This window comes from Phoenix dactylifera, chromosome 9, assembly GCF_051530095.1.
Source record: "Phoenix dactylifera cultivar Ajwa chromosome 9, Ajwa_hap1_PhDact_Kaust_v1.1, whole genome shotgun sequence".
NCBI lineage: Eukaryota > Viridiplantae > Streptophyta > Magnoliopsida > Arecales > Arecaceae > Phoenix > Phoenix dactylifera.
The window spans coordinates 23591346-23733810 of NC_143198.1; the positions used below are offsets into that span (position 1 = coordinate 23591346).

Here is a 142465-nt window from a genome sequence, read left to right on the forward strand (position 1 = left end):
GCTCAGTAATGGGGCTGCTACGCGGGTGGGCTGGTCCCTCCCCCTCCCCTCCTTTTTTTTTTTTTTTTTTTGACCAAAAAAAAAAAAAAAAAAGGCTATTTTGGGACGACCGCACGCTGCTTTAGGCGACGATTTCAACGTTGGCTGCCTTCACGTTATTATTGGGGCCTCTTTCCACACCCACATCACCAACGTCGGTATGTAAGCATACTTCGCGGTTTTGTTACACGGACGTCAGTTATTTATAATATTCTTCATACCGGTCAAATCCATAGGTGGACCCACATAGATAATTTCTGGTACTTTTTGTTTTCCGGAATGCGTGTTCTTGTTCTGTGATTGATTTCCTTCTTTTCAGATGTCAGAGGCTCTCCAGAGAAAGTCACGTAGTGAATTAACTTATTCAACTTTGGAATCTTCCTACTTTCTCCAAAATAAAAATCTAAAATAGGGAGCCAAACTTGACAGATAATTTGAAGTATGAATCGAACACTAATTAGCAGGGAGTTTCATAGCTGAACATAGAAAGGACATGGATTAATTGCTTGGCTTTTAAGGTCAAGCTAGGGTTTAGGAGGGGGGATGGGTGCAACACGAATCGAGGCATGGATGTTGGTTTCTCTACTGGATTTGCCTACTGGACGTTAACGATATGCACCGGTAGTTAGTTAAAAAAACATGCCTACTGCCTTTGGGCCTCAGTTACTAGCTTTGTTAACCCTGCAAACGGAAAAAGGAAGGTAAAAAACTAAAAGGAAAACTAGTTTAATTTACTGGCTCCATATTTCTATATGGATCGCACTTCACATGCTTTGTTGGATTCACACATGGCCAATTAGACCGTGTTCCCCCAACTTTATTTTTTTTGGACAAGTCAGATGATTAAAATTACTCCAAAAAAGATAGATAAGTATAAATCAAAAAATAAAATATTATAAAATTAAATAGAAAGATCAGCCGAGGATGCTGTAAATCCCGTATGATTCACCACATACTATACTATCCAATCAGCGGCACCATTCGCTTTTTTATAAGCATGCAAGACCTTAAAATATAGTAACGATCACGACAATCTCCAACAATCTAAAAACTATCTGTTGATCGTCGTGGAATCATCCTCCAGATAGATATGCTAAAAGTTCATCATGTAAAACAAAAAAATTTAGTTTCTCCCATTTTGTTCATACTTCAGCTACCAGAACCGTGGTATCAAAAACTATAACACCACCAGCCGCTATTTAAGCACCTGTGTTGCTTTAAATAACAAAATTTACTCTACCCAAGTTAAAATTGATCTTGAGGAAGTAGGAGGGTGGTGGCTCCTAAGTAAATTAAGTTACTTAGAAAGATGCAGAAACTACAAAAGAAAAAGCCACGGATTGTTCCTGCTGTTAAAGATTCCTCAGCAACAATTTGAAAAAATTTCAAAGCTTGGGCAAAAGCTTTTAGAAGAATTAATCTAGCACTTTGTCTTGCATCTTAGAAAATATGCTCATTTCTTGTCAACAAATATGATAAGTAATGTAATAAGCTAAGATTGCTTCCAATTTCTCCTTTTGATCTGAAAATTTTCATCCTAACAAATCATTGATGATACTCCACCGACAGATAAAAGAGGCTGAATTTTGTATCGGAGATTGTTTACCGTACCTGTGGCACTAGTTTGCATTGACGTATCACATGAGATAAAAGACTTCTCAACCTCTAGACGTAGATCGCAAAGTTTCAGAATATGATGACTAATGTTGCATTCTGGTCAGGCTGGTCCAGTCCACCAATACCCTTTATGGGCCCAAATTATTTTGCTGGGCCCAACCCACTTATCCAATGACGAGAAGACTGTTGGAACCGAAATTAGAATCTAGCCATTAAGAGTAAGGTTCTCGTTCCGATTCTGATTCCAGTCAAAAACCAAACATGTTGGAGAATATGCTCATTCTGATTATCATTCCAATCTATTGCGATTTCAATTCTTATCGACCAAAGAAACCCCTAGTACATCAAATTATGAGTAAATAGCACATTGGTATGGAGGCTGCTATCTAGATGTACGTAAATTTATCAATGAACTTTTCATTGTCCAAATAAGTTGTAAGGTTTAATTATATAAATCATTAAAATTATATACTACAAGCATCCAAATTTGCAATCCTCATGCCAATGATGGATTCATTATCAACCCTGGCCATTTGGTTGTTCATAGACATTCTTCTATAGGCTAATATGGGATAAATCAAGATTTTTATTAGTCAAAATTATGCTATCGAAAATTAATAGAAGCTTTTCACTATGAAAAATTCAATTAGTTTTGAACCTTTCAATAATATCTCACTAACAAAGACGGAAGAAGTCAAAAATATAATACCATCCACTATCCCCTTAAATGACTCTACAAAAATGGATTAAAAAGTAGGAATCACCAATAAACGGTAATAAATAATTATAATGATGTGGCATGACAAGATTCGTCCAGCTTATAGTTTATATGGCAATCTAGGCATACTCAAAATGCTCTAAAGCAGTCAAACTGGAACCACCCTTGCCAACCTAAAGGTCGGGACGTGCAGACCAGAGGTGGCTAACCTTTGAGATCGCTGGTCGTTCGGCACAACAATAGAAGTCTCGCAGCTAGGTCAAACCAACAGTCCACTCGACGGTCATCCCAAGCCAAGGCCTCTCAAAGTGGGGATGACTCCATTACTTCGCCCAAAAGCACATATGGCTATGTCAATTCCTTCACATGCCAGGCGATTACAGCTTGATCCTGAGTTCTTATGCCACATCAACAAGTTGTTACAGCACAACCCTAAGTTTGTTATAGCACAATCTCGAGTTTGTTATAGCATAACTCTAAGCTATTAGAAGATGATTCTTAGGAGATTTAGGTTCTCAGTTATAAATAAGCTACAAATCTATGTAAGAAAGGTGCATCTGCATTATTACAGCCATTGCTACTACGGAAAATCCTCTCTATAGTATTAGAGGGTCCGATCAAGGCCAATCAAAGAGTTCACTAACCTCTTTATTGTCTTGCAGATCCATAGAGGCAACCAGCATTATCAATCCGGCGGTCGACAGCAACAACTAGAGAGCACCAGGTGAAACCGCCACCCTGGTCTACCAGCCCTCAAGCAGAAGGTCACTTTGTGAGCTAAATTTGTGGGTCAGAGGCGTGGAGAAAACTTGGTTGGGCTCTCTCAGGCCATTAGTGCAACAGTCTTAATATGAAAGCCCAAATTCATCTTGAAGTTCTTTAAGCGTGTTCTGCACTAGCTTCAAGGGAATCATTCCAAACAAATTTCTTAGATCACTCAGATTGCAGGTTTTGCAATAGAAGAGGGTAGGATCTCTTGGTGCATGGTTGTGTGATTGAGTTCTCAAGCAATGGTAGCTGGTCAAACAGTCCACAGCGTCAGGGTCAATGGTATATCAAATAAGATGGTTTTGACCTTAGAAAATAGCAGGAGACTTCGAAGTTGATGAGAAAACACAACTATCAAGGTCATTTGAAGTTTGGAAGAGTAAAAAGAAAGCACAAGCAACACAATGTTGGTGCTCGGAAAACAAAAAATAGTTGACACAATGCTGCAGATATTGGTTTCATAATGCATGTTTCTTCAAATTGAGACATTAGGTTGGGGAAAAGAGAACATGAACAATGGAATATGCAGGTAAGAAGAATGATAAAAAGATTGGCACACCGTAGTTTTTGAGTAGCTTGAACAACAACATCGATAAGATCCAGGTGCACAGACATCCCAATTGGCATTGTTCAAGTGACTAACAAATTAAATCCACGCCTCGAAAATGACCCATCTGAAGTTGGGGTTGTCAGATCTAAACAGCCTCCTTTTTTCTTTCCTGTTTTTTTTTTTTCAAAAAGATTCAATGAGCGATGCTAAAAGCTAAAGGTCAAGAAATGAAATTATTAATTTCACCATTCAAATTTAGAGGGAGAAAAGAAAAAGGACAAATTTAACTACCTTATCTTCAGTGTTTTTCCCCTCTTTTCTGTTTGTTTAATTGTTTAATAACTTCGAATTTGAGATAGGAAGATCAGTCAAGCAAGCAAGCACTCTGTTTCACCAAGACATGATGTACTGCTTGGAGAGTCCGGATATAATGGTAGAAGCAAGTGGATCGAGCCAAGTCTCGCTCTAGCTCTCCTCATTTTGTATTCGAGCCAAGCTCAAGTCAACTCATTCAATTTTGAGCCAAGATCAAGCTATCCATGAATAACTTTTCTACGAGATGCAGTGAGAATTTAAGATCATTTGAACTTTTTATTTATATATTTTTAAAAAAAAATAATCCCTATTATATTACATAATCTATATTAACTAATAAAAATAATTATAATTATCTATTAATTATATGAATGATAATTATAAATATATAATTTATTTATAGTTTAGTATTTTGAGCTAATATATTTCGGGCTTAAACAAGCCGACCTTAGCTCCAGCTTGACTTGTTGCTTAACCTAATGAGCCAAACTCGAGATACGAACAATTTGTTTGTTTGCCAACCATAACCTAATGCGATCATAAATGACATAAGCACCAAAGATTGCTTATACTTTTACTCATATAACATTAACCTGCTACCAACTCCTACAAATTTGTGCGCTAAGCAAGGCAGCAACATCTATCAGAGTTCTTTCTCACTGAAATTTGGGGTGGATCTTCCACCATTTTGATCAAAAATAACATCCATAACAGTTCTCTATGTGAGGGTACTCTTGGGACTTGGGTCCTTGGGGTGCAATACCCATGTGACTTCCAGCATTTTCTTAATCTGTAATCAACCTTCAACCCATCCTATAAGCCCAAATGCAGTCAACTAATTTCTTTTGATCATTCTAGTTAAGTTACTTGCATCTTACTTAAGTCCTGGCAGGAAGAGCACTTAATACTTTTGAAATGGATGGTCCACAATTCTCTGAAGAAGCGACTATCCTGGATCACTAATAGCTTACCTTACACCTTTGCCTCTTTTCACTCTCATAACAAACATATTCAGCAGCTCTGGCCTTAAGAAGCAAGTCATGAATGTGGTATGTTGGAAAATATTCCAATTGTGTTCCACAATTACGTGACACACAATGTTAATGGTATTTTAGATTCTTAAATACTAGTTTGGTTATGGTAGTTGAAGGAGGGAAGCCAGAAAATCCAAATGATAAAGGTTAGAGAAACTGTCACACTCAAGCACTTAGTAATACAAAAGAGATTATATGGGCTGAAGAAGAGACAAAAGAATCAGCAGTTTATACCATTGAGCTATAAAATTACATGATTTCAGTTGAGTGTAGAACAATCTTTGGTACTTCTATGCTATATGGAGGTTATAGGAAAATCCCCAGAAATTTCCAGATGATGATAGCCTGAAGTTGTTACATCAATCGCCTTTTTAGCAAGGGAGTAGACATATGGTTACAGAAATCAAAGATTGATCGTGTTTGCTGAAGAAGTATCCTGACTGTACCCTGGTGCAAACATTACTATATATGGATCCGGATTTCATCTTTCGCACAAAAGAAGGACTCACCTTCCTTCGTGCAAATCCACCATTGGTTATAGAAATCAAAGCACTCCGAACTCTGCCATTCATCCATCTATACAGATGTCAAAGCAATAAGTGCATGATCCAAAAGTTGATTCGCACAAAGGAGGGTGAATCGTTCTTTTCGTGCGAAAGATACAACCTATTATATATCAAGAACAAGTTGATTGATAGATTAAAAGACTGTTCCACATGTCACATGTGGGTAGACCTTCTGGTCCTACAATGTTTGGGTGACAGAAGTGGTATGTCCTATATAGCCTCATCCTGCTTGTCTTTAAATGAAGAATACATTCCAATACTGTTGTTGCTGCTGCAGAATTGTCATGAACTTGAGGAAGAAACAAGCAGCAATTGGACTAGATTCGCACACCTAGTGCTAGTAGATCGCCTTGGCAGGCAAGCACTCCTATCTCACAATGTAACCAAAATAAGTGCCATTGGATGCACTTTATTAATGGACAACTTCCAATATTTCTCTTTTACATTCTTCACTAATTTTCTACTACGTTATGAACAATTTACATGCGCATGTTGGAAGATTTCCTTACACTTTTGAGACTAAGAAGATACTCTGAAGCAGAGAATCACATGAAAAGCTGCTCTAAATCATCATGGAACAGAGAGAAAGCAATGATGGAATTAAAAGTAAAAGCCTATAAGGTCAAGTAAAGATATTCGTTAGGAAATACTAATGATGTTGCTCACAAGCTCCAAATTCCGGTCAGTAAACTCCGGAATCTGTTACTGTGGAGCTTCTTGACGACCTTCTTTGCATCTGCTACATCGGCCTCTGCAAGCTTCTCTAGATGCTTCACATACTCAGAGGCCATGATCTTTTTCCGCCCGCTGCTGCTCTCAGTTAAGGACATGAGAGCAGCGAGCAAGAACTTCCTTGTCACCGACTTCTCTTCGGGATTGAGCAATTGGAGAATTCGATTCACGTTTCGATCTTGCCGTATGAATCTTCTTCGGTTTCTCTGAACCGAGACCATGCTGCAGATTGCCTCCGCCGCCAACTCCCGGACCTCGAAAGATCCAGCATCAAGTAGCTTGACAAGCTCTGGCATAAGACCGGCATCGCCCATTGCCTTCTTAGACTCTTCAGATAACCCACAGAGACGAGATGCAACCTTAAGTGCTGATTCCTGGATGGAGATCTCGCCATTTCTGAGAAAGAAGAGAATTCGGTCGATAAACCCGGAGGCCGTCAACGAATTCATGGAACTTGGAGGTGAGAAACAGAATGCGTCGATAGCCCCGAGAGCAACCTCTCTTGCCTTTGAAGAATAATGAGAATTTGGATCCAGGACTTGAACAAGTGACTCGACCACCCCTTCTCTTGCCACCTTCTCCTTAATAGCACCATCCTCACAAGCAATGGTGGTCAGGAATTCTATTGCTTGGATTTGAAACACCTCCTCCTTCGATCTCGAAAGCTTTACGAAGACAGAGACTGCCCCTTCTTCCACCATGAACCTCCTGATCTCATCCACGCTGCTGAGGCTCTTCAGTATGCCGCAAGCCGAGAAGATCAATCCTCCGCTGCTCATGTCGTCGCCGCAGATCTTCAGCAGTGGGGTAACACCTCCTTGAGCTGTAACGGACCATGCATTATCAGAATTCTGCGTCAGTTTCTTCAGAGCTCGGGCCGCTCCCTCCTTCGCCAATTCGCTTCCGGACTCCAAAATCTGAATCAGCGGCGCGATAACTCCGGCAATGACAAGAGCTCCGCGGTAGTAGTCGAACCCCGCGATCACTGAAACAGCCTGCAAGGCCTCCTCTTTGATGCCTTCATCGCCGACTTCCAGAAGGCTCGCCAGGAGACCAACACCATCGGCCATTTCAGCCACTACAATTCTTGCATAGCTCTCGTCCTCTTGAAGGATCTCATTAAGAGCAGCTAAGGCTCGACTTCTCATCTCCAAGTCCCCAATCTTCAGTCTTGAGAACAGATCCTTCACGTAGAACCTCATGTCCTCATGGCTCGAGCCAGCGCCTGGCCTCGACACGACGATGGCCCGAGGGTGCCTCAAAATCCCAGAAGCATATATTTCAGTTAGCTGCTTGATGTGGAGCTCGACCTTGGCAGCGATGACATCAAGGTCGCTCCTTAGGAGGAGCTTCCCGCCATTATAGGACTCCTCACTGCATCGGTGGGCAAGCACTTGGGCCTCGACTGCGGTCGATGCTGTAGCTCTTAACAGTTTGTTGAGCTCTGAATTGGCGTTGAAATCATTGCCGCCACCCATGGTGGTCAGGCCAGAGCGCAGCCGCTCGAGCTTGTTGCGGATCATCTGCCATTTGATAGGGAATAATTGGATGGAGTAGGAGGAGGAGATCGAAGAATCAATGAGCTCTGATGCTTGGCGGAGACTAATCTTTGCTTCCTTTTCTTTCATCTCTGGCTTTATGGAGATGATGGAACCATCTTCCCTGCAGCTTTGGTCACTAAATTCTCTTGGAATTTTTTGGTGGTTTTGGCTACAAGTGGGAGAGGATTGTGTGGTTTTCTTGGTAGGAAGAGGAACCTATAAGCAGAAGATTTTTTTTGCTATTGTATAATCTATCCATACTTTGGTATCCATTTCGCTTGTGACTCTCCCATCTTTGCTCTTCTTGATGGATCTCTCTCTTTTGAGAAGTGGCAATTGAACTCTGACAACACTGATATTTACAGACCAACCTTGCAATGGGTGTGTAACGATTAGGGACAGGTGGAAGGTGGTGGGTTATTTTGGTCATCAGAGGATTCGGGGTGGTTTGGCCTATAGGAGATTCTGGTGAAAGTGGAAATCTATGGTAAGATGTTTGTTGGGAACATGAAAGTTCATAAAAAAAGTTAGGTGCTTGCTCTGGTTGGTGATGACCAAAATAGAGGTGTCTTAGGCGTAGGACTGATAAAAAAACCAATGGTATTTTGGATTGGTTAAAATCATAAAAGATTTCTCAGAAAAGAAAAGGAAGCTCTCTGTTATAAACTTCATTTAATTATTTATTTGCAAACTTTTCCTTGGAACTTGTATTGAACATTCCACATATGCTTTCTTATAAGCTTCTGCTTTCTACTAAGGTAACATTTGAGTTGCAATTGCACTATCCATATGTTCTTTTTATTTATTACTTTCTACGTTGCACCAGAAATCCACCTTGCGGTTGACCCATGCATTCACTGGAAATGGATTGTGTGGTGGAATCAAACCAATGACAAGGTCTCTGGCATTAATTATCTGTGCTTGGAGAGAAGCCTACACATGCCTTAAAAATACGAGAACATTACTTTTAGGCTGCTAGCTATCTCAAAGTAGGAACAAAAGCTGAGAGACCAATGAGTTTGTAGAGTTAATGTGAAGGAAGAACAGCTGCAGTCATGGACCACTTGAAGCACCCCCTGAGGGCACTGTGGCATATCTTTAATTCTCAGCAAGAGCGTGCCATTGTACCTCATGTGAGCCCCTTTGTTTGGAAGCACCTTGGGCCTATGGTGCCACGTTTGAGAGAGAGAGCGTTTTTATAACTTCGAGTAGGGCAGGTAGGCAAAGAGCAACACTCATACAAGTCAAGCAAAGTTACCACAAAACGCAGGAAGGCATGGGCTATGCAACCAAAACAAAGAGGATAAAACTTAATGAGGAGTCCTGAAGAAGATGGGCATGGAAATAAATGATGAAGGCCTGAATTCAGCCACGGGTGGATACAGAACGAGAACCGATGGGAAGATGGACACCTGCTGCTCAGTGACATTCGCAAGCTGGTGAAAAATCGTAACTCCTTTCAGATTGTTTATGTGTATCGGAAAGCGAATAGGATCGCAGACTGCGTTGCTTCTTTTGCTACTCAGCATTCGGAAAGAGTTCTTTGGACATATTATGTAGCCGCCCCTCTACTTCTACGTCATATTCTTTCTCTCGACTCTGTTAGTTATACTTTGGGGTTGTATGAGCAGCTGTTGTACCAAAAAAAAAATATTCTAAATCTAGCGTTAAAATGCGTGGCTCCACGGGTTTCAGAAAAGCTACAGTGATAAAAATGACCATCAAATGGTCCTGTATACCGGTAGGTGCCCATTTTCCTAATATTATCTCGTCTGAAAGGGACAAACTGCCTCACTGTTCGTATTCATTCTCTTTATAAGCGGCCTCCCTGTAATGACGAGGACAGTGTTTAAAGCATGCTAGCCACCATCAACAGTAGTTCTTCCATGTGGCCTGCGCTAATTTTGTACGCTTTAACTCTCATTTTCTATTTTTTTCTTTTGTTCTTGTGCATGAAACTGGAGATAATTCATCGTCGATCACTAAATCCGACAAAATTCTATCAGAGATGATGCATGAATCAGCACATGGATGCAAATTATATAATCAAAATTCTCACGATGCACATTCGTGTGTATTACGGATCAGAGATCCAGAGAAGGTACTACAGTAGTACAGTACTAATTACGCACTGAATTTATCCTGAAGAAAAGCATCGATTCAAAACTGCTTTTAAAATAGAGATGAGCTAATGATGGTGGTTTAAGAAAAACAATTGGTTGTGATGTTATCTCATGATATCAAATAATACAAGTGACTCATTATTAGTTGATTTCGCTTTGTAATGGTAGTGTTTTCAGGTTGAGACCCACTTCAGTGGACCAGAAATGACAGGATAACATGGCGATCATATTGGCTTCACAGTTATTGGCTTCGAATCCACAGAGGTCAACTGTTGAGGAGCCAGAGAAATAAGAGGTCTACATATATCTTCTTCTTTATGACTTGTTCAAAGTGATAAAAGTCAAAAAGGACACCATCTAAATTAGGTACCATGAAAGGTCCTTGTGTGATGGAGAAGGGTGTTGGTTGCTTAGAAAATCATTGAGTAGGGATGTAAAGTTTTCCAGGTATACACAGGTACAATTTCCTTAGCTTAGAAGAGTAGGTAAAGATTACTAAATATTGTAAGATTTTGATGCTTATGTCTCATAGAAAATTAAGAAGATTGCTATGGTAGGGAATGGTCATTGGTTTCTCTATCGAATCAAGACTAGGAACTCTCCAGTAGGTTCATGTAGGGTGTCGTTCTTCGTCATATGACTACATGGCATACGTTTTGGATTTGTTTCCAGACCAAACAAAAGGCCCAGGGTCTATTTCACCAGCCCAAGTCCTTTTACTATTTAGACTGAATCCCTATCCAAGAGTTTTGACCTTTGACAGAGACAAATGGCAGAGACCTGGTACAAGCAACCCTTTTTTAATGAGAATAGAATACATTTTAGTAACACAATAACAAGCATTGCCTCCTTGATCCAAATAATAGAGCTGCAATATTTACTTTTGAAGGCATTGATTAAGCAAAGCAACAGTGCTAGAATACCGTTAACCACATTCATGATGCTATAGCAGCCATGGGAAAAGGGCAGAGGAAATGGGAGAGAATCGAGAGAGAGAGTAATACTTAAATCACTGGAATTTCGTGATATTAGTTCATCTAGCTGCTTCTTTTTTTTTCCCGATGTGAAAAGGAGAATTCATTTAGCAGTCTATTATACTGTTCATGTCTCCATATCATAGAGACCCTTGTGCAAGTCTGGATGTCCAAAGGTATGTAGACTAACATGTTGGTTTGACTCATTTTCCATGTCCTTGGCGGCAGATTTCCTGGCCAAATTTGGATGCCCTAATTAAGAGAATGCCAGCCAAAAGACTTAGTAACTCTGTTAGTTTTTTCCCGTTTGGATTAATTTCTCCTATTGATATGGATTTTGAATGCTTACGAGATCATAATGCATCTAGGTTTTGGATCAAGAACTGAATGAGGTTGCCTTTGCATGAGGAAGATCTTGGTACAAAAATTTTGCCTTTATTGCCCCAAAAGTCAGATAGTTTTTCCAGGTAGTAAATATTTGGAAAACTAACAAAAAAAAGATTAAAAAGATCCATTTGGTGCTGGTCTCGGGGACCAAAAAGAAATAAAAACCGATAAAGCAACTGAATCATATACCATGTTAAATGGCTCCACACCACTTCAAAAGCTTCTAATTTTCAACCACATGTGGAGTAAACAAACAACTAGAAAATAAAGAGAGGAGAGAAAAAAGAGACAAACTGAAAGCAAGGTCACTGAACCAATTCATATATCATGTTAAGAAATGACCCCACCTGCAACAGTCCGAGCACCAGAACCATGAGTAGAAGCTCGCATTAAAATTCCCAGCTCCTTACCGCTGGTGAAGAATCCTTTCCTGTGGCTTGTATTTGCCCAAGTTTCTGGCTGACAGAATTCAGCTACGTAGTAGATTTTAAGTGCTCCCCTACGTACTCAACATCGACACGATAACTGCTTTCATCCACATCAGGCCTGCCACTTAGAAAATGAGAGTCTCCTCCAGCCTCCGATTCACCAACCAACGGGCAATGGAAGAATAGAATGCTTGTCCTAGTCATCCATCACTTACGGTTAAAAGCCAGCGAACCAATCTAACCAAGCTTTTCTGAGTTGCAGCCAAACTTGTCGATGCCCTTTGTAGACCCATATCAGATAGCAACAGAGCTAACGTTACACCTTGAGTCAATTCAAAGGCAGCAAACTAGAGTAACCGATCCTATTTACCCCACACAAGGAAACAGAATACAAGCAGCGTTTTTCATGCATCAACTGTTATTTGTTACACAAGAAGACATACAGATTTGCCAACCTAACTCCACAGCTCTCTCTCCCATATCAAGGAGAGAAGATGGATGCACTGCTGCAGGGCAAGGAGAACAATGCACTGGAAGAGTCGGGCACTGACTTGCACCAACACGGAAGCAATCTTATCCACTCCAAATCACATGGGCGTACCACAAATCCAATTCCACCAGCCAAAGCACCAGTATATGTTCCCATCGTTAGTCCAAGCATGCTGCTGGGCCATTATATGCCATAGCAGCAGCACGACTGATACTTGGATATTCCAGGACATAGGCTGGTGGACGTGGCCTGTCCACCATTACCTACTGTAGTCACTTAAAACTATTGTATCCATGATATTCTGTCAGGAAACCAGCATTAGAATTGGAGTTCTCTGTGCTCAATGTCCCACATTCCAACAAGCTCATAGTCAGCACAGTGATGGAAAGACAGCCAGTAGACCTTGCAGCAAGATGCGCTCCGCTTGGCTGGGAAGGCCCTCGGTGAATTTGATGCTTCATACTCCACTCAGATAGCTCGTTTCATCCAGAAGGTGCATGTTCATGACCACTGGGAAAGAAAAAGGGAGAAAATGGAATAACACAAGCTGAAACTTTTTTAAAAGCCGTCTTCATCTTTCAAATCAGGGTTGCATAATTGCAGGACTTTGACATGCCGTATGGCCCACGGTGGCAATGTATTGTGGGGGCCGACTTCAGTTCTTTCGCATTATGGCTGTTTCATCTACTTCAGCATAGGCAGTGCGATCTTGCTCTTCACGGGTGGAGTGGCTCCTGAATCAGATACAGATCAGTTATTAGCCATAGATACAGTAAAAGCATGAGACTCTTCCATCTATCTTCTAGCCTCTAATATTTTCCTAGAGTTTGATATGTCACAGGAATAAATTGTTATCAGAAAGAATTGTGCATCATTCCACAATCCTCAATTCCGATCTTCTATTCACCTGTCTGGTTGCTATGTTATACACCTCCCCCTGTGAAACCTGCAGGAATGAGAAAAATTGATTGGAATGTAAGAAAATCCTGTAAGAATGAGAACATGCAGATATTTGGTTTAATTAGAATGTAAAGATGCCTTTAAACTACTATTTCTACTGGTGAGGTTGGATGAGAAGGGATCAATTTTCCAAATGATGTATATTTAAAATGCACACGCTAGACTCTAATACCAATTGCATTGGTGCTAGAATTTTACAGCCTCTTACCATACATAACAGGTTGTCTATTCCAGTTGTATAACCCATTGTTCCTGAATCAAGTTAACATTCAGAACTACTTGTCAAAATTATTGAGGCTAGCATGCCAATGTTGCCCATTTCTTAATGACTAATCAAACCTGTGAACATTTGGGACTATAATCCAAATGCAAGCTTCTTCTAAATGTCTAGGCTCCAGATTGAAGGTAATGATTCGACAAACCTAACCAATTAGGCAGGCGCTGCTTCTTTAGGAGCAAATTGAACTCTACCATGAAGTACCATCACATGGTTTGGCGGGATGCTACAATTAATAGAACACAGATTTCCTACTTCCTATCACAATTCCCTTCAGAAATACTGAACTTAAGGGAATTTGAAAAGTCCGGTCTATGGAGGCGTCAAGGTGGAGCTACCATATGTCCCCATCAAATATTTTAGTTAGAGGGAAAAGAGAAACTACCGAGAATTGGATGATCATCAGAGGGTGAGAACAAAGGGAGGGGCATCCCTTCTAGGCCCGGCAACTGACCGGTATACGTAAACCTTCTCAGCATGCATATCATCACTCTCATCCTCCTTGATAACCTCCACATTCAACCTTGGCATCTTCCTTGCCAGGAGTTGACATCCATTCATTGTCAAGTTGCAGGCAGACATCCAAAGTGACCTCATGGATTCATACCTCTCAAGCCCTGAGAGCAATGCTGCATTCCCAAAAGGACAGTCTCTTATTTCCAGCTTACGCAGCTTAGGGCACCCCTCTAAAACACATTGCATGCCTCTATCACTGCTGCCTGCAAAAGCCACCGACAGGGTCTCAAGGTTCTTAGCATAGGTACCAATATACTCAAAGGCCCGGTCAGTCAAAAGCCCTGAAACAGCAAGCCTTTGGAGTTTACTGCAAGTCTTTACAACAGAACCGAAGGCTTCATCCATGGGTTCATTGGTCAGGTAGTCAGGCTGGCACATGTTCATTATACAGAGACGGAAGTGGGTGAAGTTAGGGCAGTTGCGCACAACAGTTGCCACTGCAGCATTTGTCATCTGACGGCAGAAGTAGAGAACATAGTGAAGATTGGGGCAGCCCTCGGAAACAGCAACAAATCCAGATTCAGTGACGCCACTGCCACCACCTTCCATGATCACTTCCTGGTCAAATGGGTCTGCTGGAAACACTCGGAGTTCTTCTAGCAGATGACAGCTCGATGCCACAGCTTCTAACCCTTTGTCTTCTACAGTATCTAGAACCTGTAAGAACCATTATAGAAAAAATAAGAATGGTGGAGACGGTCATTGATAATGCAAGGCCAAAAAATGCCAAAATGCTCACCATCCATCCGAGCATAAATCTCAAGAGTCAGAGAAAGTTTTGCTGTCAATATATTATCCTACCACATAATATCTAGGCTGACTTGAACTTTAAGGAAATTATAAAGATGGCTTCAGCATAATTGAATAACATAGTCATTATTATTTTTTTCAATGGAGGACAGCTGCAAAGGAGGAAAATGTTGTTTGAGATAGTGGTTGCAACTGAGACAGCAGGCAGGCCAGCAAGCTTGACTTGAGAAGAAAAAAAACTTAAATTTGATGTTTCCATGTATTAATTAAGTATGTGGGTACAATAACATAAATTTGCTTTCAGGGTTTTATGCTCCATATTTAGCCAATTTTCCACCCAACAGAACATCCGAAGTTGAAACAGAGGGCTCAACACTCTGCTACACTGAGTTCTTTAGTGGGCACAAGCACTTTCTACTTTTCTAAAGAATGTAGATTTTTTCATTCAGATAATCTCATACAGTATTTGAACTCTCAAGCAACAGAAACGGCTTATCTTTCAACTTAGCCTTTTGAAACTCGGAATGATGGAGTGAAAGAGAGAGATGTTGAAAGGAAACCTCGAAAGGCAATCATATGTTGGAGGGCTGGAGCACAGAGAAGGAAGGCTGAAAGACTGGTATGATAGAGTAATTAAGCATCACACCTAAAAATGAACATTGGAGTCAATAATAAAGCCACTTGAGAAGCAAAATGAGAAATATATATAATTTTGAGATGTAGATTCAAAAGATCTGCACAAACTTGCTAACACGGTTTATCTTTCACCAATTTCAGCAGATTTTAATAATTGAAAATAAGTCAAATACTGTATGTGGTTGTGAGATAAGCGATACTAACATTCCAGTGTGTTTCTTCAAAAAAAGAAAGAAAAAAACAAGAAGAAGAAGAGATTAGTGATTGCCCTTTTTGATTAGAAGAATAATGAAGAAACACAAAAACAATTGACCAAATTATGTACAAGAATAGAGGGAAAAGCATAATAAAAGTTGGGAAGCAAATGAAACTTTTTAAGTTTTTTTAGTGCTTACCCATAGTCGGCGAAGAAGAGGGCAATTTTGCAGAAGCTTTGCCAGTTCTGTACTTTGCAGAGCTGTGTAGCTCAAATTCAAGAAAGTCAGATTAGCACAGACAGGATATAATGCTGGAAGATACACAGAGGAAACTTCCCACAAGCCTGAGAGAGTGTTGAAGTTCTTGCAGTTGCTGAATGCACTTTCCAGATCTGCATCTGATCGGAGTTTTTGATCTTGTGAAAATGAACCAGTTCCAAGCTCTGTAAGTTGAGGAGATCTCACAAGCAGCCTCCGTATCTGCTCCAACGTGACATGCTTATTCACTTTTAATACCTTTAAGGACTTGCACCTGGCCACTAGTCTCTCCAAGGCATCAAAATTTACTTCAGAATGCAGATTTGCAAAATTAAGCGCTTCCAGAGATGTGAAGCTGTCAGGAAAGCAACTTAACCAGCTGCCACCAAGATCATCAATCCCACTCTCCTGTATGTCAAGCTCAGTCAAGTTCCTGGAACCAAGAACAACTTTTAGCGTATAAAAATATTTACAAGAGAAATCCACAATCAACAGAAGACAAAAGGTTGAATATGCACAGACAGAATTCACCTATTTTCAAGTTTTTGATAAATAAAAGATACGAAAGAAAAAAGGGAAATACAAGCTAATCAGTGAAAGGAAGCATGTAGCTTCTAATATCAAAAAAAATATCTTCAGACCATTCCCAATATAGTTTAGTTTTAGTCTCTGAGAAAGCAAATGCCCTGTTTGCTTGGAACTTTCATGCATGAACCATACACACTGCTTTGAATAAAGCTACTTGACCAAATTTCAACATCCACATTTCTAAACTGTTTTGTTCATTCAACTCACAGGCCAGTGAGCCAGTGTGTGCACGTGGTTTTCTCCAATCTGGCCCCAGAACTCTCAGCAATAAGCAATCATTCATCAAAGACACATTTACAGAAACATGTATAAAACAAATTATGATAGCCAGACTAATGATTTGTCAGTTAGGAAAGCATACATTAGTTAGAAAGCCTGTATATTTTCTGATTCTGTAATTAGACCTAATCTCCAAGAACCAAGTGTACCATAACTGTGACTTTTCTATAAAACACCATACAGAGATGGAATTTCGCAAAATCCGGTCACCTAAAAAAAACAATAAACTTCTGTAGCAATGGAAGTCATTTGTACTTGAAGGCCACTGTACTTTCTTTGTACTGAACAACCTCATGCATTTACCACTGCAAAATATAAACACAGATTACCTGTAATACTGATTGAATTGCAGTTGATCTGATGAACATCAACTAACAATGATTGTGAATTGAAAGTTGAGTAACAATATAGCTAATAGCAGTTGGATGATCCCTGGGATGAAAGCGCATTTAGTGCATACATAATCCCCATGTGGCATGAAATGCCATACGCATTCATGATGAGCCCCTGTAGACAGAACGTGTATCCGTAGGAGAGCAAAATTGCCAAAGTATTTGGTAGATGGAAAGTTGTGTGTTTTCTTGGCATTGTTCTTATAACTCAATCATTAACCAGATTGAATTGCATGTTAACGATAATGACAACGTTATTTTATTTTAAATAACAGTTTTCAATAATCATCACAACAAATATGCATTTGAAGCCACAAGATCTACTTCCGGAATATCTAGAGACTAAACCATGGAAATAATCATCTATCATGTCCATGTAGATGCCGAACTGGATTCTTTCATGAATAATGGAATTTAAGCATTTGTTTCTCACTTACAGTAACATAAATTTCCTCTACTGAAAGCAGTAGAAAAGGCAAGTTAATATGTATGCATATAATAATAACTTCTACAAGCACATACAAAAGGAGTCCCACTACTGCGGTTCCATCAACAATCTGTTTCTCTAAGGTGAAAGCATTGACCTAGAACATCTCAATCCAAACTACAGGGCAGAAGCTCAGATCACGAGCAAATAAAGAAGCTTTTTTCCAATTTGGAAACGTTTATGACAGAAAATCATTAAGAAAACAAAACCAATATTCAAGTGATTAATAATAATATCATACCTGCAGTAGGTTGCAATGGAGGCAAGACCATCAGTGCTGAAGCCATCACAACTGACAAGGGAAAGAGCCTTAAATTCAGGAAAAGATCGTGCCAAGAAATCAAGGCTCTCGTCTGTCACTGTCATCCTTTTAAGACGGAACTCCTCAAGGAAAGGATACGCTGAAGCAAAAACTACAAGCCATGGATGGAGGTCAGCCCCCCAATTTGGTGGAACAAGGTTGAAATCATAGAACCGTGGCTTCCCCTTGAGAGTGACACTCCGGATATTTGGAAATCTACGAGCTACCATCTCCGGAGACACAGAGTAGCAGTTCCCAATAAATACATGGGTCCGGCTCCATCGCTCAGCATTGTACCAGTCTCTGCAAACCAGAGAAACGGCACTGCGATCCTTGTGACACTTCACAAAGATAAGAACACGTTCCAAAACTTCATCGGGAAAGGATAGGATGCGATTCTCTGGGGACTTCTCCTCTGTATCCAATTCCTTCTTCTTCTTGATAGCCATATCCCTTTCAAAAAAATCTGAATCTCCTTGACCAGTAGAGGAATGGCAACCCAAAAGCTCCCGCCTCAACGATCTCAGCCTGCTCAAGGTCTAGTTTCTATTTTATTCTAAAATGGCAGATTTCTTCCTAGACTCAAAAACTCAACCCAGGCATCATCTGTGATGAAGAAGAGAATTGCATCTAACTCTTATAATTTTATCCAGGGTATAACCCTGAAATTCTAGACTTTGTCCCACTAAATAAAGTAACGATTTTTCTCAAATCCACAAGTCAAGAACCTTAAATTTGCAATGTTCCACAGAGAAATGAAGATAAAATCCTAGACCTAGAGTATCCGCTTCAAAGATGAGACATCCTCCCAGGTTAAAGAATGTAAAGCTTTTGTTTTATTTTATAACTACAACTAAAGGAAAGAAAAAAGAAAATCCCCTAAGGCTAGCCCTAACCTCTCTACCTGGTAAAACTCTGCTATTTGAGCTCTATAGATTCTTTTTTCCGCCTAAACGCCAATAACCCCTTAGGTCCTAAATCAAAAAGCAAAACACTCCAAATTAAAGAACCGCAGAACGAGAGGGAAAAACTTAAAGACCACTCTATAGAGACCGAACGCCAATGTCACTCCCCAAAGTCCACGAAGATCCGCCGGCGAGCACTCCGTTCCCCTTCCAAATCAGCAAAAGAGTGCAGGAAAAGAAGGAAAGGAACAAGCTTTTTTTGAGAAACGAACGAGCTTGATCAAGAAACCCTGATTTCCCCCAAAATCCTAGCTGTAAAAGAAGACGAAAGAAACGCGGGGAGAGCAGCCTACAAAGAAGAAGGGGGGAAGAATCCCTGTGCCACCTTAGGAATAGAAGCAGGGTACCTCCATGGGAGCCGCCTTTGGAGCTTCTTGGAATCGAAGCCTAGGGTTAGCGTTAAGGTTTCGAGAGATCCCGGAGCGTAAGAGAAAGAAGCGACCAACACAACCAGACCTTGCTCCCCTCTCCTCTCCTTTGAAAGCCTTTTGGGAGCTCCAAGCGGTTAAACGGCGAACGGGAAACCAAATATAAAAAAAATAAAATAATTTTTTTTTTTTCCTGAAAGAGGTTTTTTTTCCTGAAAATATAAATATTTGAACCGCTTGGGTACTTGCAAAGTATAAAGGGTGGTTCCACCGTAGATCCAGCTCCAGTGTAGAACAATGTTGAGTAAATACTGTAAAACTATCCGGCTGAAAACTTTATACGGAAATACCACTTGCTTATTCATTTCCTAACAGCTGTAATGAACCCTTCAACTCCAATTACAAGAACTTTATGTATTTTGAATGTATGGTCTCATTTAATAAGCAAACCTCTTTTTCTTGTTTAAAAAATAAATAAATAAATAAAGCCTAAATCCTGATCATCTTTTCTATTCAACTATTAATAAGCAAACCTTATCATTTATCAATTCTTTTGAATTGAATTCATGAATTATTCTAAAGTTTGCTTGTAATCATATAACATGCAATGATCACATCCAAAAAAAAAAACCTAGTCAAAAAAATTATTTATTAAATTTTTTATTCTTATGTAAGCACTTAAAATCATACTGATGTATATTTGGGAGTAAATACACCTCCGGTTCGTATCCTTGCAGACGTAAAAAATTAATTATTTTTATTTGAAAGATAATTAAAAATTATACAAGAACTTATTGAACAAGCATCCTCTACATGACATTGCTGATCTTTAGAAATTACTACAGTGAAATTTTTAGAAGATTCAAAATACAATTACTGTGAATTTTTTTACCTTCTTTTTGTGTGTGTGTGTAAAAAAGTGCCATGAGAGAGTGGGCACGCTTGGGGCCCAATATTCTCCAACGCCACTGCCACCAAAGTGCAAGGAGTCATCTTATCCAAACCAGTTGTTCCTACCGGCAAAGAAAATATGATAAAAAGTAAATAGAATGTCAAAGTTGGTGAATTCAATGGCTCCTTTATTGTTAGTTTCTTTCTTTTGCCTGCTTTCTAATAATAACAATAATTCGACGTGACAGCTCCTTGTCAAATGAAAGAAGAAACAATAGAACACCCCGCATAGAACTAACCATGCGCTAACGCCTACCAAGCGAGACACAATAAAAATTACCGCTCCAATTTCATCTTTTTTAATTTTTTTATTAAAAATTACTGCTCTCAAATTCTCAATCTCATCCTCTCTCGCCCTCATAAACTCCGGTTCTACCACTGTACGCATAGAATGCTTTTAGCTTACTTTTTTACTTTTGTCTCGTCGTGGAGAGAGAGAGAGAGAGAGAGAGAAGGAAATCATTGTCTTGCCAAATTGGATTTGACGAGAGCGGTGAAATCCCCAACCTCGGTAAATCATTGGAATATAAATTTCTCACTTCCTTTACGAATTTTCTTTTTTACGTCCAATGAAATAATAAATGCCAACTTTTACTTCAATTAAATATGGTTCTCGCACATTTAAGAAATCTCGAACGCACACGAGTGGGTCCCATGTTTCCTTCCCCTGGTCTCAGATTTTAGTGATCATAGCCGTCCAATTTTAGAAGGATATTATTTCAGTTTGACCCCTCGAATTTTGTGATATTTGCTGATGATGCCGCCCTTCCTTCTATGATGACGTCAGCTTGACAGGAAAAGCCGAAAAGGCTCCGCACCGAAAGAGCCTCCAAGAGGCCCACGTGATCTCGTCAGCTTTTGTCTGGTCCCTGCGATGGCATGTTCGTAATTATCGTACAACTCTACGGGCTCCTTCTTTTTGTCAGAATTAAGGGCATCGGCTGCAATGGGTAGTTCTATATACACCCCCCCTATTGCTCAGGACACCCCCCAAAAACCAAAAAGAAAATACCCAAACTAACCTTTAGTGTAATTACCATATTGCCCTTGAGATTTTTTCATGCACCCCCCCTTCCTCCTCCTCCGTTTCATTTTGAAAAGAAAAAAAAAAACCCCCTCAAACCCCCCTTAAACCCCTCGATCCATTTACATCGTTTAGGCGATCTTTGAAGGAGATTTAAGCCCCATTCGAAGCATGGACAAGCAACTAGTGATTTGGGACGAAGAATCGGCCGCAAAGGTACGTGTTCCACCTTGTTTCGAATTTTTTTTTTTTCACGGTTCGTGCTCCGTTCGGCACTGGATCGCCGAACAAAAGGCTTCTGTTCGGCTGAACAGTGCCGAACAGAAGCCTTCTGTTCGGCAACCCTCAACCGAACAGAAGCCTTCTGTTCGGCTGCACGGTGCCGAACAGAAGCCTTCTGTTCGGCTGCACAGTGCCGAACAGAAGGGTTCTGTCCGGCTCTGTGCAGCCGAACAGAAGCCTTCTGTTCGGCACTGTGCAGCCGAACAGAAGGCTTCTGGTGCCAAATCGCGTGCCGTGCTGAATTTTGTGCCGAACAGATCTTCTGATTCATTAATTCTTGGTGATAAATTATTTTATATGTAGGGCTATGCTACAACCGAATCGAGTATAATTGGATCAGAATTTGTACTGGATTACACAAGCGAATTTACAACTTACGAGGTATTATAATGTATTGTGCAATTTTGTATTAGTTTAGCGAGCTATTTTTACAACTGTGTACTTACATAAATTGTTTAATGTATAGATCTTCAAGAGTAGAGAGGACTTGTGTAATTGGTGTCGTGAAGCTGGGAGGCGAAATGGTTTTGTTGTTGTAATCAAATCATCTGATGCAGGTACCATTTCTAAGAAACCCAGAATTACGTTAGGTTGTGAGAGGGGTGGGACGTACCGAACCAAAAAAGAAAAGCGAATAAAGACTGCCTGTGGGACAAAGAAGTGTGGATGCCCTTTTGCATTAAGAGGAAAAAAATTGGATACTGCGGATGATTGGATATTACTGGTCGTATGTGGAGTGCACAATCATCCCGCTGCAGAGAATCTGGAGGGGCACTCATATGCAGGGAGATTATCTGAGCAGGAGACGGAATTGTTAGTGGATATGTCGAAGAGTTTAGTTCGTCCAAAGGACACATTATCCACATTGAAGGAAATAGATGCCCTCAATGTTACGACTATCAAGACTATCTACAATGTACGTCAACGGTTTAAGGTTGCAGAGAAAGCCGGGAGGTCTGAAATGCAACATCTATTAGGTAAATTATCAGAGGCTAAATATATTGAGTGGCATAGGAATTGTACTAATACGGATGTTGTGCATGACTTATTTTGGGCACACCCTGGCAGCATTGATTTGTTCCGTGCATTTCCCCGTGTGTTGATAATGGATTGCACGTACAAGACGAATAGGTATCGTCTTCCGCTCTTAGAGATTGTGGGGGTGACATCTACTGACATGACATTTTCAGCTGCTTTTGTATACTTAAATTCTGAGGGGGAAGAAAGCTATACTTGGGCATTAGAGAGATTGCGCAGTGTCATAGCTAATGATGTTTTGCCTGAGTTGATTGTTACAGATAGAGACTTGGCTTTGATGAATGCAATTCATAGAGTATTTCCTACTGCTAGACATTTATTATGTAGATGGCATATTAGTAGGAATGTTTTGGCCAAGTGCAAAAAAATTTTCGAATTGAAGGAGAAATGGGATAAATTTATTATGAGTTGGAATGTACTAGTGCTGTCCTCCACGGAAGATGAGTATAATGATCGCTGGAGTGCACTGCAGAGAGAGTTCGGTACCTATCCAGATGCACTACAGTATGTGTTAGATACTTGGCTGAGCAAATACAAGGAAAGATTTGTTGCGGCGTGGACGGATACATGCAGGCACTACGGAAATGTGACGACAAATAGGTATCACAAATAAAGACTCATTTAATTTTAATTTGCCTCAATTCTTATATCTAACTTTCATTTGTTTACTAGGGTCGAGAGTGCACATGCAAAGCTCAAAAAGCAGCTTGGATCAAGCCAAGGAAGTTTCGAGTCATCTTGGACTAGAATACATGGATTGATTGAGTTGCAGCACAGCTCCGTTAAAGCCTCATTGGAGAAGAGTTTATTGGTAGTGCAGCACAACTTCAAGCCAGCTGAATTCAAAGAGTTGCGAGGTTTCATATCTATAAGTGCGTTAAATCATGTCCTCGCCCAATCGAAACGAGCCAATTCAGTTGGGTTTGATGATTCAAATTGTGGGTGCGCTATTCGACGCACACATGGTATACCATGTGCTCACCAGATTGCGCGGTACAGGGTGGAAGGTCGGCCCATTCCTCTCGACTGCATAGATCCTCATTGGAGGAAACTTGATATTCTGCCTACCCCCCCCCCCCCCCCGTGCAGCCAATTCAGTTGAGTTGTGATGCAGAGTTAGATTTGATTGCGCTACGATTCAAGAAGTTAGATGGGGCTTCTCAATTGCAGATGATCAAGAAGTTACGAGAGATTGCAAGTCCAGATAGTACACCTCTTTTAGAGCCTGCAAAACGGAAGACCGGTTCACGTGGGCGCGCTTCAATGAAGGTTGATACGTCTACTCGACGTGACCCGTCTGCGTTTGAGTTGGTTCTATCTGGACAGGATAGTTATTCACCTGGTGTTGAGAAAGTTACCATCCGCAATCCATCTACTCAGATTCAAAAGAGGCGGCCCAAGCAAAAGGTAAGTACCAAATATTTATTTCCTTACAATAGGTATCACAACGTCTACGGGACGGTCCGTGCCGTGCCGGTATGTCATGTGCCGATACGGGACATGTCGGGACGTGCCGTGCCGAGATGTGCCGATACGGGACATGTCGGGACGTGCCGTGCCGAGATGTGCCGATACGGGATGTGCCGTGCCGAGATGTGCCGATACGGGATGTGCCGTGCCGAGATGTGCCGATACGGGACATGTTCTGCCATTGTTACATATTTTCTATCATTTGATATTATTTGCAGGTTTTTCGTACTAGAGCCCAGTCACATACGCCCATTATCTATATTGATGCTATTCCTTCTGCCTTGAGACCATACATCCAGCATATCAAGGATGTAAAAGCTGATGGGAATTGCGGATTTAGGGCAATAGCTGACTTACTGGGATTTGGAGAAGATGACTGGGTGCGTGTTAGGAAGGATTTATTGCAAGAGTTGCAATGTCATTCGGACCACTATCGCACATTATATGGTGTGGAAGGGACGATTGCTGAGATCACTCATGCATTATCATATTATGATGATTGTCCACCATATGACAGATGGATGACTATGCCGGACATGGGTCATCTTATAGCATCCTGCTATAATGTTGTCCTATACCATCTCTCGTTGCAACAATGTCTGACCTTCCTACCTCTCCGTTCTGTGCCAGTACCTCTTCTATCCCGCAAAGATATCGCTATCGGATTCGTAAATGGAAATCATTTTGTTGAGGTACTACGTTCACAACACTTGCGAATATTTAATTTTGCTTATTTAATTTTGCTTATTTATAATTTTGTAGCTATTAATATTTTCTTATTTCTAATTTTGAAGGTGTTCTTGTTGCCGGGACATCCCGTTCCGCCAGTAGCGACCAACTGGCGAAAATATCATCTTCCTTGTGCTACCGGATGGAAAAATTCATATGAAGCACGGATTCAACAGTTCAAAGAGAGCATCTCACCTAATGTTATAATTAGCGAGACAGTAGAGTTAGATTGATTATTTATATATGTACAATTTTTGAAAGTTGTAAATTTTTTTAGGCTCTTAGAGTCATGTACTGTGAAACTCCATCATCAGCTGGGAATACATATGACGACTGTTGTTTCCGTTGAGATTTCAGATGTAAACAGAAACATACTTAAGAGCTGGTGGGAGCAAACAAATCAAACAGGGGAACTAATAGACCTTTCTGATGTACAAGAACTTAACGGTGACAAGCTTGAGCAGATGATTAACACATTTGTTGGAAAAGAGGGCTCTATGATGTTCTTGGTTAAGAGGTTAATCGGCTGCCCTCTCCTTGCAAGGCCAGGTCTTGCCACTGGCACCCTCTTAGGCTTTGCTGCCTTTTTTGGAGGGGAACTTTGTCCAGGGTCAGCTTTGATTGGAACAACATTTGGAGGTACCTCAGGGGGAGGTGGAGGCAGAACATCAGTCGTATCAGATTCAGGGTCAAACCCCCCACGGGACTCCATCTCCTCAGGGGGAGGTGGAGGCAAGACAGTAGAGTTAGATTGATTGTTTATATATGTACAATTTTTGAAACTCCATCATCAATATAAATCAAAAAATATCTGTCTTCGTATTGTTAGATTGATTGTTATGTGCACTGTTATATTTGTGTAAAATAGAACGGGCCAGGCTTTACAAAGATTACACGTAAATGTACCAAAAATATATATTTTTCATTAATATCAAAGGCTTTACAAAGATTACAAAGGCTCCATCATCAATCCCTATGACGCCATCGTCGACGCGTGTACTGCTGTACGTCCGAATGAGAGGGTCCTGGATCCGAATGAAAGGGTGCTGTACTCGGGCCAGGCTCATCACCCAGAAGTACCTGATGCATCTGAGAAATAGCATCATATAGGTGCCCGACACCTAGTGACGTAGCCTCTGAGGGACCCATCCGTACAATGTCGGTACTGATACCGAGTGCAGCTGCATTACGCCGCCGGTGCATGTCAGCATCATCATGACCTCCCCTAGCTCCAGAATGAGTACTCGAGCGCAGATGAGGAGGCTGAACTGCAACGTGCGTGATACGGAGATACCACTCCATGTATCCTGGTACGCTGTCTGATGGCCGGGTAACTGGGTGGCTCCTGCTCGCCTGGCTCAGCACGTGGTCCTCCCACCGCTCCCAAAGCTGATCCATATAGGAGTAATGTATCCGGTACGAGCCTGCTGTGGAACCTCTGTTGGCTCGCGTAGGGGCTAGTGGCGCTCGAGGGATGGTCTGAATACGACCAAACTGTCTAAGAACCCTTTCTGGATGATAGGGTTCTACGATATCAAGGCACTTGATGGAGCCACTAAAAAATGCGACGGGTATATATGGGCGATCTCCCCGAAGCCGATGATGGGGATCCCAAATAACCTGTAAAACAAAAGGTCCATTTCAGTTTTATACTATATCGCATATTAAAAGTACTGACAAACACAAGCAAATGGTAATATGATACGTACCTCATCGATGCTCAAAAGGTCCAATGACTCACGTAGAACCACTAAATGGTCCATCGTGGTACGGGATGGAGTACCGGGCATCCAGCGGTGCACGCGGGGACTGGCATCAGTATACTCGAGCGACGGGTGAGGACTGAGTGCTGGAAAATGCTCATAAATCCATGCCTGCAGAAGCGTCATATAACCACTGATCTGTCTCACTGATGACCTCGACGCAATCCCCAACTGCCGATACAAATATGCTAAGGCAGCTGTACCCCAGGCATATGTGCTCACCCTATCCAGATCCCGCAGTAAACACAGATACGCTATAGGCACCCTGGTCCCACTCTTATCAGCAAAGAGTGTGCAGCCTAACAAAAATAACAAATAGGCTCGTGCTGCACACTCTATCCTCTGCTGCCTGTCTCTATCAGATACAGAGTGAAACTGAGTCCTCAGCCACTCCATCCTCACAGACTGACCGCGCGATAACAGTACCTCCTGACGCGCGTCTCCAGCTGACACCCCCAACAACTCCACAAGTAGCTCCTCAGCATCCCGATCACTCATCCTCTCAGGAGAAACTGATACTGAGGAACCTGCGACAGGAATCCCTAAAATGGCGGATACATCATCCAACGTGATAGTGATCTCGCCAAATGGTATATGGAAGGTGTTCGTCTCGGGCTGCCATCTCTCTACGAAGCCCGAAATCAGAATCTTATCGATGAATCGATAAGAGCACTGTACTAACTCTACGAGGCCCGACTGCCTCAATAGTGCTCTGAACCTGGTATTTGGTTGGTTTGAAGACCACCACTTCCATTCACCAACCTTGGCAGTATGGTTCATGCACTTTAGTGGAGCTCGTTCCTGTAATATAAATGTATAATTACTACTACTTTATAAAACATCAATAAACAAAATATAATGCTATAACAAATAAACAATACCTGTTGCCTCCAGATGGAAGCTGCTATATGCGTCCTGAAACTGATCAGGACGGACTCATCCTCTGGACCTCCTGGACATGGTCCAACGGACTCATCGTCTTCGCCCCTAGCGGGCATATCATCATGCTCTGACTCAGGAGAGTCCGATGGCATATGAGCAGGCTCAGGAGAAGCAATCCTAGCACGACGTCTCCTAGCTGACGCCGTAGGTCTAACTCTGGCGGGACGGGGATCCATGTCTGAAAATATAGAAATTCAATGTTAGGCTATATCAAAGAAAATAATTCAATTGCATACATAAATGTTCGGCACAAAATTCAGCACGGCACGCGATTTGGCACCAGAAGCCTTCTGTTCGGCTGCACAGTGCCGATCAGAAGGCTTCTGTTCGGCTGCACAGAGCCGAACAGAAGGCTTCTGTTCGGCTGCACGGTGCCGAACAGAACCCTTCTGTTCGGCACTGTGCAGCCGAACAGAAGGCTTCTGTTCGGCACCGTGCAGCCGAACAGAAGCCTTCTGTTCGGTTGAGGGTTGCCGAACAGAGGGCTTCTGTTCGGCACTGTTCAGCCGAACAGAAGGGTTCTGTTCGGCGATCCAGTGCCGAACGGAGCACTGGAGGCGGGGGGGGGAGCTACCTCGAGGTGGTCGTGGAGGCGCCGGCGAGGTGCTCGTTGCTCGGGAGATGGCCGGGGAGGTGGTTCCGGGAGAAGCCGGCGAGGTGGTCGGAGATCGGGAGAATGCCGGCGACGAGAGGGAGAAGGGGGAACGGGGGGGTTTTGGGCGTTGGCGAGGTGCACTGCACCGACCGGCGACGAGAGGGAGAAGGGGGAGACGGAGGGGGTTTGGCCGCCGGCGAGGTTTTTTGGGCGGAAGGGTTACGGGTGTTTTGGAGGGGAAGAGCGGGGTGGGGGGGGGGGTTTGGGGGGTGTAGAGAGCAATTTAGGTGAGGGGGTGGGGAGGGTGGGGGGTAATTTAGGTATTTTTAATTTTTTAGGGGTGTCCTTAGCAAATGGGGGGGTGTAGAGAGTATTTAATTTTTTTTTAATTTTTGGGGGGTGTCCTGAGCAATAGGGGGGGTGTATATAGAACCACCCGCAATGGGGCACTGCGCAGCCGAACAGATCTGTTCGGTTGAGGGTTGCCGAACAGAAGGCTTCTGTTCGGCACTGTTCAGCCGAACAGAAGCCTTTTGTTCGGCGATCCAGTGCCGAACGGAGCACGAACCGTGAAAAAAAAAAATTTCGAAACAAGGTGGAACACGTACCTTTGCGGCCGATTCTTCGTCCCAAATCACTAGTTGCTTGTCCATGCTTCGAATGGGGCTTAAATCTCCTTCAAAGATCGCCTAAACGATGTAAATGGATCGAGGGGTTTAAGGGGGGTTTGAGGGGGGGTTTTTTTTTTTCTTTTCAAAACGAAACGGAGGAGGAGGAAGGGGGGTGTATGAGAAAATTTCAAGGGCAATATGGTAATTACACTAAAGGTTAGTTTGGGTATTTTATTTTTGGTTTTTGGGGGGTGTCCTGAGCAATAGGGGGGGTGTATATAGAACTACCCGCTGCAATGGTGGTACCGGTTATTTTTCTATCTTAATCCTTGTATCGTGAGAAAATAGCATCCGAGTCCTTTTTCGTATTAGTTAATTTAAATATATTAAAGAAATTCTTTTTTCAATAATATCCGGGCCGGCGAGGAAGTCGGGGGCATGTGAGGACGAGTCAGACCGGGTCATGTGGGAGGTCACGTGCACATCTCTTAATCCGCTGCCTAATCATCCTAATCCCCATAAACCAAGATTTAGTTATGATTAAATTATGGATTAATTGGATGGTTAGTAGTAAATTATTGGTGTTAAGAAATTGGGAGATGAGCTGGGCTTGAGTGGTGGTCAATGGCCATCCGTCCGTTCCGCTGTCGACACGTGCGACCTGTCCACGTGTACTGATTCTTTAATCCTTCGTTGGAGGCGACTTAAAGCGAACCAAGTCAATTACATGATTGTTGCGGTTGTACTCGTTGATGGACACCTGTCCCAGAAGATCTATTTGATTTTCTCATTAGGTTGATTCATGACTTATTAGAGTTTGGCTACTTAAAAATCATTGCTTCATAGAAGATATATATATATATATATATATATATATATATATATATATATATATATATATATATATATATATATATCTACTAGGAGAAAATATTTTAAAGGTAAATATAAAATATAAAATGCTTTTAAAGAATTAAATATGCACTTTTGATATAACATAGGAGCTGGCTAGATGCACTTTTCAATGATGTAGCTACTAGGAGAAAATATTTTAAAGGTAAATATAAAATATAAAATGCTTTTAAAGAATTAAATATGCACTTTTGATATAACATAGGAGCTGGCTAGATGCACCTTTTCATATTTTTCATTAATTATTATTAATTTATTTGATCCAAAAATATCAACATGCCAATTCTCTCCAATTTTATTTTTAAAAAAATGTTAGAATTAATTTGAATGGGAATCAAGCTTGGCAGGATACATAGCAAAGTTATTAGCTAAATTTGAGCTAAACCTTGAATAAATTCTAAAACTTGCACAATTTTTGATTTAGTGAGCCAACTCCAACTACACCCCTTTGTGAAAGGAGGGAGAGGGAAGAAGGAGAGACTTGACCCGAACGACTTTATCAATAATTTATAAAAATCTAAATAAAGAATATGTAACTATATAACTCAAGATGAAAATGCTCCCAACTAGAGCAAATATATTGTTGAAATCTTAAGAAAAAGGAACTAAATCAGTTTGGATCATGCATGCTGTTGTCAAACTCAGCCTGATTGAAATAAAGGCACTCAAATTCAGGAAAACAACTCAAGTCATTAAAAGAATCAGCAGAGCATCTGTGGGCTTTTGCTGGCAATGCACTGTACTCCTCATGCTGGCTACTTAGCCTCTTGATTAGTTTACATAAAAACCTATTATTTAATTGATAATTGTTTCTATATATTATCTTTTCTGTGGCCTCATCAACTAGAATAAACTATGGCGCATTATATGATCATGCTGGCAAATGAAACCCTAAATCTCTACTTCCTAGTTTCAACATTTGTTTACTTCATCACGTCAATAAAGTATTTGTTTTCTTTTAGCAAGAACTAAAAAACTATATTTTTGTGTAGATTTGGGTTTCCCAAATGGCATCCTTGCATCAATAAATGAACAAGTCTTTCTCTTTTATTTTTTAAGATAAATTATTAAGAACCACGTGTGGTGCATCTCTGGGGGATAATAAAACTATGTTTTGTAGATTTAAGAACCATTTAATGAGGCTTATCTATGTGGTAAAGTTAGGCATCTCAAGATATATTCATACAATATTTGCAGGAAATTGCAAAGCTGCATGTTGCAATCACATGGTTGGGAATTTGAGAAGGATATTATATCATCCATCGTGAGGGGCAGATCGCCAACCATTTGCCATGACCATCGCCATTCTACCTCGAGGTTTCATAACTCCATACTTGACATAAGGTTTCATTTTCATCCATGCTGCATGTGGCTTTGCCCATGGCTCCCTTGGTCCTCGAGTTTAGAGTCCTTGTAGTGTGAGGCAATTTTTATTTTGAAGGATTTACTTTGAATTATATTGTTCATTATGTGACCTTACTTTCAATTTGGTAATCTAATATCTATTATGCTTTATTTATTAGTTTAGAATTATTTTCACATTACCTTCTCCTTTTTCATAAATTTTGTTCTTAAATCTCCATAATTTATAAAGTAAAATAAGAGCTTAATATTCACATCACTTGAGAGAGAGACCACATACTTCTCTTCCTTCTTATTCTTTTGATCATCACCACATTACAATGTTTCGATTGTTTCTGCCATTATTCCAACTAAGGCCTCTTATCTATTCATGGTCTTGCGACACCGATATTTCATATCTTAAATATGGTTCTATTCGTATCCATACCCTAATTTTTCTTGTGCTCTTAAACTCTAAACTTAAGCATACCGATGAATCAAACTAGGGATTGCGTAAAACTAAATCAAGCACTGAGTCGGATCATGATTCGAACCAGCCCATTTTTAACCCTAGCATAAGTGCAGAAACCAGATCAACATTCTAACCTAATTTCTCATCCTTGTTTCAGTTTCTTAAGCCAATTCCCCTGTCACCTAATCATCAAATGCCCCTCCAATCTGCGAGCAGTTGCTACAGTGCATATAAGCTGCCAACATACTGTGTTTACCACGTCTCTTCACAAGTGTCCTGTGAAAGCTCTTCTTTAATTGTTTCCACGTCATGGGGCATGGTTCCACACAATGATATCGCCTCTTGCTTCAAAAGATAACTTAAAACAAGCGGTGGTGACTCCTAAAATTAGTAGTATATTCACAGGTTTAGGTGGCTCGTCATTTTAAGGGGAGTTTTTTTAAATATTTGGAGGTCGTCCGTGTCTTCCTGTGACCGGCTCGGTGGCACCGGGCCCCGGGAGCCTGGCCCATGGCCCTTTCACATGGTGGTGGGCCCGGCCCTAGGATCCGCCTTTGAAAGACTTCGAGCCATGCGCGGGTCCCAGGGACAGACAGCGACGTGGATGGACATGCGGGGTTCCACGTCAGCAAGCCGATGTCGACCACGAGGGTGACTTGGGTTGTTGGACGAGGCGATGGCTGAGGGTTCCACGGACTGGGTTCCAGTTCCACTAGGTTGGTGCATGATTGGATGCAGCTTATCGGGCTTAATTTGCTCCAAATCAGCCTAGGATTTAATGCTCTAATATCTCATCTAGTATGAAGAATTTTATGGATATCATAGTTGATGTGTAATAATGGAGATATCTTTTTTTTTTTTTTTTTTAACTACCACGGATGGTTCATACAGTTCCAGTATGAATACATTAAAAAAAAAATAAAAAACAGAAAGTTTCGAAGCACTTTAGATAATTTTCTTCTCCAAACATAACTACCATTTTACATAATAATTTTATTATTTTTAAGTGCAATTACAAGAGAAAAAAAATGCTCATAATGAGTCTGCATCTACTAAGGCAAATATTCCATCATCTCATATTATATCATATAGGTGAATGTCCCATAATATTGGGTATTCACACACAATTGGTATCTTGATCGAGATTATAATCCAATATTGATGCTAGCTCCTTGGAGAAGGTTTCATGCTGAAGGATGTAAAAGGATTTCTAAAAGATAGGAACATATTTAGAAAAATCTTTGTTTTCATCTAACAAATGATAGCTTGCATGAGGGTCCAAAGAAGGCCAATCCGGAGCCCCTAAAATCACATCATTGTAAAGATATCAGAGAGAAGGAAGAGGAATTAAAGTGAGAAGGTTCACTTGTCCGATGACATGCTGCAATTGGGATTTCCAACCACGTTGATTGATGATTAGACAAGATGTCGACTACTTTGTCTCCCAAAGCCTAAACCTCCCATGCTCGTCCAAAACCTCTTTTTACCCTGCAAATCCATCATCACACAAATCTCCCCCACACGGACAGAAGATAGTGGGTAACTTCATGGTAAGCTCAAAGCCTCAGTACCCGGACAAACGCGTTTCTTTTATTCCTTCTGTTTTCTTTTTTGGATTTATTAGGCCTTTCTCTTTCAAAAGAAAATACTTCACATTTGTTAGAAAACAGCTTCAAGTGTAAGGATCTTGAACTGCAGAAAGCATGGATTTATCCAAAGATATCTACCGCTTATTGCTAAGACGCTAACATCTTTGTAGCCAAGAACATATGATTGCAATCGGCCTATGAGTACAATAATATCGAGTATTGCAAGATCCGAACTGGTCCCAAAACTCAAGGACATGAGATGCCCTCATTTGTACATCATCTTTCTCAATCAGGTCGATTGGATCCAAGCAAATTGGTCGACAAAGAGTTAAACGATAGATTAAGACGGTTAAGAAATTTTTGGAGAAGCAAAATAGGCTTCATTTTTATTTTTGAGGAAACAAGATATCTCGATATCCATGGTTCGGATGCAAGGGCCCAATTATAAAAATTTAAATTAGGATCTATTTCAAACCAAGCTGATGAGTGAAATCATAATTGAATGATGGTAATAAGAAGATTTGTTAATGATGTGGTCCCAAAAATGCTGCTACTCAGGAGGTGGCCTCTAAATGTATGTAAGACCATAAATAACTCAACTGGACTACTCATTCTACTGGGTATGGTGGAAATCTTATCTTCAATACACATGCCCATCGGATTTTGATGTCTTTGATCATTAACGAAAACTGACAACAAAAAATTGCAGCACTAGCCACGTAATATTTTCCGGCATATGGCAACTCAATTTACATCAAAAGAATATATTTGATAGCATTTATATGTAGTGACTATTTCAGGACTCAACTTTTTTTATATAAATACCCTTCTAAATATTGGAATTTGTATGAATACCCTCCAAATTGATATTTATGGGACTCACAAAATACTATTTTTATATAACTATCTTTGACATAGCGATTTAGCTTACGGAATTAGCCAAAATCATATTTATTTAAATTAAAAAATAATTAAAATTATGAAAGTATCTTTTTATTTCTAAAGTGCAGAATAGATTAACAGGTCTTACTAGAAACTAAGTACCTTTTCGACCCTGTCTTTCACTTCTTTATCCGAAATCAAAACCATTCCCTCAACTTCCTTCTTCCCCATAGATAGCCTTCATTGTATTCTTTTTTATACGAAGACGATCAAGTTATACCTTTAGTTTTATGAATTATTTAAAAAAAAATATTGTCAGATATTTGCACCATTTATCTTTTGGTATATGAGATTTGTAATGTTTATCTTTTAGAGTTGGAAAATTTCTCATATACAGGCCGATGGCTGATTTAAAATTACTGTGACAAGATGGGCCCCATACACCAGATTTTTTTTCTTCTAAAAAATTGAAGCTCCAAAAAAAGTGACTTAAGGTATACAACGTAAGGGAAGGCCTTATACCATATGACTGTAGAGGTTATTAATATTTGAAGGGTTCGAAGTCCTTCATTGATTTTGTTCTTGCACCTATGAACATAACAGTAGCAAAAAAGCTTGATCCTTACAATTTATCATGTGCCTTTAAGATATTCTAATCATTTTTTTATATTTTAATACATGTCCTCGTATATGCATCTATAACAGTAAATATTATAACTAATGTTTCGATGAAATAAGATATAGTGAAAGAATTTCCATAACTCCTTTTGTTATCTAATTGTCAAATCAATTTTTTTCTTATACAATAATTTTACCAAAAATATTAAGGAGCAGAGACTGGACAATCGAGTATTAAAATAAATTGAAATAAAAAAATTAAATTAATTTTTTTTGCATGTAAACCAACCTAAATATGTGAAATTGCATGAATACCCTCAGAAGATAATATATAACCTTATAAATATTTCTTTTTGCATATCAACCCATTAAGAGTATTTGAATAAGTTTTAATTTTAAACCGCTAATTTCTTGACGGCGGGATATTTATAAAATTTCAATATCCACACCCCCCCCCCCCCCCCCCCAAAAAAAAAAAAGGAAAAAATTCTCCAGATTTCAACTGAATGCAGGATATCTAAAATCCATCCTTTCCTGCATCATTTTTTAGGATTAAATATTTTTTTTTAAATTTTCGGTATTAAATAATTTTGATGTACGGACCAGAGCAGAGAGCTCGTGAGCATTTCTTCCCCAACTCTTTTATTTTTCTAGTTAACAAATCACTATCCTGCTGTCATTGTCTGGGATTCCAAATAAAAGGTAGAAGAAGAGATCGGGAGATTGGTGAACAGAGTGCTTGAAGTTACCATGGTGGTGTAATACAAATTTATTGAGATAGTTGAAATTGAGTTATCAGGACTAAAGATATCACCACCTGAAAATTAAGCATTACAATGTGTTGATCCATTAAGAATTCAGCCTGCCGTACCTGTAAATTCTGCATCCATGACCTCTTTTCCACCATATCAAGTTGTGTCAGTAATTATCCGATAAAAAAATGATTTAATAACATGATAAGAGCATCCACACAACCCTTCCAAACATAGGGGCCAGAGTGGAAGGACGGTGAATGCAAGACCGGATCTCAGACAAAGACAGTTTAAACTTCAAAGAAACCCTGTTGATGTCATAGGAGAATATTTCAGTATCTGCAGGCTGACAGTAAAGGTGACATCTAGCAGCAGCCAGCTCCCCTTAAAGTATAATTTGAGATTCCACAGGGATTCAATCCACCCGAAAAGTTCCATAATTTGTATCGTGGATCTGAGCCTGTGGTTATGGAGAGTAGGATACAGCAGAGTGGATAGCATCTTATTCTGATGCACAATGGTGCTTTCTCACTACCAGTTTAGTGGTTATCATTGGACCCTGTTATCTATGTGAGCTGAAGCACAACACATCCTGTCAGTCCATGCATCTGAAGGAGGTGAAGTTGATGACACTAATATATTGAAACAGATAAAATATAATGTCATATATTAAAGATAAATCTGCTAACAAGGTCAGAAAGCTAATAATATTATTATCACATATTGACAGTCCCAACACAGTAAGACCATAAATAACTCTAACTGGACTACTCATTCTACTGGGTAAGGTGGAAATCTTATCTTCAAAACACATGCCCATCAGATTTTGATGTCTTTGATCATTAATCAAAACTGACAACACAAATTGCAGCACTAGCCACATAATATTTTCCGGCATATGGCAACTCAATTTACATCAAAAGAATATATTTGATAGCATTTATATGTAATGACTATTTCAGGACTCAACTTTTTTTAAAACAAAGGCAGCGTTTGTGTGGTGGTACCCAAAATTGACAACATAAAGCTCTCTTGTTGTCACAAGCAATTAATTTTCAATTAAATCAAAATAAAGGAAATAGAAATGGAGTGTACTGAAATACGAGTTGTAAATAATCTGGTTGTAGTCTACTGGTAGACTGTCTCGTAAAATAAATGGGTTAGCTGCTTTTCCCAGCTCAGATGCAACTGGAGTCCCTGCCAAAGATGAATCGTCTCGTCCAGTCACCAATCACCAGGAGCCTTGTGCGCCAACTGACTTGCTTACTAGATGTGGTAAGAAACAACACAATAAGAGCATTAGCGCCCACCAGAAGAAGTGCATACAGACTTCCAAAATAATATAATAAGAAGCTAAAATTGCCCTGAGAATTTGGCACAGAATAAAATGGCATGAAGCACGCATAAGAAAACATTAATGCAAATGAAGGAAACATGAATGCCTCATACCTTGCATATATAGAGTACCAAAGCCACTGGGTGCTGTGGCCTATAGAAATCCAGTCTCCGGGCAGCTGTGCAGCCGTTTGTTCTCCACCCAATGGAGCAAATTGACCAAGATGTTTATACCTAATGCCAAATATTAAAAATTAAAACAACAAATAATAAAAAAAAACCAGAAAGATTTTATATCATCCCATTCATAATATCTTGCTAAATCAAAAGCAATTGGGCTTCTAAATTCTCCTAGGGCCTCAAGAAGACCCTCTAGAGACTGTTTTTAAATTTTACTGGTTCTCCCATTTCACCCATTCATACTAAATAACAAGTTAATAAAGTCAATTTGTAGTTCAACTGCGAAATATTTGGAGACACACAATGTAGGGTTTTGCATTTTTTTTATGGACTATGTATCATGGACTCCCCGGAATTAGACCCATCAGACAACTAAATAAAGCACCTCGACCTCTTTAAGATAACAATCTTGAGATTCCAGGTGCTTCTTGCTCTATAGCAAAAGCCTTTACAAATATATTCTTAGACCTAAAATATGAAGTGAATTCACTGTGACTTTAATACTTCATGCCTTAAACTTCTAGTATTTTCTTTTCTTTTCTTTATTTTTTTTTTGTTAGAAGTCAGTGATATGAGGAATCACAATTCTACTGAGACATTTTCTGGTAGTAAAGATATACTAGGTCCATTTCACTGCAATTTTAAGAATGCATGCCTTAAATTTCTAGCATTTTCTTTTTCTTTTGCGGGTAAAAGACAGTGCTCTGAGGAATAAGAATGCTACTAAGACAATTTGTGATGTGGTCTCTCAACCCATATATATATATATCTTCCTCCAATAAATATATACATATATATAGTGTTATGGGGGAATTGAGCCGCCATGCCCCACGTGATCGGCACGCGTATCCAGGAAAGCTACAGCTGCCCTATGATCCAGCACTCCGACCCCGAGTCGGACCTCCTCGGCTCCGCAGCCCGACCCCGGGTCGGCTGCCCTATGATCCAGCACTCCGACCCCGAGTCGGACCTCCTCGGCTCCGCAGCCCGACCCCGGGTCGGCTGCCCTATGATCCAGCACTCCGACCCCGAGTCGGACCTCCTCGGCTCCGCAGCCCGACCCCGGGTCGGCTGCCCTATGATCCAGCACTCCGACCCCGAGTCGGACCTCCTCGGCTCCGCAGCCCGACCCCGGGTCGGCTGCCCTATGATCCAGCATTCCGACCCCGAATCGGAGATCTTTTGATAACGACAGGCTATTCTCCAGAGGCACGCCGCGGCCTCCTGCTCCACTACTCCCTGCAACGGCTGTACCCGATGCTGCCCACGATCTCCTGTATCGACCGTACAAAGCGGAGCTCCACTACGCCCTGCCATGACCGTACCCGGCGCTGCTCCACGACGCCCCGTAACGGCCATGTCAGTGGCCATTCTATCGTGCCCCACGACGACAAACCCCCCTGAGAGACCTCCCAGCCAGGCATATATGCGGCTGGGGGGAGAAGGGGGGGTAAGCAATACCTCCCAGAGCACTCTCTCCCACTTGTGATTATCATCTCTCCTCCTCCAATCTCCTCTGACTTGACCGTCGGAGGGCCATCACCACCCTGGTGGTGGTGCAAGGCCTGTTTGCAGGTTCCTTGGCGGAAGGTGGAGCGCAACCAGCACCAACCAAGACAACTCAGGCGGAACCCCGTTCACACCGTCGTGTCAATCGTTCTCGGTTTGGACCACCAGCAACAGTTGGCGCTAGAAGGAGGGCTACCGAATCTCAGAACGATCGTAATGGCACGGCGAGGTGGTCGCGGAGCTTCCAATGCTTCCGGTCGCGGAGCCTCTCGCGCCTCTGGCCGGGAGGCTGCTGCGTCCCCAACACACTCTCAGCAGCATTCCACCGCTTCTCCTCCCATTCAGACGGTCGAACCTGCTCAGTTCGACCAGCTAGCCCAGCAGGTTCGCACCCTCGCGGAGGCAGTGCAGAATCTGCAGGGTGTGATCTCTCGGGTGCCGCAGCGGGCTCAGGAGCCGCTGCTCCCCGAGCACTCGCCTCTTCCTCACAACCCGCGCTCCTTCCTCTCCCATGGAGAGGAGCGCCGGCGCGGGGAGGATTCTCGAGTGCGGTCCATTCTGCCAGGACCTTCTCATCGGAGCTGCGCGGGGTACGAGAGGCGGACCCGGGCGCGTTCTCAGACACCCCAGTCCTCGAGGGGCCCGCACTCCAGTCGGTCCCCCTCGCGCCGCTCCTTGTCTCCCACCCACCGGTCGCGCTCCCTGGACCGGCGGGTGGACGATCTCCACAGACAGCTCCAGGTCCTGAAGGGCCACTCCAAAGATCCCTTCGCCGACTTGGAAATCTCCTCCCAGCCGGCGCTTGCCTCAAGGATCCTGCGAACCCTAAACCCGCCGGGGTTCAAAATGCCGGCGATCGAACCCTACGACGGGGCGGCGGACCCACGGGACCACGTGGAGAGTTTCAGGACTCTTATGCTCCTCCATGGAGCATCGGATCCTCTCCTCTGCAAGGCCTTCCCGGCGACCCTCCGCGGCCCGGCAAGGGCGTGGTTCGCCGGCCTGGAGGCTAATTCCATCCAGTCCTTCCACCAGTTCACCCGTCTCTTCATCAGCCATTTCGCCGTCAGTAGCCGGCGAAGACTGGTCTCCGACTCCCTCTTCGATGTCCGGCAGAACGAGGGAGAGAGCCTGCGGGATTATCTCACCCGCTTCAACAAGGCAACACTGGAGGTCCGGAATTTGAGCCAGGAGGTGGCTCTCTCAGCCCTGAAGCGAGGCTTCCGGAAGGGCAGACTCACCTTCTCCCTGGACAAACGTCTGCCGCGGAGCTTCCCGGAGCTGTTGTCTCGGGCAAACCAGTATGCAGACGCCGAGGAGGCAGCCTCCCACCGGAACAAGGAGGCCGCCGAAGCCCCTCTAAAGCCCGGGAAGAAAAGGCGAAAAGAGGCACCCCAGAGGAGGAGCCCGACGCCTCAACGCCGGCGCAGAAGCCCGTCACCAGCAAGGAACCACGGCGCCACACGCCCTCGTTCTCCGCACCGACGCTTCAACCGGTACACCCCACTCCTGGCCCCCCGGGCCCAGATCCTCATGGAGGTCAAGGGGCGGGAGGACCTCCCGGTCCCGAGGCAGATGAAGAAGATCCCTGGGAGGAAGCCTTCTCGGGCGTACTGTGAGTACCACCGAGACCACGGCCACGATACCGAAGACTGCTTCCAGCTTCGGGACGAGATCGAGGCTCTCATTCGCCGAGGACGTCTCGGTCGATATGTAAACGACCGACGTCCCCCCGCAGACCCGCGTCCAGCCGACCCGGCCCCTCAGGAGCCTCGGGAGCAGAATCGACCCGTTGCGGGAGTGATCCACACCATCACTGGGGGCTGCTCTCGGCCCGTGAGGAACGCAGGGGGCTCGGCGGAAGTATCAGGAGTGGCCGTCGCGAAGAGGCAGCGGGTCGGAAATGTAATCACTTTTTGTGATGAAGATGTAAAGGGGGTTCAGACTCCCCACGATGACGCCATGGTGATCTCTCTCACTATGGCGGACTATGATGTAAGGCGTGTTCTTGTGGATAGTGGAAGCTCAGCTGATATTTTGTATTACGAGGCCTTCCAAAAGATGGGCTTTCCCCGACAATTGTTGCACAAAACATCCACCCCCCTCATAGGATTCACTGGAGACGCTATCTCGGCCGAAGGTGTCATCGAGCTGCCTGTGACTGCGGGCATTGCACCCGCAGAAGCCACGGCGCGGCTCGGGTTCTTGGTCGTCCGTGTCCCCTCGGCCTACAACGCTATCCTCGGACGACCCGGACTGAACGCCCTTCGCGCGGTGGTTTCTACCTACCATTTGCTCATGCGGTTCCCCACAGCGGCCGGGATTGGAGAGGTCCGAGGTGACCAGCCGACCGCACGGCAGTGTTTCCTAGCAACTCTCAAAGGGAAGAAGCCCATGGAGGCCCTAAGCGTCGAGTCACTTGACGCCAGAGACGAAGTGGCCTTGCGGCACGGGGAGCCGGCCGAGGGCGTAATCGAAGTTCCCCTCGAAGAAGGCCGCCCGGACCGCACGGTCCGGGTCGGTGCCAACCTCGACTTGGAAGCTCGGCTCCGGTTAGTGGAATTCCTCCGAGCCAATGCAGATGTGTTTGCCTGGTCGGCGGCCGATGTACCTGGGATCGACCCGGAGGTCATTTCTCACGCCCTCAACGTCGACCCGACCCACCGACCGGTAAAGCAAAAGAAGAGACACTGTGCCCCGGATCGGATCAGGGTGGTCGACCAGGAGGTAGACAAACTCTTGGAGGCAGGTTTCATAAGAGAGGTGAGCTACCCCGAGTGGCTGGCAAACGTCGTACTTGTCCGGAAGGCGAGCGGGAAGTGGAGGATGTGCGTCGACTACACCGACCTGAACAAGGCGTGCCCCAAGGATAGCTTTCCGCTTCCACGGATAGACCAACTGGTCGACGCGACTTCCGGATATCAGCTACTGTCTTTTATGGACGCCTTCTCCGGCTACAACCAAATAATGATGGCTCCACAGGACGAGGAGAAAACTGCCTTCATAACAGACCGGGGGCTGTACTGTTACAAGGTAATGCCCTTCGGTCTGAAGAACGCTGGCGCCACTTACCAGCGCCTCGTCAATAAAATCTTCAAGGAGCAGATCGGCCGGAATATGGAGGTGTACGTGGACGATATGCTGGTAAAAAGCCGCCATGCAGACCAGCACATTGCAGATCTGGAGGAGACTTTCACCACCTTGCGAAAGTTTCGCATGAAGCTAAACCCAGCGAAGTGCGCTTTTGGTGCTTCGGCCGGGAGGTTCCTCGGTTTCATTGTCAACCAGCGCGGGATCGAGGCCAACCCGGACAAGATCAAAGCCATCCAAGATATGTCCCCTCCGACCAAAGTGAAGGAGGTTCAGGAGCTCGCTGGAAGGGTCGCCGCGCTCGGACGATTTGTGGCAAAGTCGGCCGAACGCTGCCAACCATTCTTCAAGGTGTTGAAGCGCCCAAAAGACTTCCTCTGGACGGCCGAATGCCATGCGGCGTTCGACCAGCTCAAGGAGTACATGGCGTCTCCTCCCCTGCTGTCCAAGCCGCAAGAAGGGGAGATGCTCTACCTTTACCTGGCGGTCTCCCCAACCGCAGTCAGCGCAGTACTGGTTCGGGAAGAGGCAAGACTTCAGAAGCCTGTATACTACATCAGCCGAGTCCTCCGGGATGCCGAGACGCGGTACACGAAGGCTGAGAAGATCGCCTTCGCGCTGCTGACTGCGACCAGGAGGCTTCGCCCCTATTTCCAGGCTCATTCTGTCACTCTTTTGACCGATCAACCACTGCGGCAGATTCTCAGCAATCCAGAGAATGCGGGACGGCTGGTGAAGTGGGCAGTAGAACTTGGTGAGTTCGACATCCGCTACCAGCCCCGACCAGCCATCAAGGCCCAGGTACTCGCGGACTTTCTCGCTGAGTGCACTGTGCAGGAGGCGGAACCTAAGCCGCCGGAGACACCCAGCCTCGATCTCCCGATCTGGACGCTCCACATTGACGGATCGTCGAACCCTGAAGGTGGAGGGGCTGGGCTGGTCCTCACCAATCCCGATGGAGTGATAGCCGAGTATGCCTTGAGGTTCGGATTTCCAGTGACCAACAATGAGGCGGAGTACGAGGCCCTAGTCGCGGGACTCAAACTCGCCAAGGAGCTCGGCATCCGGCGTCTGAAAGTCTTCACCGACTCCCAGCTGGTGGTCGGGCAGGTTCGAGGGGAGTTCGAGGCGCGGAGCCCGACCATGCAGAGCTACGTCCGGAAGGTGCAAACACTCATTCCCGACCTCGGCAGTGTTGACATTCAGCAGGTCCCGAGGAGCGAAAATGCCAGGGCCGACAGGTTGTCCCGCCTAGTGGACGCAGACGCGCACAACTTGTCGAGGGCAATCTACCTGGAGACCCTGGATGCCCCGAGCATTGACGGGGCTGGAGCGGTGATGGCAATTGATCCGGAGCCGTCTTGGATGGACCCGCTCGTCGCCTACCTCGCCGAAGGAATCCTCCCTGAAGACGAAGATCAGGCCCGGCGGCTTGTAAAGAAGTCCGCCCACTACGTACTTTATGAAGGGAGGCTGTATCGGACCTCGTTTACCGCCCCCCTCTTAAGGTGCCTCCGCCCCGCGGAAGCGGCCTACGCCCTCGGCGAAGTCCACGAAGGCATCTGCGGATCGCACTTGGGGGCTAGGTCCTTGGCGCATAAGATCATGAGGCAAGGCTACTATTGGCCGACCTTGATGGAGGACTCGAAGGACCACGTGCGGAAATGCGACGCCTGCCAGCGCCACGCCAACGTCCAGAGAGTCCCCTCTGTCCCCTTGGCGCCAATCACCGCGCCCTGGCCCTTCGCACAATGGGGAATGGATATCCTCGGACCATTCCCCGTCGCTTCGGCCCAGCGGAAATTTTTGATTGTCGCCATCGACTACTTCACCAAGTGGGTGGAGGCAGAGCCACTGGCCACCATCACGGAGGCACAAGTCCGGAAGTTCGTGAAGAAGAACATCATTGTCCGATTTGGAGTACCTCGGGTCCTCATCTCGGATAACGGTCGACAGTTTGATAACAAGCACTTCCGGGACTTCTGCGAGGAATTCGGGATCGAGCATCGGTTCACATCCGTGTCGCATCCCCAAACCAACGGCGAGGCCGAGGTCACAAATCGGACAATCCTCCAAGGTATCAAAGCGCGGATCGGCCGGACGGGGCAAGCTTGGGTCGAGGAACTCGAGAATGTCCTTTGGGCGTATCGGACCACACAACGGACTCCTACTGGAGAGACGCCTTTCAGCCTAACCTATGGCACGGAAGCCGTTGCCCCCGTGGAGCTCGGACTCCCCTCGCCTCGGGTGGCCGCGCACCGACCCGAGGCCAATTCAGAGCAACTCCGAGGGAACTTGGATCTCTTGGAAGAGGCAAGGGAAATGGCTCAGGTACGGATGGCAATGTATCAGCAGAGGGTGGCCCGGTATTACAACTCCAAAGTCCGACCGAAGCTTTTCAGAATTGGAGATCTGGTGCTGAGGCGAGCTAAGGCATCTCAACCTACGGAAGGTGGGAAGCTAGCGCCAAATTGGGAAGGCCCGTATAAAGTTCGTTGGGTAAACCGACCTGGCTCCTACCAGTTGGAAGCCCTAGATGGCCGAGAAATTCCAAGGGGCTGGAATTCCGCTAACCTGCGGATGTATTACCAGTAGAACAACAAGGCCAGAAAGACAATTTAAAAAGGACGATCCGGGTGACGTATACCCCTAGGTCCACGTGTCTCCGCTCGCGCCCAGGCCGCATCCTCCTCGAAGAACCCGCGTATCGCGGCCGCTCAACTAACACTCCTCACCAGCAGCAACTGGCGATCCGATTTCCCAGGTAACGCATTAATTAGCGTTTAATACCCTTCTCGTGTTCCCCCCAGGCAACGCTTGGAGGAGAGGAGAAACACGGTCGCGGCTGGGCACAGAGAAACCCCGATGGGCGGCGAGCGACAAGTGGCCGACCAACGAGTGGAATGTCCCGAGGCTCGGCCCTCGGATGCCTGGCTAACCCGATGATCATCCCGGGAGCAGACTAGCCGGAAGCCCCGACCGGTCGCCTCGGCTTGCGCCAGCCTAGGCCGACCAACGAGTGGAATCTCCCGAGGCTCGGCCCTCGGATGCCTGGCTAACCCGATGATCATCCCGGGAGCAGACTAGCCGGAAGCCCCGACCGGTCGCCTCGGCTTGCGCCAGCCTAGGCCGACCAACGAGTGGAATCTCCCGAGGCTCGGCCCTCGGATGCCTGGCTAACCCGATGATCATCCCGGGAGCAGACTAGCCGGAAGCCCCGACCGGTCGCCTCGGCTTGCGCCAGCCTAGGCCGACCAACGAGTGGAATCTCCCGAGGCTCGGCCCTCGGATGCCTGGCTAACCCGATGATCATCCCGGGAGCAGACTAGCCGGAAGCCCCGACCGGTCGCCTCGGCTTGCGCCAGCCTAGGCCGACCAACGAGTGGAATCTCCCGAGGCTCGGCCCTCGGATGCCTGGCTAACCCGATGATCATCCCGGGAGCAGACTAGCCGGAAGCCCCGACCGGTCGCCTCGGCTTGCGCCAGCCTAGGCCGACCAACGAGTGGAATCTCCCGAGGCTCGGCCCTCGGATGCCTGGCTAACCCGATGATCATCCCGGGAGCAGACTAGCCGGAAGCCCCGACCGGTCGCCTCGGCTTGCGCCAGCCTAGGCCGACCAACGAGTGAAATTTCCCTGAGGCTTGACAACCCTCAGATGCCTGGCTAACCCGATGATCATCCCGGGAGCAGACTAGCCGGAAGCCCCGACCGGTCGCCTCGGCTTGCGCCAGCCTAGGCCGACCAACGAGTGGAATCTCCCGAGGCTCGGCCCTCGGATGCCTGGCTAACCCGATGATCATCCCGGGAGCAGACTAGCCGGAAGCCCCGACCGGTCGCCTCGGCTTGCGCCAGCCTAGGCCGACCAACGAGTGGAATCTCCCGAGGCTCGGCCCTCGGATGCCTGGCTAACCCGATGATCATCCCGGGAGCAGACTAGCCGGAAGCCCCGACCGGTCGCCTCGGCTTGCGCCAGCCTAGGCCGACCAACGAGTGGAATCTCCCGAGGCTCGGCCCTCGGATGCCTGGCTAACCCGATGATCATCCCGGGAGCAGACTAGCCGGAAGCCCCGACCGGTCGCCTCGGCTTGCGCCAGCCTAGGCCGACCAACGAGTGGAATCTCCCGAGGCTCGGCCCTCGGATGCCTGGCTAACCCGATGATCATCCCGGGAGCAGACTAGCCGGAAGCCCCGACCGGTCGCCTCGGCTTGCGCCAGCCTAGGCCGACCAACGAGTGGAATTTCCCTGAGGCTTGACAACCCTCAGATGCCTGGCTAACCCGATGATCATCCCGGGAGCAGACTAGCCGGAAGCCCCGACCGGTCGCCTCGGCTTGCGCCAGCCTAGGCCGACCAACGAGTGGAATTTCCCTGAGGCTTGATAACCCTCAGATGCCTGGCTAACCCGATGATCATCCCGGGAGCAGACTAGCCGGAAGCCCCGACCGGTCGCCTCGGCTTGCGCCAGCCTAGGCCGACCAACGAGTGGAATTTCCCTGAGGCTTGACAACCCTCAGATGCCTGGCTAACCCGATGATCATCCCGGGAGCAGACTAGCCGGAAGCCCCGACCGGTCGCCTCGGCTTGCGCCAGCCTTGGCCGACCAACGAGCGGAATTTCCCTGAGGCTTGACAACCCTCAGATGCCTGGCTAACCCGATGATCATCCCGGGAGCAGACTAGCCGGAAGCCCCGACCGGTCGCCTCGGCTTGCGCCAGCCTAGGCCGACCAACGAGTGGAATTTCCCTGAGGCTTGACAACCCTCAGATGCCTGGCTAACCCGATGATCATCCCGGGAGCAGACTAGCCGGAAGCCCCGACCGGTCGCCTCGGCTTGCGCCAGCCTTGGCCGACCAACGAGCGGAATTTCCCTGAGGCTTGACAACCCTCAGATGCCTGGCTAACCCGATGATCATCCCGGGAGCAGACTAGCCGGAAGCCCCGACCGGTCGCCTCGGCTTGCGCCAGCCTTGGCCGACCAACGAGTGGAATCTCCCGAGGCTCGGGCCTCGGATGCCTGGCTAACCCGATGATCATCCCGGGAGCAGACTAGCCGGAAGCCCCGACCGGTCGCTTCGGCTTGCGCCAGCCTTGGTCGACCAGCGAGCGGAAGAATTTCCTGAGGCCTAACCCTCGGATGCCTGGCTTAGCGCCGGAAGAATTCCCTGAGGACTAACCCTCGGATGCCTGGCCTAGCGCCGGAAGAATTCCCCGAGGCTCGGGCCTCGGATGCCTGGCTCAGCGCCGGAAGAGTTTCCTGAGGCCTAACCCTCGGATGCCTGGCTTAGCGCCGGAAGAGTTTCCTGAGGCCTAACCCTCGGATGCCTGGCTCAGCGCCGGAAGAGTTTCCTGAGGCCTAACCCTCGGATGCCTGGCTTAGCGCCGGAAGAATTTCCTGAGGCCTAACCCTCGGATGCCTGGCTCAGCGCCGGAAGAATTTCCTGAGGCCTAACCCTCGGATGCCTGGCTCAGCGCCGGAAGAGTTTCCTGAGGCCTAACCCTCGGATGCCTGGCTGAGCGCCGGAAGAGTTTCCTGAGGCCTAACCCTCGGATGCCTGGCTCAGCGCCGGAAGAGTTTCCTGAGGCCTAACCCTCGGATGCCTGGCTTAGCGCCGGAAGAATTTCCTGAGGCCTAACCCTCGGATGCCTGGCTTAGCGCCGGAAGAATTTCCTGAGGCCTAACCCTCGGATGCCTGGCTGAGCGCCGGAAGAGTTTCCTGAGGCCTAACCCTCGGATGCCTGGCTCAGCGCCGGAAGAGTTTCCTGAGGCCTAACCCTCGGATGCCTGGCTCAGCGCCGGAAGAATTTCCTGAGGCCTAACCCTCGGATGCCTGGCTCAGCGCCGGAAGAATTTCCTGAGGCCTAACCCTCGGATGCCTGGCTCAGCGCCGGAAGAATTTCCTGAGGCCTAACCCTCGGATGCCTGGCTTAGCGCCGGAAGAATTTCCTGAGGCCTAACCCTCGGATGCCTGGCTTAACGCCGGAAGAGTTTCCTGAGGCCTAACCCTCGGATGCCTGGCTTAGCGCCGGAAGAATTTCCTGAGGCCTAACCCTCGGATGCCTGGCTTAGCGCCGGAAGAATTTCCTGAGGCCTAACCCTCGGATGCCTGGCTTAACGCCGGAAGAGTTTCCTGAGGTTTAACCCTCGGATGCCTGGCCTAGCGCCGGAAGAACTTCGGGAATCAAAAGTCAGCAAGAAGCAACCAAGAGCTAAAAAAAAAAAAAAAGAGGACGAGGGCGAGATGAAGAAATATTCAACGTGCATTAATTTTCAGGGCCGAGGCCCATACAATTGGGCAAAACGCCGACATACAAAAATAAAAAAGACAATGGAAGGTACAAGAGGTCAGCTTGGAGGAACTCCCGAGTCGGGAACGCCGGGCTCGTCAGCGGGAGGTAGGGAAGCAGCAGGAGAACCAGCAGGCGATGGCGCCGGAGAGGAGTCCAGGAGGGAGATCTCGCTCAGGTCAACTTCGGGATACTTAGCCGACACCCTTGCCAGGCCCTCCTCGAAGCCCAAGGTGAAGGCTTCGGCCCCCGCGTCCGACGCGTCATGGACAAACTCGTCAGACTGGCGATAGGTCCGCACTGCCTCCGACATATCATGGGCGAACTCGGCGGACTGGCGATAAGCCTCTACCGCCTGACGCCCGATTTCCGCCCTCTTCTCGGCCAGCTCCGCCTCAGCTCGCTCCATAATCTGAGCCTTGGCCTCCAAGACCTTCGCCACAATCCGGCCTTCGGCCTCAGAGGAGACCCTCAGCAGATCAGCCTGAGCCTCTTTATGCTTCGCCTCGGTAGCAACCCGAGCGGCCTCGGCTTCCTTCAGGCGCGAACGGAGCTCTTGGACGTCCGTGCATGACTTCTCCAGGGCCGACTCCAGTTCGCCTAGTTTGGCTTCAAAAGAGCGGATTCGGTCGCAGGCGTTGTCGGCAGACCGCTGGGCCTTCTCCCACCGCTCTCGATAGTCCGCGATCTTCCGGGACTGCTTTTCAGCCCGTTCCTCCGCCTTCTTGACCCTGCTTTCGAGGCCCGAGGCAGCTTTGAGTTGCTCCCGAGCCTCTGACAGTTGCTCCTCCAGGGCGGCGAAGCCGAGTGCCCGCTCTTCGGCCTCCCGGAGCCTCGCCTCGAGGTCCCCGGTCGTCCTGCCTGCCGCAGCCCGGCCTCCCTCTTCCATTGCTTTCAGCCGGTCCTCGGCCTTCGCCAAAAGCCCCGCCTGTTCCTTGTAGCACTCCTCCAGACGGATCATGTACTGGGCGAGCTAAGAAATAGGAAAGATAAGGGAGTCAGGCGGAGAACAACAGAGCCAATAAATGGTGAAAGACGGCCAGAAGAACACTCACCGACATGAGACAGACGCAGCTGGCGGCCCCAACGTCAGAGACATCCAACTCCCGGACCCGCCGACGGTCCTTCTCCAGCAACACTGTTTCGATGAGATTTCGGGCGCCATCGGTAGTGAAGGCAGACCCCGATTTCTCCCCGGAGCTGGATGGTGGTTCTGCAGCCTTACCCTTATCCATCGCCTGGGGAAGAGTCCGACTGATCGCGCTCGGGGCGGGGGTCGCCCCAGGAATTGATAGGGTCCCGCTCGGCCGGGGCCTCGGCGCGTCCCTCCTCGAGTCATCAGGAGCCGACCGAGTCGAAGGCCGGGTCGGGGACCGATCACGTCCGACCCGTCCGTCTTGAGCAGGCTCAGGTGGCACCTCCGGAGTAGCGGCAACCTTACCACCGGAGGGCTGGTACAGCGTCAGCTGCCGGTCGGTGCCCACGACATCTCCCTGACCGGTGGGCCCGGACTCGTCGGTCGGCATCGGAGGTATCTCCTTACGGGACTTCTTCGCCGGTGGGGCCCCGCTCGGAAGAGCTCGTTTCCTCCTCCGGACTGCTTCCAGCAGGGACGCCCTACCAACAGCCTTCGACTTCACCGACCGCATGACGTCGTCGACCTCTGCAAGAAGGACGGGATGGTCAGGGACTGAGAAACCGAAAGGAAAAAGGAACGAAAGAGAAGAAAAGAGCTAAAGAAACGATGGCGGACTCACGGTCGGTGGGGACCGAGCTCAAACCGACGTTCACCAAGGTATCCTCAGAAATGAGGCGGCCCACCGGGGGAAGCTGGCCCTCGGCGACCAACCCCTTCAAGGCGGCGACGCCCTCGGATTCCTCCCTCGACAACTTCGACAGGCCAATTGGGGACTTCACCGGCGTCCCCCAGATTGCCCTGATTTCCCAGGAGGGGTCTGCATCAACGAAAAAGAAGCGCTCCTTCCAGTGGTGAATGGAGGTAGGACCCTCCTTGACAAGGCCGCACCCTCGCCGCGCTGCGAAGCACCACCACCCTTTGTCCTGGGGGTGGCCGCTCAGGCCGTAGAGCTCCCAGAAAACGTTCAAGGTGGCGGGAATCGCATGCAAGCGACAGAGAACCTGGAAGACCGTCAGAGCACGCCACGAGTTCGGCACCAGTTGCGTCGGTGCCATTCCTAAACCCCGGAGCACCTGTAAGACTAGGTCTGAAGGGGGAAAGCGGAACCCGGCTTGGAGGATGCCCTCATTGATGGCGATCTTCCCTCGGGGAGGATGAGACATCCTCTCCTCAGGCCCTGGGAGCGTGACATTGCAGGCCTCGGGAAGGTGGTACCGAGCCACAAATCCGTCTAAGTCCTCGGCGACCAGTTTTGATTTGATGCTATCTGCTCCCACTTCGCCCATCCCTAATGGCCAATCTACGGTCAGGACGGGGTCAAGAAGGAGGAAAAGGCCGGAACGACTGGGGTGCACTAGTACAAAAAGAAAAAGTATGAAGAGCTCAAAGTAGAAGAGTGGAAAACTCACTTGAAGAGGAGGAAGAACGGCGCCGAGAGCGTCAAAGGAAAAGCAAGCGAACGTTTCGGCGGCAACAACGGTAGCGCAAAGGAGAAACTCGAAAATGTCCGTAAAGAAGAAGACGGACGGGGGAGGGCCCCCGATTAAATAGGCGAAAGGGCAAGTGACACCTCGATGACGCCAGAAGACGCCTGGCCGCCGAAGGGTCGCTCGCACCCCAAAGGCGAATCGACACCATTAAGGAAGGATGTCCGCCGAAATCCTCAGGTTGCCAGGTCAGCAGCAACCGCCATACGCCATAAAGAAGGCGGGAAGCTTGAAGCGCGCGCGCCTCTCCGAAGGATGGCGGCAATCTCGAAACATCACTCCCTTCACCTGTTCCCCTTCTGGTTCCAGGCTCGGAAGTGGGGGGCTACTGTTATGGGGGAATTGAGCCGCCATGCCCCACGTGATCGGCACGCGTATCCAGGAAAGCTACAGCTGCCCTATGATCCAGCACTCCGACCCCGAGTCGGACCTCCTCGGCTCCGCAGCCCGACCCCGGGTCGGCTGCCCTATGATCCAGCACTCCGACCCCGAGTCGGACCTCCTCGGCTCCGCAGCCCGACCCCGGGTCGGCTGCCCTATGATCCAGCACTCCGACCCCGAGTCGGACCTCCTCGGCTCCGCAGCCCGACCCCGGGTCGGCTGCCCTATGATCCAGCACTCCGACCCCGAGTCGGACCTCCTCGGCTCCGCAGCCCGACCCCGGGTCGGCTGCCCTATGATCCAGCACTCCGACCCCGAGTCGGACCTCCTCGGCTCCGCAGCCCGACCCCGGGTCGGCTGCCCTATGATCCAGCATTCCGACCCCGAATCGGAGATCTTTTGATAACGACAGGCTATTCTCCAGAGGCACGCCGCGGCCTCCTGCTCCACTACTCCCTGCAACGGCTGTACCCGATGCTGCCCACGATCTCCTGTATCGACCGTACAAAGCGGAGCTCCACTACGCCCTGCCATGACCGTACCCGGCGCTGCTCCACGACGCCCCGTAACGGCCATGTCAGTGGCCATTCTATCGTGCCCCACGACGACAAACCCCCCTGAGAGACCTCCCAGCCAGGCATATATGCGGCTGGGGGGAGAAGGGGGGGGGTAAGCAATACCTCCCAGAGCACTCTCTCCCACTTGTGATTATCATCTCTCCTCCTCCAATCTCCTCTGACTTGACCGTCGGAGGGCCATCACCACCCTGGTGGTGGTGCAAGGCCTGTTTGCAGGTTCCTTGGCGGAAGGTGGAGCGCAACCAGCACCAACCAAGACAACTCAGGCGGAACCCCGTTCACACCGTCGTGTCAATCGTTCTCGGTTTGGACCACCAGCAACATATAGATATATATGGATGCGCTCAGATCCATTTAGATCTACATTAGATGCTAGAGATCCCACATCGATGATCCGAGGCATTAATGTGGAATGTCTTCTAAAGAGGTCCTTGATTGTTGGACAGAGAAAGTTCACATGGAAAGATTTAAAGATAAGAAGAGTGAAATGTGATTCTGAAAATTCCTGCTCAAAGCAGAGATATTTAATCTTGTGATTTTAGAAGTTCTTGAAATCTAAACATCCCAGAGCTAAACATTCAGATTAGTAATTTCAAAAATCATAAAATTCAGGATTTTGCAAGACATTGAAACCAAATAATTAGAAAATGTGTAAATATTCAGATATATAATATTTGATCAGCTACAAGAAAGTCTAAAAAGGTGTTCAATGAAAAGGGATACAAATTCATATGCTGCTTCTTTGTTTTAACTTAAGTACATAAAGCAACTATCAACACAGAAAAAACAGAAGCATGAAGAAAATAGATAGCTACCGAAAGGGGCGAAACCGATGACAACCCGATCCTCTGATACGAAGAGGACCTTCAGGGTATTCTTCACAGATCTTCATCTTGTTAAAGCATTGAGCGAGATAATTACCTTGTTGTGCAGCAACCTGAAACACCATGACATGGGAGAAGATTTTGCAGAATCTTCCAGGGGATGCTTCTCACAAATAAATTGTAAAATCTCTTTGCTCCAGTTCTGTCATCCACATTAGTTATGATAATTAAGAAAATTACCTGAGCTGTTGCAGGAAGCATCTTGACCTGTGAATCCACATGAACAAGAGCTTTCTTGAACTCTTCTATGTCCAGTTCTTTAGATTCTTTGAGGGGATTGCCTTCTGAATCCCTCAGGAGATCTACAAAGTTCTTCATTTGTTTACTCTTCAGATAAAGTTCCACCTGAGGATACCTTTCACAGATGTCATCTAGAACATCTTTGATTTCTTTCAAAGTTAATGTTCCAGAACGATCCACATCTGCAACCCTAAAAATTTCAGAGATATCTTCCTGAAAATATTTTTTAATGAAGTAGGTATCAGTAACCAGAAATTATTTTAGTTCATGAATAAGATACACTGCATGTAACAAAAATATGTCAATTCTCAGTTACAGTAGAATAGCAGCCCCCCTTAACTAGTGATTTTAATTACTTCTCTGACATTTTCATAATTTGAAATCCTAAAGAGGGCCTCTTGAGCTAGAAAGTATGCATACAGAATTACAGATGATCAAACACTTCAAACTACGCCTTCAAACAAACAATCTGGTCCTCGTAGAGGTATTTAGGTATTTAGTACAGGATTGCTGAAGATGATATCTAATTTGTATAAAAAAAATCTCTCTAGTTATGACATGTGTAATAGTCGGATCATTCAGATTGCAAATAATTGAAAGTTTAGACAAAATCACCTCAAACAGATGCGATCCCAAACTGAGGGCTTATCTACTTGCTAACAAAATAATTTTAGCAAAAGACAACAGAGTAACCAGTATTAGGTTGCACATACCATGACCTTTCTTTGGCTTATAGTGGCACAGTCACCAAGTGCGTAAATCCCATCACAATTACAGACTCTGAGCCATTCATCAGTTGCTAATACACGCCTATTTGCCTAAAAATATGAAAACAAATTTGATTTGAAAAACCAAAGAGCATAAGTTTTGAATAAGCACCAGTTTGTATATGTTGCACAAACCAATTTCACAAAAACTTTAGAAGCATAAGTCTAAAACATTCAACCTGACCAACTTGTTTCATGAAGTCCAATATGACAGGACGGGTCCCAATACCAGTAGACCAAACAGCCATCCCATAGGGTACGTTTATCTCTCCAGTAGCTGCATTTGTCATAGTGATGGCCTTATCAGTCACCTTCACAACCCGAAAATTTGTTTTCACTTCAATACCATCTCGCTGGAACTTCTCTTCAGCAAATTTAGTGATTCTTTTGTCAAACCTATATCATCAATGCTACAACATGTGAAGACAAATTCTGGATGCTAGATGGGGGACTAGTTTAAAAAGAAGACAGAATTTGCAAAACATGTGAAATAAACAAAAGGAATTTTAACAATTTCAACAATACAGTAGAGGACATCTTTTCATGTATGATTCTTAATTATATGGCCATATCAAAATTTATGCCTGGCGCCATCTGGGACTCCATCAATCAACATAATCAAAGCCCTTACACATCAAAAAAGGGAGTCAGCTGTGGAGCACAAATCCAAGCTGAGAAGGCCTCGCGGAAGGAATAAGAAAACTTGGCGATCAGAAGTCAACCTGATGTCAACCCTATATTTGGTGTCAAATTGCTGGCCAAGGCAGATTTAGGCAAGAGGTATCAATCTGATACTCCATGAAAGCAGCATTTACAAGACTATGCCAGTATGTACCTAATGATCATCATCAGGGAGTGTTTGGATGGCAGTAAATAGAAATTCAGTTGACCATGTTTTTTCTAAAGATTCAGATCATTAGATAGAAAAGGCAAGAAAGATCCTGCAGTTAAGTTTTGATATATGCCAATCGACACCAGGGAGATGTTGAAATTGAGTTGAAAACTCGAAGGAGGAAGGGTATGTCGATGCAACTGATTGTGGCGAGATAGAAATCCTATTACAGCACAAACGACGATAGGGGTTGGAATCTAAAGGAAGCGGTGATTTGCAAGCCAATAGGCTCTCAATAGGGTGAATGGTAACTGGAAGAAGAGCAGGGGCAGGTCACTCTCTTCTAAGGCCAAAAGCACCATCTTGGCTGACCAATCCAAGGATACAACTCTCACATGCTCACTCACAAATCCTAGGAACCCATCAAAAGGAAGGAGAGAGAGAATAGAGAGAAGGATAAAACCCATAAGAATAATCTCACTAAGCAATTACTCAAAAATCTCAAGAATTATTACAATAAGATCTCTAATGGAGACATTTTGTACAAGAGGACTCTTTTCTTCAACTTTCTAATGGAGGATTCCAAGTTCTATTCTAACTTGAAGAATCCTAACTACTAATATTTCTAATAACACAAAACAATCTCAAAAAGAAAGTTCACAAAAATCGAAACTCTCTAGAGTTTACTAACATCTAGCTTTTCTATCTAAGATAGGAAAATAACTAATCAAAAACTAGTTATGTCCCGAGACCCGTGCATACGAGGCCTACAACCCATGCGCCAGAACTCATGACCTATGCGGCGTCACATGCATCCCAGGCATTCCGGCGTCACCTATAGACAACACTACAACTAGAACCAGAAGTACTGAAGCAATTTCCAACTATGTCTAGAAATAAAATATCAGTTTATACGCAAGATACAATAGTTGAGTAATACAAAACTATAATGAAAGATGACAATACTAATAAAAGTAGACATTAAAAAATTTAGGGCAATTAAAATTGGGAAAGCCCCAACTCAACATTATGTAAGTTGTTTACTTCCAAATTGAATTATTACAAGGTTTTATATTTATTATGAAGAAAACCCTTCCACATGCTAGTTTGATTTATTACTTACAAAGCCACAGTGCAGATTGTTCTAGTCATGTGTTGAGGAAAATCAGATTATTTGCCACAAAGCAGCAATGAAACCAAATTAAGGTCTAGTCGTCAGCATTAGATACATCCAAATTGAGAACAACTTGATGGAGATTCATTGACATGATGGTGGACATGTGCAAAAATGTCTGAAGAAGACCTCACAAGGAGAGGTTGACATATTTTTGTCAATACGAGAGGAGTACCTTGAACTTTTGCCATAAAAATCAGCAGTTGTTTTTCTTATGCTTATTACCGGCAACTGTATCAAGATGGTATGTATTTTCATGTAGTATTAGTGTGCTTGAAAATTCTTACCACAATCAAGTCGTTTTAAAGGAATTTCAGCAGAATTTCATACTATCATTCAACTAACTGCCCTTAAATGTTGTAAACCATCTCAATGGCATCCGTTCCTCTTATTTATTAAACAGAAATGCAAAACCTTCCTTTTATAGTGCCATTTTTAATGGAATTATAGAGCAATCTTGGTGAGTAAACTTTACAGCACTGGTGAAAACTAGGAATTAACAGCTTTCATGCACTTGATAAACAAAAGAAATCTATACTTTCAAATAACAAATAGGAGAAAGAGATCCTACAGGCCTCTAAATTAAACAAAACAAAGGAATCAAGCACTTTAGAAAAATGATGAATTGAAAAACAGAAAATATAAGAAGCATCAAGAGTTACATGCACATCCAGTTTCATGGACTCCCAGTGATATGAGGAATCAAAAAAATGCAGTAAAAGGTGTGATTGTACCAAGTTTGCTCTTACATGGTTAAAATATGCTCGCCAGCCTCAACTACTGATATTCTCACTAAGTCTTTAAGGGTCGGATACAACTTAGCCAGATCTTTAGTGACAAAGTCATGCAACTCTGCAGCAAATTCCACACCAGTTGGACCACCACCAACAATGACAAAATGAAGATTTTTCCTTCTCTCTTCTTCACTAAGGTTCGGAAGACAGGCCTTTTCAAAACAGTTCATCACACTCCTTCGAATTTTCTGAGCATCCTCTACTTCCTGCACGAAGACGTCTACTTTTGTTAAAAATACATTTTCACTGAAGATGAACTTTAACAATCAAAAGGAGGAAAAGTCATGAATGCAGGGGCTGTCACATAAAACAAGTAACAATGGCGTATTTCTCCCCAAAACAAAAGGTAACAATGGCATAATGTGGACCTGATCGTTACATCCACAATCAGCTAACAAAAATCAGATGATATGGTAAAGGAATAAGGGAAAGGCATATTGCAGAGAGAATTTGCATAAAGGATCTTGACATGTGAGGTTCCATCTTGCAGTATGCTGAAGACCAACTAGTTCTGAAGTTTGCAAGTGTCATATTTATTCTTACTAACAAACATTAGTACACTTCACTATCATTTTATGGTAAAGAAATAAAACCACATAGTTGTCTCTTTTCCTTTTCCCTTTTTATTGAGAGAGAGAATAACCATATGGGAATTTTTCTTTGCTGACAATGGATAGGGGCGCACCTTCAGAAAATGACAATGCTCCACCACACCTGGGGTGTTAAATGTATTCGGCTTAGCACCAAGTGCAATAACCAAGTAGTCATAATCGACTGTAAATTCACCATTTCCATCCCTGTTTGTTCCGATATTAGATCGGCAGTGAACCTTCTTCTTTACTGGATCAACATTAAAACATTCAGCTTCCCAAAATTTAACTCCACCATTCTGCAAAGAAATAATTGAACAGCTCTGTTTTAATTCATCAACTGAGGGAAATTATTTATTAAAAGAGATAGGTACTAAGTAAAACTCAAGTATGGCAGCATAATAACTTTCGTCACATCAACATCATTATGAAAGGATCTCGACTCCAAGATATTTTCTTTTCTGCTTGTAATCAACAAAATTAATAAATATGTTACATAAGAAAGACCTTGCTGCTTATAATAAAATCCATCCACTCCTACCTTTTTGACGATATTGCGTATTGGCTCAACAATGCTACGTGGTTCCACTGTCCCACACGTGACGCTTGGCAGCAAAGGAGTGAAGGCAAAATAATTACGAGGTGATACCACCTGCACGTCATACAAGGAGGCATCGACATTTTTCAAGAAACTCATGCCAGCCCAGCCAGTTCCAAGGACTACCAACTTTTTCTTGCCAGAGACTTGAGATGATTCAGCAACATGGTCTGATTTTGCATCGGCATATGCCACAATACCTCCACTGCTGAGAGAGGAGAAAATAAGTTGTAAAAAACGTAAGCAAGAACAAAGGACAGATCTGACAACATGCAAAATTATAAAGCTAACGAAATATAACAGATTCGAGCAGGTTTTCTTTTGAAAGGCTAAAAATAGTGAAATCAACGACAATGATATAAAGCTTAGTATTTACTTTCAACAAAACAACAGAAAGAAATATCCAGTCAGGGCCATTTCGCAGTAGGAAAACGAATAACTTGAAGATTCTATACACTACAATTTAAACTAACTAAAATGATGATTTATTTTCAGAATTTATCGGTCTCCTCTCTCAACTTTGAAACCAACAGAAGTTAGTTTGAAAGTGCCTCTGCATGCTGTTTTCTTCTTTTACAGGCTGGAAGTGATAAAACTCTGCGAGATTCATCCTATTGTTAAATTCATCTTTGAACCACATCAGCCTCATTTTGCTTTATATGGAAGTGACAATTAACTGCCAGATGCCTTTGCTCAAAATCATACTCTTCAATGTGATAGCTAACAATTAAATTTACCTGTCATCTGCAAGTCATTACTATAATTATTGTAGAAAGGCACCCTTTGCAATTGAAAATCTGCAACAAGCAGCAAGAAAGAACACATGGAATGATATTGAGTGGAAAGGGAACTGTAATGGATATCTAAATAAGGATAGAGATGCCCATTTTGTTATTTTTTCTAAAGGGTGTAGTCACAGGGATTTCTTCTGTACTGATTAATTCTTCAACTATGAACTCCATTACTGTCATTAAGTTTAGCCACTTACAGATGCTACCTGCTTTTTGGAATATAACAACCTCCTAACAAAATGGTAACGAACGTCACTGTCTGATTCGTACTCACCTGCAAAAGTTAAATGCTTGAACAGAGAAATTATTTTTGACATACTTCCCAAATCCCAATCTATACTCATCTGCAAAAGTTCAATGCTTGAGCAGAAAGATCATATTTGATATTAATCCAAGAACCAATTCGGTGTGCTTTTTTTTTTTTTGCTTAAAAGAATGCTACATGACATACTGGACAACAATTACTACAAACCTACTTCAAAACATAGACTGCAAACTTCAAAAGACAAATTTAGATGATCCTAGATATATCATACATAACTGAATAGTGTAATCCGCTAATAATCCTTTCACTCCATATACAAGAAAATTGTCATTCACTGGAAATAGAAAATCATCTGTAGGAAATAAAAGCTCAGATACAACCTACATCTCGGATGATGGATGAGAGAAAGGGGATCTCTCATAATCTTTGAACAATCACCACAATCCTCTATTAAACAAATACTGAAGCTACCTTGTGGCATAATCAACATATAATGGGTAGATCTGCTATTGGGCTGTGCCTGCACGAGCAAACGAAGAATTCCCACACCAGGCCTGGAACGCTGATCTGAGCAATATAAAACCAGGCCCTGCAAGCCAGCCCACTTCAGCCTCGAGCCCTCGATCATTAATGGGCAGCTAAACCCCTTCCTGGTCATAAAGCATGAGCATGCTGGTCGTGCAGAAACTGTGGTTAGGTAATCATTTTCCAAAATTTGCAAACTAAAGGCAATATTAGGTACCACTCAAGAAACTGCAGAAGATGCCTCATGGGAAAATTCATGACCATTACAAGTTGCGGATTTTTCTCCATCTTTATTTCCATCTAATTGATAAAGTATCAAAATACTGAATCACATGGCATAGAAATTATTAATCCTTGAAAAGCTTCCCTCAATCGATTCTTGTTAATTTCCTTAAAGATTATATAAATCTTGGCCTTTCTTGTCACAAATCCAAGCCAATTCTTTATCAAGTGCACTGCCATCACTCAATCCGTACCATCAACTATCTGTTAGTCCATGTTTTCGATTAACATATTAAAAAAATCTCGGTCAGTGATGCAAGCAAATCTTGTCCTCAGAATTTCAAAGGATAGCATAACCAAGCTAGGATTTCTTTACAAATATTTCTCATTAATCATAAATTGCACGTAACAATCACAAAGCACTTCAACAAGGCATCCTCTTCATCTACTCCCCAAACCTTCAACAAACAAACATAGAAATAACTCCGCCTCATGGCAAGTTTCCATTCATTGTCACGGATCAATAGTAAAAAGTTGCCCACGCTAACATGAATCCCTTCCTAACCATTCAGAAAACAATATACCTAATCATAACATACTTTCGACTTGAACAAACAATTCTTGATCCCCTAGGTTTCACCATCATATACAAATGAAGTTTATTATAAAAAAAAAAAGAGAGAGAGAAATAAGATCCATGCATGACATTTATTTGAGATTGCTAAGTTCCATCAATCACAACAAAGTAGGGAAAAAGAAATTAGAAAACATAAAAATGGATTCTACTACCTTCAAACAACGTAAGCAAACGATTCAAGACATACTAAAGAAATGTAGGAGCGAAACGCTGAAACAAGCACAATAACTGAGATGTGGAGATAAAATAAGCAGAAATCCCCAGCCAAATCGCATCAAACGAAGAGAAAAAGTAATGCTGACATCTAGGATTCAAGAAAACCGAATCAAAAAGCGTAAAAAGATCGAAACAGAGATAAGCACGATGGACAAAGGAAGATCGAAAGAACCTGACAGCAAAGACAACGATCAGCTTCGAGAAGGCCGGACTCCGATTGAGCGCCTGCGAGGCCCGATCGAAGAAGGATGACGCGAACCTCATCGTCCCTCCTCCTACAAGAGATCTGAATCCAAAGAGAGAAGGAAAGGAAAAAAAAAATGGAAGGAGAAGCAGAGCAAGAGGGGAGACGGAGAGAGAGAGAGAGGAGAGAAGGTATGGCGGTTTTAGTGGTACGAGGAGTATTTAGAGGGGGACACGCGGCCCCCAGCGAGAGGTCCAGGAACCGGTCTTTTCGCCTGGTTTTTTTCCCCAGGTCTTTAGGTTTCTAATGCGAGGGCTTATAATGCATTCTATGATTTTCGGAGTTGCACCCGTTATGTACCTTAAATGGAGCCAGATTGTTGGAGAGAAAGTGAGTCGAAGGGGAGAGAAGGTTTTAAGAACCGTAGGGGTTATGTTATCACTTGCCTTGATGGCGTGAGAGCGACGTTTTGGGGTTTGACTCATCAAACGGCAAGGTTAGAGTGCCCGCGGAGTTGTAGGAGAAAACGGCAAGGTTTCCATGATGAGCGAATGTTACAAGGACAAGGATTTCGACCCAATAGGAGCTAGATCAATAGTGGGTCCCGCAGAAAGTATGCTGAGGGGTTTCTTTTGGGTTTCGAAATAGGTGTGTGTAACTCGTTATCTCCAGTTTTCCTGGAACGGGAGAATGCTGAAACAGCGACAGTTGGATAATGCTGGCGACGCGAAGAATTTGTATGTTGAAGAGAGAGAATATGCCCCAACTACTATGCTTTCCTGAGTGAAACAAAATTAAGATATGTTCTTACTTTTTATTATTATTATTATTATTATTATTATTATTATTATTAAAGAGAAAATATGTTTTCTATCAATCTCACAAGTCACTTGAACTCCATGCACAGGTAAATTAATTTTCTACTTTGTGGAGAGGCTTGGAATGGGGTGATGACCCCATAATCAAAGTGATATGGGTGAATATTATGAGATCACTATATTTATTTGCACCATAATGATCCTATATGGTAGTGATCACAAATTACTCCCACTTCTCAAATCACTATCCAACTCGACGATGGAAAATCTATACTTGAGGATGGATATCCAATATCTCCCTAAGGCACTAATCTTGGGCTGAAATTTGGAAACAAAAATATTCCTCGGTCCAACAAAAAAAATTAGTATATCCATATATATTATATTAATATTATCTATTATGTTATAGTGATATTGCATATATAATTTTTATAATATATTATATTATAATACATATTATATTTATATTATGAAACTATTTAGTTTATTACTTCTATTTACCTTATTTTTTTAATTAAATAAATAGTAAAATTAAAATAATATCATAAGTATAAATAGGAATAATAATTTTATAATAAAAATTAATATATTTATATAGGATTAGTAATTTATAGGATTAATAGAATATTTTTATGAAATATATCAATGGTAGTTTTGGTATTATACGGCAAGTGATCTTGGATTTTCATAAATAACCAAATAAGTTATTCGTAGATATCTAAGGATCTTTAATCGTTGGAATATAACATATCAAACATGGTAATTTTAGCTCATCAAGAATGAGATTACCATAGAATAAGGATCACCAGTAATCTAAGATCACCTTGGCGATCCCATTTGGGTTAAAAACACCACTTAGGTGATCCAATGATTAAAGATTGCTCGTAATCCAAATAAGATCACCGAGGTGATTTTAGACCACTAGTAATCCTTATCTTGAGATAATCTGATTTCCGATGATCTAAGATCGCTATATTTAGTATGCTATATTCCAACAATTAAATATTTTTAGATATCCACGAATAACTTATTTGGTATTTCATAGAAATCCAAAATTACTGGCCATATAATACCAAAATTACCCCTAATATATTTCATAAATTTTTTTATTGATCATATAAAATATATTATAATAAAATATTAATATATTTACAAATATATTAATTATTAATACATTTTATAAAAATATATTTTTGTTAATCCTAGAAAGTATTAATCCTATAAAAGTCTATTATTTTTTATTATATAATTAATATTTTATTCATACTTATTATAGATTATTATTTAATACTAATATTTATTTTGATTAAAAAAATAGAAAAATAGAAGTAATATATTAAATAATTTCATAATATAAATATAAAGTATAATGAAATATTTCTATTATAATTTAAAATTATAATTAAATAAAAAATGATTAGTAATATATTGTAATATAATATATCATAAATACAATATGTCTAATATCAATATAATATAATATATAATAATAATATAATATATTAGATATATTGATATATCAATTTTTATGCTAGATTGAAAGGTATTTTTGTCTTCAAATTTCAGCTTAAGATCACTGTCCTGGGGTGATCTTAGATACCAACCTCAAGGACGGATTTTCTATCACTAGGTTGGGCATAATTTGAGAAGTGATTGTGATTTGAGACCGCTACCACACAGAATCACTATGGTGCAATCAAACACGTTGATCATATCACCTCCACCCACATCATCTTTGATCTTGAAATTATCATCTCATACCAAACTTTCCCTATGGGTCTCTCAACCTCTATATACGAGTAGTTTGAACCTGTAGATAGTTTGAATTTTATATGTGAATCATTTGAATCTTCACTTTATAGGAAGAAGCAGAGCCATGTCCGCTGATACTCAAAAAAACCTCTACCACCAAGAAAGATTTCGGTTCCTAAAATCCTTGAAGGGGGTTGTCAGATCAAGTGCTCCACAAATATGTAATCTAAGATAGAAGATGACCGACATCCTATAATAATAGCATTGTAGTGTCAAGTGTGTTGAAGAGAGAGCAATTGAAGTCAACTACATGCTCTTATGGAAGAAGGAGACATAACTCACTTAAAGTAATTTTCTCCATGAAAAACTTCTGGTGGTTAACTTCAGTAAAACTACTTCTAATTGGCCTCTTAGACAAATGAAAAGCGGCCAACTAAATTCTTTTCCAAGTATATACATGATGTGGTCAATATTTTAACCCAAACCTGGTCATTCAATTGACTAATTACCTAGATGGTTGATCCATTGCTTGATTGGTTGACCCAGAATAATTTTAGTAAATATTTGTCTCTTGTAGATAGGCATAACATGTTGTTGACCAATTAACAGGAATGCTTGGTCGACCAAGACACGGACTATAAGTTTGAATAGGTATATTTTATTTATCGATTGTGATGATGACCATATTATCAACCATTATAATGGTCATAATTTAAAGTAATCAACATGTTTATCAATCATGATAATAGCCATATTTTTAAACTAACAGATCATACTTATCACTCAATATTGCTCGTAGCTTTAAATAGGTCGACGATGCTTATCACCCATGGTCATGATCATAATTTTGAGTGGACCTATCATGCCTATTTACATGATTATTCTTATTGTTCATATTTATCGATCATGCTATTGCTCGATTTTAAATTTTCAAAATTAGTAGTGAATGGATGAAAGTAGACATCTCTAATATCCTCGAAAGATTGAAATTCTTGTGAAGAGCTCAAAGTTCCTGTCATGAGATTTATGTCCCTTAAACCGTAGAGACCAAATTTTCAGTTAAGAAATGAAGCTCTCATCCTGAGATCGAGGGCAAGCAATTGGTTGGATTGTGTTAGTAGGTTGAAACCTTCAGTCCAATCAACAGCCTCATATTAGATCTACTTGCACCCACTTGTAGTACAAACATTGGTCATGAGATCCATTCCCACAGCCGTTGATCGGAGGAGGAAATGTAGGCATGCACTCTAGAAGATTGGCCACTCTCCAAGGTGGCAAGACGCCAAACTTTTTACTTGTAACCTTCTTCATATTAGATAGAGAATCTAACAATTACGGAAATCAACTCTTTTTCCTTGCTGAAAACTCTTGGCCATGAACATGATTTACGTGAATCAACTAATTTTCACTAAAAAATCAACCATGAAATACCATTGACATGTAATTGTTCATTCAAATCACAAAATTTCATTTGGCTATTTAAGCCAATTTATTTGCTCAACCCCCACATGTTTTGTCAATTCCCTTTTTCAAGCAAATTTGAGTAATAATGCCTGAGTTAAGATTAGAAGGTATGCAAACTAATAATTGAGGGACCATAGTAGTTATTTTCCGGACATAACTTTCTTTAGATAATTTTCTCCATGAAAAACTATCCATTGGTGGTTAGCTTTAGCAAAAACTACTTCCAACTCTCCACTTGGATAAGTGATAAGTAGCCACCTATATTTATTTATTTTTTTCAAGCATGCAAATTACTGGGTCGACAATTTTAACCCAAAACTTGCTCCCTCAATCGATCACTTATTTGGTCGACCTAATCACTTAAGCCCTATTTGGGGGAGCTATTAGTAGTAGAGCTTTTGGAAATAGAGCTGTCTGAAGCAGAGCGTTTATAAAAAGTTGTTTGCTGTTTGGTAACTACATTTCTAAAGTGCTGTAGCACTTTAACATGTATTTGGTAAACAAACTGAGAAAGTACTTTTGTGTGACAAAATGACCGACATTAGCAGTATTATACAACAGAGCATAATAAAATATAATACGTATTAATACATAAATATATGATATAATATAATATTAATGTAATGTATTTTATAATATAGTACTATAACATTATGTAATATAGAATAATAATTTAATATAATATTAAATTATTTAACATAACATATCAATGCATTATGATATAATGTAATATAATATTATATTTATAGTATAATACAATAATAAATATATAAAATATTATAATTATTAGTGTAAATTAATTTTTCATCCTTTTAATGATCATTTATCTCTCTAACAAATTTTCTAGCTAGGTGATAAAATTGGTTAAATAATTACTAATATTTTTATTTATGTATTTATTTAGATCAGATTATTTGCCGCTCACTCATTATTTTTTCTTTTTATTTATTTTATTTATTTATTTATTTATTTATTATTTTATTTTATTGAAATATAGAAGGGTCGCCGACCATGGGTGGTGGCCGGCATGGTGGCTGCCACCGTGGGTAGCCACGAGCTCCCAAAACAAAAAAAAAGAAAAAAAAGAAGAGGAAGAAGGAATAGAGGCGGCGGCGTTGAGAGGAAGAAGAAGATAGAGAGGGAGAGGGAGAGGATGGGTGAGAGAGGAAGAGGTGGGATGAGGGTTTTGGAGGAAAAAGTGAGATTTAAATGGGGGTATTTTGGTCCAAAAAATAGCTTTCCAACAAAGCTGAAAACAGCATTTTCGTAAAGCTCCAAATTGGAGCTTCTCCCCAAAAGCTGTTTTCAGCTTCCCGCAAAAGCTGAAACAGTTTTCCGAAAATTTTACCAAACACCATTTTTTATCTAAAAGTACTTTTGGAGGGTCAGAAAGTGTTTTTTGGCCCTCCAAAAGCTCTCTCAAATAGGGCCTTAATTGGCCGATCCAAATAAGTTTTGGTGTGAATAGATGGGTTTCAGTAGGGATGTGGATGGGCTAGGCCATATATTAGACTTTGGATTGCTTAGATTGGGACATCAGGCTTAATTAATTTTCAATCACCTCAAATTTGGCTTGGCCAATTTGCATCTCTAGATTTATATATTTTTGAGAGAATTTCTCTCTCTCTCTCTCTCTCTCTCTCTCTGTGCACATGTGCACACGTGTGTATGACTTCTCCTATTCGAGACATTTGGATAAATCATGCGCGATACAAATGATTACAAAATTGCTCTCTATATACACCTGCATGGGTTTGCAGAAAATTATCAAACAGACACATACGCACGCTTCGTTACAGCATCTCTCATACATACAGCAGATAGTTTTTATCAAGTGAAATGGCCTAGTTCTCCTTCACATTACTGATGGGAAATTTGAATGGAGTAAAATGATAGGCATAATTTCCCTCAAAACTCGAAGAGCATTACAGACCTCTATCTGTTCTGCATACCTCCAGGGGCAAAGCTACCTTCCATATCTAGTTTATAAAAGATCGACCCCATTAAATGATTAATTTTTCAGTAGCACAAGTAAATCCACCATTAAAAGCTGATCTCAAGAACATGGACTTCTGATTTCTCATAAGCATAATATTTCAACTATCCCCATATGATTGATATCTGCAGCATTGAAGCTTAATGTCCTGCTGGTGCCTGCCATTTTCCTCTTAATAAATAAAAGCCATCTAACATGCAAAACTTGCATTCCCTCCAATTACAAAGCAAATACCTACAGCATAACCACTAGCTATGATATCAAAAACTAGCTTCATAAATTCTTTCACTGGCGTTTTAATAACTGTACAAACAGAAACAAGATAGTAAATGCCCTAGGAACACATTAATCCATGAGATAATTGAAAGCAAATACATCTGAAAAACAATTATTGAAATTAATTGTGGTTTTATTTCTTCTTATGTAAAAAGAAGGATAACCCTTCAAATACAATTCAATCCTAGTGTACAACATATTTATCTACAGAGAAGAGAGAAACACTCTTCCGACACACTTGATATCTAGTTACATACATCATAGAAGGCCATTTCTCTTCAATAAATGCATTGAAGAAAGGCTTCCACAATGACTTCACCTTAGAAGAACAAGGCACAAAACAACCAGAACAGAGCTGTGGAAACTAAAGCCTGCAGAATGCACAAAAGCCAACCTAGTGCAAGTCTACAAAATGCTTACGTGAACAAAAACTAGTAAACTTCATATCTACATCTCTGCAGCCAATCTGTTCTTTGGCCACCGGTCCTCTGGTGATGCGAAGAGGGCAACAGCAATACTTGATAGTGTTTTTCGATCTAGCCGTGATTTTGCAACCCTCCGTCCCTTCGGTGCATTTGGTGCCTCTTCACTAACTTCTGAAGCAAAATCTCCAATATTTCCTTCTCTCCTGAAGATAGGCTTTGAAGATGGAGTGCTAAAAGCAAAATGCATCTCCTTAGCAATCAGAGTCTGAGCAAGAAAAGAAGATATCATCAGTTTAGAACCTTCAATAAATAGAAGATTATTTTCTATCAAAAGGCCTGTCAAACAATGAAACTTACTGCTCCATGGACAATCTTGGACACCAAAAGAAGCTGTTTCAAGTCACTATGATTCACCTTACACAGTATCCTGACCTACAAATAAAGAACATGCATATTGTTAGATATTTGAAGGTCACAGTCATACGTTCAGGGATCTTTTCATGAATTTGGAGTTTGGGTAATTTACCAAAACATCTTGGGGCAGTGACTCGAGGCGATTCGATCTCTCCATACACGATCTTGCACCACGCCTCTTTTGCAACGGCCCGCTTAATGGAGAAGATGAATCCAAACTACTTGAAATCACAACCCTTTTTCTCCCTAAAATGCGTGAGCCAGGGACAAACTTTAAACCAGTTGTTACAGATTCTTCATGCTGAATCTGTCCTACTGCCATTCTTATCATATATTTTTTTTCGCAAACTTGAAAAGCACCCAAATTTAATGTCTGATTTGAATTCACTCTGCCAACCAAAAATAGAAACATGAAATTAGCTATAAGCACCAACAAAATTGAAACTTCCTCCAATTAATAAAAAGAAGAGATAAAAAGCCCCAAAATGCCCAAACCTTGACTTCATAAAAAGATACAATCAAATGGTTTCTTGAATCATTTGATTGTTTTTTTTTTTTTGCTGTTCATAAAAAGTTACAACCAAATGATTCAAGAAACCATAACCAATCAAAATTCATTTTCAAAGCATCACAGTGGACTCCAAGTGCTCAATATCTTCCATCGATCCATGAAACCTCCCAAACCAACAGAGCAAATACAAGAAAACCAGTAACCTTTTTTTCTATTTAGTTTAGATGAACCATCCAAGCAGAACAAGTTTTTTTTTAAAAAAAAAAATCAAACATAAAAATTTGATGAAAGATCCATGAGATATTATTAAAACTGAACACTCCTCCAGTAGAATCCAAATAAAACAATTTTGTACAAAAAAGCGAGAAATCAATGGGTATACCTGATACTAGATCCTGATGAGGAAATCAAATGATCTGGTTTAGATGCCTAAATTCCTGGGAATCTACGGCTCTGATTCTCTGAAAAGGAGTTAGCTGGAACTACCTCAATCTTCTTCTTCAAGTAACTCAGACGACCACGTCTCGTTATATATATAGTTGAGGCAAAAAGGTTTTAAAAATTAAAACTAACGTTTCGATATTATAAAAAGAAAATAGTAAATAATTGAGATATTTCTGGGAATGTCCTGGAAAAGCCGCCATGGTTTTTTAAAAAGGCGGAAATAATGGTTTCCCGCCCGCTGCTCCTCCTAACACCGCGTTCTGAGTTGGCCACCTCCCGGTCAAAATCGGAGGGCACACGTGTACGATGGGAGACGTGGCTCCTTCCCGGGGGGTCGGTGAACTAGCCGTTACAGGATGGGAAGGGTACGTGGCGGCTGGTGATGGGAGGAAGGGAGGTGAATTTTATCATGCTGACGTGGCGATAGGTCCGACCTTGGTCCGTCCACACGGTCGGCGATGTCGGTTGCTTAAAAGGCACGCAACTCACGCGGTCCTCATCAGCGCTGATCCGAGTTTCGTCCACCGGCTCGGCTCGAGCCGTGCTTGGCTCGGCTTTTCGTCGTTTTAGATTTGGGCGGTCCCTCGGGCTCCTCTCACGATTTTTCTACAGGACTCGTTTGATTTCCAAAAAAGAAAAAAAAAATCTATGTAAAATATTTTTTCTAAAAAAATTAATGCTCAAGTATATAATACCTAAAATATAATTTTTATATTTAGTTGACCAAAAAAAATAATATATTCCAAAATAACTCATATTCGGTTAAATATCAACTTTTGTAGAAAATTTGTATAAAAATTTATTATATTCTTAATAAAGAAAAAAAAATTATTCTATTCTCTCTAAAAATTTAGGGGCACTTTTGTTATCTCAATTTCTAGCCGTAAGAATTGAACTATTCTATATCATACATAATTTTCTTGCCATAAAATATGGAAATTCTATTTCCATAAAAAAAAAAAAGCTTCTTTCTCATTTTTTTAATTTCAAATTTTCAATTAAACGAGTCTAATATTTGTCATATGTCACCATCTTCGGCATTACTTTGGCTTATTTTTTGTTGACGTGGAATGTTGAATTTTATGGTAGCTGCCGAGGAACAGCGTAGGAGTGCACTTGGTCTTGGATTGTTGGAAGCGTACCACCCATTATATACGAGCCAATACAACTTATGGTTGTTGTAGTATAGTGTTTAGTATCAATTTTTAAGTTTACAAACTAAATTAGAAAGTTCATTTCTATGATGGGATCCATCACTACACTCGTTTCTAATTTTTAACATATAAAAAGTAAATGAGAAAGTTCGTATGTTGACCTTTACGGTCTTTTATAGTTTTTATTTATTTTTTTATAAGAACGAATTCAATCAAAATCTGAATCTATCTATTTACCGTAGAAGCAACTTACCTCAAAAAATATTTCATATGTTTTCATCTACTGGTTTTGTATTTATATTTTTAAATATTCTTGACAAATATACCGAAGATGTGCCAAACCAAATATTTATTTATTTTTGAGTTCTTAAATTCTTTAAATATGTCGAAAATTTATAGTTTTGTTTAATCCAACCAGCCTAGAATCTGAAACAGAATGTGTCATTATTCTATTGGCATTATTAGCTTCACTATTTCCATTTCAATACCTAGATGAATACTCTACGTTCAGCCCCTTGGAATTGTTGGATGATCTTAAGATTGCAGACTGTTTGACTCCCTCAAGAGCTTGGAACTTGCCTTGGTTGCACCATTTTTTCTTTGCTGATTTGGTATAGATTAGTACTTCTTTGCTTTCCTACTTGGTCAGATAAGGCTTTAATGGGGCTCCTCTCGCCAGTCTTTTATTATGTTCAAAGTTAATATATATATATATATATATATATATATGGCACTATAAGCTTCCAGTATCAGCTGGCTTGGATTTTAGTTGGGTTGGAACCCACAATTAAATTCTAAATTGCTTGAACTATAATATAGATTAACAGATATAGCAATTCTGTAGCAAGAGTTGTACCGTAGTCGTTGTAGTATAGTGGTGAGTATTCCCGCCTGTCACGCGGGTGACCCGGGTTCGATCCCCGGCAACGGCGATATTTTCTAATATTATATTAGTTTATAGTCCATTTTTTACACTAGTTTTAAGATTTTAGATTTTAGGCCTGATTTGAAAAAAGTATATGGATCTTACCTCAAACAACATTTTATATGCTTTTATCTACTGGTTTTTTATTTGCATTCTTAAGTGTTTTTGATGAGATGTGCCTAACCAAATTTATTTATTTTTTGATGAAAAGATCTTGAAATTCTTTAAGTATGTCGGAGCTTGTAATTTTGTTTAATCCGACTTGCCTTGAATCTCACTAATATATTTAGATTTTTTTTGAGTTACAAGGGCTAATTCAAAAAATGTGCATGCATCTTACCATGGAAAATAGTTTGTATTTATATTTTTAAATGTTTTGGATAGATATGCTGAAAATGTGCCGAACCAAAATTTTATTTATTTCCCAAGTAAAAGATTCTTGAATTCTTTAAATATGTAGAAAACTTATAGCTTTGTTTAATCCAATCTGCCTAGAATGCCAATATTGGCATTATTAGTTTCTCTATTTCCATTTCAATACCTAGATAAATTCCCCACCTTCATCTCCTTGGAATTGCCTGCATCTCTATCTCCCCTTCTAATTGGTCTTTCCTCTCACAATTCTTCTATTATGATCAAGGATATTTATAAGGCTCATCACCTTCAGCATCTGTTGGCTTGGATTTTACTGTGTGTCGGAATGCTGAATTAAATCCCAAATAGCAGTTGTTCTTCTGAAACTTGCAATAGAATACCATACCAATAACCACTGTTTTATTAAGCCATGGAGTGAACATGGGTTTGGATAGTTGTAGGTTTAGTCCAACATATAATAGGAATACTTGCTCACTATGTATTGTAGTTTCGTAGTCTGTTGTCATATAGTGAACTCTCCCCATAAGCACGTAAGGCACCTCATCATGATATCATAAACATGTAGCGAAACAACTTTAAATGATAATATGCAAACTTTATTTTAATAACTAACTCAAAATTTAAATACCATGCAATTCTAACATTATTTTAAGATAATACATCAATTTTAATAAACTTTAATTTAAGATAATATAAAACAAAGTTCAGGCTTGTTTTCTAAATTTGTAAAAAAATAAAAAATCGTATAATGAGCTAGACAACCTAGTAAGTAATGAATACCTTAACTACATAATTTATGTAATAACATAAATTATAAATACAATTATAATGAATCGATATAAAGATAATTCCATTTCAAGCATAAATTCAGTAAAACCAATATCTTTCAAATATTCGTATACATAATCATAATTTCAATTCGGAACAAATTACATTCAACTTAGCAGGCTTTAACTGTTGCCATACTTATATCCTATGGCTAGTTTAGAAACAAAATTGCACTTATACCTTGCGGAGTGGGCCAGAATACCGCATAGAGTGGGCCAGAATACCATATCTATACCCTATGGTGAGGCCAAAAGCAGAATCAATAAGCTCAATAATAATCAAAGTGCCAATGCATAACTCCAAATTAGCAGAATCTAGAACATAGTCAGACTAAGATTTCAAATCTGATACGTGTCAAAGTTTAAAATATATATATCTTAATCCATTCAAAATATGCATATATTATATAAGATCGGTAAATAATATAATAATAGTCCAAAAAATGTTACTCCAAATTATATATCTATTTTTCATTCAAATCACTATTTCATTCAAAAATCTCTCGTAGAATCTAAGACTCCAGTGAGTGCTCAACTGAAATATTCCGTGAACACCATGAGTCAAAACCGTTGAAAGTCAAGAGAAGAAGGAGAAAGGATTCAACGGTGATCTATTGGTGGTAATTAGCAAAACCTATCGGCGATGAGGCGCAAAGAGGTGCGAGGGTCTTTATATAACCGATGGAGGTTAGGTTTCCTAGCATTCATAAAAAATCGAAATAGATGAGTTCGTCTCTTACTCCAAGTCAAACATGATTTTTTTTTCTATCTTGTACTCCTAGTTGAACAAAGCTCTATTTTTTTTTTCTTTCCATCTCCTACTTCAACTTTTACATCTAGGTAGATTAGGCTCAGTTTTTTATTAGTTGCTCCGAGTGTTACACAACCATATTGACTTCAAGGTGTACGTTGTATTCTTTTTCTTTTTCTTTTTTCTAGAAAAGTCTTGTATACAACACTGTAAAAGAACGAGGATCAAGAGCTACTTGAGAGTAATTTTAGGGGTGATCATAATCAGTGGATTGGTTTTCTTGATATGGATGGCGATGCAAGCTAGCCTTCCGCCAGTTTCTAGAATCGAGCAACTCCTGGAACATTCTCGCATTTAGTCAGGAGAAGATAACAAGCGGATAGAATGGATATGAGTTGGAGATTCTCCAAATCCTTTGTAGGGCTCTCATTGGTCCAAGCCAGCTTCAGAAATCTCCACCGCACAATTCCGACTACTCTCCGTCCCCCTCTTGCATACCTTCTTCCCTTGTCATCTTCCCTTGCATTCTCCCTCCCTCCCTCCACCTGAGAGAACTACAAACACCCCATCATCAACTCCTGATTCCCACCGCAAAACTGCGTACTCCGAGCCACCGGTTCACAGATGGCGGCGACGCTGACGGCAGCCTCCGCTCGCACCACCACCATCATCAGCCCAACTCCATTCCTCGGCCAAAGCCGGGCCTCGGCCGCCAACCCTCTGAGAGATGTCGTCTCTATGGGCAGTGGAAAGTTCACCATGGTGAGCACCATACCCTCATTCTGTCACCAACTGCAAAACCGAATTCAGTGTCTAAACTTAACTCTGCCCCTGTTTCCTTTCATGTACACAAACCAGGGGAATGAACTTTGGTACGGGCCGGACCGCCTCAAGTACTTGGGACCCTTCTCAGCTCAAACACCCTCATACCTCACCGGAGAATTCCCCGGGGACTATGGATGGGACACCGCTGGGCTGTCTGCCGACCCCGAAGCCTTCGCAAGGAACCGAGCCCTGGAGGTATTGCAGCACCTGCAGTGACAGCTGAACCCGGATTCTATTGTTTCAAAAAGAAAAAAAAAATGACCCAGAGAGCTTAACCATTTCAGGTGATCCATGGCCGGTGGGCGATGCTGGGGGCGCTCGGCTGCATCACCCCCGAAGTGCTCGAGAAATGGGTGAAGGTGGACTTCAAGGAGCCGGTGTGGTTCAAAGCTGGAGCTCAGATCTTCACCGAAGGAGGGCTCGACTACCTCGGCAATCCAAACCTGGTCCATGCACAGAGCATTCTGGCGGTGCTGGCGTTCCAAGTAGTCCTCATGGGCCTCGTCGAGGGCTACCGCATCAATGGCCTCCCCGGAGTCGGCGAGGGGAATGACCTCTACCCGGGCGGCACCTACTTCGACCCACTCGGCCTCGCCGACGACCCTGTCACATTTGCTGAGCTCAAGGTCAAGGAGATCAAGAACGGGAGGCTGGCAATGTTCTCCATGTTTGGATTCTTCGTTCAAGCAATCGTCACCGGGAAGGGCCCGCTCGAGAACCTCTTGGACCATCTTGACAACCCTGTTGCCAACAATGCTTGGGTCTACGCCACCAAGTTTGTGCCTGGATCTTAAAAAAAAAACTCCAATTTGGGAAACTGCTGGAGACTCTATCAATCTGAATCAAAAAGTTGATGGCAATGTATGATGATTCATATGATTTGTGATGAGTTCTCGTTCTTATGCTTGTTGATGCCTTGAATAGTTTGAGCCACCTTTCTATGCAACTGTCGATGGCGCTCCACCTTTCTCATCTGTTGACATGATAAGATGGAAAAAGCTTTTTTTTCCTCATCATAAGAGATAATCATAAAAATAAAAAGTAAAAGAAAATTCACTTTTTATAGTGTGTCACTTAGACTAGCTGTTCATCCAAAAGAAGGTAGAAGCAGCCTCTGAAAGCTTGTGAGATTAGAGCATAAGCAAACTGTATAATTCTATTAAGATTATCAGCAAAACATGGATATGATTAAGTCAATGACATTATTATTTTAAGTGATATTCGCCTGTTCATTGAACTTGATCCTATTATAGCTCTTAGAAGACTGCACCATGTTCATGATGCCCATAAAAAGAAATTTTATGGCAAACTAGATGAACATTCAAAACTCAAACATGTGAGCGCCCATCCTATGATAAGATTAAGGAATTTAAAGGAGGATATAATTAAAGAAAAAAATTAAAAGAAAATTTGAATTTCTTTGCTTTCAAAATTGTCATCTTTGATGTAAACACACATTATCATTTCCCAGAATGACACAATGCCCAGAAGTCTAAATTCTACACTTTGGTATTACCCTAAATACAACAAACTATACATTTTAGTTTCTCCCCTCACATGATCATCTCTCTCTTAAGCCATAGGTTCTTAACCATTCCCCCTAATAACAATGAAAAATGGAAGATATACAGGCCTCTTATGCACACCATAGGCACAGAGAAGAATGCAACAAAGCATGCAGACAATATTACTGGGAGTACAAATAAAATCCGCTTCCTCCAGAGATAGGATAGAGGATCCCTTCAGCTTTCTGCTCAAAATACCATCCCTCATTTCATGCCTCCGTACCAAAGAAATGCCTGCCATGCTTGAAAAAGTCATACAGGAAATATTCATTAAAGAAAAATATTTCCTGTCATTTTGTGCTCCAATTGCCCCACCATCTCTTCCGCATTTTCTCTTCAGGACTACCAAGCTTTTGAAGTGCAATTTTTGTCTCCCTTAACCGAACCTTATAATCCTTCTTCCAGGTCCCAAACCGGCCCTTCAGTTTCTGAAGCTCTTCATCTGGGTTTATGCTGGAACCTGACTGCCTCGACTTCACCTCAACAAGGAACGCTGCATCATCCTCAAACACCTGTGTCTGCTGCTCAAACTCCTTTACAAGGTTGCTAACTGCACTGTGGGCACCATTAGAATATCTTACGAGTCCACCATCAGAAGCATCAAGGTGTCTAACAGCACTCCGGGTGCCATTAGAATTTCTTCCAAGTCCAGCATCACAAGCATGGAACTTTTTAGCTGGAGTACCTTCAGGTGTGCGGGTCCCAGCAGATAAGGTATCTTCAGAGTCATAGGAGTGCTGAACTGGTGATGCATCAAGCCTTCCATGGTGACTTGCCATATCATCAGCAGCAAGGCTCTTCTTGGCTGCAGCTAAACTCACCTGTAAATGACATGCATGATCATTTGGGCATGGTTTTACAGAAAAGGATTTCAAAGATTTTAAGATAAATATGAACTGGACCATATTCAAAGTTGAGAGTTTGTTGGCAATTCATTTATCTAGTGAAGCAGTTTTCTAGATTAGCAATTGTCAGCAGATTAGAAAGGACAGCTAACAGTTACAGAGAAAACTAAGGTTACATCATTACATGTTTGTTGGGACAACATAGTAACAGACTAATTCACAACATACATTTTACTCAGAGACTATAGTAGCTAAAGATACTCATGGTTTAAATTTATGGCTGTTATAATTGCTTCTATAACAATTTTAGAGGCCCTCCATCACATTATATAATAAGAGATACTTGAGCACTCGCTATATTTTGGCTGGTGTCCACTTTTAACAACTGTTATATAATAAGGGCTGGCATATGACATTTTCAATTCAAATAATACTATTCTGTCCTCATTCCAGCTCCAAAAACAATATTTACTCTAGACAGTGACATACTCAAATCTTGCTATTATTAATTCATTATTTCCCACTGTAAAAACTAATGATGACTGTTATGACAACCATTGTTTTATTCCCAAGGAAAATCATATGTGGGGCTTAACTGGGGTATAATGGTTATTTCTGCCATAACAGTAAATAATGGTCGCAAAGGGATCTATTAACAATGAATATCACCATTTCAAACCCAAAAAAAGGGATTTTCACCATTTCTAAAATCTTGATGAGAATTTCAGAGATAATGGAGTGCAAAGAAAATCAATCTAGAAACTCACCTGCAAAGAAGTCAGCTGTTTCTGCCATGTCTCTTCCATAGACTTCATTTTTGCCTCGTACTCTGACCATCTCGTCTCATACTGTTGAAGTTGTTGTTTTAAGATGGCATTTTCTTCTTCCTTTTCTCTCAATGATGCCTCTGCCTTCAGAACCCGCCTCTGCAGTTCAGCCAAAACAGAAGGGTGCACCTGAGCGGGCTCCTTATTGGTATCCTGACAGTCAGAAATTTTTTGTTTCAACTTTAGAAGAAAAGAAGAATAAAACTTTCAAATAGGAAATATGAAATGAACAAATGTATCGTCTAGCTGTCTCCCAAAGTGCAGTGCTGGAAAGATCTAAACGGGATATTATGAATTTATCAGCAGCTATGCTTTCCACTGCTAAAGAACAGAACTTGCAGCTGTACAAAGAAAAGTAAACTTACAATCTAGCATGTGAGGACTTGCATTGCCAGGTCTTTGATACAATGTTATCAGGAGAATGCGTAAGAATTCCAACCCAGAATTTCCATTTTAAACTTACTGATCGATAAGATTATTATAGCCATCAAAGTATTTGCAGAACCGTCTTCTTTTATACATACTGGTCTGCAAATTCTTAACTCATGTGCCTTTCATTGAGCTTTCCCCTCTTGCCAACCAAAATTGACTCAGATTGGTACAATGGAGCCACCACAAGAATAGTGTTTGCACAAAAAATTTTAATGTAATGTAATTTTATCTTCTTTTTTTTCTGAAGATAAAGAAACAAAATGATATAAACAATGCTAGTAGACCTTTAGGGGCATTGTGAATTACAACAAATTGAATTTAGTGACTGCAGATTAAATTCTGTGGCTGAGACTGAATTTAGTAACTACATATTAAACTGTCTCATGAGAATTTCTTATGTAATTTATTTGATGAAGCTATCATAGAATTGCTTATTTCTGGTACAGCATTTATGTAATTTATTTCATGAATATATCATAGAATTGCATATTTCTGGTACAGCATTTAGCTCTGAAGAGCCAAAAAAATCGAGGTAGAATGGATAGCATCATCTTCAACTCCTAGCATTAGCCAGAATAAAGTACCTTCATTTCTGGAGTATCCTTGTCTGCATCTTTGTTAGCTTTCCCTAGATTGAGCTCTGACATCTCCTGATTTTGCAGAAGAACAAAACAATTCCTTGCCAGCCACCCACGAATTACTGCAAAAGAAAGAAAATGAGAATGAGAAAAAAAAACACTCACTGCAATCATAAAGAGGCCACACTCTCTCTTTTCAAGCAGCAAATACACTACCGCACTGCAAAAGTATAATATCCTTCTGCTGGTCATCAAACATTGTCCTAGCAATCCGACGCCTCGCATGTTTTTGTATGAGAACAGATGCCTTCCATCTCTTCCTCGAAACTTCAAATTCACACCTTGCTTTTTCACCTCGGACAACTACACAACACAGTTCCAATAGAAGGCATTAAGGTGAAACACCCTCAGATACAATCATATGAAATTCTTCTGGAAAACGGGAATGAAGTATTTTACCGATATTAAGCAAAATAAGAGAAAAGGAAACAATGGGCATGTTACAGATATAACCATAAATTTCCATAGCTTAAAGAAGTCCTTGAAAAAGACGTGGCAAAGAAAAAAAAATTAAAAAGAGATCCCTTCAAACAATTGTTAGCGTATTAGATTATCTAAAGCATATCAGAGATATTATATGATGTACAAGCATTACATGATTGCAGTGTAGTTACTCCTTTCTTGAGTGCTTGGTAATAACGACGGGCTTGATGACCACGGAAGTTTTTCTGAACCGAAAGAATCCCTTGCAGAGTGTGGTTTCTAACATCTTCTAATGCAGCAACCTACAAATCATACATGCCCAAAGATAAAAGGTATCCATAGAAAGAATAGTACAGAAACAGAAATACCAATCCCAAGCCCAGAAGATCAATAAAGCAAGGTAGTACAAGGTTAAGTGACTAAAATATATTAAAAAAATGAAATTGTGGATGTATATAAATCTTCTCGGTCCTTGTTAGGAAGTAAAAAAGCAATGGCAAAGGAGGATTCATTTATTCAATCACAAAGAGAAGTAACAAGAATTCTAGGGGTCATTTTTTACCGTTAAGACAAGAATATTTAAAGGATACATAAACACATACATGCATATATATATATATATATATATATATATATATAAAATATCATGTGCATTGTTTTGATTAATTTGAAGTGTAATTATTACACAAATTGATTCAGCAAGTGTTAAGAAAGAAAACAAAACTAACAGGTGCAGCAACGAGAAAAAGTCAAGCATTAGAAGTAGTTCTGCAGCAGAAGGTTTGAGATGTAAGGATTATGCTAAGGACAGGCTAGATCCCCTTTTCTTCATATATTTTTTGTGAATAAATCATGTGGAAGATTAAGACATGTTCTAGTGTTTGTCTTGTGGTGATATTGTGGTAATTGGTGAGAGAAAGCAATACAGTTTCAGTAGGTATAGATATGGATGAGGTCCAAAACATAATCAGCGGCCAAGGGATACCCTGATATGATCATATTTGCTATCTTGGATATGATAATTAGCAAAGATGAAAGATTGATGAAAGCATCCCCACTACTGCTAAAGTGAGGAAGGTAAAGTGGAAAGGTGCTTCTGGGGTATCTGCAATCACTACATGCTTTTGAGGAGGAAAAGGACTTAAGTTATGTAAGTAATGAAGCCATCTTGCACTAATCAGAATATATGCCCAGTTACAGAGAATCCAGGTGCTAATAAAATCATTCACATAATAAAGCTTTGTCAACATTGGAAGAAAAATCACTGTAGAAACGAATGATGATTTCAGAAAAGGCAGCCCATGCTAGTTCATTGAGGCATGTTGGTTATGTCTATTGTGGTATGGTAACTTAAGGAAGTCAACTGCAATTTTTTATCTGACAATTGGAAATGGAGGTCACTGTAGAAATGAATGATGCTTTCAGAAAAGGCAGCCCATGCTAGACATGTTGGTGGTGTCTACTGTGATATGGTAACTTAAAGAAGAATCAACTGCAATTTTTTATCTGACATATGGAAAAGGTTCCAACATTTCAGAAAAAAAGAAGTCCCAAGACTTATTACAGTTGCAGGTCACACGAATTGAGTATCAAACATGAGTAAAAGCAAATGAATATTAATATACAAAATTCAACAAAGGAATTTGTAGTTACGGCATATAAAATATATTCAATATTCCAAATGTCAGTAGTCTCTTGGATAAGAGTAGCCATAGATTAATCTAAAAACTATCCAAGTTTGTGATTAAAATTTCTTTAACTGCAAAGGGTATCTAGTTCAAGATAACCTCAGAGACATCCCGGCTTCATGGGAAGACATCTATTGATCAATAAGGTATAAATTTAACAAGCATAAATATGTGAATGAGCACTAAAGGAAATATAGGTATCAGAAGTATATGAGAAGACAATCACCTGCCCAGTGCGGAAAAATAATTTTGTGTAACCAACTTGATACATCTCAGGTGGGACATTAAACTGTTGTAGAATGGCAACTGAAACACTGAGCGGATCCTGAGATGCAAGATTCTCTAAGAGAAGAAATCCGTACCTATATGAGAAATACAAGGCCCGTCAAGAACCGTCATTGATATTATGATAATGTTTCTCTGAATGCTTGGGAAGAAATTCAAGGATTACCTTTCAGCAAATTGCTGGTGTGTCATTCTAGTTGGATAGCCTGACCTTGATATCCGGACAACTTCCAGTACTCCACAGCATCTTAGCTGTTCGGCGACAAGATCATGTTGATACATGCCAGGAAGTTGCTTACTGTTTGGCTTAATACATCTAATAAAGTGAGGTGTAGTATTCTCTAATTGCTGCATCAGCTTGAATAATTGACCCTAAAACATATCAACAAAATACAGAATTACATAAAATGCAGTGAACTCGTGAAAAGAATTCCTTCATCATGTCAACAGATTTTAATTTCATGTGCATTGATCTTTTTGGCAGGCAGGAAATGAAGCAATAAAAGCAATGAGAAAACAGCAAAATTGGTGTCTTCACATAATGGTTGAATTAAACTTAGTTCTGGGGCTGCTACTTTCAGATGAGAGTTATTGATAATCAAGTAATTTGTTACAATTTCAACTAAACATTTTTATACACTTTAAGACTTGAGCATTAACTAAGAGCATTTCAACCATGGCTATCAAACTATCACAGAATAAAAAATTGTGTGACTAAGTTGCCAGTAAGAATCATTTATGTAGATATTAAAGTAGCAAGACTATTTTTAACTAATATGGCCATCGGCATATCTAATTTGACTCCTACCATAGTCTTAATTAAAGAAATAATTTCTTAACATATTTCCTGACATGTGTAAGAATCATAGTCATCCTAAGATTTTGCCAAGTAAGTTCTTATGCAACTTAAGACTCCAATCACAAGGACTCATCTGTATAGGAATCCTTTTTGCAAGGTTTCGCCCACAGGAATATAAGGGAAAGTACTCAAATTAAAAGCTTAGTTGCCAGAGACGAGAGCAGATGTGGGAGTGGAAGAGGGTGCAAGTGCAAGGAAGCAGATACTTCAGAAATACTTCTAGCAAGAAAGTGCTTAGGAGGCAGGTGCACATTCGAGATTCTAAGAAGATTCTGAAGTTGGTCCATTATCCTAAGTAGAAGATTCTGGCTACTAAGATTAAAAGATCGATACAAAAGAAGGCAAGATACTTGGTTTCACTAGATGACTGATAAAGCTTAATTTCCTTGTCAAAATATAGCCCTTATAGTTTGGCAATCGAATGATATATTACTCGAAACATCAAAACGAAATATAGTTCAAACTATAGGAAAATATGGCCAAAGCAATCTCATAGGTAGAAGCAGACAAGACAGTAGGACAAAAGGTAGATAATGCAAATAAAGAAACACTATAAACTTAATCAAATCCCAATGCTCAAGCCCATAGAATCTCACACAAAGATGAAGCCGCAACCATATAGCTGGTGCACGATAAGTGATCTTCAGATGAACTTCGAGAAAAGATGTGTCAAGGTTGGTATAACTGCTAATGATCATAGAAACATTATACTCATGCATGGAGGATGGAGCAAACACTAGTAAAACAACTTGGAGCACATGTCAATAATCTCAAATCATAACAAAACTAATGGATGGACCACTTGCCCTGCTAAGCAAAATAAAGTTTCACAGACGCTAGAAGTTAAGGCCCACTTAATTACTTGTAATTTTCAAGGAGATGATCTTAGACCTCACAAGCTATCTAGAAGTAGGAGATTGAACGAATGATTATAGAGTTACAGTCATGAGGTAAGACCAATTTTTCCAATCAATTCCATGCTAATCAAAGTTAAATGGTGAGTACAGACCACAAAACACTTAATAAAATGCTTGTAGAAGAAAACAGAAGGCAGTGAACATGAGCCATGAAGATGTACACTAGTAATCACAATGATTAGATCACGCGAGTCGTGCTTGTCATGCAAGCTAAACACCAAATTGGGGAGGCGGTTTCATCCTATGTAATATGGACCCTTTAATTTAGCCTTAAGCAACCACACCTGACACTTTAACACGGACATTGGTATGACACTTTGACACGATTTAAGAAGAAATTTTAAAAATATTAAAAGGATCCGATGCTTAAGAGACACATCCATACCCGACACAAACCAGAGTCCATGTAACATAGGCCTCATCCAACATCAATGCATGAGCTGGTCATCATAAATTCAAAACCACCAGTGAAGTGCAGCAGTGTGAAGGAGACAAGATGTTATGACCATGTCGTACACAAAAGAGGGGCAACAAGGCACAACCACCAAATAACGAACATTTTCTGGGCCTCATGAAATAGAGAAAACTCCAATAAAATTAAAATTGAGACTAAAAGAGAACATAAGGATGAGAAAAAGATATAAAATGCTCAGGGCACCCATATCACCATAGGATTGAAAAACAAAATGGAGATGTGAGGGAGGAAGTAGATGACATCAAAACACCACATAAATAGAACCCATATCACCATAGGATAAAAATGGAATATATAAAGCGCTCAAAGAAATCTAGCAATAATGTCGAAGAAACGCCAAAAAGATGTCAAAGAGCAGAAGTGAGCAAGTTCAGTAAATTGAGAATCAAACAAACGTAAACTGCAAGGTTCAGACAGACAGCAGAAGTCACCAGTGAGAGAAGATGAACCTTGCAGAAAACTACAGTGGAACTCGAACATAAGGTCCCTGAGAACTTGGAACCAAAAACTTCAAGCTTGGTCAAAATTTGATGATGTTTCTAGGGACTGGCAGTGAATTTGCAGTCCAGCTGGAAACTCCAATAAAGAATCATCATAACAAGATTGACACGGTAACCAAATCAAATATTGAAGATTGGCATGCTGCATAAGCACCTCATATTTGATCTTTGAAAATTATGGAACAAAGAAAATCGATATGATTTTAAATCATGGAGCAAGTGAATGAATAATGCAATAATGCAAAATGAATTAATACCCAATATATGTGCTTTAAATAGGTTATATGCCTCTTGCTTTAAAAAAGGAACTTGAATGCTGAAAAGCAAGGCACATCATGACATGTATTGTGCCAATGCCTTACCAGCAGGGTGGCATTAGCATGGTACCAACTGCCTGCAAGTACTTGGCATGCTATTATGCGAGTGCATGTGATGCACTGGTATGGCACAGTATGCATGTGCCAGAACCAAGTTGGCCCCAGCATGCAATACTTCAATCCTTCCATAACACTAATACTCACAAATGAAAGTAAAAGTTAGGTCTGTTCCTGATTTAATTATATGTAACCCATACATAACACAATTATAAAATTACAAAAAAGATAACTGGCCGAGAATATTTATTTGTCAGATGATAAAAAAAAATATCTGTATTTAAATGAGGCAATACCTTAAATTTTGTCCCAACACTTTGCTTTTGTGAATCAACCCTACTTGGTTGTCGAAAAGGACTGGATTCCTTCTGAGATTGACTAAGTATATTGGAGGCAAATAGCTGAGGAAGTTGACAAGAACATGATAAAAGCAGCTCGATAGAATCCGAATGCAGTGGGTCTCTATTCTTCTCCAAGAAGCCACTTGTGTCATACAAAACCTGATATTACTAAAGTGTTAAACTGAAAAGTTGATTGATTGCAATATAAAGTATTAACATGGAAGGTGGCTCTGTAATAATCACAAAGTCAACTGGATCATACTGTATCTGAGATTTTTCAGAACATGGGATTATTGCAGAATATCAGGTACGCAAAACTGTAACCACTTGAATCCACATCTTTCAAATATGTATTACTTTTCTTCAGTTGATCCACTTCACTATTATTTTTGAGCTGATTATTTAAGCAATGTCCTTTAAAGCTGTCCTAACTCCTTTTATTGTTTACTTAACTAACCACATCCATGAGAAATTTCTCCGATAAGATATAACATTGTCAAAGAAATGAAAGCAGAACCAATGTGGTTAAGCTAGGCTTCTGGAGGTCATGGAACAACTATTCTCAGTTGAAATTTTTAAAATGAATATGTTCAATGTTGTACTCAGAATTTAAGTTAATACTGATGCATTGAAAATGTGGTCTCCTGTATGTTTTCGAAAAATGCCCAATATTATCTAAAAATAAACATAGTTAAGAGCATGACTCTATGAACTTATGAAGTATCACATTCTCAAGTAAATTACACTAATAATTCCAAATCATAATACTATATGGAGTATGATTGCAAACAGACTAAAAATGCCCACTAACTAGTCGCGACCTGCTTAGAATAAACATCAAATAATTACTGACCTCTCCAGCATAATGACAAATTCTGAAAGCACCGCCACTTTCCCCCTTAAAGCAGGGGCTACCACTCAGGTGCTGCTTGAGCTTGTTAGCAAATGTCAGATCAGTTGCTTTAGGGAAAGTTGACTCTTCATCCAACAAAGACAATAGGCCAAGGGGTTTCTGTCATGCATCAGAAAGAAGGATCCTTATTGTCATGTAACACATGATATGTCCAAGATACGAAATCATAGAAGTGCATATTAATATTATCAGGAATGACAAGCATAAAAATGTTATAGCAATTATGCAATTGTTAGGCCGGCTTGCATGCCAAAAGAACATTATCATCTATTCTTATGCTTATTTAAAATAGCCATGATAATGGCAAAACCTTTTTAGAATTATTGATGAATATATATTCAATAAGGTTCTGTAATAAATACAATTCAGAAAACATATCCTGCTGGCAACAGGTCAGCTTTATAAATCAAAGTATGAAATTATCAAAGCCTGAGAATGCAAAGACATACAAAATGAAAAAAAGATACACTTGAATCACATAAATATATGCCAATGCGAAGACTATGGTCAAACATCTGACTTGCATCATTAAATAAACTCAAGTTATAAATACATGCAATAATGTAAAACAAGAAACAAAATATCATGTCAGGCAATAAAATAGGGGGGAAAAATCAAGTCAGGCAATACGTTGGCATCAACAACCATGATAAGCAACAAGTTAGGACTGGCTTTGAAACAAATTTCTTGACTAAGTCAAAGTAAACAAAAAATAAAATGAGACTTCAAGAAGGAGGCCTCCAGCAGCAAGAATCCACCAACCATTGCCCCAGATTCACCACATTGTTGGAACCACCTTAGGGCCTAGAGCTAACAGAACTCAATGGGATTCTCAGTCATGGCCTTTCTAGCATTTTCTCTCACACAAAAATGAAGCCTGTGCTAATTTCTAGAGAACATATACCTGATTTTAAAATTTAAGGACTAGAAAGCATGAGATCTACCTTGATCGTGTAATTTGAGAAAGAAAGGAAAAAACATCAGGAATTACTTATCTACAATTTCACAACAGATTGCAATTTACGACAGATACCTTCTCAAACAGATTTAGACAAACAGTGTTATCGACAAATTCAACATTGGTCCAGTCAATTCCATCTTCTGTATACTCCTGCAAGGAAAAAGGACATGAAGAACATGAATTACAGAATGGACAATGTAATGCCCGAATTATACAAGAAAATGTTCACCAAAGACAGTCACAAACTGCTTGTAAAATTAAAAGTGAAAAAAAAAAAAGAACAGAAAAGATCATGCAACCAGGCTGCATCAACAAATGCCTGATGACAGATTGAGGAGAGCAAAAGAGAGCCAACATCATTGGAGAGTTTTGCAGATAATTGTCAGACCATATGCAGACTGAACATCTAATATTGACTATAACAATCAGATAAACAGGTGGCAGTGATACCAGATGTCAGAAAGATTATGCGAGAACAATCAAGTAAGATGCTGAGATTGCTAAAGTTACGAAACCAGAAGAGATGTATAAAAAAACACTATTAACTACAACAATATATCATAGTGTTTTACAGGCACTAAAGTTTATTGTAAATTGTTTACATCTTGATCATCAAAATGATTTCAGGGTTTAAGTACACTCTTAGCACGTTAAATTTTTCCTGATCAAGACATAACAATTTACAATAAACTTGAGAACATTGCTCGGTTGAGAATATTTGATGAGAAAAAAGCCAGAGTTCTCTCTGGTGAATGGTGATCAAAGATCAGATAATTTTGAAACCAAGTTATGTATTATTATAAAGGTGTAGCATTAACAAAAATAATTTTTGCCACCATAAACAAATCTAATACTTAGGGTATCTGTCTCTTATTGAAAACTAGAGAATAGAAGTTCGTTGTGACCAAAGTCATGTTCCTCATATGTAGACCAGAAGGATTCTCAATTATCCACCCTTTTTTTCATATAACTGAATATGATTGTTTATCTTGATGTATTTTTGTTGTCTAAATTCAGGTTAGCATACTTTATGTACTAGGATACTGAAGGGCAAGCCTGACCAGAATGGTTTGCAGCATCTGAAATAAATTGGACTCAGTTAGACAATTACTAGAGAATGTTGAAAAGGGTTTTTCATAGAACAAAAACAGAAATACAAACATGGGTGATGGCAAATCAAAAAAAGCATAATTCAGTCTTTTGTATTTTTGGAATATTTGTTTAGGTAATTTTTAAATTAGTTTTAGAGTCCTATTTTAAGTGAAATTGGTGCAAAAGAGTTATAATTTAGGTATATGTTGGCTGCACAAGTCATGAAATCACTAGGATTTGATTTTTTGTTGTTTTAGGTATCTTTCTATGTAGCATTATGTGCTATTCCTATTTTGCTTTTCTAGGAAATATTTTGAGGATTAGTTGCTTGCTTATCAAGAGTCGTAGATTGCTAGGAAAGCAAGTCATGTAAAGCCTATAAAAGGATTTATTAGGATTGAATCAAAAGCATTTTACATGATTTGTTTTGAACAAATGAAGGGATTGCTTTAGGTCAGCTTTGGCCTTTCTTATCTTCCTTTCTTGCTATCCATATTTTCTTTTCTATATCTTTCTTCTTCTTCTTCTTTTATTACTTCACTTTATTACTTCCGTTCTACCATTCTCCCTTATTTCAACTACTATTCTTCTTCACTGGATTGTTGGAACTATAAATTGATTTTCTGAGAATATTAAATAAAATTAGCTTTAAAATGTTTTAACCAAGGTCGGCCGAACAGGACCAAACCGTCTGGTTCAACCTGTACCAAGCCGACCCAGTAAGGAATCGAGTCGATTCGCCAATTAAAATCAGGACCAGCTCCGAACCAGTCGGAACCAAACCGAACCGGCCATAACTGTTCGGAACCGGCCGGTTCCGTTCGACCTCAGTGCGAACCGTCGGGTTTGCACTGCATCAAAGCTCGGTTCGGAACCAGGCCCCTCCTCCTTTCCTTCTTTTGTTAAAAGAAGATGTTGGGAAGGCCCGAGGCCTTCCCAACATTTCTTCTCTGTAATGTGTCTCTCGGCTTTCTCTTCCCCCCAATTTGCAAAATCATACCGATTCGGCATGATTGAAAAAAGATCCAAGCCTAAATAAGGTATGCTTTCTTTCTCCTATCTCATTTTCTCTATTTTTTTTTGGAGGGGGGGCTCCAAAAAATAGTTCGAAATTTGCAAAATAAGGAGAGACCATCGTTTACGAGACACAACTGCAAGGTGGTCTTTGAATCACCGATGAGTCTCAATTTATGCATGCTACACATGATAGGGACCACAGTGCCCGATCTGGTAGAGCCGCAAGGATATGATTGCATATACGAGACAGGCTCCTCGAGGTTATTTATGAGGATACGATGCAATTGCAGATGATCTCGCACGTGGAACAGAATCCATAGATATATCAGGTTTCGAGTTGTATATTGGATCCTATTATCCGCAGCCACTAACAGCCTATGACCTATATGGATACGGATATAAATATGGTGCGTCTGAGGCTTCTTTCGAAGCATCTTACAGATCAGATTTTGCTGTCAGCTTATTCGGATAGGCCTCTTCACGGCCGTTTTATCAACCAAATAACACCTCTCAGAGCCAAACCTTCAGCAAAAAATCCGAGAGTGCTTATAACCCAGAGCGCATTCATTATGGGATGCAAGACTACAACGCCGCTTGGTTAGAGAGGTGGGTTGATCTGCCTCCTAATTATACTAATGATCCGGATATCTATGAGAGACATCGCCACTCAAGAAGATTTTAGATATCGGTATATATATTGTACTTTAAATATATGTAATTGATTGTATTATTTTATATTTTTTATCTCACTAGTTGATTCTAGGATATTTAATGTTACTTCTTATAGCATGCAACATCTCACTAATTATTTTATATTTTGTATCGCTTTAAAACAATAAGATGTATCATTTAGGTTAAACTAGGATCATAGAAATACCAAAAAACATCAAAAAAATATAAATAAACATCAAATTAAACTTAAAATCATCGAAAAAGTTGAAAAAGATTGAATACTAATTAATTGAACTTGAAAACTCAAAAAAAGGGTCTCGGTTTGAAACCAACATGCCTAAGCATACCGTGTGTCCGTACAGTACCAAATCGGTACCGTATTGGTACCGTACCAACCCGTCTGCTAACCGGTACAGGTCCTGGCACCGGATCGGTGAACCTTGGTTTTAACCTTTTGTTGTCCTACATCAATTTGGTATCAGAGCTCAAGGATCCTACTTTGTTCTTTCATTCTTCTTCTTGGTCCCTTTCTATTCTCTTCATTTCTTTCCCCGTTTGTAATGTTATCAAATGTGGACTTGAGTTTCAAAATCTATGATCTTCATCAACATGTCAAAAATGGAAAAAGATTTTTAAGCAGTTGGCCACTAGATTGATTTCTTATTAGTAATGATATGATGTCCATAAATGCTAAATTGCAGGCAATTGCAGCGACACTAGGAGTTGGAAAGCTTCCTGCAACGTAACCACATATCAAGAGTCGCAAAATTGAAAAACCATTGCAAGAAGAGCCCACATTGAGGGTTCATCACATGGAGAACCTATCATAGGGGATCCATCATGCAAAGATGCTGTACTTGAAGATTGAAAATCTCGCAAATGACGATCTATTAATTATTTTAAAGTAGAAGATCCCAATGATGAAGATATGCATGAAGAGCACTCATGGTGAGATCAAGTCACAACCCTAAAGGCAATGACAGAGATCGAGAAATATGAAAATCCATGATTGATTTGTTAGATTCAATGAAGATCATCATCAAATGTATGATCCAAAATCTGTTGATTGTCAAGCAAGACATCAGACCAACCAATCAATGGGGTGATTGCAAGAAAATTTGGTGTGGCCTTCATCATCAGATCTAGGAGATTCAATGGTGGATCGAGCTTATAAGTGATATCATGAAGATTTTGAGATCAAGATCCATGCATCGGAAGCGAATAATGGAGAATAAGAAAAGTATAGTTCAATTTTCTGTATTTTCCAGAACTTTATTTAGGTAATTTTAGAATTGGTTTTGAGAGCCCTTTTTTAAGTGAAATTGGTATAGAAGTCCTATCTTATGTATATGTTGGTTTAGACAAGTCATGAAATAATTAGGATTTGATTTTTTAGTTGTTTTAGGTATCCTTCTACATAAGTTAAAAATATGTGTTATTCCAAGTTTTATCTTTTGGAAAATATTTTGGGGATTAATTACCTGCGTATCAAGAGTCTTAGTTTGCTTGGAGAGTCATGTAAAGTGTATAAAAAGGTCTACTAGGGTTGAATGAAAAACATTGTATGTAATTTATTTTGAATGAATGAAAGGATTTCTTTAGATCAGGTTTGGCCTTTGTTATCTTCCTTCTTTCTATCCCTGTTTTGTTTATTTCTTTCTTCTTCTTCTTTTTCTCTCATTATTTCACTTTGTTTCTTTCCTACTTTCTCCTATTATCTCTTATTTCTGCTGCTATTCTTCACTGGATTGTTGGCACTGCAGATTGATTTTCTGCACGATATTAAATCAGATGTATGCTAGATTTAGCTTTAAATTGTTTTAACCCATTGCTGTCCTACATCAATGGGCATTTAGGGAAACTTCGTTGTTGCATATATAGAGGATAATGTGACGAAATAACTAAACATAATAGCATGGTCATCTGTAATTAAAAGCAAAGAAAACCAAAAAGTAAAGGTCCGATACAAATTGAATAACAGAAAAGGAGAGCGAAGGGCCTAAGAAACTATGATGAAACCTACAAAGAAGGATACTTAAAAGACTCTATAGCATAGGTACCTTACATAAATTTGTTGATGAAATAACCCCAGCATGAATTTGTTGATAATATATAAAGTCTTCCCCATATAAAAACAAAAGCTATGCTACTTATGATTAAGGATACTAAAAAAATTTCTCAGATTACTATAAGTTTCTGCTCTGGAAGTTTCTTTCACATTGTCTCACTCTATGGTAAACACTTATTTCAAGTATACCCTGTGAATTAGATGACATATTGCACTTAGTCAACATTGTCTAGTTGCGTTTCCTCTCTTTGTTCCCCTTCACTTTTCATTCTTTTCAGCTACAACATTTTCCATACTCTTTCCCCAATCATTTGTCAAACACTAAAGTTTTCCTTATTAAAAATTCAAAAGAAAAACCACTCTCGAACTTTACAACTAAACATACTAGCACGTTCCATCTAAGTTATTGGTTTTCAAAAATTAGGGCTTAAAATAACCTCACGTTCTGAGTTAAGTGAAACCTAAAAGATATAAAGCAATGGAATAGATGGAGGATTTTCTGATCCATCCTGAAGTTTGTCATAATCTAAAGAAGAATCTTACAGAAACTTTAATTGAAAACATTTTGTCAAACAAGATAAATAAAATAATACACAAATCTATCAAGATTCGTCCTTGAGAAGCTGACTACAAGCATTTAGAACCATCTGGTATCGTCCATGTGATGCAATCTTAGCATTAGACTAAATGTAAATGGATAAACATAAATGCCACCTCTTGTTCAATTTTGAATAGATGTCGATTGAAGTGCTGCTGTAGTCTCTCATTAGCATAGTTTATGCAAAATTGTTCAAAACTGTTCTTCTGCAATATCATGAAGTGTTAGCCCAACAAGAAAGATTGAGTAAGAGAATCAAATATCTAATCAATAAGTTATTTTCGACCATGATCCATACATGAAAGGATTCAAACCCATAAATATCTAAAATACTTATGGATCTCCCAGTACGACATTTTCCCATTTGGAGTGAGTTGTTAATTTGTTCTACAAGCCAGTCAAACAAGCTAGCATAAATTGATTTTGCCAATGCATCCCTGGTGTCAGTCGCCTGTAAGGAAACAAATAAAACATAAAATTCATCAAATATGTGTGGTCCGAACAGAAAATAAAGCATCTGAGACATAAGGACATTTCGCACCTGTGATAATGTAAGCTTTTGAACAATATCATCATTGCCGGCTCGAATTTTACGAGTCGATAAAGCTAGCATCAAGTCAGGAACTTTGCAGCCCAACAAATTTGCTGCATTGACTACACCTGTACCGAATGTATAGCCAAGAGAAACACTTCATATTTCTACTTAGGTGAAAACTTGTACTAGCATATATGACATAATAAAAACAAAAAATCAAAAACCTACAAATGTTACACCAACAAAAAGAAAAGTACCTTCACTCAAAACAACTTCCACATGGTTTTCATTATCAATTACTGAGAAGTCAATGTTACCCAGCCATAATACTGCTGCAAGCATAGCAAATGCATTCTCTTGATCTTCCTTAGGGATTTGAGCAGTGTCCAAGGCTTGCTGGACATACGTTAAAAAAAGAAAAAAGAAAGAATGAAAGAAAGAATCAGTGTCGTGACTAAAAGTTTTTAAAGAATAATAAAGATCCTCAGAAAGATAATAGGTCTGACAGCACATTGTTTTGAAAATTACCATCAACATTTGAAATCTTTGAACATCATCAACATCATCGATTCTCATGCAATCACTTTGCTTTAAATATTCGTATTCATTGGCTGTTTTTAGCTTCAATTGCTCTGTATTGCAGACATGCAAGAAAGTCAATATCCTTGAAGGACATATTAATATGAAGTATGCATGTGCGCACTGTGCATGTACATGCATATATTTGCACGAATTTGTGTGCAAAGCATGTTTATATTGTTATAAACTTATATTTAACTAGAAAGCAATATTTAGGAGTGCCATAAAGTTACAAGATTAAAAAAATTAGATTACTGAGCTCGGAAGAATGAATTCCAAAACAAAACTGCAGAAAACAGTAGCTACAATTGAGTCACCCTTTAAACCAGTTGTAATACAGTAACTACGAGTTAATATTTTCAAGGAATGTGTGCTTCATATGAAGAACAATATGACAATAATCCGTCCAGTAAAACATAAACATAAGATGAAATCTAGATCCCTCATGGGAGGAAGATTTGGATGCACCTCTTTTCATGAATTTTTACATCAGACATAACCACAATTTGCATAATTGCTACATTTTTTTCAAGCGTCATAGAAATACCAATTGGATGAAACGGCATAAAAAAGACACAAACAGTTGTGTTTAGAGTCTTTACACTAAGTAAAACCCATTAACAGTGACAACAATTAATATAACAACATAACCACCTTTAAGATGGGGAGGAGCTCCTGCACAAAGTTGATAGAAAACATGGTACGATCTTTCCCCTGTCGCTCTCTGAACCACCCTTGACTGCTTAAACAATATATAAAGTATTTAATCTCTGGAACAGCACAAAGCATATAGGTTAAATATTAATTGTCAGGTTAATACCTTTTCGAGTAGAACTGCTTGGTGTTTGATGAACAGGACATAGCAAATGAAACTTATCAGTTTAGGTGAATGATTATGGAAATTATCTAAATACATCTGAAAAGATGCAACAATTTACAAAAATATCCTTACAAGTTTGGATATTGGCACCACAAATTTTTCCAGCAGAGCTGAAATGTATTCCAATCAGTTTCCCCTGCATCGCATCAGAGAAAATACATTGTAGGTCATTCAGCAGATAACTTCAACTCCAAAGTACAACTTGAGAAATTCAACATGCAAGGTGAACTCACAAAACGGCTAGAATTGTTATTTCTCGAAGTTTTTGCATTTCCAAATGATTCCAGAATCGTGTTTGTGTGCAGAATCTCATACTCTATCCCACTGCCACCCCCAAGAGCAGCAAGGTATTGCATTGCAATTTTTGCTGTTTCAGTTTTTCCAGCTCCACTTTCACCACTGATTCAAAATAAGTTCTATCAACAAAGTAATCTAACTAAAATGTACATGCAAATCATGAATCTATCAGAAAAGCAGACAAGTAATTTAATAGCATGATTGTATTTGAATACTAAACAAAAAAAGTTTACCTTATGATGATAGATTGATTTACTCCATCTGCAGGATCCACAAGAAGATATTTTAAATACTTACATAAAAGTTCATGTATAAAGACTTAGAAGTACACTAGAATTCATAGAACTACAGAATTTTCAAGGAAAATATTCTTCCACCTCTCATCATTTCATTGTAGGCAGTATCTGCTATTGCATAGACATGTGGACTGTCCATAAGTTTCTGCCTATAAGCAGCAACAAAATCATTTCCATATAGAGGAACCTTTTTAAAAGGATTAACTGCAACCAAAACAGGCCCAGCTTTGGTCTACAGAAAGGAGAGGAATTAAGCAAATCAATAAACGCATGCAAAAACTGAATGGTGCAAGATGACAAGCAGCAAAAGTCTTTTAGATATAATGCTTACATAAACCAAATCACGAGAATATCTGTACTGAAGATTCTGAAGAACTGAGGGCTCATTTAAGTAACTGAGTTGTATAAGATCATGCACACCATCAAGGATGTCTGGGTTTGCCGGCAAGAGATTTTCTACAGAAATTGTCAGAACCTGAGCAGAATAATTTTAAATAAGTACATAAATGCCACTAATCTGAATGCTTATCAAGGAACAGATAAACTTAAAACCTCACTTTGCCATCAGACAGCAGAACATTAGCATCGCCTCCAGAAATTGAATGAATCTTCCCTAACTCCCACTTAGAATCTGGAAGGCAGCACCAAACCCGCATTTTCTGAAACAAAAGAGACAAACATCTGTGAATGAGTCAAAGCAGTTTCAGTTGAAAGTAATGAAGATGAAATCTGGAGACAAAAAATTTAAAGCCATTCAGACTGTGGTATTAAAAGTTAATTAGGAGCATTTGCAACGGATATTTATTTAGCTTTGTAGTTCAAAACCACCAGTACTATACTTATAAAACATGAGCCATTCAAAAAACAAATACAAATCAGCATCAAGAAATGCATGATCAGCATTATAGACCTTCACAAGTTCTGATTTATTAATTGGCTTAGACTATTGAATGTTTGTGAAATAATGGGACATAATAAGTCCTTTTCTGCATCAAAATGCAAATTAAAAGTGAAAAATACAGAAAATGCATAATGTTTCTTATTTATATTGGCAGTAACATTATGTTTTTACAAGAGTTATTGCTTGCACAATTGTACTTTATAATTTTATCCATTTTATTTACTAGAGCTCATGTAGTACATTAGCGGACCATAGCACACTATAATTGTATATCTTGAGTTTAGCACCCCCAATCATGGTCAGCAGAACCATCCCGAACCACTCGGTTCGGAGCGTCCTGAGCCGTACTAGCGGCGGACCGGAACGGTTCCGACAAAGAAACCGAGACGCGGTTGCCGGAGGGGGAGAAGGAGATGGAAAAAGAGAAAAAGAGAGAGAGAGAGAGAGAGAGAGAGAGAGCGGGGGAGGGAGGGAGAGGGAGAGGGAGAGAAAGGAAGAGAGGCCGGAGAGCCTCCGTGTGGAGGAGGCAGAGGCTGGAAAGACGCGGAGGCAGGGCTCTGCCTCTGGTCTCCTATTTTGTTCGAAATAAGGGCCCAAAGGCGGCCTCTTTTATTTTTGCGGATTTTAAGTTGAAGTCGGCAAACCCATTGCCGACTTCACTTAATCTTTTTTTAAAATTGAAAATGAATTTGCCGCATTCAACTTAAAATCTGCAAAAATAAAAGGGCCCCCTTATGGGCCCCTATTTCAAACAAAACAAGGGACTGAAGGCGGAGCCCCCCCTTTGCATCTCCCCGGCCTCTGCCTCCTTCCCGCAGAGGCTCTCCGGCTTCCACCAGCCAGCCTCTCTTCCTTCCTCTCCCTCTCCCTCCCTCCTCTGCTCTCTCTCTCTTTTTCTCTCTCTCGTTCTCCCTCTCCCCCACCTCTACTGTGTCGGTACTGGGCTGCCACGACACGGCCCAGGGCTGTACCGACCCATGCCACCGAGCAACTAGTACAGAGCCCAATACAGGCACAACAGATGTTGCCCCCAGTAGTAGTCCTTTTGCCATCATCTAACCCAGTTCCTCAAGCTTCTCGAAATAAAAGTGCAAGGATTAACTAGCAAGGCACATCGCAAAGGCTTCAATATGACAGTGGTAGTTTTACCTTTGACAGATGACTCACCACCATAAAATTGTAGCTTTCATGTGCTTGTTGCTAATGTGTCAACTTTCTTTCACTTCCTTGACATAAGATAAAGCTTCAAAAGGCAATGAATTAGGTAAATGAGTTGCATCCCAATATGGAGAGTGTAAGGCATCATTCCCCCTAGTGTAGCATACTTAGCTACCCTTGCAGGATCGAAGAGAAAAGAAACAAAGTGAAAGAGAATGTGGAGAGCAAAAACCAAACACCACCTCCTATTAAGTGGAACCAATGAGACACTTTTGGATAACACTCTTTATGCATCAAATGAAAGGTTTACCTTCATATGGACTAGTTATGACCCTTCACATGTATTAACATTTAATGCAATACACAAGGTTCCAAGAGACACGTAAAAAACTCTAAAAGACATTGACCACAAAATAAACTTCAAAGCCCTAAAAGAGTAGTATTGATAAATAAACTCCAAAAGGAACATTACCAAGTTGGCATAATTAATTCAACACTCTCCCTTATGGCAACTTCAGAAATCAAACCTAACATGGCTAAAAACTATTCAATTTTTTCCTTGAACGAAGCTTTGGTGAAAATATCAGCTACTTGGTCACTAGTGTCCATCCTGACAAGATCAACTTCTTCCAACACCTTCATTCTAATAAAATGATAATGAACTTCTATGTGCTTTGTAAGAGCATGGACTGTAGGATTAAAAGCCAATTGGATAGTGCTAAAGTTGTCGCAACCAATCTCCACCAATTTGTTTATAGGATGAAAAATATCTTCCATAAGCCTCTTAACCAAATGCCCTCTTTTGCAGCTAGTGTATCCACATTATACTTTGCCTCGGTGCTTGATAGTGCTTTAGTAGGTTGCTTCTTGTTGCACCAAGAAACCATTGTCAATCCAGTGCTAAAAATATTACCTGCCATGAATCGCCTTATAAATGGATCACCAGCCAAATCCGCATTATTGAAGCCACTTAAAATAAACAGTACATCTTTTTGTAAAACAAATCATATGATAAAGTGTGTTTTAGATACCAAAATATCCTCTTAGCTGCCTCAAGATGAGGCTTTCTAGCCTTCTAAATGAATTGGCTAATAGCACCCACCGGAAAAGAGACTTCCCACCTACTTGAGGGCCCTTTAGGCCCCAACAAACATCCAACAAATATGAGGATCCTTTAGCTCCTTCCAACATCAACTCTCAATTTGAGATTTTGCTCCATTGGAGTAGCCATGGGCTTGAAGTTTGGTGCATGTTAAACTTTGTAAGAATTTTCTTGGCATATTGTTCTTTAAAAGGAAAAAGGCCATCTTTGCACTTTGTGACCTCCAACCTAATAAAATGATTAAGCTCACTGTGAGGACGCATGCAGGCATTGTTTAGTCCCATATCAGCTATGCACTAGGTAGGTTCTAGGTATGCAGGCATGTGTATAGTTCCACATCGACTATGCACTAAGTAGATCTTGAGTACTTACACAGGACTAAGGAACTCAAATAATACCTTCTAGCTAGTCTTTTTGGGTGAGGAACTCAAATAAATAAATTATCAAGATGGCACAATTAATTCAGCACCCAAAATTGTCTATTATCCCCAACTCATAATAGAGGTCATTCATAATCAATGCATGTTAATAAGTTATGCATAAGCTTCAATCTCTAGAATTTTTTCTTTTTGGTTAGATCTCCTTGGTTAGACGGCACATAATGTCTTTAATGATTATCCAAATATTTCTCTATCTAAATAATTAGCTCCCAATATCCATAACTCCTATGGTAGGTAATTGCATAGACTTTGCTGATGATGTAGATAATAACATTTAAGTTCTAAAAATCCAAACAATGTTTCGCCAACTAGAAAGCCATTGGACTTTGGTATTCGTTTGGGGCTTTCGATCTTCTCCCTCGAACTCTTGCCTCCAATACTCAAAAGGTGACCGAAGATCTAAGTTTCACAAAGTTGCTTGACTAATCACTGAACAATAAAAAAAAATCAATTTTCTCACAATATCTTCCGGCATACAAGTTCATGACAACCACATATAAAAGGATGTGTTTCCTTTCTTACCAAAAAGTGGTCCAGTTGATCAGCATTGTCCCATTTTTGATAGGTCACCATTCTTTACAAAGGTCTTATTGTTCTCCAAAATCAAATTGACTTCAAGCTGCCTCCATATCTCCTCTAATGCCCCAATTCATTATGAAGCCTTTTCTCGCATAATATAACTTATTCTCACTATTTTACCTTCTCAACATCCTTTTCCTTGATTTTCTTTGAGGTTCTATCATATTTATTCCATTTGTTCTAAACAAACATCCACTAAACTGACCCAAACCGGACAGTGCTGCCCATATCTAACCGAACCAACACTAAATCAAGATGGTTGGGTGAGTTAGTTCACTTTATAATCCTCCACCAACATTCGACCAAAGATTCTAGAGAGCGCTTGGTCTTTATTCTCGCTCACTCGCACTCTCTTTCCTCCCTCTTGGATGCCGATTGACACCGACCAGTACCAAGGTAAGCCCCCATCTCCCTTCTCCCTCCCTCCCTCCCTCTCCTTCTCTCGCTCTCCCTCTCTTAGATCCCCCCACCCTTTCTCTCCCCCCTCCCTCCCTCTCCTTCTCCCTCTCCCCCCTCTCCATAAGCCCTCTCTCTCTCCCTCCCATGCACCTCTCCCCCTCTTCCTCCCTCTCCCTCTCCTTCCTCCTAGTTCGGTATGCCCTGACTCAATATAGTACTGTACCAAATCAGTCACTAGCCAGTACGAGCCCCGCTACCAGTTCGGCAAACCTTGGTTTTGAATTATCCCAACCTTGTTGTACTGCATGTTGACTAAAAAGTCCACCATTGACCTTCCAAACCAACTTATTCTCTATCCTTTGCATTCCTTAAGCTGTGAGAGCTTTGATCTGGCCTAGTTTCATTGTGTGATCCCTTTAAGATTTTTTGTATCCTCTCTTTTTTGGGTTCAACAATATGTTTGTACTTAATATCTGGATTATCATTGTCTCCAGGTTAATATCTTGCATCCACTTTCATTCCAATATTATTGTCATGGCAGCTCCCTGGCTTATGATGCTTCCCAAGTGCCAACATAGATATTCAACTTGTTGTTGCACCGTTGGGTGACGTGTTTTGTCACTACTCGGACCAATATTATTGAGCCTACCATGAGGTGGCATCTTAATGGCACAAATCTAGAGCCTCTCTCCCACAACAACAATCTTGACCTCCAAAGCATTAAGCTCCATCTCAACTAAACATTTGATTTTCAATGACATGTTCGCCAACAAAGAATGGAATAGAATCAACATAAGATTTTCTCTCAACTAATGACCTTAATGAGTCATCTCTGGATGTTGCATAACTAACTTCTGGATGTCTTAAATACATACTACACTTGGCGAGAAAATAAAATAACATTCCAATGGTTGCACAGCTGTTTCTCCTAAGATAACCTCCCTCAAGAAAATTTTTCCAATTCAAAGCCCTTTATGAAGGAACCTCACAAGGAGCTTTTGCAAATCTACCAAGTCGACATAGGACAACCTCAATATCAATCCTCAAAATGAAATAGTGTAATTAAATTTCAAATTTCCAAGAATTCCCTCTCAAAATGAAAGCTCACAAATAATTTTAGTTCTCATATGCAGAGTCAAGTTTAAATTAGTTTTCAATGTGCTAACCAATTTATTAAGATTTCTCACTCAGAATGGCTGCTGAAATTGTAAAAAAAAAATGTATGCCTTTGCTTTTCTGATGTATATTAAAATTAAGTTTCCAACTTATCAATTAGAAAGAGCAAGAAGTCAACTTGTGAATGCTACGATTAAAATATTTCACAATAAACTATGTAAGTCATCCTCATATCATATTCTGACCTGAATTTACTGAAAATAATGCACCAATGATTAAAAGTACCCTACCAATCCTTTGTTTAAGAAGAAGGAAAAAAATAAATCAAAATAATACTGACGACTTAAACATAATCTGATAGCAAGAGAAAATACGACCAGACTAAAGCCTATTTCTAATTCTGACCTCAACCTAACATTAGCCCTCCATATCTAAGCTATGGTCTTAACAAGAACAATTACTTACTTGACTGATGCTTCTCTTTAAAGGCAATTTTGCTGATGATATATACATGTGATACATATATATGTGTGTGCACCTATATATATACATATATGTATAGATAGATAGACAGATATAGATAGAGAGAGATAGATGTTCCAGGAAGATTCTAAAACATATCATTGAGTTGTACCAAAGTACAGTTCCAATGGTATTCCAGAAGTAAACAATTTAAATGATCTTCAGTAACAAAGTGCAGATATAAGTTGTGATATTTCTGTACTGAGTCAAATTGGAAGGAAGACAGGAAGTTATACGTACCGAGTTTTCACACAAGGTTATGGAAGAGAAACAACGACTTAAGCACCCTTGGTCCAAATTATTGCTAGGCAATTAGCTTTAGAAGACTAGAGTTGGAACATATGAATTATTTGCAACCAAGCCCTTTAATGGCCAGACATCAAGCTCTTGGTGAGTTGCAATTCCTTAATGCCCCCCAATAGTTGCAAAGGATTCACAGATTAAAATATTTATCTCAAAATTGAGTTCATCCTTAGACAAACATGTGATATTTAACACGAGGTAGACCATATAATCAATCATCACTATTGTCAGCTTTAGGCAAAGATTTAAGCGACATCTTAATTTTACTTGAGATTTGCCATCAAATAAACATGTTGTCTCAGGAGATAGTATATCTAATTATATTGATGAATAAAAATCATGCTAAAGGTAAAACTTTGAAGAAAATAATTTTTGATTTTAAAATACTACAAATTAAGGAAAAAGATTTTTTGTCTTACTCCAAGTGAAAGTATTCATTCAAAATAAGTGAAGTACGTGAAATGGCTCTGAATCTAAACTAAGCAAACCAGTGAACCAGGTAAATGTGGAAAATAGCATCCTAAAGCAAGTGTGGGAAGAAGGCTAGAGCGTAGGTGGGGCATGCTAGGTAGAAGATTTCAACAAACTTACATATTGGCAATATGGCAATTATAGAACTATCACATGTTACTTCTAACATTGTTTAATACTTCAATTAAATGATTAACGGAAAAAGAAACAGTAATATTATGTTCAGAGCTAAAGTAACATGGTACAGTAATGTTCTAATGCCCGCAAATACCATTAATTCCAATACAGTGGAAGTTAATTTACTCCATGTACATTCCCACAAGGCCACCATTCTTTCATGTTCATGTTTACCAACATAAGAAACTAAGTGTGCTGACCCTTTTCTTCCAATGAAAAGAAAGAAGTTACCACTATCTAGTATATACAAAGAAAATACATCCAACAAAAAAAATTGAAATTTAAGCCTTGTTACCTTCTTTAGGACCCAATTGATGGTGTCCCCCCACCCTAACTTCTCTTCCAGTGAAGTTTCCAAAGGCGAGGGTGCAGCAGAAGAGTCTAAACTATCAGATTGATCCTCTCTTTCCTCGCAGCTCTCTAACTCTGGCATCTTAGCATATGGAGATTCTTCTGGCTGTTCCACCTTAGCTATCCGCTTGCTTCCAAAAATCCCACCTTTGAACAGCACCCCCTTATCTTCCATCAAAGGCTGGCGCTCTATGTTCTCTTCCTTCTTTACAGAGTCCAGCAAAATTTTGGGTGGACCACTTTCGAGCTTAAACTTGACGGGCAGTGACCTTCTCGATGAGGGCAGCCGGCCTCTTGAGGTGGGACGAACAGGCAATGCCGGTGGTGCATCTTTTGGCCGCTCATCCCTCTGCCGGATGGTGTCAAGCATCAACTCCAGCGAGCTCCGAGCCACCATGGCAGCTGACATCGTGACTCTTAAACCCCTAATTCACCGCACTAACAGGAAAACCCCTAAATTCCTCAATCAAGCATCATCAAAACCAAATCATTCCTCCAGTTCCTCCAATATTCAACTCAAAAACGCAAATTTCCTACAGTTCCAAAAGGGAAAAGAAATCCTTTCTCAATTAATCAGAGTTAAAAATTAGAAGTAGAAAAGTCTTACAGTTTCCGCACTGCAAAACAAACAAATAAGTCATCAAATTAAAATTCCAAATCGCAAAGAACCTGAGTAATGATTGGAATCGGCAAAGAGACTAAAAAGCCGCAATCTTTGAAGAAAGCCTGCACAAGAAAGCTTCTCATATGAAGAGAGGAGAGCGTAACAGAGGTGACATTGATCCAAAATCGAAACCCTGGCCCTAATTTCTGCCGTCCGTTGGAGGTGGGGACTAGAAAGCGCTCCCTTGGAAGGAAAATTAGGGCTTGCTTCGCCGGAAATTCAAATTTCCGAAGAGGGGACCCACCGTTGCCCGTTTTAAATAGATGTCTAGATTTCTCTGGATTATTAAAGAGAAAAATCTCCCGTAAGATCAAAAAGACCTTCAATTCAAAAACAATTACATTTGGAGCCACTCCGTATCGTAAGACGTGTTGTGGCTTTTCCGATGAGAGGGCACTTTTGTTGATTTGGAGGCAAAAGGGAGGGCACTTCTGTGGTCTCGTTCTTAACGAGCTCCGTTTAAACCGTTCGATGTTAGGGGTTCCAGTGGATGTCCAACGTTCCACCCAACGACTCTAACACGGTGGAAATAACCAATTTACCCTCCCAAGTACACGGCCATCGTCCCTCATTTAAAAATGCTTCATTTAAAAAAGCCTAATTAGCCTGGATCCATGCATTCATTGCATGTGAAATAAATATATATATATATATATATATATATATATATATATATATATATATTGCTTGTGCCAGTGATGCCATCTTATGTGATTTGACATGATCTGTTGATTAAAAAAAAAAAAGGAAAGAATTCATCTTTTATGAGATGATGTGTTAGACATCTATTAGCAAGCTATCCAAGACTTGTATATCATGTACAACTAACTTTAAACTCCCAATCTTGTGATGATTAATAAAAGGTATTGATATGTCAACTCGTCATGGTATGCGGTAGAGGCAAGTTCTTGGGATGATGTGGTGGTATGCAATGACAAATTGATGGATCAAGCACCTTTAAGATTGGAAGAGTAGTATATTTTCCTCGAATTGTAAGCTCTTACAAATTTTTATTAATAGGCCATAAAACTTATGAGAAATTTAATTGCATGAGCCATATCTTCTGCCCTTTGGATCAATTTGATGATTAAAAAATTAAATGATCCTATAATGTGAATGTGTCACTGAAATATTCGAGTCAATCCTTATATATGATCTTTTGTATTTTGCATAAGAGAATTATATGTTGTTCATAGCTTCAAAGTTAACTAAGTTTTGTTAGCACAAGCCTCTAAAACAAATTTATTATTTAAGGAATGCATGACTTGTGCGTTCATATGGAGGACAAATACCTAATCTGGTCGTTTATCTTGCATATCTAGATTTTTTTTGCTTCCGACAAAAAAGCATGAACTTAGTCTGGTTCATTCATGCAATAGTATAATTTTAGCATTTTAGCATTCAATAACCATTATTATTAAATATAGAGATAATAGCTTTACAATTTATTTAAAAAAAATTCATGTTATTTTGCAATCCAAATAAGAGCAATACATGCGTCAAATGTCTTATGATACAGATAAGTACAAAATAAAGTATAAGAAGAGGATATCTCACATGGCCTACCTAAAATATTGTCAGAACTTTGGATTTTGGACCCAATATATTTCCAGCATCTAATTAAGCTTGACCTAACATCAGTTGATTTAAAAATTATCAGCTCTTAGGGTTGGAGAGCAGTTGGGTAGTGGAAGCACTCTACTATATTACCTTTCCCTAATGTAATCATAATACCAACATGCTCCCACTCACCTTTGTTGGTTTACAAGCGACATCCTCTTCATTAGACTTCACTCTTACATAATACAATGATATGGCCTGTTTTACATCAGGCAATTATTAATCCGGTTATCATCACCATCCCTCTGTTGCTAAGGAAAATGGGAGGCATTATTATAACACCTTAGTCAATGCCCCTTTTGTTAATAACCCATTGTTTTGTGAAGAAGTATGTAGTATATTAGCTATTGATTTCAAGTACCAAGAACCATCTAAAAGTTGGAGGGACACTAAAAGCTTCTAAAGATTGCAGAAAAATTAATCACTATTTTCTATAATTTCTTTCTCATTGGCCTGCTTAAATAGATGGCAATCATAGAAGATAGATACTTACATTGGGAAGGTGTTGAACTTCGGTTAAAAATTTTAAAGAAGAAAGGGTATATCCGTGTAACCGATTATAGCAATGTAAAAATTTCACTACAGCACGTATAATATAAGAAAGAAGGTAGTTGGAAGAGAAACAAGGGATCACTCTCTTTCAAGGTTAAAAACACCATCTCGATAGACCACTCCAAGGATACAGCCCCCACGACATTTCCTTGCAAATCCTAGGAATCCACCGAAAGAGAAGATAGAGAAACCAAGAGGAGAATAATTTCTACGATAGAACTTTCACTATTCAAGGATCTACAGTATTAAAGATATTTATAAATAGTACAAAAAGGCTCTTTTCTTCAACTTTCTATGCAGAATTCTAATTTCTATTCTAACTCGAAACTACTAATTTTTCTGAAAACATAAAAAATTTTCAAAAAAAAATTCATAAAAAATCTAAACTCTCTAAAATTAACTAGTATCAACTTTTTCAATTAAAATAAAAAAATAACTAATCATCAAAAATTAACCATTATTTCGAGACTCATTCATACAGAACCAGCAATTTCTGCAGCTGAAATCTACAAAATTTGTGCAGCCGAGGCCGGCGACCTACCTAGTTGTCACGTGTGCTAAGCGCTCCAGCGTTGCATAACCTCCAATTCATGCCGACCTGGATCCCAAGCGATTGATCTTGCAGCTTATTAATACCACACATCGCATGTTCTTTTGGCAATGACGAGGAGTGAAGAAGGGAGTGATTCATGTCCAATCACACATAAAGAGTATCATCATTAATGAAATGGTATCTCGCAGCTAATCGTACGATATTGGTTATAGAATTAGCATTGATGAGTAGGTGGTCCAAGAAAAAAAAAATCTAGATGTAATTATACAAACAACCTTTACTTACAAGCAAAAAGGAAAAAAGGCCAGAGCCGAGACATCTTTTGAACTTTGCCATGATGATTGCAGTGTGCGCTTTAGAAAGGACCAATCATGATACGCTTTCTTTTGGGTCAATAGAGGCCAGGTTGTTGGGTGATTAAGATGAACAATTTCTGTCATAACTATGTGCCATGCAACAAACAAGCGAACAAATTTCCCAACGCACCCTTTGCTTACATTTGCCAAATTAAATCCCTTTCACCAAGGTTCAGACTCGAAACAAACTCCCAAATGGAAGGTTGCAACTGCTGGGGGTTAGCCCACACTGCTATGGAATCAAAATAACTGAAAAAGAGGCGAGGGTTCGCCCTGTCTCACCCACGAGCAAGAAGAATTTTTTGTTGCTCGAGATCCCGGTTCGTATCAGTATCGGGCACCCTCCGATACGATATATATTAAAATCTTGGTCTTATTATCTCACTGGCATAAATCGATAAATCTAATATATCGATATAGCGGTGTAAATGAGCCGAGCAGCTCACAAGCTGATTAAGCTTGACTCGGTTTGACCATCACTTAAGCTTGAGTAATAAAATACTCAGCTCGAACTTCATGAGTCTTAATGGATATACATATTTTTAATAATGTATTTTATATATTTTCATTGTAGAACAGTTCCTGCCATCCATGCATGAAAAGCTCACGCATAAATGTGAGTTATTAAATGAACCTTAAGACGATATTTTCAATGCTTAAGCTTTGGCTGTATACCCTCAAGAATAGAGAGAGCTTTGGTTATTATGCGAAACTAGAGTTTCGTTTGTTTTGATTTTCTCCATTAATCATCAAGAAGAATGTCTTGTTAGGGAATTAATCAACAACAACATCATCCTCAAGGCTCAGGATTTCAGAGCTCTTGGAGGAATCTGGGAAGATGTCAACTTTAGGCAATTCGATAGGCAGATGGTGTTGCTCGTCACCATGCGCCAGGGGCTCCCTGACATTGTCCAAGTGCTACTAGAGAGCAGCACCAAAGTGGCAGACCAGTGAGGTGGCATGGAATTTGTTGGCTTCACTACTACACCTTTTTTTTTTTAGGTTCATATGAAAAAAAGTGATAGTTTTGGTTTGAAAGAAATTCTAAGACAAAATTTAGTTTTTCCCCCTCATATCCTTGGATTTATAAGAATTGTTAGATGAGTCAAGGAGCACCAGGTTACTAGTTTCTCCACTGTTTTTCTCTAAAGCACTTGATTTGCTTTCTTTTGGGAAGTGCGATTAGAAGAGAGTGATGAATATTGTTTTTGTTTATCTTGATTCACTGTAAGAAAATCATGAAAGCAGGTTTGCTGGGTGTTTGAAAAACTAAAATCATTATGAACTATGGCTTGCTCTAATAGCAGTACTTTTTTACTTAGCAACTAAAGGTTCTATATTCAAGTCTTGAATGGTGCATCAACCTATATAATTATATTGTATGCGGATCCCCCTCCCTTCTTTCAGAAAAAAAGGAAAAAAAAAGAAGCAAAATATATTGGCTTTCAATGCGATCCGAAAGCATATCTTATAAATTCTTCGCATTCAAAAATAAAAAATAATTATTTGATGATAACTTTGTTGGAGGTTCATGTGTGCACAACTGGATATAATGCCAACATTTTATATATCTTAGATCGAAAAGAACACTAACATGTTTTACCTCTTTGTACCTTCCACTTCCTCTCTTCCAATGTGAAAATTTTTGAAAAGAAAACAGAACTAAAACCCATAAAAGTCTTATGAACATAATTAGAACACATTTTATGTTATATATGTCAAAGTAATTATGAAGATTTTCTTCAAAAAATAGTTATAATCTTTGGATTCATTTGAAAACTTGATGTCCAATTCAAATTCAAATGCATATAATATTTCTCTTGCATGGTCTTAAGCGTGTGATTGTCCTATGGTCAGACTCCTTCCATCTTTCTCCAGAGACTAACAACTTCTCAAAAGACTAGAGATTCATGTCATAACTTAAGCGATCACATTAGATTGTTGCAAGTTTATGGCATTGTCAATTCTATCTTAATTTATAATTAAATAGAAAATTATCTTTTAATTAATCTATTTGACTATTCTAATGCATATAGATCTGCAATTATTCAATTATAATTATAAATTCTTCTTATAAATTGTAGACCATTCTATAATTTATTTATATTAACATGCTTTATGAGTCAATCACGGTTCAATTGAAACGATTGTATCTAAAAGAGCACACAAATAAAATTTTGAATATCTTTCTACTACATCATAAAAATAATTACTTTTTATTATATTTTTTAATGTATATATATAAAATTTTACTATAAAAAAAATATAGAGAACTCTAAACTTTTCATAATTGCTGCAGCTTGCACCATCTAATATATGTATATATATATATATATATATATATATATATATATATATATATATATATAAAGAAAAAGAGGCTGTGAACTCTCCACTCGCCACATGGGCACTAATATGAATAACATATTTTAAATTCTTCTCGCACTCCATATTATCATTAATAAGATGAAAATCATGCATTAATTAAATCAATGTATTATAGAACCACATATTAATACCTTTCCACATTTTATATTATTATTATTAGGGTTGCAATCTGTGATTAATTAAATCAATGGGATAAGGAAACTCGTAATGAAAATGCAAACAAACAATTGCGGGCTGTAGAATAATAATTTTTAATTTAATATATAAACATTATAAAAATTATAAAAAGAATGTATGTAACAATTGAAACTAATGTAGCTAATATTTAATTTTATTTAATATAATATGACAATTTGTGTATAATAAAAATATATAAAATAAATATATTTTTAGTTTATTATTTTTTAATATGATATATAATAATTATATATAATTCAATTTTCACTCAAATTCAAGCTAATTGACACAACTGTAACTTTAAAATTTAATATAACCTATGCTTTAGATTGCACATATATCATTTACTTCACAGCTCAAGTAATAGCCATTGCAATATCATAATCAGGACACCATAATAATTTTAACAAACCTACATAATGTGAAAATATAATTTATTATATTATTACAGTATATTTTAAAAATTATTTAAAATATATAAAAAATAATATTTATGCACCATATAAGTTGTTATTTTTTTTTACCAGAATGATTTATTGGATTGCTTCATAATTTTTCTTATATATATATATATGTGATAGGGTTTGGAGTGATTTGAATTCTATGCAAAATATGATCCGAAGATACAACATGAACCGGGCTGGTTGAGGAACTAAAAACAAACCAAAGTGACAAAAGGGTTTTATGTTTGGATTAACGGAGGTGGCCGTGGAAAGAATTTTCTTCTTAAAAAATAATTTCCCTTTTTAACTTTGATAATATCGAGGCTTATACGCGAAATTTCCATTCGACCCGCCGACGTTTCGAGCCCCTCTTTCTGAGCTCTGCCGCCAAGAGACCCTAAACCCTAGCCATGGCGAAGAACAGGAACAAGACGAAGAACAGCCAGAAGAAGAACGGCCCGGTCTCCATGGATATCTCCGTAGAGGGCTCCATAGATGCTCCTCAAGGTCAGAGCTCATCGTGTCCCTTTTCTTTTTTGGCTCTATCTTTCCTTTTTCCGATATTTGTTCAGCTATCAGTGCTTTTTGATGTTAGCTTATTCATTTTATTCTGAAAAAACAATTTTGATGCAGCAATGGACACATCGGAAGGGAAACCCTCGAATCCAGCTCTTGGTGCCACCGATAGGTATTCTTTCCTTACCTTAAAACCCAAAATTTTCCGTTTTCCCGTTTAATTGGTAGAAATTGGAGGTTCATTTGATGTTGTGCTACCTCTTTATTTCAATGAATCATCATTGCTGACTCGCTGCTGCTTAATGGCAGCACTAGGTTGGTTGCAACCAAAGCAATGCTCTTACATAGGAATTTGAAGTTTAAATACATGAGCGAGTGTTGAGAAATGGTGATGGTGATAGATGGGAAACATAGCCATAATAATTAAGCAATTCTCATTTATGCAAGACCAGCCATGCTGCTCTGCCCTTTTAATGTTTGTGAAACAAAGTCTAGGTCTTTGATTGTTTGAGAATTTGAAGGGTCATTTGGGCTATTATGTCAATCTGTGATATTGTTTGTGCACGGATAAGTTATGGTCACATATTGAATTCGTCCCTTTTGGTATCAAGGCTTTGATCATGTGAGAAGTTCAGGGGTTGTTGGTATCTTATAGATGTTTTATATACTGTTGTATCGTACATTCATGGATATTATTTAGTCATTTATTTGCCTGATGCATTAATCAGAGGTCAAGTGTATATAAGAAGTTGGTATACTTTCCTGTACTACTGCAGAAAATTGAAAAGGGCAGGCTGTAGAGAGGGAAACTGGACTATAAGTCTATAACATGATGTGACTTAATTTTTGATTTAATAGCCTTTTTTCTTTTTTTTTTAGGATTTATGTGTTGGAGAAAATTAAGTATGGGGGCTTGATTGTTTGCTCTCTTATGAGGAAGTTGGGTGTCTGATAGATCCTATTGTTAATCATGCAAATTTGTTTGGCAAGGATGAAGTGTCTGACAAAATTTGAAGAAGATGAAGTCGAGCAAACTTAGGTTCTTAGATAATTGCAGCTGACTGGTCAACATTACAAGTATAGCAAATTCATACGCTGCCTCACTAAGCTAGCAGGTACTTATGTCTTCGTTGAAAGATCACCATGATCTTCTTATGTCACAAGGATCAAAATTCTACAGTATCGCATGAAATTTACAACCAATATCAGAACAAAAAGGCTTGTATACATACTCAAAGCAGAATGGTATGCTTAGATGGTGATGAATGGTATTCATGTAACTCAATAAAAGAGTCTAGTGACTCAGCAATGTAGGATTAGTGTGATGACATCTTTGAGCTTAGAAAAGTTCATATTGCATTTGAAGCAGATGATACAATGCCAACAAAAATGAAAGTTTACAAGTTAAAGAAGAAAATCAAGATCATTTCTCCTTCATAGGATTTCAAAAGGGCATAACTGCAGGGTGACAACTTTGATAGGTTTTAATTGAAGTTTAAGAGCCTGAGGATAGCAAATGTTAGGTGTTTCTGGAATGATGTGTGGCAGCATTAGGATTAAGCATTTGACATTCAAGTTGTGTGAAATTTGCTAAAGTAGAGATTAACTAAATATAAGGCTTATCAAAATTTGGAAATATTGTAGGTAAAAAATGATTACACAATTATTTATGCACATTTTTGTTTTACCTTAAACGGAGAACAAGTATTAATGCTATGCTGACTATTGTCCCATTTACTTGATTTAGGGGTCATGTTTGTTTTTTTCTTTTTTATGATCTGTCATAAGAAATACAGGGGAAAGTCTCAGTCACATTCAATTTCTTTTGAGTGGTATGTAGCATAAGTTTTCTCTTCTTGCAGAATTTGGTTTTACAAGATAATTTTTTTCTCTTGTGGCAAGAATTCACTCAAGCCTTGAATACTTGTTCATGATTTGAATGACTTTCTTCCAAGATGGATTTTTCTGGTTGTTTAAGTCTCCATACACTTTATGTCAGTTTTGTTGTAGTTGTCCTGTTATTTGCGATCTCTTCACACTTGTTACTATCATGCTCGATTTTTACCTTATGCTTGAATCTTCACCCATTTTCATTATGCTTTTAACCATTAGAATTATCTAGTGCTATTCAATCTAACAGACTTCTCAGTTTCAACTAAATTCAATTCTTCTTTCCTTTTGAAGATTATCGGGTGTGTATTATTTTACAACAACCTAGTCAATCTCTTGAGAGCTTCGTGTGTCATCTTCATTCTCCTTTTTCTAGAAAGATATAGGAGTTGTCTGCAGCTTTTCAAAGATTTTCATGTCATCCAAAGAGGTTGGCAAGTTTTCCTCGAAATCTTTTGAGTTCCATCGGTATGTTTTAAATGTGGTGCAAGAGTTTGTATATGCGGATGCAGTTACTTAACCACACTGTCTTGTCTATATACGGTTACTGTATGGTCATACCGTATATATGTCAAAAAGGCAATCCACTTAGTCCATATATGTGTCTCAATTAGCATGTATGACTGCATATGTGGCCCACTTAGCTATATGAGATGGCCCAATCTTATGTGGGCTTATGCAGATGGAGCATGTCCGAAGTGATGGTTAGGTTGAATATGGGTTTCAATTATGTTATAATATTACTTTTAGTATTATGAACTAGTTGATAAGCACTAATCATTAGTTGTTACTATTATCAAAATTGATATTATTTATTTAAAAAAATACTATCATGATTGTTATTTTTGTTGTATTTAATGTATTTTATTTATTTTTATATAATTAAAAACTACTAACCATGTGTGTGCCCTCATATGTAGCCTTGATACTTCACATATTATATGCAAGTTTCTTGACAGCCACATACTGTAACCACTTTTTAAAACACTGAATTGCATTTTTCTAGAGGATCTTGATGGTGTTGGAAGGTTGGATGACGGTGATGACAAGCTCAAAACACATAAGTTGGATGTTGATACGGTAATTACTCCACTTAATACGGTATTTACACTATTTAGGGTTTCATTGATGGTTCTGGGGTAACAATACCAAGTTAATTGTCAGCGAGTGATTTTAGTTATTGCAAGAGGTTTCAGATGATCGTTATGTACACGCTGTGGAGAGGGACAAGAAGAAGCAAATCATAATATATTAAAGAGTTAGATTGAAGGGTGGCCATCACTAGGAAATCAGGAGAGAGGCGTACTGATGCAACCATCTGCGAATCACTATTTGTAGGAAAACAATGTCACACTATACAAAAATCTTTTCTTGAACAGATTTTAAATAATTTGGCCAGTGGAATTTGAAGGATTTGCCCCAATGGAATGGTAGAATGTGTACTAAAAAATTGGTGAGTTGAAGGTCAAGATAAATGGAAGAATAAGGTATAGTTCAGGAGATCAAAAGGATTGATCAAGTATTCTATCAGATTTGTAATGGATTTGGCAGTTAAGCAGGAAAAAAATCAAGAAAAAAAAGAATAAGAATAAATGATGGATCATGTCTGTTTAATTCTCATGTTTGAAATGGCAAAGACTGATAATATTTGATTTCTTTTTAATATTGGAGCTGCTCGCTAAAGGTGGTGGTAAAGGTAGCAAAAAGAAGAAGAAGATGAAAATAAGAAGAAAATGGTTGTTGAAATTTCAAAATCCAAAATTATTTGTTACGACTTCTAATTGTTTGGAATCCATATCAGAAGGCAATTGATTTAATAAAATGAAGAGTTTGTTTAGGATTTGTATTATGTCAATGGAAGCATTAAATCTGTCATCCAATTCATCAATTCCCCCTTATTGCTATGGTTCTAGAAACAGCATACGGCAGCTGTGTAGGGCTTTTGTACTTCTGGAAAATTTTCGGATGAGGTGATGGGCATGTCAAGGGGCTTTCTAATGGTCTGACAAGTGCACCTGATTTTATATTGTTTTGGGCTGGATAGTCAGATTTGATCAATTGAAAGCTTGAATCTGGACTCTTCGTGTCGAGATCTTTGTAAATAGAGAAGGATAGGCCATGTATTTTGCAGATGATGTGGTCGATATGATGCATTGAATTCAAAATTGTTGCTACTCTAGACTTCTGCGGAGGGGTTGTAAGTTCCTTTATGAATATTTTGCAATAATGACCCCTTGTCGTCAAATACTCTCATGATTTTGAGATGAGGTTTTATTACAATGCCTCCATATTTTTCAAACATAAAGGGCATGTAATATTTTTTTTTTGAATGTGCTTCTCTTGACTACCAATAGAAGGAGCTTGCCAGTAGTAATTTACGAAGTTGACTTCGTCATGCTAAATTTGTGTTCGTGTTCTATTTATGTCCAATTTACTATGTGATGATTTTATTAGGGAGGAGGTTCTTTAAAGTGGATTAATCATGTGGAGAAAAGGAGTGTATTTGGGGAGCGTATTTTTTGGGACCTATTTTCATTCTTTTATTTCCTTGAATTGAATCCTTGCTGTTTGTGAGGAGTGCATGCATATATGTAGTCCCACATTGGCCATGTATTGGATACTTATATAGGGCCAAGGAACCGAAATAATACTTTCCGACTAGCTTTTTTAGGTAAGGTTATTACAAACGGTATTGGAGCGAACTCAATTCATGACGTGTAAGGGACACTACAGTATAGGCTCTTTTGGGGTTGTCCGTAGGCGGATCATGGTATTTGTGATTGTATTTGTGGTACCTATGATTAGATTTGAATGGATTTGGACCCTTAGTTTGGCGAGAACGCCGGAGCTTAAATGATATGTGAGGACTTGTGTGAGCGTGTGTTTAGTCCTGTATTATGACAATGTTCCTTTAGTTTTCAGAATTCTCTGCTTATTTTCATTATCAGTAGATTTGCTTCTCTTATTGATAAAGTATAAAATCCTGTTTATTGACTGTTCTATACGGATTGAACTTTTGATGTCCTAAAAAGTTGAGGGGAGGCATTTAAGTATTAAAACAACATGTTAGTCTTACTAACAAGCAACTATGCTGGTAGGCTTGATTCAGAAACATGATGTACAATGTGATCTAGTGAGCTGGTGAGCAATTTTGGTATGTTTCATAATTTTGATATTTAATTGAGCTTGGCAAAGAACACACTATATGTATGCTATGCTTGAGGTTTAACCTACTTTGCTTTATGAAATGTATTTTAATATTAGGTCTAAGGAAAATTCTAGCAGGACAATTTTGGTTTTAGGCATGGCCTCGTTTTGAAGTCTGTAGCTACATCTGATTTGTGTAATAACAGTAATCTTGGGGTGTGACCTCTCTAGGACATGCACAGTTACTGGTGCATCTTGACATCCCTTTCAAAAGAGGGGTGTGATGCCTCTAATTATCTTTTTATTCTTATTATATTTTATTTGCAAAATATGAAACTGGAACAGAAAATGCACTTTGTTTATCCTTTTATTCATAGGATTTTCTATGGACAAGTTATGGTCTTTGTAGCCCAGTGGGCGTTGAATTTACTCAACTTCTAAAAGTTAGTAAGTACTTTTCCTTCCATTTGTTCACTAAAGAGAACTATGTCTATGTTCCTTATCCACTGGTTCATGCTTAAATTCATCATAATTATTGGTACAAAAAAAGGCATCATAAAATAACAGGGGAGCACAAAACTTTTTCTTTTTAACTCTTTAATTTTGATGTGAAAAATGAACATCAAGCTTGTTATCTGATTTTTGTTGGCCACGATTTAAGAAAATGACTTGATCTTCTGATTGTTCTTTGGAAATAGCCTCTTATTCCTTTTCGTATGTTTTCGTTTCTTTTCTTTTGCTCACAACACCGTTAGGAATCTGAGACATCATGAAGTAAAAATGATAATAATATTAATGAAACTCAGGAGGCTAGGACTCCTAGTGGGAGTTCTCGACTGCAGTTTTAACTTGAAGTCAAGAGTCCTGAAAGTTATAATTTACCATCTTGCTGCAATTTTCTTGAAGAAGAATGCAGAGGTATAAAAAGGGGAAAGGACTTCTTCCCTGTGATGATGTGTCTACTGTTGACTAGGGTGTCTCCGTGATTTCCTTTTTTCTGGTCTTGTCTTGTATCCACTCTGGTCCCATGGAATACTAATTCAAATCGCATACCAGAGTCAAGGCGAGCAAACATATCCCGTGGAAAACTAAGCTGAAGACTTGTTTTGTTTTACTGAACAAAATGATCCCGTAGAAGCACGGTTCTTTGAGATGCTAGCATTTAATTTTAGGCTTCCAACTACCATGTCATTTGGATTTAGATTCTCTTTGTATTGAAAATTGTTCATCCTCCTATAATTTTGTAGCGTGATTTGTAAGTTCCTTTCTAGAATGTTTCTGTTTCTTCTTAATTCCCAAGGACCTTCTGTTCTCTTTTAAATTCCTTTTTCCAAAAAGCATGGTAGAGGATTGCACCCAACTTGTACTTTCATAGCATGGCTGTAGGATTCTGGTTTTGTATAGATATTTTTTTTCATCTTGGACTTTTCTTTACACCTGACTTGACCAAACACATTCTGGAAACCAGAAAGATCAAGAAAACAGTGCAAGTGAAAAGATCCAAAAACCTCAGGAAGCTAAAAGCGATTGCTAGAGCCATCACAGTCGGTGAAAAGTATGAGGAGAAGCTCTCCAGAAACAAAAACAAGATGGGCAGAATTCAATCTGCTAAGTCGTTATATGACTAATGTAAGCATACTTTTGCCTCTGCATGCATCATATAGAAGTATCAGATCATTGTCGTTCTCACTTGGTTTACTTTTCTGGCGTGTGCTTTAGTTTGTTTAGACATTACATTTGTGGTTCTCATTGCCAGGTTGACTGCTTGTTTCAAGTCTATATTCTAGTGATGACCCATTTTATTGGAACGGAAAGTTCAACAGCATCTTAAATGAGTATTTGTGTCATTTGCCCAGACTTTCGGCAAAGAGAGCCTAGTCATAGCTAGATGAAGTTCATAATTCTTTGTTGTTGTTAGTTTGATAGTAGTTACTATTACAACAAATATGTGCCTAATTGTTGTGGAAAGTTGAGTGGCAATTTACTGCATAACTATTCACAAATTAAAGTTCTATTTTGTTAACAATGGGAAGGTATCTTTAATAATCAGAAACAAAAGAAGCAGCTGCATGAGTTAGGAGTGAATGGCTGAGAAAAAATCCACTATTAAAAGCAAATAAGATATTAATTGCTCAAGGTCTTGAATGACCGGTAGTTGATTTCCATTGAAAGTTTATAAGCAGAGATATATGCATTAAAGTTAAAAAAGATATATGAATTAGGAGTGAATGGCGTCCATGGTTCCTTTCACGACCTTTGTTGCATTAGTCTTGCAACGGCAACACCATGGCAATGTCGTGAAGATTTGCAAGAGTAACATGAAGGAAAAATTAAGAACATCCAAGTTAGTCTTGAGGAAAGAATCACATATATTGATCCTTGAGGCACATGACCTTGTCTGGGAGCTGAGTCAGTTTATCAGATGTTTTAGGAATTATCTCTTTATCCACTAGCCCATACAATGACTTTAATTTTAGGATACGTAATCTTTCATTGTTAGCTTTGAAGTAACCACATATGCCTGGAGCCGTATGATTTAAGGCAGTGATACAAGTCTTTTCCTTTTTTATTCTCTCTCCTGCCTTCGGACATGGATTGATGGATACAAAGGGAACTGAAACTAAGAGGGAGACCTAAATATTAGCCAATGATCAAGCAACTTGGTGATTGATGGGTCCAATTTGGGGCTTGGTTTTGGTAAGAACCATCTCATGGACTGACAGCAACCACTGAGTTGATGCAACACTAAAAAAATCACAATTTTTATATCATCACAACCAGCTGAAAGGCCGTAAAATCTACGCCTATGGGATAGCAAGAAAATCACGGGTGGGAGAAATCCTTTCCTATATTTGAGCAGTTTAAAAATAAAAACTTATGTGTTTCTTACTTATTGCAAAAGTGGGGGCCTTTGAATGTCTCAAAGAAACCGTATGATAATAAGGTGTGGATTAAATTATTCTACAAAATGTTAATATGTCCTTTTGGAATAGGTAAGTAGCGGTTGCCGTGGATTAGTTAGATATGTTCTCACACAAATTTTTTGGCCCGTTACATATCCTCAAATCATAAGCTAGCAAACAACAATACACTCCAAAACATAACTTATCAAACGGATATTGCTGCCTTATGACAAAACTAGTTTTATTACATAAGTGATCATAATAACACAATAACCTTGTTTAAATAAAGTCATGGTTCAAGTGTTCACTTGACGTTCTAGATTACCCATTTATTTTATGTGTCTGTAAGTAGCCCAGCATTTAATAAAAGGAACTTGATGTGAGATTTGGGCCGGATATGTTTGTCTTAAGCAACACCCATTTACCTAAAACCAGCCATCTTTCCATGCATATGTTGAGTTAGTTCCCTCACCATGATATAATAAGTTTTCATCAACAATAGTTTTGGCTTAGCCTTCCAGAGATGCACAGTTTGCAGTATATGATTTGTGGATACCATTGAGAAAGAAGGATTTTATTGTCAACTCCGCATGTTACGGAAATATGGAATTGTTCCATGGTTTGATTAGTTATCAAACATAACCATATTGTGTTTCTTCAAACATTAAATGAAGTTTATTCATGATGATGTTGCCAATTGTTTGTTATAGCATTATTCTTGTCAACATCTCTAGAGTTTCTGTCACCATCAAACTTAAAATTCTTTTGGAGTTGTGATAAACAAACATTACTTTGATAGTTCTTGATTACTTTACGGCTTTAATAAAAAGAGGCTTAATGTCTGACAAGGACGGCTGCAACATGGAGGCCAATAGCTGAACTCCCACCGGCTCTTATGTGAAAGTGACTTCGTTTTAAAAACATAAGGTTGCTTTCTAGATGATGGTTGCATCAGCCTCCTAATTTGATGTATTTGCCACCTACGAAATGACTTCACCATCTTCGTAAATTTTCCGCAGGCTAAAAGAAACCAACAAGCAAATCCTTGCTACTAGGAAAGATCCTTTTCTTTTCCTTCTGCCTTTCTTTTATTTTTTATATAAAGATAACGCTTGAAAGCATGATGGACTCTCACATGCGATGCAAGTATAGGAGACAATGAATAATAAGAATAGAAGATTTTTTTGCATGATGAGTTTAAATGGCATTAGACTTTATAATGCAAGGTTTTTAGTTTTTACCACCACATATGGCTCTTTTCAAAAAAAATTTGGTTTTTTTTGTATGAATATCCTCTAAATATGAAATTTTACATGAATACCCTTCCAAAGTTAATATATGCATGTATACCCTTTTAAAATACTTGTTTTGCTATTCTACTATTTTTTTATCCTTATTTTTGCATATGTACCCATGCTATCTAATGCTGTTAAACAATTAACGATTTCAAATTAAAATGATTAAAATATTCTTAATGGGTGGATGTGCAAAAAGAAAAATTTATAAGACGATCGTGATGGAAGATAAAAATGTAATTTTAAAATTTTATTTTATTTTTAATTAAAATAAATATGGTTTTTATTAATGTTGTCAGAAGAACCGTTATATTAGGAACATTTGTGCAAAAATAGTATTTTATAAAGAAAAAAATAAATATAAATTGTAAAAGGGTATTTATGCAAATTTAAGTTTATAAAAGGGTATTTACACAAAAAAATTCAAATTCTTTATATGTTTACTGAAAACATGTTAAAAAGTTGTTTGGTTTGAAGGAATACTTAAACCTATCCAGGAATACTTAAACCTACCAAATGATTTTTACTTAAAAAAAAAAAAGGCTATTTACTGAAGTTGATTTTTTTTTCCATTTCATATTTGGATAATTCTTTAGAAATTTGTTATTTTTTATGTTAAAAAAAGAATTAAGATGACTGCTATGGTTGCGGTTACTTCAAAATAAGGAGATTTTTTTTTCAAGATCAACTTTGATGGATGTGCTCTAAATAATGGTACGAGGAGAGGTATTGATTTTGTCATCAGAGGCTTGAACTCTTGGATGGTTGCTGCTGGTGGTTGCTAGATTTTCGATATCTCGGTCCTGGAGGCTGAGCTGAGGGCGGCATGGGCTGGTCTGGGCCATTCTTGATCCTGGAGGCTGAGCTGAGTTACGATTATCGGCTGGATCCAGGAAGGCAGCAGTGGCGTGGGTGGGTGTCACCTTTTATTTCGAGACATTCGGGCCATGGCTAGTGGCAGTGTGGCTTTTTATGCTAAGTATGTTTACAGAGAGGCCAACGGGGTCGTAGACTGAGTGGTCTCGTATGTGGCCAAATACTTTGGGGCATCTAGTGGGTTGGAGAGAGGGAGTTGCTTAGAATGCTCTAGGAGTTACTATTTTTTTTTTTTGATTGTTTTGATATGTTTGTGCTAGAGTTGTTTGAATCATTCGTCTTATAATAATAAAAAAATATTTTAAAAAAAATAAGGAAATTTTGCTGCGACGGTGCAGCATCGGAATGGAATTCCAAAATGCACTTTGTGCTGGACATTTGATCGATCAGCAGATTCGATGGCCATTAGGATTTGAAGAAGATGTTTAGTTACTAGATCGGACGGTCAATATCGTCCGATCATCATAATAATCACGGACGTGATCCTGATGGTAGGCCACAGGGGAACACCAGAACGATGGAAAAGTAGTATGGCAGATTTCTACGTCCCATCACCGCACCAATACGTCGAATTAGTGGGACCCGACGTGTCTTCCACGCCTTACAGCCATTTGATTGGCATCGGACGATAGATCTAATTTTCTTTGCGTGGAAGTCTTTGCTTCTTGCCTACTGCTATCAGTGCTATGGTCATTGCGTGTGAGAATAGCCGAACGTTGGAGAAAAGAAGGGGGAAATTGCAACGAATTCTTCGCTTCTTAAGCATTTGTGATAGCACCTTGCGCATCTCGATGATACAGGAGGCATGGATGGTTAGGATTATTGGAAATATTTTTCATTTTTTTTATAATTTTATATTTATATCTATTTTTACTTCTTTTTTTTCCCTTTTGATGTATCTTGCCGAGTGATGTTGCTGTTGGGCTTTGAGGTTCCAAAGCATTCTATTTTTAATTATATTTGAATGAACGTGCTTTAAATAATATCAGATGTATTTCTTTCTTCCAAGAATTATATGAAAAAAAACTAAAAGAGGTGTACTTGTTATTAATCAAATTATCTATTGATGTGGAAAAGTGGACATGTCTAGAATGAATGGTCCAAGACAAGACTTTGCATCAGAAAAATAGCAACAGTTGTGTGGTAATCTTTTATATAACTTGTTTGATGTGGTTAATAGTTTGAAAAACTTCATCAACCAACCAATAGCAACACTATATTTTTTTAAAAAAACAAATCTTAAGCTTTCCTGAGTCATGTTTTATTTCAAAATAATTTGATGGAGCCTAATCATATTCATCGAACAAATAAAAGAAGTAAAAAAAAAACAAGAAAGGCAATAAAACATCAACAACATGATACTCACAAAATCATGTAAAAAATAAAAATAAATAAAAAGGAAATAAAATACTATTGCTTTACAAAACCAACAAAATGAAGAAAGCTTTAGCTCCGTAAAAGTTAAAGCAGAGCCAACTTTTAGCTAGTTATATGAAAAAAATCATTTGATCCACTATTTTATGAACTTGCTTGCACTGATTGTCAAACGATCTAATATTTTTTATAGGAACTGACATATAACTAGAGAAAGGCTTTCTCGAGCCATGCAAAGACCAACATAAATCTCACATTGACCTAAATTTTCCTAGTTCACAAGGTTAAATAAGTTCTTATATCTTTTATCTGCAAAAAGAAATATAAACATACATTAATAATTGATATATTGGTAGTGTTTATATGGAGAAAAAAAGTCCTTGCACAGCATCCAGATAGCAAATATTTAATGCATCTATACATATATTAATAATTGAAATATTTGTAGTGCTTATACAAAGAAAAAAAGTCCTTGCATAGCAACTGGATTGAATATCTCTAATACATTCAATTTTATATCTATCTCAAAAAAAAAAAAAACAAAGATCTTGATCCCATGTATTTATGTTTATTCAGTCAAAAGGCGATGCGCATTTAATTGGACATCTAGAAATATCAAGTACTTGTCTTGAAATTTCGATGCTACAAGATATAATTTTTTCTCAAGGCCACTAACTGGGCCTTCTCAAGCAAAAATTCAATTTGACTGTCATTTTGTCTCTTCAATATAATTTTAAAAAATATATATTTTTTTCTTCTATGAAGCTAACCCGGCTTCTCTTTTTTTTTTTTTTTGTTGTGCGATTCAAATTTAATGAGTACGTCTAATAAAATTAAAAAATAAAATATTTTAAAATGGATACGCAGGTGGCCATCCAATTTGGAACTTCATTAGCTCCGGCTTGTCTTTTCCTTGGAGGCTACCGCGCAGGCAGCTGCGATTTGACCCCCTTATCAACCGAACCCACTATTACTGGACAAAGATTACCATGGCGGTGACCAGATACCAAGTGTACCGCCCCTGACACAGAGGCCCCACCACTAGCTTCTGTCCCGTCTTCGGCGCTTCCCAATCTAGTGGAGCCACGTGACGACCTCCTGCGTTCATATTTTCTCGGATCGACCGCAACCTGCCCCCGCTCTTTCCTTTTTCTTTCCCGGCCGGGTCGCCCCTCTTGTACATAGAAATTCCTATGCGGACCCGAGCTCGACCATTGACACTCCCATTATTTAGTACTGACGAATGTTATAATGGTTCTCCCATTATTTAGTAGTGACGAATGTTATAATGGTTTTCATAGTCCCTACTAAGTCACCGCTAGAAAATCTTTATGTGAGACAATGACTTAGCTAATTGCGACACCATAAGCAGAATGATGATTTTATTTTATATATAATTCAAATTTATGATCAAATAATATAGTCATTAAAATAATAATAATAATTATTATTTTATCTCTTAGTATTTTTGTTCCGAAGAATGTTAGCATTTATGTATCACTAGTTCATTGAGGAATTAGATGAAATAATAAAAAAATACAAAAAAAAGAAGGCAAAGAAAGATAATTGTAAGTATAAAATAAAAAAAGAATTTAGAGAACATGTAAGTATAGTTTTTGAGAAAAGTAGCTCCCCTTTTTTATTTTTAATTGCAGGATAATACATTCCAAATTTCAAACTTTTTTATTATAAAATTAATAATCATTCATAATGCGTAAAGTGGACATATATGTAGTCAGGTAATACTATTTATATTATTTGTTATTCATTGTTGCAGTGACCAGTAATAGCTATCAAGATTCATTGAATCAGATCGAATTGTCCGATTTAGAGAGTACCGAGCCGACCCGGTATGGAATTGGGTTGGTTTACCATGTCAATTCGGTTCTAACTCACAATTGATTTGTAATTTCAATTCGGTTCCGGTCTCTATAAACTCGAACCGCAAAAAGGACCGATTAGAACTGCTCTTTTTTGGACTGGAATCGATCGAAAGCGGCAGGTTCGATGCCACTCCGTGCGAATGGTTCGCACCGAGTCAATGCGGTTTCGAACCGAGTTGGCTGTATGTACTATAACGTTATTGTCCTAATTGCATCCTTTCGATGCCCAACTGTATGGACTGCAATACTTCGTAGTTATCATGTTATTTTCTGATAAATAAAAAGAAAATAAAGAGCACGTGCAGTTGAATTCTTGGCAAGGGCAAATAACGGTCTAAAATTTCCCGTTATAACAGCGAACGTCAACGTCAATAAGAGGGCAGAATCAATGACGCATAAAACTTTATGTGCGCCTTTTGGATGATCGCTGGGTCTTCGCCCCCTCCCTCCTCTTGTTCGTTTTATTTAAACCCCAAATACCCCACCTTTGCCTTCCAAGCTCTCTTCTCTCTCTCTCTGGAACCGAGACTAATAGCAATGGAGGGGAAAGCCGGAGCCCTAACCCTAACGAAGCGGATCCGGGTGAACGGGGTGCCGGCGGAGGCGAGCCTGGCCGCCGACGGCACTCTCCGGTGGAGGGCCGGCGACGGCGGCGAGAGGTGCCTGGCCGTGGAATCGGAGGTGCTGGGATTCGAGGCCGAGGGGCAGAGGATTACGCTCAGGGCCTTCGTGGGAGCGTCTAGAGGGGCTTCTTGCGGTGGTGTGAGCTTCGGGAAGAGGACGAGGAGAGACTACGTTCTGGAGCTGCCGACCGAGGAGCCGGTGCTTCAATGGAGCCAGCGGCTGAGGGATTGCATCAAGTCCCTTGGTAAGACGCAAGGATTATTCCCTCCTTTTTTGAGTTTTTCTTCCTAGATCAGAAAAAGAAATCCTTTTTGTGTTAATATTTTGTCTTTTTGTTGCATTTTTCCCAGACAGATAGGTTAATTTATAGAAGCGAAGATATAATTGCTTCGATTCTCTTGAGTGTTTTTTTTCTTCCTGATCACTAAGAATTATTCTTACTTGTGCCTTTTAGGGAAAAAATAATCTTTTTTGTTCCGTCCGTGATTTTTCTGTTGAATTTTTGGAGACGACTATATTTATCTATGATAAGTTATCTTTTTGGAACCTTTTTTTCCAAAGAGACCTTTTCTTCTTATTCTTCTTCTGCTTTTCTGCTTTTCTTCCTTCTGTTTTTTCTGCGATTGTCAATTTTTTTTCAAATTATTTTGTTTATAGGCGTCGATAAGATCTGCCAGTAGTTTGTGCTCCTTAGAAAATGGTCGGAGGCGTTTTTTTTTTAATTTATATCACTGGTAGTTTCTGGTTAGACTGATTCTGTAGCGTTTGTACTCTTTCTAAAAATAAAGTTGTGTTTTCTTTCTTTGCGAGTCCACAAATTAAACGAGATCAGGTTCATGCTCTGTATTGTAGAAGTTTCAAGAAATCATATAATCTTTCATTCTAATACTATTCTGTAGTGAAAAACAAATAGGAAAGTTTATCCTTTTTGACCACTTCACTTCTTATGATGGATATCATTGTGACTTATATTTCATTAATAGCTCCAATTTCAATTTAAACTACTACGATTTTTTCTTATTATATACTATTTAGAAGTAAATTAGAAAATTCATGTATTATTTTTGACTACCTTGCCGAAAGAGATTCATAACTTTTTTCAAAATAGGCCGTCCGAAGAGGTTATTTATTATTGTAAACCCCTTTGGTGGAAAGAAAAGTGGGCGCAAGATCTTCCACTGTGAAGTCAAGCCCCTTCTTGTAGCCGCTGATATTCTTTATACAATGCAAGGTTGGTGAATTTCCAAATCTCTCTCCCGCCCCCCCCCCCCCCCCCCCTCTTCCCGCGCGTGCTCACTCACTCTCACTTGCTTACTATTATTTCTAACTTCTTAAGCTCTGCTTTTCTTTCAGAGACAAAGTATCAGCTTCATGCTCAAGAAATTGCCCGTTCTCTGGGTCTTCTAAAATATGACGGAATTGTATGTGTTAGTGGTGATGGTGTTCTTGTGGAGGTTAGTAATTGCATCTTGACCATGGAATGTGTGGAAGTTTATTTGGTACTGTGGCTCATCTAACTTCAAACCTCAGCTGTGAGCATGTCATGGATTTTGCAAAATTTTTGTGACCTTTTTGAGTTTTCTGTTGATTGGGTGGCAGAACCTAGCCTCTGTAGGTTTTATGGACTATTTTCAAAGGATTAGTTGTCAACATTGTTATGCTTTCACATCACTAACTTCAAGTTTAAATTTTATGTGGCAACAATTTTCTGATATAAATCATCTGGGGCCTATCTCTCATTTCATGGTGTTGTTCCATAACTTATACTCTTTTAGTGCTCGCTGTGTGACTATTACTGGGCAGGGTTGCGATTCCCGATTGCTGATTCAGCTGCTTCCTTTTTTCTTCTCTTCCACTCTGCATATTCTTAATCATCTTCCATTTTTCGAATAGGTTGTCAATGGCTTGCTGCAAAGAGAAGACTGGGATACTGCAATCAAAGTGCCTCTTGGGATAATTCCTGCAGGTAAGTTTTGTTGGCATAGGCATATCATGAACTGTTAAACTGTCATTTTACCTTATTGATATGCTTTTTGAAACTATTGACATCAAACAAAAATCATGATTTCATGGAGTTAAGTCCAATAAGAAAAATAAATGCCGATGTTGCTATAAATTCAATGCTTAAAGCAATATGTATTCAAACCAGGCTAAGCCCAGGCTTATGTTCCCTGGTTAGCCAAAGGCTTAATGTTCTGTTGGGATTTCACTGAACTAGGAGTAAATGGGTGAGGTATTAGCTCTGTTGGTTTGGTTGGTCTTGATCTCTTGACTTTATTTCCCAATGCCATCATGGTCTGCCAGATGCCTGATTAACCTAATTTTTGACCCTTCTGGCTCTGTCTTGACCCAAATGTAGGGCATGCAGAACCTTAAATGTTCGGGGGCAGTTGTGTTTTATGCTGAAATTGTCCTGTAGACTTTTTATGCGACCTTTCACTTCCTCATATATATTTATGCCTTACAATGTATTAAAATGGACGAAGGGATTATAGATTCAGGTCCTATATCTTAATTATATAGGTAAGTTAGGCAACATCTGGTTGGAAAACTTGGAATAATTTTTTAGACATCTAAGGAAGTATGGTACTGCAACTTGTTTGGTATCAATAGCATGACCAATATATTCATGAACATCTGGTTTATCTTAGTCTTTCCCTGATGGAACTGATGTGAGAGACACTTCCATCATTAATAGAGTAATGTGATGGAATAATGGGTCTGTTGCCATGATGCTCTGTGTCACAATTAGTAGCCACTGTCCATTTTATCATATTAAGGGGGAGCCTTATAGTTCCTTGTGCAATATGAATTAAGACGCACATATTTACTTAAATTCTGTACAGAGCAGCAGATTTTGTACAAAAAGCTGCAGACTTGTTTTTCTACTAAAAAAAGAAAAAGCAAAAATAGACAGTAGTTCTCCAATGTCAAAGAAAATAGAATGTACTTAAACTTGCTCAAGGCATTATTTCCTGCACACTACCATGCTTATAATTACTAAATCTATTAAGTGTATATTCTCAGTTGGTTTCATAAATAATAATATGAATCTTAACCTTCTGTTTCTTGTCGATCAGCTTGCTGTTATTTTAACTACTTGTATGATTTGGACTCCTGAAGGCTGAAGAAATAATGTTCATAATGATTGTATGTTCTTTGCGCAATTTGATTTATGATGTGGAACATCTAATGCAGGCACGGGGAATGGCATGGCAAAATCACTTCTGGATTCAGTTGGTGATTTGTACTCCGTTTCCAATGCTACATTTGCAGTTATCAGAGGTTGTCTTTTGTGTTATGTTTGGTTCATCTAAGTGCCAAGCATTGGAAAATGCTGCCATTTTTTGTGTATATAAATGAAAATATATACAATAGCAATTTTCTTCCAACCTTGCAGGCCACAAACGCACACTTGATGTTGCTACTGTTTTGCAAGGAGAGAAGAAGTTCTTCAGTGTCTTGATGCTTACTTGGGGTATGCAAAAAAAAAAAAAAATGAAAAAGAAACTGTCAAGGCTTTTTTTTTTCAAATCAGATGATGTATGGCTACAGATTTTCTTTAGAATTAGTCAACCTGTTTCAGCTTTTTTTTCAGAAAAAAAGATAAAGTTTGGTATGTGTATATCTATATGTCAGTTAATGGTTACCTGTAGGTTTGGTGGCTGATATTGACATCGAGTCCGAGAAGTATAGGTGGATGGGAAGTGCTCGTTTAGACTTTTATGTATGTACATCAATTGTTTTGAGATTTTCTCCTAATATTATTTTTTATATTGCTTGAATTATGATAAAACCTATGTAGCTAAGTCAATGTTATTTAGAATGTCATGTGGCTTTATTGTTCAAGAAATGAGATGATGCTGGTTTTGCTGAACTCATATAATTCTGAAGATTTTAAAAGATTTAATTCATCTGCCATGACATGAATTAATTGGCTAGCTTCCTACTTAACCCTCTTTGGCAGGACATTGATATTTTCTTATGTTTTATTTCTTATGTGCTTCTAGTCTCTGCTGCGAATGATGAACTTGCGAAGATACCATGGACATGTTCAATTTGTGCCTGCACCTGGATATGAATCATATGGGGAACCAATAAAGCAAAACGGCAGCGACATGGGCAACACTGTACTGCCTGAACAAGGCCAAGTAAATAATGCTGAAGTTAAATCATGTGGTTACCCAGGCCCGGTAGCTTCCTTCGATGGTTTAGAATGGAGGTCAATTGATGGCCCTTTTATTTCAGTTTGGATTAACAATGTGCCTTGGGCTGGTGAAGATATTATGCCAGCACCAGAAGCTAAGGTAGTTTCTTTCTTGTTATAGCAATTTTCTTTTCTATATTTATTTTGTTCCCATTACAGTATGAAATAGTAATATAGACTGTCAATCACATAAGCAGGTGTTTGAGTCATCAACATGCATAAAATTCTTTTAGTGTGAGATCCTAAACATTGTATTTCTGCATGTGGCACTGCATTTACGCCAGGCAATGAAAGGGAGATGATTAATACTTTTCTTTTATTCTTTCATTAATCCGTGTATCTCGAACATTCTGTTTTCGCATATGTGGATTTTTTTTTTATGCACAGAGATGGTTGATTGATTTTATCTCACAAAAGATGCGACATATCTTGAAATGCTACTCCTTTTTCTATGAAAATATTGGATTAGCCTAGTACTCGATGCTACTTGATGTTTGTTTCATGTCTCTTGTTCTTACTTGAGCAACTCGTCATGACAACCCTTCTTGATTGTGATGCAGTTCTCAGATGGCTGCTTGGATGCAGCCATACTTAGGGATTGCCCAAAATCAGCCCTTCTGGGACTGATGTTAAAAATGAGTGATGGAAGTTATCTCAAATCACCATATGTCATCTATCTCAAGGTGCGTACAGTTCTCTGGACCTTTTAATGGCTAAGTCATGTTTTATGAAAAAAAAATTGCAGTTTAGAAAATGTTTTTTGTTTTTTAATTCCTTGGGGATGTGATAAAAGTTCTCCTAAAGAACGTTTTGGATTTGTGCATAGAAGGTCAGGCTATCAAGGCTAACTTATCCATATAACTGATTGATGGAAAAACTTGAAGGGGGAGGGAGAAAAAGAGAGGAGAGAGAGAGAGAGAGAGAGAGAGAGAGAGAGAGAGAGAGAGAGAGAGAGCACGGTTTTGTTTGACCTGGTGAAAGCATGCGGCAATCAGAATTGTTCATATTTTGGGTGTTAAAGGTAGAGCTCAAGGAATAGAGATATTGCTAAAGATGTCAATGATGACTAAGAGTAACAGTAATGTCAGTTTTGAAGAAATATGTGGCTCTCTAGTTGTGTTCCCCCGCCTGATAATTGCTCATAAGCCATTCTCTGAACTCTCTGCTCTGTATTGGAAGAACTGGCGGAGTATTGTTGGCTCTGATGACAGTTCTAATTAATTGAAAGAGGCTTACATTAATACGATGTTAAAAATACAAGGGAAAATTTTCAGTAGTAAAATTATAAGATTTACTTAGTCGACTTGGATAACTATTTGACTCCAAGTAGTCGTATCCAGTCGAGACCTGCAATGATGGGCAATGCGGCCAATTGTTTGATACAAATGTTTTATAAGTCATGCTCATTTGACCTGAGCGGTTGGATTCTTAAAAACAAAAAAAAAGTCACTCTCATTCCATTTTTTTCACACACAAGGCTTCTCCCGAGCAGTTGTATCGTGTACATAAAAAGTTGAGAAACCATTCTCCAGTCCAAGTGTTTTCTTTATGTGTTTCACAGGTGAAAGCATTTCGGTTAAAGCCTGGTCAGCGTGTTGGGAATCCCACCAAGGGTGGTATCGTTGACTCTGATGGAGAGGTCATCGCTATGGGAGACCGAGTCAATGGCGGCATTCAGCAGGAGTATCGAATGTCCTATGGGCCGCCACTTCAATTGACGGTTGACCAGGGTTTAGCTACTATATTCTCTCCTAGATGATATGTTTTTCTTCCCCCGTATCATCCATCTGATTGTCTACTTCATTTTCAGCTGTGTGTAGAGCTGTGTACATATACATCTTAAAGAAGCAATAAAAAAGAAATTTATGACAGTTTAAGGTGTCTATTGGCATCATTTTTTTTTAAATTTTGCAAAATAGAAAAAAGATATTTTTTAAAAAATTTCTAAAATATAAATATGTTTGATATAGTAAGTTATTTTTTTAAAAAAAATATATCCATGGTGATGGATACAATGGTAGTTGCAGTAAGATGATGATGATGTTAATGGCAGTATAGAATTTTATTTTTTATTTAAAAAAAATGATGCCAAACAAGTTCTAAGTTTTTCTTTTCTTGTTACAATTTGTCTTCCTATGTCTCACCCTTAGAATCTCTTTTATTCTTAATATATTTCCGCCTCTAGGGTTAGGCCCTTAATTTCATTTATTATTTCTTGAACCAATTAGGGCAATTTTAAAAATGATAAGGTATTGCTGGGACCTATTTTTCAAGGGTCTGCTGAGGAAAATTTTAGTCAGTGATGTGGAAACAACCGCATGGTATGATAGATCTTTTTGCAATGGAAAACATACAAGCATTTTTAGGTTTTATGGATGTTGCTCGTAGAACTTCCAGATAATGGCGTTCTACCAGTTCCATTGATCCGGTGCTTGCAAAAGTTGATTTGATGCACGGGACTGATTCAAAAAGAAAGGTAAAAAAAAACATGTTGACTCATACACTTTGCCCTTGTGTTTGGTAAGAACAAAAGATTTGTCCGATTCGCAAAAAAAAAAGAAGAGAAAGTATGGTCAACTGAAAATTGAAGAAAGATATATTATTTGGTTGGAGTTTGCAAAGAAAAGAGGTGGAAAAGTATCATTCGACATGAAAAAACTATTTTTCTACTGATTAAAAATTATTTTTTTTTTAATTTAATCTTAAGCTATCAAAATTTATGGATTCACTGTTTGTTGGCTTCGAGTTTTTTTGCAATGCGAAGTTTGAGCTCTAGGAAAGCTAAAGGCCGGGAAAAGCCAAAATTTCGAAGTCAGAATGGATGGATAAAAAGGTGCATTAATTGCAACGAATCAAGAGCCTCTATAATTGCTAACGTTGTATAGGTTTTTTAGGGAAGCGGCAGTGGCTTTATCATTTTCTCAAGTAAAGCTACACACTGAAGTATTAACTTCCTTTTTTGCTATTGTGATCTAATAATATAGTCCTCCAATCCATGTGTTTGTGTAATTCAAATGAGAACATTGGATCTACTGAGGGTGCTTAACAGATAACTTCATTTCATTGCTAGTATTTGTCATCCTGGGGCTTCCATTAACCTATCATTATGCAATTTGGGTAGGATACATTGTTAAACCTAAACTGACAAAGATCTTCATTTGGCTAGGATACATAATCCAGCATATAAGTGTACTTAGTTTTGAGCTATTTATCGAACAAATTGCCGATCCAATCAGATGTGAACTTTATGTTTATTGTTCCCAGACCACTTTGAAGGGTTAAAAATGATGCTAACGCCATGCTCTTCTTCTTCTTCTTCTTCTTTCTCTTGCAGCATTAGTTGGCATCCGAGGCAAGTAACTCCATCACTGCTTCTATCTTAGGGCAACGGATCCAAGCGGATGGGCACCCATGAATTCACGAGGCTAAGCATATCATGGTCATTTTCTTAGTTGGTTATATTGATCCGGGTTGCTGCACAACATACCAGAGTCTCAAGCTGTGCCTTTATCGCACCATGAAGTACACCTATCTTGTGCTACCATATCATGATGGTGTTCAGAAATTCCCCAAAATTACAGCACTTGGAAACAAACCTGCAACTTACAATTTAGGGCCTATTTGATACTATTTTTTTTATTTCTTTTTTTTATAAAAATAAAAATATAGAATTCAATATAGAAAATATATTTGGTTATTTTATTTCTGTTTTAGTTTTTTTTTAAAACTACTTTCATTATTTTTGAAACAAGTGGAAGTGGACAATTTTTACTTTCAGTTTTTTTTAAAAGTAGGTTTTTACTCTTCTTCTCTCAACCTTTCTCGCTTTTAGCTTCGTCTCTTCTGCCCAACCATACCAGCTCTTCGGACCTTGCTGGCTATTTCTCCGCCTGATGTAAAGCTATTCTTCATTATAGGTAGCGTCGCTGGCTCTATTCCCACTTTCTTTTCTTTTATTGCTCTCTCGACTGTATCTCAAAAAAAAGAAAGAGAACCAAATATATTTTTTTATTGTTAGAAATTTGAAAAAAATAAAAATAAAATTTTTATCTTTAAATTTTTTTAAAAAGAAAAGTGCCAATAATGTCTTTAAAAAGCCAATGCAAACCTAACCCGTTTGGAAATTCTGAGCTCTGCGGTCCCAGTATCATTTGTGACATCAATTTCTGGGATTTTGTTTCCCCCTTGTTGGGGGGAAAAATGGATCATCCTACGAATACAATCAGAGCACCGGTATCCGACGACAGGCGTGACCTTGGCAAGCATGATCTTGGCGTGCACGACCTCGGCATATATGATCTCGGCGTGCACGACCTTGGCAGGTATGAGCTCGGCATGCATGACCTCGGCAGATATGAGCTCGGTATGCATGACCTCGGCAAGTATGAGCTCGGCATACGTGACCTCGGCAGGTATGAGCTCGGCATGCATGACCTCGGCTTGCATGACCTCGGCAGGTATGAGCTCGGCATGCATGACCTTGGCAGACGTGACCTCGGCAGGTATGAGCTCGGCATGCATGACCTCGGCAGGTATGAGCTCGGCATGCATGACCTCAGCAGGTATGAGCTCGACTTTGCATGACCCCGACAGGTATGAGCTCGGCATGTATGACCTTGGCAGACGTGAGCTCGGCATGCATGACCTCGACAGGTATGAGCTCGGCATGCATGACCTCGGCAGGTATAAGCTCGGCAAGCATGACCAACAGTCAAGCCGCTCCGCCTAAAGAAGTAATCACCAGACCCTCCATATCCAGGATCAAATCCCGCGATCTCCGCCTCAACGACTGTCAACATTTAAATGCACACAATCTCTACGGTTCGCCAGCCAACCCAAAATCTCGGGCCGTCTACGGTAACTCATTACTTCACACGGTCACGTCCAATCACTACGGTAACTCATTACTTCACACGGTCACGTCCAATCACTACGGTAACCCATTAATTCGCACGATCACGTCCAGTCACAGATAACCCCTACACTCCCTCCTATAAAAAGGGAAGGGGGGTGGGGGAGATCTTGAGGCAAGGGGGGCTTCTTCTTCTCCTTCCTCCATACATCTGTTATGTAAGCTCTCTCCTTTCTTTACAAAAAAAATCCCCTCTGATTTCAGCATCGGAGAGCCGGTGCCAGAACCCCCGGCCACCGGCTTCTTCTTCTCCTTCCTCCATACATCTTTTACGTAAGCTCTCTCCTTTCTTTACAAAAAACCCCCCTCTGATTTAAGCATCGGAGAGCCGGTGCCAGAACCCCCGGCCACCGGCTTCTTACAGGTCGCCCGGAGAGAGCCGTCCGCCGCCGCACCACCTGCCGGAGCTCCTCCTCCTCGGTCCACGGTCACCCCCCCCCGAAATCCCACCGGTGAGGCTTTGTGCATGTCCGCCGCCGCACGGAAGGTGGCGCTCGTCCTTTTCTTCCACTCACCAGCAGCTCCCTCGACTCCTCCGGCGTGGCCACCCTCGGGCCAGATTTGAACCACAACACCCCTCATTGTTAGTTACTTTGACGCTAGTCTAAAACCGTTCCACGGTTCCAGAATTTTAATCGTAGAGTAGACGAAAATTAGATCTTGATGATAGCACTCCAAGTATGATAACAAGATGTGATACTAACTCCAGCTCACGTACAAGATTGCCTTCAAAGCCTTGCCTTGAAGATGTACTCGTGGATTTTGTCCCTCGATACAGCTCTTGCCATTTTGTTGGCAAGTAGGCATTTATAAAAATCCAATCACATTATTGTATCAAAAAGAAAAAAAAAGAAAACAATCACATTAGGAGCAAATTATTTGCTTGGTCTTGTACGCATTGCCCATAAGCCTTGAATATTTATTTATTGGTACCTTCTGGCCTCACCCTTGTGACCCACTTCTTCCAACCTTCGGCTGCCGCGCGAATGCCAGCGGAAATCGCGATAGGAAAAATCTTTTTCCCGTCGCGTGGGGCAGGGTGGATGCCGATTGCCATGAAACATCCGAAATCAGCTCCGCTAATTCAATACCCCGCTCGGCCCAGACCTTATTGACTCTGCCATTCTCTAAAGGGAAGCTGCATATAACAACCAATGATCTTCTTCAAAAAAACTAATCGAAAAATATTATATATAAATACCCTCATCATTAAAGTTCTGGATGGGTCAATATCCCCTAGTTTACATAGGCAATGGGTCGGTCTGCTCCGATACCATTTGGAACAACCCATAAACTCATCTAGAAAAAGACTAGTTGAAAAGTGTTACTTGAGTTTCTTAGTCCTATAGAACTATCTAAGATCTATCCAATGCATAGCTAATGTAGGACTAAACATAAATTCTGCACGAATTCTCACATGTTAATGTAATACTTGGCCTGGTCTAGGCCTTATCAGGCTCGCCTAAAATAGTGCCCTTCTCTAAAGAGTGGCAATGTCCTATTGTTTTCTCCACTGCCTGAACCTTTGTTTTCTCCTTATATAGAAAATCATGTTGGTACACCGGTTATTTGAATCTAGATCTTTTGTATTTTGTGGATTTCTAAATTGTTGAGCTATATTTATATGTTAAACAATTGGATTTTGTATGTATTGATTCGCTCTCAATCTAGCTATATTTTGGATCCTACTAGTGGGGGTTATACATTAGCATTTAATCATTCCCAGATTTGATTATTTTGGTCCTACTCTGTAGGGGTTAAGTACGGTAGTTTGGACCTACTCCGCAAGGATTAAGTGTAGTATTTTGAACCTATGCGGTATTTTGAACCTACTCTGAAGGTGTTAAATGTGGCGCTTTGAACCTTGCCACGAGGATAATATGACCTTAATCGTATAGATTGTTGAGACAGATATATTATTTTAGAAAAATTATAAGATACTCATTGAAAATATTGGTATAAGTATCCTTGGCTTTGTTAAAAGCTTTTAAAATGCCCCTTGGAATCATATTTGAATTATTGGTTTGAAAAATTATATGTTTGCAATATTCTGAAATTATATGTGTAGCTTCGATTATAAAAATACTATATTATTAAATATATTTTTTGTCTATCATGCATTTATTGTTAAACAAATTGTATATTATACTTGCTTGATCCCTTTGATTATGGTTTTGATCCTCTTGATGATCGTGATCTCTTGATTTCTGTGTTTTTATAGAGCCCAAGGCATATGAAGGAATGGGTTGAGGTTGGACCATGAGATTAGAGGCGTGACTCTAGATTTAGTTGTATCAGACCAACCTTTATAAGTTAACTATAGAACTCCCTTGATACTAGCATTTGTAGAATTACATGAAACTTTTAAAACTTTGTAAGTGGCTATATTAGTTGAGATGTAGTTTGACCTCAATGTGTACATTAAAAAAGTTTTGAGAATTGGTTTAATTAGTTTTGAAAATATTTTGGAAATTGGTTTAGTGGATTATTGTTAGATTGGTTATAATTGTTTGCTTGATAGGTTGTTGCCTTGCATGCTCATGGGACCTAGCCCTACGCGTGTAGGGCAGGTTATCGCATTCCTCGGCATCTGCTTAGGCTAAGGGCATGATAACAAATGAGGCTAGCTGTTTCTATGAAGTTGAAATCACTGTTGCAAAGTCTAACTCAACTTCCATTGATGTCATCACCCATCTCTTATTTAGGTGGTGTCGTCTCTTGTTTCTTTGCTAGGAGCTGGGGTTCAAGTCTCCTGAAACATCATGAAACATCTTTGACTAATCCATGGAAGATGGATAGTTGAAGCAAACTCCTCACTTTATAATGTGCTGGAGATGCTTTGGACTAGCAGTAGATAGTTAAATTTAGACCTAACATTAGCCCAAACATTTCAGTTCTAATCCATGTATAAAATCTTCAATAGCGGATGGTGTGAATCCTTAATTAAGGATTGACACCCAAACTCTACCCAAGTTCCAAATATAGGTGTCTTGGAAATGGACATGGTCTCATAAAACTTGTTTAAACATGATGCCATCTCCTTGATGACATAAATCCAAACCTAAAGTTCGTCATCCAGCACATACACTTAACGAGCAAATGAATCTTGTAGTCTTGCCTCCATTTTCATTAAAAACAAAAAGGAAAAGATCCTTTCATAATTGGATATGTTCCAATAAATATCATAACTACGAACACAGATTCAATTGAAGCTTGGCACGACCAATTTATTAGTTGACTCAGCCCGAACCTAGAGGAATTAAAAATCCGACGCCGGAGATCACGGTTGGGATCCTTTTTTTTTTATTTCTTTCAGGGAGGCATGGAGAGTTTTCCTTACAAAAATTTCTTGAAAAAATAATTTTTTTTAAAAAAAATCTCTACTACGTCAGAGCCGTATCAATCCCGACGTCATTTATCTGATCCACCGTAAGATTCCCAACACGAAACATCGTCCCTCAGTCGATATCTACATGCCACTTGTGGAGAGAGTGACCATAGATGCTCTCCACATCCTCGCCGTTCCAAGATCGTCCAATCCTAAAGATCTTAACTTCATCGGACGGCTCCCATCCACCGCTGTGTCTGCCAATTTAACTCCGTGACTTCGCCGCGCGTCATTTGGTCGAAACGTCAGCTTGTCCTTATCCCCGTGTTCCGTGCCGTTGAATCACGTGGCTGAGTGCGTCCTTCTTGCCCGTTAGTTTTATCTAATTCTAATCATCAATTAATTAAATTACAGTGTACGGGCCGATTCCGCCGGTGGTCCTTGTGCTCGAGTGGATCCTTAGCCGTTAGATCACACTCCAAGGGCGATGAAAACGCTGTAGCGTATCATAACGAAGAACGAAGACCAACGGGTCCTCGTCGACCATACTTGGGTCTCTACGCCACGGCGAGACACCGCTCTGGGGACGCTCATCCAGAGCTAAGATCTTGGCCATCCGATACGATCAAAAGCTGGGGACCACGATAGGAGCACCAAACTGAGGCCGGGAGCTTTTGGAGGGCCAAAAAGTACTTTTTGCCCCTCCAAAAATATTTTAAGATAAAAATTGTTGTTTGGTAAAATTTTTGAAAAGCTGTTTCAGTTTTTGCGGAAAGCTCAAAATAGCTCTTGGGGAGAAGCTCCAATTTTGAGCTTTCTAAAAACATTGTTTTTAGCTTTATCGGAAAGTTATTTTTTGGACCAAAATACCCCTATTTAAATCACACTTTTTTCTCCCAAAACTCTCATCCCGCCTCTGCCTCTCTCACCCATCCTCTCCCTCTCTATCTTTTTTTTCCTCTCAACGTCGCTGCCTCTGCTTCTTCTTCCTTTTTTTTTTTTTGGAAGCTCGTGGCTGCTCACGGTGGCAGCCACCATGCCGACCACCACCCATGGCCGGCAACCCCTCTATATTTCAATAAAATAAAATAATAAATGAATAAATAAAATAAAAAGAAAAAAATAATGAGTGAGTGGCAAATAATCTAATTTAAATAAATAAATAAAAATATTAGTAATTATTTAACCAATTTTATCACATAGCTAGAAAATTTATTAGAAAGATAAATGGTCATTGAAAGGATGAAAAATTAATTTATACTAATAAATATAATATTTTATATATTTATTATTGTATTATACTATAAATATTATATTATATTATATTATATCATAATACATTGATATGTTATGTTAAAAAATTTAATATTATATTAAATTATTATTCTATAATATATAATGTTATAGTATTATATTATAATAATAATATATTACATTACATTAATATTATAGTATATCATATATTTATGTATTAATACATATTATATTTTATTATGCTCTGTTATATAATACTGGTAATGTCCTTTATCGTCATCTTATCACACAAAAACATGTTAAAGTGCCACAACACTTTAGAAATTTAGTTATCGAACTACAAAGAGCAAACAACAAACAGCTTTTTATAAACGCTCTGCTTCAAACAGCTATATTTTCAACAGCTCTACTTTCAAAAGCTCTACTACTAACAGCTCCTCCAAACAGGGCCTCACTCGGCCACAGCGTGGGCGAATGCCCTCCGCGGACCCCGAAATTCCGGTTGGTACAGCAATGGACTACGTGTCGCGATATGGTTCGCTAATGCGGGATGGATACCAGACCCGTCCACGACAAGCGAGCCTGGGGGGCGTGGGAATTACGTGCCTGCCGTGGCGGTCGCGGACCGTGCAGATTAGATGCATTTGTTATTTTATTTATTACGTGAATAAGATTGACGCGTGGCCCAGCTTTATCATCAAAAAACTTCCGCCTTGATCTATTGGCGTGCCATGCTCTTGAATCTTTAGTTTATTGGATTGTTTGCAGCCTGTACCTAGTACCCATCGTTGCGTTGACGTCAAACAAAAATCCTAAGGATCGGGCATCATAATATATCATATAGGATGACTTCTTTTTTAACGACAATTTCTCTTGCACTTACCTTATCAAAGAAATCCAGCAGTCAAATAAAAATAAAATTTTTTCTACTAATAGAGTTTGTCAATTATTATAATTTTTTTAAAAAATTATGTGCTAATAATACATTTTCTTTCTTCTTCGTCAAGTGGTACGCATTCATACGTACATATTGTATGATTCTTTAATACACATACAACAACCACCTGATACTAGATAAATCGATATATAGTTTTCAGAATATGGTGCTCGCCGGTATATAGTATGTGGTTGGTTGATACACACGTAGCAATATAGTCATCCAATATTCTAATACATACTTTCAGATAAATCGATGCATAGTTTTCAGAATATGGTGCTCACCAGTACACGCTACATGGCCAAGTAATATACACTCGTTGGCTTTCTGATACATATTATAAGCTTTTTTGATATACATCCAGCAACAACCTAATACATACTGTTGTTGGGGGTCCAAACCGAGAACGATTGGCACAGCGGTGTGAATGGGGTTCCCTTGGAATTACTTCGGTTGCGCTCCGCCTTCCGCCGGGAGACCTGCAAGCAAGCCTCGCACCACCACCGGGGTAGTGGGGGCCCTCCGACGATCAAGTTAGGGGAGATCGAAGGAGAAGAAGAGGTAGCAGGTAAGATAATACTCTGGAAAATCTTGCTTACCCTCCCCTTCCCCCCAGCCGCATATATATCAGGCTGGGGGGTTTTTCTGGGGATTGGTCATCGTGTGGCACGATGGGGTTGCCACTGACATGGTCGTTACAGGGCGTCGTGGGGCAGCGCTGGGTACGGCCATGGCAGGGCATAGTGGAGCTCCGCTTTGTACGGCTGTTACAGGGGATCGTGGGGCAGCGCCGGATACGGCCGTTGCAGGGAGTAGTGGAGCAGGGGGCCGCGGCGTGCCTCAGGGGAACAGTCTGTTGTTGTCAAGAGCTCGGAGCGCGCGCGCCTTTCCGAGGGATGGCAGCAATCTCGAAGCATCACTCCCTTCACCCGTTCCCCTCCTGGTTCCAGGCTCGGAAGTGGGGGGCTACTGTTACGGGGGAACTTAGCCACCATGCCCCACGTGACCGGCACGCGCGCCCAGGAAGACTACGGCTGCCCCTTGATCCAGCAATCCGACCTCGGGTCGGATTGCTGGACCAAGGGGCAGCCGACTCGGGGTCGGGCTGTGGAGCCGAAGATATCCGACCCGAGGTCGGATTGCTGGATCAAGGGGCAGCCGTAGTCTTCCTGGGCGCGCGTGCCGGTCACGTGGGGCATGGTGGCTAAGTTCCCCCGTAACAGTAGCCCCCCACTTCCGAGCCTGGAACCAGGAGGGGAACGGGTGAAGGGAGTGATGCTTCGAGATTGCCGCCATCCCTCGGAAAGGCGCGCGCGCTCCGAGCTCCCCGCCTTCTTTATGGCGTATGGCGGTTGTCGCTGATCTGGCGGTCTGCGGATTTCGGCGGACATCCTTCCTTAATGGCGTCGATTCGCCTTTGGGGCACGAACGATCCTTCGGTAGCCAGGCGTCCTCTGGCGTCACCGAGGCGTCACCCGCCTTTCTGCCTATTTAACCGGGGGCCCTCCTCCGTCCGCCTTTCTCTTCACAGGCATCCTCAAGTTTCTCCCTTGTACTGCTGCCGTTGCCGTCGGACTGTTCGTTCGCTCCTCCTTTGACGCTCTCGGAGCCGTTCTCCCTTCCCTTCGCGGACGTGCTCGCCGTTCCAGACCCAGGGGTTCCTCCAAGCTGACTCTCTGTACTTTTCTTTGTTCTTTTCTTTGTATGTTGGCGTTTTGCCACGTTGTATGGGTCTCGACCCTGATGCAACGAAAGTTAATGCAAACAAAGTGTTTCCTCATTTCACTTTCGTCCTTCCTCTTTTTAACTCCTGGTAGCGCCTCGCCGACTCCTGACTCTTGAAGTTCTTCCGGCGCTAGGCCAGGCATCCGAGGGTTAGGCCTCAGGAAATTCTTCCGGCGCTAGGCCGGGCATCCGAGGGTTAGGCCTCAGGAAATTCTTCCGGCGCTAGGCCGGGCATCCGAGGGTTAGGCCTCAGGAAATTCTTCCGGCGCTAGGCCGGGCATCCGAGGGTTAGGCCTCAGGAAATTCTTCCGGCGCTAGGCCGGGCATCCGAGGGTTAGGCCTCAGGAAATTCCGCTCGTTGGTCGGCCAAGGCTGGCGCAAGCCGAGGCGACCGGTCGGGGCTTCAGGCTAGTCTGCTCCCGGGATGATCATCGGGTTAGCCTGGCATCCGAGGACCGAGCCTCGGGGAATTCCGCTCGTTGGTCGGCCAAGGCTGGCGCAAGCCGAGGCGACCGGTCGGGGCTTCAGGCTAGTCTGCTCCCGGGATGATCATCGGGTTAGCCCGGCATCCGAAGACCGAGCCTCGGGGAATTCCGCTCGTTGGTCGGCCAAGGCTGGCGCAAGCCGAGGCGACCGGTCGGGGCTTCAGGCTAGTCTGCTCCCGGGATGATCATCGGGTTAGCCTGGCATCCGAGGGCCGAGCCTCGGAGAATTCCGCTCGTTGGTCGGCCAAGGCTGGCGCAAGCCGAGGCGACCGGTCGGGGCTTCAGGCTAGTCTGCTCCCGGGATGGTCATCGGGTTAGCCTGGCATCCGAGGGCCGAGCCTCGGGGAATTCCGCTCGTTGGTCGGCCAAGGCTGGCGCAAGCCGAGGCGACCGGTCGGGGCTTCAGGCTAGTCTGCTCCCGGGATGATCATCGGGTTAGCCTGGCATCCGAGGGCCGAGCCTCGGGGAATTCCGCTCGTTGGTCGGCCAAGGCTGGCGCAAGCCGAGGCGACCGGTCGGGGCTTCAGGCTAGTCTGCTCCCGGGATAGTCATCGGGTTAGCCTGGCATCCGAGGACCGAGCCTCGGGGAATTCCGCTCGTTGGTCGGCCAAGGCTGGCGCAAGCCGAGGCGACCGGTCGGGGCTTCAGGCTAGTCTGCTCTCGGGATGATCATCGGGTTAGCCTGGCATCCGAGGACCGAGCCTCGGGGAATTCCGCTCGTTGGTCGGCCAAGGCTGGCGCAAGCCGAGGCGACCGGTCGGGGCTTCAGGCTAGTCTGCTCCCGGGATGATCATCGGGTTAGCCTGGCATCCGAGGACCGAGCCTCGGAGAATTCCGCTCGTTGGTCGGCCAAGGCTGGCGCAAGCCGAGGCGACCGGTCGGGGCTTCAGGCTAGTCTGCTCCCGGGATGATCATCGGGTTAGCCTGGCATCCGAGGGCCAAGCCTCGGGGAATTCCGCTCGTTGGTCGCGCCCCTATCACTTGCCGCTCGACGGGGTTTCTCCGTGGCCAGCTGCGATCGTGTTTCTCCTCCTCTCGAAGCGTCGCCTGGGGAACACCAGAAGGCCATTAAATTAGGGGTGGCAATCGGGTCGGGTCAGGCATAAACGGGTCGGGTCAGATGTTAAACAGGTCAGAAAAGTATAAATCTGAACCTGACCTGTTTATTAAACAGGTCAGAAATTACAACCTGAATCCGACCTGTTTAATAAACAGGTCACCTGACCCGACCCGTTTAACCTGTTTATTAAACAGGCCGGGTTGGTTTATGCTTATCCGTTTAACTAAATATTACTGTAAATAACCAAAAATAAAATACTTAAAATAAAAGAGGACCTTTTCCGCCCGCTGCCTTCTCGGCTTCTCTCGGCCCATCTGCCGTTCCCCATCGCCGCCGCCCGCTCGCTTCTCCCGAGTCCCGACCCATCCGCCGCTCCCTATCGCCGCCACCCGCTGCCTTCTGCCGACCCGTCCGCCGCTCCCCATCGCCGCCGCCCGCTGCCTTCTCCCGACCCGTCTGCTGCTCCCCATCGCCGCCTCGTCCACGGCAGCGCGGCTGGTCCCGGCGTAGGCCCACTCCTCCCAATCCGAGCCCCCGTCTGCCCAGCCGAAGAGAATAGAAGAAGCTAGCCTAGGATAAACCCCACAGAGAATAGAAGAAGGGAGGAACCGAAAAAAGATCACCCCAGCCGAAAGAAAAAAAGGTGGATCATTTTTACCTCGGTAGAGCAGAGGATCCGACCTCTTTAGGAGCAGTCGAGCAGAGATTCAACCTTGGTTCCCAGGACCCGTCGAGCCGCCGCGGTCACCGTCGATGGGGAGGCCGAAGTTGTCGGCACGGGGGAGGAGAGGGCGGAGGTGGAGGTCCGGAGGAGAGGACTCGGGAGGCGAAGAATCCGGAGGAGAGGAGAGGGGAGAGACTCGAGAGAGACTGAGGGAGGGAATAGAGCTCGGGCGGGGCACAAACCCTAACCCTAAGTCCCTAACTAAGGAGAAGTCGCGGACGGTGGAGTGTGGTCCTCGAGCCGCCGCGGTGGCCGTCGATGGAGAGGCCGAACTTATCCACACGGAGGAGGAGAGGGCGGAGGTGGTGGTCTGGAGGAGAGGGCTTGGGAGGCGAAGAATCGGGAGGAGAGGAGAGGGGACTAGGGAAGAAACTTGAGACTTGAGAGGCGACGGCAGCACAAACCCTAAATCCCTAAGGCCACGAACTCACGAAGTCGAGAAGTCGCGGGCGGTGGACGGGTTAAACGGGTCGCGCTGAAATTGGGCCGACGCGGGAAGTTGGGCTGATGCAAATAAAACGGGCTGAAGCGGGTCTATCAGCCCAATAGCTAAACGGGTTAAACGGATTACACGGGTCAGACATCTGAAATCCGTATCTGACCCAATTAATAAACGGGTCAGACATTTAAAACCCGTATCCGACCTGAACCAGTTTAGACCAAACCCAAACCTGTTTATGGGTGGTCGAACGCGGGTCGGGTTGGCGGGTCGGGTCATATTTTGCCACCCCTACATTAAATGCTAATTGAGGCGTTACCTGGGAAATCGGACCGGCCAGTTGCTGCTTGCGAGGAGTGCCAGTTAAGCGGCCGCGATACGCGCGTTCTTCGAGGCGAATGCTGCCTGGACGCGTGCGGAGATATGTGGGCCGCGGGATACACGCCGCCCGGAGTGTCCTGCACGAAGAATGCAATTATGGAGAACGACGCTTAGGAGATCGTGGGGGGATAAACCTCGAGAGCCGGAACGGCTCCTGATTCGATGTGCCCGCATTTATTGGAGCCACCCGCATCGGAACGACCAGGGGGCCACAGTTTGGCTATAAATATAAGCGCAGGTGCGGTGGAGCCTGCCAAGCCGGAGCTGTTCAGGTTGCCATGGATCGTGGACCTCCTCTCCGGCGCGTGGCTGGGAAACCCCTGCCGGAGGAACGGGAGGCGCGCCCTTCGCAACTTCCGCCAACTAGTCGTTTCATCTGGGATCAACAGGGAGATTCTCCCCGGTGGAACTCCGCTCTAGGCGTTTCATCCGGGATCACATCCCCCCTCTTTTCAGTCCCACCTCCCGATTGAGCTCTGCGCTAGACGCTTCATCCGGGATCGCGCCTCCTCGCGCTCTTCTCCCTTGTATTCCTTTCCTCCCCTTCTCCTGGGGAGGACCGGAATATCCCTTGGAGGTGGCGTTCCTCTAGAAGCAGTGCGAACTTCTTCTTCGTCCGCGCCGGCTCTTCGTCTTTTGCGTGAGGCGTCGATGGCGCCTCCGGGGGGAAGCACCCACGTCCGGTGGGATTGCAGCTGCTTCGGGTGGAGGGTTCGGGATCCCGGATCTTCAGCTCCACGGAGTCCCCACCTCTTCCTTACTTTCTTTACTCCCCAATTCCCCTCTGGGAATTCTTTGTAATCACACGAACACGCCATTGTAACCAGAAATTATTGAGATGAAAAGGACTATACATTTTTTGAACTGTCCTTCTGGCTTTGTCTTTCTACTGGTAATACACCCGCAGGTTAGCGGAATTCCAGCTCCTTGGAATTTCTCGACCATCTAGGGCCTTCAACTGGTAAGAGCCAGGTCGGTTTACCCAGCGAACCCTATACGGGCCTTCCCAATTTGGCGCCAGCTTCCCACCTTCCGCGGGTTGAGATGCTTTGGCTCGCCTTAGCACCATATCTCCGATTCTGAAAAGTTTTGGTCGGACCTTGAAGTTATAATATCGGGCCACCCTCCGCTGATACATCGCCATCCGGACCTGCGCCCTTTCCCTCGCTTCTTCCAAGAGGTCCAGGTTCCCTCGGAGTTGCTCCGAATTGGCCTCGGGTCGGTGCGCAGCCACCCGGGGCGAGGGGAGTCCGAGCTCCACGGGGATAA

General features: G+C 40.7%; 10 protein-coding genes and 1 non-coding gene across 18 annotated transcripts; 5 read left to right on the plus strand and 6 right to left on the minus strand.

Moving 5' to 3' along the window:
- Positions 1-5987: 5987 nt before the first annotated feature.
- Positions 5988-8377, minus strand: LOC103714780 (protein CELLULOSE SYNTHASE INTERACTIVE 1-like). Its single transcript, XM_008802186.6, has one exon. It carries the CDS (start codon positions 7965-7967, stop codon positions 6270-6272), a length of 1698 nt encoding a protein of 565 aa, XP_008800408.4. The 5' UTR covers positions 7968-8377; the 3' UTR covers positions 5988-6269.
- A 3281-nt stretch (positions 8378-11658) lies between these two features.
- Positions 11659-19395, minus strand: LOC103714767 (protein TRANSPORT INHIBITOR RESPONSE 1-like). 2 transcript variants are annotated; one of them, XR_003387097.4, is made up of 5 exons: positions 17864-19395; positions 15817-16309; positions 13905-14692; positions 13190-13228; positions 11659-13016 (listed from the first exon to the last, which is right to left on the minus strand). XR_003387097.4 is itself a non-coding variant. In XM_026807563.4 (4 exons), the coding sequence occupies exons 1-3, from the start codon at positions 18370-18372 to the stop codon at positions 13922-13924; spliced, it is 1773 nt and encodes a 590-aa protein (XP_026663364.3). In that variant the 5' UTR covers positions 18373-19395; the 3' UTR covers positions 11659-13228; positions 13905-13921. The 2 variants fall into 2 exon arrangements, 1 of the variants encoding a protein (XP_026663364.3); XM_026807563.4 differs by having other exon boundaries at positions 11659-13228.
- A 1921-nt stretch (positions 19396-21316) lies between these two features.
- LOC149752895 (uncharacterized) lies at positions 21317-24983 on the plus strand. The gene is made up of 4 exons (XM_089925656.1): positions 21317-21447; positions 21817-23958; positions 24240-24713; positions 24816-24983. Exons 2-4 carry the CDS (start codon positions 23722-23724, stop codon positions 24981-24983), a joined length of 879 nt encoding a protein of 292 aa, XP_089781782.1. The 5' UTR covers positions 21317-21447; positions 21817-23721.
- An 11154-nt stretch (positions 24984-36137) lies between these two features.
- On the minus strand, positions 36138-60186 carry LOC103714769 (external alternative NAD(P)H-ubiquinone oxidoreductase B2, mitochondrial-like). Of its 2 annotated transcripts, none has more exons than XM_088704470.2 (10): positions 59919-60186; positions 57034-57295; positions 56588-56791; positions 55858-56108; positions 53282-53498; positions 53049-53153; positions 52276-52548; positions 52027-52148; positions 36677-36796; positions 36138-36493 (listed from the first exon to the last, which is right to left on the minus strand). In XM_088704470.2, the coding sequence occupies exons 1-10, from the start codon at positions 60008-60010 to the stop codon at positions 36406-36408; spliced, it is 1734 nt and encodes a 577-aa protein (XP_088560596.2). In that variant the 5' UTR covers positions 60011-60186; the 3' UTR covers positions 36138-36405. The 2 variants fall into 2 exon arrangements, with proteins under 2 accessions (XP_088560596.2, XP_008800394.4); XM_008802172.5 differs by having other exon boundaries at positions 57034-57298.
- LOC149752896 (uncharacterized) lies at positions 47583-50662 on the minus strand. Its single transcript, XM_089925438.1, has 2 exons — positions 49385-50662; positions 47583-49290 (listed from the first exon to the last, which is right to left on the minus strand). Exons 1-2 carry the CDS (start codon positions 50049-50051, stop codon positions 48626-48628), a joined length of 1332 nt encoding a protein of 443 aa, XP_089781564.1. The 5' UTR covers positions 50052-50662; the 3' UTR covers positions 47583-48625.
- A 6162-nt stretch (positions 60187-66348) lies between the features above and the next one.
- Positions 66349-68088, minus strand: LOC103714768 (F-box protein At1g61340-like). The gene is made up of 4 exons (XM_008802171.5): positions 67969-68088; positions 67188-67464; positions 67019-67093; positions 66349-66926 (listed from the first exon to the last, which is right to left on the minus strand). The coding sequence occupies exons 2-4, from the start codon at positions 67404-67406 to the stop codon at positions 66684-66686; spliced, it is 537 nt and encodes a 178-aa protein (XP_008800393.3). The 5' UTR covers positions 67407-67464; positions 67969-68088; the 3' UTR covers positions 66349-66683.
- A 1956-nt stretch (positions 68089-70044) lies between these two features.
- TRNAD-GUC (transfer RNA aspartic acid (anticodon GUC)) lies at positions 70045-70116 on the plus strand. The gene has a single exon. It is a non-coding gene; the product is annotated as a tRNA-Asp (tRNA).
- A 2451-nt stretch (positions 70117-72567) lies between these two features.
- LOC103714770 (chlorophyll a-b binding protein 13, chloroplastic) lies at positions 72568-73833 on the plus strand. The gene is made up of 3 exons (XM_008802173.5): positions 72568-72824; positions 72921-73082; positions 73172-73833. The coding sequence occupies exons 1-3, from the start codon at positions 72687-72689 to the stop codon at positions 73679-73681; spliced, it is 810 nt and encodes a 269-aa protein (XP_008800395.1). The 5' UTR covers positions 72568-72686; the 3' UTR covers positions 73682-73833.
- A 439-nt stretch (positions 73834-74272) lies between these two features.
- On the minus strand, positions 74273-101376 carry LOC103714771 (myosin-1-like). 2 transcript variants are annotated; one of them, XM_008802174.6, is made up of 25 exons: positions 101153-101376; positions 100428-101016; positions 93522-93623; positions 93296-93439; positions 93046-93196; positions 92902-92929; positions 92605-92770; positions 92444-92507; positions 92312-92325; positions 92146-92230; positions 91441-91544; positions 91170-91308; positions 90919-91037; positions 90676-90828; positions 90494-90583; positions 85003-85080; positions 83910-84068; positions 83012-83215; positions 79757-79962; positions 79532-79667; positions 77790-77919; positions 77351-77497; positions 77141-77256; positions 76065-76277; positions 74273-75273 (listed from the first exon to the last, which is right to left on the minus strand). In XM_008802174.6, exons 2-25 carry the CDS (start codon positions 100890-100892, stop codon positions 74743-74745), a joined length of 3744 nt encoding a protein of 1247 aa, XP_008800396.4. In that variant the 5' UTR covers positions 100893-101016; positions 101153-101376; the 3' UTR covers positions 74273-74742. The 2 variants fall into 2 exon arrangements, with proteins under 2 accessions (XP_008800396.4, XP_088560597.2); XM_088704471.2 differs by having other exon boundaries at positions 92312-92328.
- A 6165-nt stretch (positions 101377-107541) lies between these two features.
- LOC103714773 (uncharacterized) lies at positions 107542-119938 on the plus strand. 3 transcript variants are annotated; one of them, XM_039131774.3, is made up of 4 exons: positions 107542-107743; positions 107870-107924; positions 114258-114418; positions 117773-119938. In XM_039131774.3, exons 1-3 carry the CDS (start codon positions 107647-107649, stop codon positions 114415-114417), a joined length of 312 nt encoding a protein of 103 aa, XP_038987702.3. In that variant the 5' UTR covers positions 107542-107646; the 3' UTR covers position 114418; positions 117773-119938. The 3 variants fall into 3 exon arrangements, with proteins under 3 accessions (XP_038987702.3, XP_008800399.3, XP_008800398.3); XM_008802177.5 differs by lacking the exon at positions 117773-119938 and adding an exon at positions 114546-117191 and having other exon boundaries at positions 107544-107743; XM_008802176.5 differs by lacking the exon at positions 117773-119938 and having other exon boundaries at positions 107544-107743; positions 114258-117191.
- A 1382-nt stretch (positions 119939-121320) lies between these two features.
- LOC103714772 (sphingosine kinase 1-like) lies at positions 121321-129588 on the plus strand. Of its 3 annotated transcripts, none has more exons than XM_088704473.2 (10): positions 121321-121988; positions 122853-122975; positions 123098-123198; positions 123638-123710; positions 124943-125029; positions 125145-125222; positions 125401-125471; positions 125755-126051; positions 126512-126634; positions 129286-129588. In XM_088704473.2, exons 1-10 carry the CDS (start codon positions 121526-121528, stop codon positions 129289-129291), a joined length of 1422 nt encoding a protein of 473 aa, XP_088560599.2. In that variant the 5' UTR covers positions 121321-121525; the 3' UTR covers positions 129292-129588. The 3 variants fall into 3 exon arrangements, with proteins under 3 accessions (XP_088560599.2, XP_038987701.3, XP_038987700.3); XM_039131772.3 differs by lacking the exon at positions 129286-129588 and adding an exon at positions 127513-127822 and having other exon boundaries at positions 121327-121988; XM_039131773.3 differs by lacking the exons at positions 122853-122975; positions 129286-129588 and adding an exon at positions 127513-127822 and having other exon boundaries at positions 121325-121988.
- Positions 129589-142465: the final 12877 nt, after the last annotated feature.

Coding starts and splice junctions, on each gene's coding strand:
- LOC103714767 (XM_026807563.4), bottom strand. CDS start 18,372: ATGGCTATCAAGAAGAAGAAGGAATTGGATACAGAGGAGAAGTCCCCA. Junction 16,310..17,863: donor TCCATTGCAACCTACTGCAG/GTATGATATTAT, acceptor TCTTGGTTCCAG/GAACTTGACTGAGCTTGACA. Junction 14,693..15,816: donor CTCTTCTTCGCCGACTATGG/GTAAGCACTAAA, acceptor TGGTTCTTACAG/GTTCTAGATACTGTAGAAGA.
- LOC149752895 (XM_089925656.1), top strand. CDS start 23,722: ATGATCAAGAAGTTACGAGAGATTGCAAGTCCAGATAGTACACCTCTT. Junction 23,959..24,239: donor AGAGGCGGCCCAAGCAAAAG/GTAAGTACCAAA, acceptor TATTATTTGCAG/GTTTTTCGTACTAGAGCCCA. Junction 24,714..24,815: donor ATGGAAATCATTTTGTTGAG/GTACTACGTTCA, acceptor CTAATTTTGAAG/GTGTTCTTGTTGCCGGGACA.
- LOC149752896 (XM_089925438.1), bottom strand. CDS start 50,051: ATGGGCGAAGTGGGAGCAGATAGCATCAAATCAAAACTGGTCGCCGAG. Junction 49,291..49,384: donor GAGCTCGGTCCCCACCGACC/GTGAGTCCGCCA, acceptor TCCTTCTTGCAG/AGGTCGACGACGTCATGCGG.
- LOC103714780 (XM_008802186.6), bottom strand. CDS start 7,967: ATGAAAGAAAAGGAAGCAAAGATTAGTCTCCGCCAAGCATCAGAGCTC.
- LOC103714771 (XM_088704471.2), bottom strand. CDS start 100,892: ATGTCAGCTGCCATGGTGGCTCGGAGCTCGCTGGAGTTGATGCTTGAC. Junction 90,584..90,675: donor ATGGGTTTGAATCCTTTCAT/GTATGGATCATG, acceptor ATGATATTGCAG/AAGAACAGTTTTGAACAATT. Junction 79,668..79,756: donor CACCAGCAATTTGCTGAAAG/GTAATCCTTGAA, acceptor TTTCTCATATAG/GTACGGATTTCTTCTCTTAG.
- LOC103714772 (XM_039131772.3), top strand. CDS start 121,526: ATGTGCGCCTTTTGGATGATCGCTGGGTCTTCGCCCCCTCCCTCCTCT. Junction 122,976..123,097: donor TATTCTTTATACAATGCAAG/GTTGGTGAATTT, acceptor CTTTTCTTTCAG/AGACAAAGTATCAGCTTCAT. Junction 126,635..127,512: donor CATATGTCATCTATCTCAAG/GTGCGTACAGTT, acceptor TGTGTTTCACAG/GTGAAAGCATTTCGGTTAAA.
- LOC103714773 (XM_039131774.3), top strand. CDS start 107,647: ATGGCGAAGAACAGGAACAAGACGAAGAACAGCCAGAAGAAGAACGGC. Junction 107,744..107,869: donor CTCCATAGATGCTCCTCAAG/GTCAGAGCTCAT, acceptor ATTTTGATGCAG/CAATGGACACATCGGAAGGG. Junction 107,925..114,257: donor GCTCTTGGTGCCACCGATAG/GTATTCTTTCCT, acceptor TCTGGAAACCAG/AAAGATCAAGAAAACAGTGC.
- LOC103714768 (XM_008802171.5), bottom strand. CDS start 67,406: ATGATAAGAATGGCAGTAGGACAGATTCAGCATGAAGAATCTGTAACA. Junction 67,094..67,187: donor CACTGCCCCAAGATGTTTTG/GTAAATTACCCA, acceptor CTTTATTTGTAG/GTCAGGATACTGTGTAAGGT. Junction 66,927..67,018: donor CCAAGATTGTCCATGGAGCA/GTAAGTTTCATT, acceptor TTTCTTGCTCAG/ACTCTGATTGCTAAGGAGAT.
- LOC103714770 (XM_008802173.5), top strand. CDS start 72,687: ATGGCGGCGACGCTGACGGCAGCCTCCGCTCGCACCACCACCATCATC. Junction 72,825..72,920: donor GCAGTGGAAAGTTCACCATG/GTGAGCACCATA, acceptor TACACAAACCAG/GGGAATGAACTTTGGTACGG. Junction 73,083..73,171: donor CAAGGAACCGAGCCCTGGAG/GTATTGCAGCAC, acceptor TAACCATTTCAG/GTGATCCATGGCCGGTGGGC.
- LOC103714769 (XM_008802172.5), bottom strand. CDS start 60,010: ATGAGGTTCGCGTCATCCTTCTTCGATCGGGCCTCGCAGGCGCTCAAT. Junction 56,109..56,587: donor AGCATTGTCATTTTCTGAAG/GTGCGCCCCTAT, acceptor GTCTTCGTGCAG/GAAGTAGAGGATGCTCAGAA. Junction 53,499..55,857: donor GGCGAGCATATTTTAACCAT/GTAAGAGCAAAC, acceptor TTGATGATATAG/GTTTGACAAAAGAATCACTA.